Source organism: Perca flavescens, chromosome 5 (assembly GCF_004354835.1).
Source record: "Perca flavescens isolate YP-PL-M2 chromosome 5, PFLA_1.0, whole genome shotgun sequence".
Taxonomy (NCBI): Eukaryota; Metazoa; Chordata; class Actinopteri; order Perciformes; family Percidae; genus Perca; species Perca flavescens.
In genome coordinates, this window is record NC_041335.1 from 7,886,545 (window position 1) to 8,030,723 (window position 144,179).

The window sequence follows — 144,179 nt, forward strand, 5'->3', positions numbered from 1 at the left end:
CTTTTTACAGCTGGGCTATCTCTTACGACACATTGCACACACTAAAACTGTTAAAACTGCAAATTGTCAAAGTAACAGGGCATGTCATGAGGAAAATGCAGCCAAACACAGTCTGTAATTTTATGTAATTTTACAGTTTTAAATTTCCTAGAAAGTATTTGTATTTTTTTGCCATTGATCATTTATGCAAACTAATGTCAATGCCCCAAATCATGTTTAAAACATGATAAAATGGAACTTCCTGCAGTAGGAGTGCATTCATATATTTCTAGTAAAACAATAGGCTAACCATCATTGTGGCATACATTAAAGGTGTTAATAAATAAATAACAAATAATAAATTAAGGTCTAATGATTCTTGATTTCAAAAGTTCTGATCAGTCAGGAATAGGCCTGGTTTAAAATATTAACATTTATTTATGTGGGCTAAAACGCATAAGATGGAATAGTGACATTAGAACGTGCCAGGCCACCAAATATAGGCTTTTACGCCCCTCCGCAAACACAAAGCACTTTGTTGTCACGCGTTTAAAATATAAATATGTCTCTATGCAAGTATAGCTACATGTGCTATCTGAGTAAAGTTACCTGAGCCATATTTGACATCGTGGGAATGCAGGCGGACGTTATGTCTGGTGTTGAGCAGTTTGACCAGTGAGCCGCAGGTAACATGGTTGTGCTCCGATTCTCTTCCTTCACAGTTTGACCACAGCAGCAGAAACAGCAGTGATTTGACAAAAACATGGACAGCGTGTATTATCTCCATATTTGTGTCTTTGTTCTCTGACACTGTCAAGACGAACAGCGAATTCAGTCCCTTTCAAACGTTACTACTGTCAACCATGGATGTAATATACTGTCAACCAATCACAGCTTGACAAGTCCTAAAATACGGAAGTACATGTCGACATGTGATTGGTCAAAGCAAAACAAGGAAACTTATAAAGAAGGAAGAGTCCTTACTATTCACATAGCCTGCAATTCTACGTGTTTTTTTTTTTTTTTTTTTTTTTTTTAAATAGAGCATTTTTGTTATCAACGATTAACCAACCATCAAACTGTTAATGATATGTAATAATGTTTAGGAGGGCTAACGTTGGCTACTGCATTCATTTGGAGATTAAAAAAAACCCTGTTAGTAAAAAATAATACTTGAGTTTGTAAACATAGTGCTGGTGAGTGATAGAAAATGTCATAGCCTATTACATCCTCTCTAGCTTAATTGTCATCATTTATGTGTCGGACCTGGCCCGTTTGGTCATTTATCAATATATAGCAGCTATCTGGGACCAAACAGGGACTTGTTGAGTTATATGCAGATGCTGGACAGTGTCATGATCTATTTAAATAACAAGGACAACAACATCACATGTGTTTTTAATTTTTTAATTTTTTTTATTTTGTGGAAGCGTTTTTCACTCAGGTGAAGCAACACATATGATGGGTTATAATGGGACTTGCCATGCCTGCCCCATTAACTTCAAAAGAACCGACACCAAAGTCTGGCACCAATGCAAAATTCTAGAGACCTATGACTCTTCCTTCTATTTAAATTTCCTTGTGGCAAACAAGGAATATTGCTGCACTCCTAGGATGGTATGGAATGTCGTTTTATTCAATATTAAATAAATTAAAAATAAATAAATACATTTTTATTTCATAAGTCCACATTTATTTATTTCAGGGGACTTTTATTTCATAGTATTACATATTTCCCTCCTCTATTTAATACCATGCTATAATAGCCTATATTCAAATGAAGGGGCGTGGCTATCTTACAGACTCAGACCAGCTGTGCTCCCTCTCCCTGCCTCCCTCCTCTCTCCATCTCTTGTCTTTCCCTGCCGCTGAAAGACAACTTTGCCTTGAAGAGTGGATACCAGCTGCGGAGATAGACTGTCAGTTCACGGCTGTAGAGCGCCAAAGTCTGTTCCCAGCAAACTTTCTGTTGCCACCTAGAGTTTGCTGATCCGGCAGAGTTGGGGTGGTTGGGGATCAGATGCTGGGACTTGCTGCTGCTGTTTTCTTTAACTCTCTGGAGTCGAGAGTTCCGTGCCAGAGCTCAGCAGGATAAAAATAAAAAAGTAATGTATTTAGATTAATAGCTTCATGAGTTGTTATCATACAAGCGTGGTAAAAATATTAACAGAAACCTTATATTTTACCCTTTCCAATGTGTCCATTGCCAAATAATATGTGGTTTTTAAAATTACGTGAATTAGATAAAACTTACTCACATTACTCAGTCACAGCAGGTAATAATCCACAGGAAGATCACAAACCCAGCCTCCAATATTTGCATCTCTGTCAGAGCTGTTTCTTCCTATAGGCGTAATATGCATAGGGCCTCCGCAGCCATTAGGGGGCCCCAAGCTGCAAGTTCAGCCCGCTCAACATATTTAGGGAGAAATAAAATGACTTGTCTTTTATTTGTAGCCACTAGCAAGTAGCCTTCTTTGTTATAATTTTTATTTAAATACACTTATTTGAGGAAAATCCTGCATCTGTTGCATTTATTGATGTAGAAGAGCCTCATTGTTAACTTTTTTTATTATCATTATCTGTAGATTTAATGTACTCGTAGTTTGACAAAATAGGGGCCCCAAACAGCATCTTACATAGGGCCTGCCAATAGCTAGAAACAGCTCTTATCTACATTCACATGCCGATTAGTTTCGGTACTGCAGCAGGATCTAAGTCACACTGGACAATGCCCAGGTAAACCATAAACTGCCATGCAGTTTCAAGCATAGGCTAATTAATTTGGATGCAAATAATAATTGGATAGGCTTTGTATTTTGGAAGGACAGGATTCTGAATGCAGATGTCTGTGCTCCACACAGCAGAGAGGAGGTAGGCTATAGTGTGTTGCAACACGCAGCAATACCTACTACTACACTAACTTGGAATAATACAGAGAATCAAAGGCCCCTGATGCAGGCAGATGTCAACTGACATTACGCTACATTACTGTCTGGCAATGCGAGACTAGCATCAAGCTAACATTGACAGTGCATTCTCAACCTGGCAACTCCCGTGAACTTCAAAGCTGGGGATGAGGGGCTGGGGGCGAGAGGACTCTTTTCAGTATTTTGAATTTGGAAATTGACATGTCAAATGAGAAAAGAGGCACTGAATACATCATGAGGCATGGCGAGGTGACTATCACCGCGGCTGGGGATGGGCAGTTTTCTTCATATAATTAACTGTGATAATAATAATAATAATAATAATAATAATAATAATAATAATAATAATTCTTAAAAGATACCCATATAAAATTAAATATTTTTAATACTGTGGAATATATCAACAAGCTGATACACGCAATAATCTCCTAAATATGCTTAACATTTGATAATTGGAACCATGTTTTTAGCTGTATCAGAGCCCGTCTACAGAGAGCCTGTTCACTGCCTATTAAGCCCCATTGTACCGAATTTGGTTGCAGTTCCACCAGAATTCCACTGGGGTTGATCACGGGCGAGTGCAAAATGAATTGGGGTCTATGGAGCTAGACGGCTAAATTTGTCTCTTTCGCCTGATTGTTGTTGAGAAATCTCAGATTTGATTGTAGTTTTTGCAAGTTCAACATGGATTATAGGTCAAAAGTTGAATGAACGAGTAGCCTACTTATGTCCTTTCGATTCCTTACAGGTTGAGTCGATAGCATGGATGTATTAAGAGGGTCGATAGTCGTTAATAATCCTACTCGTTCCAGATAGCTATAAAGTAACAACCAATCTTGTTTCAACAATCGGAAACTGGGAAATCGGGTGTTAGAGGAGACAATGAACGCATCATGAGGCTGGTCAGACTTGCCAGGTGAGTTTCACCGCGGCGAGGATCTCGGATCAATCAGACAGGTTGTTGCTACCTGTTTCACTGAGAAAAAAATAGACGGAGCATTGTCAGCAGGTAAGCCAGTGTATATCGAATTATGTTGTGTCATTTTCGCTTTTAATGACAGGAATATGTATTTTTAACGTGTAAAAGAGACTAAGAACATAGGTTGCCTTTGTTGTGTTTCTCAATGTTTTTAGGCTACTTATTTTATCAATTTGTTACCGGTTTACAATGGAAGTTGCTTAAACGTTACATGCAGGGACGCCTGTATACCAGTGTTAAAAGTAGCCTACTTTAATGAATGCTAACATTTTACCAGGCTTTTTACATTTAGGCTAGATGTTTGTAAAGTTGATTGAACAGTAAACAAAACCTACTGGTCAACATTAAATGGACATACTAAACGGTGCTATAGGGGCTCAATTTAACACATAGGCCTAAAACAACGCAGAATATTTAGTCCCAGGGATTTAATAGGATTTTGTCTGATTATAGGCGACTTCCTAGATTTGTTTCTGGCTTGTGAATGTAAACGAATGTCTACCTCTAAGCCTTACAGTGATTTCTCAGAAGACTTCGGCTTCCATATATGTAACTCCAATTTAATTATCGTTGTTTCAGTCATGTGATCAGGTAACATAAACATGTATTCAGAAGTCTGCAACTAGGCTAGCCAGAGACATGGTTCATTTCACCCAAAATGTAATTATATTTTTGATAAAATGGAGAAAAATAGAATTTCATTTATGTGGCCTTACAGCATTTTTGACATTTACAAATTTAAGTTAATTAACAATTCATAATCATCCTCAATGTTGCATCATAACTTAGAAATGTACAATTGAATACATGACAGTTTTCTGAGGCGATAATTCATTTTTTCACCTGCAGAGTCAAACCTTTGTCTACACGCCCATGGTAGGCTACACTGTAGAATATTTTAGGATTACTTTGCAGCAACAGCAATTCATAGTTTTCACGTGATATCACAGCATGAGAACGCCCACCTGGAGGGCAAAAATGAAGCTGCGTCTGTGACGAGTCAGCTCAACTTTTACCACAGTGTAGCCAAAATATCAGATAGTTGTTCAATTGGATGCACAAACTGAAGAGAGACGAGCCTGGGTTGTGTTTCTACAAAATCACATCTCAGAACGAAAACCTAGAGAGGTGGATATTGTGGATTTGTGCAATACGTGGCGCACTAGTGGACTGACGTTAACGTTACACTGACCACCAATGCAACCAACAACTGAGGTCAAGTTAACCATTTCTCCCATCTCCATGGCCAAACTAGCTTTCATTTAAATACTTTTACTCTGCTCCCTGGCACATCCCTCTGCTCTGCCGGTCCTGGATTCTACACAATATATATTGCTTTTTCCCTGAATCATGTCTGATGGCAGACAGAATTGAATAATGAAATACAATACAGCACCACATTATATAACATAAACAAAGACACGTTTTCTTCAGCGGCCTTCATAAAATGAGCAATGGTGAAAGTTACGATAGTCCATCATGTAATGATGGAGGAGTTGATGAGCAGCATAGCTAGGTAGCTAGCGCGCAGGCTAGTTGAAATAGACTGTGTACATACATAATGATTGAAACCTGCAGTGGGTGCTGTATGGGTCAAATGTGCCTAAGACTTGCAGTTTGTATATACAGTATACAACATATATAACAAATAAATAAACATTATATGACCATTGATATGTTTATGATATTTTTATCCAGGTTTTAATTAGGGCTGCTCCCTCTTAGTCGATTAGTTGATTAATCGGTCGTTTTGGTCTTAGTCAACTTAGATTTCTTTAGTCGATTAGTCATGTTTTATGATTTTTTTTTCATGCTGAATGACTTATTTCAAAGAAACGTACGAGCAACTCTCTGGTAAACACAATAATTAAAGTGGTGCTTTTGCATGACTCTTTGCGGAGAAACTCCGATTTACAGATCTGTCGATTAAATCAATTAATGTGTTAGTCGACTAAGAATTTCTACAATCGAGCACAGCCCTAGTTTTAATGTTGTGTTTAAAATTTGAAGTAGAAGTGATGATGTGAATGAACCAAAATGTAATAGTTTTTTATAACAAATGGATGAAATAAAAGATAATTGGCAATGGAAACAAAAAGCCAAACTGTCAAAAGACAGAAAAATTGCTGCTGAGATATCAGCAATGATAGTGGGAAGTACAATGTTTTTATAACTAATAGAAATGATGTCAAACTATGAAAATAAAACCCAAGTTTTAATAATCTGGAATTATCATTTAAAGCCACTGTAGGTACATCTGTTGACAGTGGATGGGTTTAATCAGCTGTGTTTCTCTTTGTAGCGAGCACAGAGTCCAGGCCCAATGTCTTCAGGAGGAGTTGGTTCTGTCACCAGGTTCGACCGGGTGCGGGAGATCCCACACTATGACCAGGTCCCTGTGGGCTCCTTATGGCAGGACTTTCCTTCGCCCCCGGAGTCCTTGCATGGAACAGTGCCGGCCGTAAGCCTTGACCCCCTTCCCCCTCCCCCTCTACCTAAACAGCCAGCTGTTGGCCCTGAATCCTTTTATCCCCCCAACGATAGTGAGCCAATGGAGGCCAAGAGTGATGTCATGGACATTGAACCGGTCCACCGCTTCATTCCCGACTCTGTCAAGAACTTCTTCCGTGGCAACAGCGGTAACCGTGGCAGTAAAGGTTGGGCCATACACCCTCCTGCACCACCTCTATCTGCTCCTTACTCCTCTGCCCCCTCATCCAGTAAGAGCGGCAACCACCACACCACAGCAGGAGTCCCCTGCTCACCCCCCCACTCCGCACCTCCATCTCCGTCCCTTCTAGGGTCCTATCGGGACCCTTATGGCGGCTCTGGGGGCAGCTACACCTCTCAGAAGGAGCGAAACCGGCTGCTGCTGGATGAAGCCTTCGAATCAGTATCTGCAGTGCCCACCAATCTCTCAGCCCTGACCTACCATGAGCGGGTGGAAGAATACCACCAGCGTTATGCCTACTTGAAGTCTTGGGCTGGCCTTCTGAGGATCCTGGGCTGTGTGCAGCTGCTGTTGGGAGCTGCTGTGTTCGCATGCGTCTGTGCTTATGTTCATAAGGACAATGAGTGGTTCAATATGTATGGATACTCCCAGCCGCAGCTGTTTGGGGGGCTTGGTGGAGGTGCAGGTGTATATGGATCTGGGGGCAGTTACTACACAGGCCCCATGACACCTTTTGTCCTGGTGGTGGCTGGTCTTGCGTGGATAGTGACTGTTATTCTAGTCGTTGTTGGGATGACCATATACTACAGAGCCATCCTTTTAGACTCTTCTTGGTGGCCACTTACAGAGTGTTCCATCAACCTGGTCTTAGCGTTGCTTTATTTAGCAGCAGGGATAGTATATGTGAGGGACACCACTCGAGGGGGGGCTATGCTACATTCCGGTCTTCAATAACGGAATAAATGGGGCGTTTTGTCGGACCGAGGCCGGCCAGACAGCAGCCATTGTCTTCCTCTTCATCACCACAGTGCTCTACTTCATTAGTGCAGGAGTGTGTCTGAAGCTGTGGAGGCATGAAGCAGCCAGGATGAGGAAGGAGATGCTGGAACATGAGGTCTGACACGCACACACAGAGGGTGTTGCTTTTTAATTGGATTATCAGTTTTTCAGAGATGTTTACTGTTTGCCCAGAATTATAATTTTTTTACGCGGGCAAAACAATGTTTAAATCCAATATTTAGTTGCAGCAGAGAGGACCACATTTTTTTTATATGCATATGTTTTAGTTTCCCCCCATAGTCCAATTTTATGATAAATGTAATGATTTGTGATTTCTAGAGAAAATGTAATATAGCAGTATAAACATGGACTGGTGCCAACATTTAGTTTGACCAACACCATAACACTAAAATGTCTTTTTCTAAACCTAAAAGAAAGCTTGACTTGGAGCACAGACCGTTCAATCTAGGTCTAACTGTTTCCTGTCTCATCTGCAAGAAGTAAGGTGCCATTCTCTGGGAATACTATCTTGCTACTCAAGTCAATTTTTATGTAGGCCTGAATCACAACAGACATTACTCCACTAAACATGCAGAGCAGTATCAGTGACATTAGCTGAAATGTATTCATCTAAAGAAATTACTGTCTTTAAGCAGCCTCATTAGGGGGAACACCTAATAACACTTTGAACACTGAACATCTAATGAATCCCTCTCCATCTCTTCTTCCCATGACTCTAGATGAAAACAATTGGATCATCAGTCCCTCTGTCTATAGTAAGTATCGAGGATTCCTTTTTTAAATGCCAATTAATCAATCAATCAATTTATTTCTGAAATCATATACAATAGAATTTTAGTGAAATTAGGGATGGGCCGTGTATTGACTTTTCAAGGTATACATTTTTAAATGAGAATTGGCATTAGACAATATCGATATAAAATGATGTTGTTTTATTATTTTCTTCTTTAAAGCTTTGCCTGTGTTTGCATCTTTCTTCTTACACTCTCCGGGCAACCCAGCCCCCACTCGCTCACAGGCTCTCCTGCAACATGGAGCGCTGTCGGTACGCAATCTGTGCTGCCTGCATGATCCGATATGCGCATGCACATAAATACGTAGTAGAAAACCTGACAGTTTCCCTACATTATTTGTATCACTAAGTGTTGAAACACTGCTTCATTTTATGTTATTATGCAGTTCACGGCGGGTCTGTTTTATAAAGATATTTAAATTAAGTACTTATTGTCACTGATCCAAAATCTCATATTGATGTCCGTATACCACGCCTTGGCAACATTATTTGTAGTATGTAGTGTGGGGATGTTGTGATGTTTTTAAATGTAGCTTACACTATGCATTACGAGGTGTTTGCGTTAGATTGTACCGCCGCTCTCTCCCTCTAGCTTGTCTTTCTGTCGACAATATTTCATCAGATATTAAGGAAATTTGCTAAGTTGAAATACTACATTCGAAGTTGGGAAGGAGGGGTTAGGGGAGACGACTGTCTCCAGTATATTGAATTTGGACTGCAGTAACCATTTTAAACCCAACTGTCAGCATTAAATATTGGACCCTTCAAAAGATTAGACTACATTTTTGTTATTTTGTTGTTTTCATTTTTTATTTTAGGAAACTAAAGTAGTTCAGTTAGAAGGTCACACACAGCTTCAATTAGAAGTTACAAGCTCACACCAGAGTTATTAGGACTGAAAAGCTTAGTTATACAGGAGAGAAGCCATTTAAGTTTGTGGCAAAACCTTTCACAGTGCTTGTTTTTCATTTTGTAACTTTCAATTAAAGTCATGTCCAGTCATATTTTGTCATTGAAGTTTTCTTTAAAATAGTGTTAAAATCTTGTCTCGTTCTCATAAACCCAATATTGTGTATCGTCTCGTGAGCTGAGTGTCTTGTCACACCCCTATTATTTGCACAGCTGTAGCCTATATTTGTGAAAAACATGGTGAAAAACACTAAAGAACCGTAGATACTGAAAGTAACTTTAACCTCAGTTCTATGAGTAAGAGACATCGAGACAGCGCCTGGATGCTGGCAATAGATGTGACCCATTCATAAAATGCAGCGCAGTGACGATACAGACATTTCATATGCATATGTATGTAATGCCTTCTAAAACAGGCAATGTTCTAGCAGACACGGAATTTCACACAGTGTAGATAACCTGAACATATGACTCTGTTTATTAACTGTAGCTGGGTCCAGACTCCAGGGCCTCTGAGCAGACTCCTCTCCCCACTATCCAGCCAGACATCATGGACGCTCCTAACAACTATGCAGCTGCTCCTCTGATGGCACTTGAGCCAGAGATCCTCAGAGGTCACATACCGGCTGGACACATCCCTAAGCCTGTCGTTATAGCCGACTATGTGGCGTGAGTATTACCTTATTTTTACATTTTCCAAAAATTTGACGAATGAATGAACAAATGAACCTTTCTGGTAGAAAGGTTCTCAAAAGCATTCTTGATGGAAGATACAGTCCCTGATTTTGTTGTAGGACCCCATAGTATTCTCCCAGTTGACTAAGTCAACAAACTTTACTATAAAGTGTAATGATGGTTTGGTAACACTTAATTTAAAGGGGTGTGCATAAGACTGACATGACACTGTCAAGTCTTTAGAACTGTTCACCATTGTTCATTGGCATTGTTTGAGATATTTTTGTCATGACAACCTGACATTAACCTAAACAACATAAACCGTCATAAATATGTCATAGCAGGCCTAATTTTAAAGAACTTAAAGAAACCATTTAGCTTTGTGTAGTAAACCGTAAACTGTCATAAGTGGTTGGTTTTCACATTGCCTGCAATGAGACCATTATAATTATGTCATGAACATTTTCCTTGACTTCAAGTAAAGTAAAAACTATTTGGATTTGTCATTAAGATGTCATATATGTTATAAGACCAGTTTGACGACAGTGAATACAGTACGGAGGTTATTTTCTGAAATTTGGGGGGATAGCTTAGTGATTAACCGCTAAACAGGCTAAAGCTAGCCTGGGCTCGTTACACAAAGGCACACAGCTGCTAAAGGTTAACCTAACTGGTGGTTAACAAGCTCCTTCCTTTCATGATCACGTTCTTTTTGCTAATGCTTATGTTCTGCAGCTGCATATTCTGAATTGCAGTTACTCAAAATAATCAAAATGAGTTCTGGCGTCTAGCCTCCTCTGAGACCTAGAACTCCAAATACCCAATCAATTTCCATATTTCCTTCCAAACCTTGGATGCTACACATTACTTTTAATGCCCACGAGCTAATCAGCAAAACCCATCACATACCCGCCAAAGTTTAACATCAAAGCTAGCTGAACACAAGCCGACTCATCATTTCAAACAAAACCTTAACAGTAGGCTACACCAGTGCCGAACCACGATGCTATGGCTACAAAACACTACAACGCCTGACTTAACAAAAACCAGAATAATACACGCCAACATTCATCTCCCAGACATATGGTTAAGCTCCCAATTGCTTACAATGGAGAGCTAATATGTCGGACGATAGCCCACAATTTTTACAAATAGGGCTGCACAATTAATCGCAATTTTATTGATTTATTTTTTTGTTAATGGCAAAATATGTATCAAACCATTCTGAATTAAGTATTGTGGTGCTGCAGAGAAATTCCAGCCTACAATTCCTATCCTACAGACTAAAGAAAAAATCTTTGTTTGGTACAGATCCTCACAAAAATCACACTATAAACAAAAATGTTTTTTAAACTTTTATACCGTGAACCATCACCTTATCGTGGTGGAGAGGTTTGTGTGTCTCTGTGAACCTGAGGGCTGTGTTGTCTGGAGCTTTGTGCTCCTGGTAGGGTCTCCCAAGGCAAAGTGGTCTCAGGTGAGGGGCCAGACAAAGAATGGTTCAAAAACCCCAATGAATAAGCAAGGCAGAGATGGAGTGACCCTGCCCGGAGGAAGCCCGGGGCCCCCGTCTGGAGCCAGGCCCAGACGGCGGGCTCGTCGGCGAGCGCCTGGTGGCCGGGTTTGCCACGGAGCCCGGCCGGGCACAGCCCGAACAAGCTACGTGGCTCCCATCTCTCCAGCCCATGGGCCCACCACCTGTGGGAGGAACCGTTAGGGTCAGGTGCGATGCCACATGGGTGGCAGTGAAGGTCAGGGGCCTCGACGGACCAGACCCGGGTGGCAGACGCTGGCTCTGGGGACGTGGAACGTCACCTCTCTGTGGGGGAAGGAGCCGGAACTGGTGCGGGAGGTGGAGCGCTACCGGTTAGATCTGGTGGGGCTTGCCTCTACGCACAGTCTTGGTTCTGGAACCATACTCCTGGATAGGGGTTGGACTCTTTTCTTCTCCGGAGTTGCCCAGGGTGTGAGGCGCCGGGCGGGTGTGGGGATACTCACAAGCCCCCGGCTGAGCGCCGCTGTGTTGGAGTTTACCCCGGTGGACGAGAGGGTCGCCTCCATACGCCTGCGGGTTGTGGGGGGGAAAACTCTGACTGTTGTTTGTGCATATGCACCAAACAGGAGTTCGGAGTATTCGGCCTTCTTGGAGACCTTGACTGGAGTCCTGCATGGGGCTCCAGTGGCGGACTCCATTGTTCTGCTGGGGGACTTCAACGCACACGTGGGCAATGATGGAGACACCTGGAGAGGCGTGATTGGGAGGAACGGCCTCCCTGATCTAAACCAGAGTGGTTGTTTGTTGTTGGACTTCTGTGCTAGTCATGGATTGTCTATAACGAACACCATGTTCGAACATAGGGATGCTCATAAGTGTACCTGGTACCAGAGCACCCTAGGCCGAAGGTCAATGATCGATTTCATAATCGTTTCATCTGATCTGAGGCCGTATGTTTTGGACACTCGGGTGAAGAGAGGGGCAGAGCTGTCAACCGATCACCATCTGGTGGTGAGTTGGGTCAGGGGGTGGGGGAAGACTCTGGACAGAACTGGTAAGCCCAAACGTGTAGTGCGGGTAAATTGGGAACGTCTGGAGGAGGCCCCTGTCCGACAGACTTTCAACTCACACCTCCGGCGGAGCTTTTCGTGCATCCCTGTGGAGGCTGGGGGCATTGAACACGAGTGGACAATGTTCAAAGTTTCCATTGCTGAAGCTGCGGCGAGAAGCTGTGGTCTTAGGGTCTTAGGTGCTTCAAGGGGCGGTAACCCAAGAACACCGTGGTGGACACCGGTGGTCAGGGAAGCCGTCCGACTGAAGAAGGAGTCTTTCCGGGATATGTTATCCCAGAGGACTCGGAGGCAGTTGCAGGGGTACCGAAGGGCCGAAGGGCTGCAGCCTCTGCCGTGAATGAGGCAAAGCAGCGGGTGTGGGAGAAGTTTGGAGAAGACATGGAGAAGGACTTTCGGTCGGCACCAAAGTGCTTCTGGAAAACTGTTCGCCACCTCAGGAGGGGGGGAGGGGGAACCATCCAAGCTGTGTACAGTAAGGATGGGACACTGTTGACCTCAACTGAGGAGGTAATAGGGCGGTGGAAGGAGCACTTTGAGGAACTCCTGAATCCGACTAATACGCCCTCTATGTTAGAGGCAGAGCTGGAGGATAACGGGGGATTGTCGTCGATTTCCCAGGCGGAAGTCACTGATGTAGTCAAACAACTACACAGTGGCAAAGCCCCGGGGATTGATGAGATCCGTCCAGAAATGCTCAAGGCTCTGGGTGTGGAGGGGCTGTCCTGGTTGACACGCCTCTTCAACATTGCGTGGAAGTCTGGGACGGTGCCAAAGGAGTGGCAGACTGGGGCGGTGGTTCCCCTTTTTAAAAAGGGGGACCAGAGGGTGTGTGCCAATTATAGGGGTATCACACTTCTCAGCCTCCCTGGTAAAGTCTACTCCAAGGTGCTGGAAAGGAGGGTTCGGCCGATAGTCGAACCTCGGGTTGAGGAGGAACAATGCGGATTCCGTCCTGGTCGTGGAACAATGGACCAGCTCTTCACTCTCGCAAGGATCCTGGAGGGAGCCTGGGAGTATGCCCAACCGGTCTACATGTGTTTTGTGGATTTGGAGAAGGCGTATGACCGGGTCCCCGGGAGATACTGTGGGAGGTGCTGCGGGGAGTATGGGGTGAGGGGTCTCTACTCAGGGCCATCCAATCTCTGTATGACCAAAGTGAGAGCTGTGTCCGGGTTCTCGGTAGTAAGTCGGACTCGTTTCAGGTGAGGGTTGGCCTCCGCCAGGGCTGCGCTTTGTCACCAATCCTGTTTGTAATATTTATGGACAGGATATCGAGGCGTAGTCGGGGTGGGGAGGGGTTGCAGTTTGGTGGGCTGGGGATCTCATCGCTGCTCTTTGCAGATGATGTGGTCCTGATGGCATCATCGGCCTGCGACCTTCAGCACTCACTGGATCGGTTCGCAACCGAGTGTGAAGCGGTTGGGATGAGGATCAGCACCTCTAAATCTGAAGCCATGGTTCTCAGCAGGAAACCGATGGAATGCCTTCTCCAGGTAGGGAATGAGTCCTTACCCCAAGTGAAGGAGTTCAAGTACCTTGGGGTTTTGTTCGCGAGTGAGGGGACAATGGAGCGGGAGATTGGTCGGAGAATCTGCGCAGCGGGTGTGGTATTGCATTCAATCTATCGCACCGTTGTGACGAAAAGAGAGCTGAGCCAGAAGGCAAAGCTCTCGATCTACCGGTCAGTTTTCGTTCCTACCCTCACCTATGGTCATGAAGGCTGGGTCATGACCGAAAGAACGAGATCCAGGGTACAAGCGGCCGAAATGGGTTTCCTCAGGAGGGTGGCTGGCGTCTCCCTTAGAGATAGGGTGAGAAGCTCAGTCATCCGTGAGGAGCTCGGAGTAGAGGCGCTGCTCCTTTGCGTCGAAAGGAGCCAGTTGAGGTGGTTCGGGCATCTGGTAAGGATGCCCCCTGGGCGCCTCCCTAGGGAGGTGTTCCAGGCACGTCCAGCTGGGAGGAGGCCTCGGGGAAGACCCAGGACTAGGTGGAGGGATTATATCTCCAACCTGGCCTGGGAATGCCTCGGGATCCCCCAGTCGGAGCTGGTTAATGTTGCTCGGGAAAGGGAAGTTTGGGGTCCCCTGCTGGAGCTGCTCCCCCCGCGACCCGACACCGGATAAGCGGACGAAGATGGATGGATGGATGGATATATTTTTCAATGAAAATGAGAATAATGATCCAAAAATTATCATTCCTTCCAATATTGTAAATCATATCAAAATATCAGTCAAAATAATCGCATTTAGATATTTTCCTCATATCATGAGCCCTAGTTACAAAGAGAGCTAATATGCCAGACAAGCCATCCAATTTTTACAAACGGGCTAAAGCTAACTTGGGCTTGTTACACAATAGCACACAGCTGCTGAAGGTTAACCTAGCCGGTAACATTAATCCCACGTTCAACATTGTGCCGGAAAACAGGGTTAGTAAACAGTACATACAGCATGGACGCTAGTGACAGTTATTGTGGTTGCTTCTTGTGGTTGCTTCTACTGTGGTTGCTTCTGCGTAACTCATTCAGTCTCTCTTTCATACTTGCCGACTAATTTGTAACGATGTCTGAGCACTGCTTGGTTGGAATTTGTGGCCGAGATTAAGTTAAAGTTGAACTATTTTATAGCTTTTTCAGGTTCAAATTTGCATCTTGTGTTTGTACTAAAACATGTTTACATGCTTTAATGTTAAATAAAACACGTTATCTTTATCATACTGCCCATGGCTGCTGCTCCTGTATTCTCCCTCTTTCTGAGACGCTCTGTTGGCGCGCCTGTCTCTTTAAGCCCCCCTCCCAAAAATGCCCAGTCTGCTCTGATTGGCCATAGTGTTTCCACATCTCAGAGACTCCTGGAATCTCTGCTCCGCATCCTTCCCTGTTGTTTCACTTGTTGGAGCTGGAGAATGACTGCAATGTATATATAGTATAGTATAGCAGGACTTTGTCCCCTGAAAAACCACCAATAAAGGCTTCTAAACCAGATACTTCACAACCAGACATATCCCAGAAGTAATGTGACCCAAAATTGGAAAGAAATGACCAACGTTGACCGCCAAGATTACAGCTATCTGGCGTTAGCATGCCCATAACCCTTAATAGTTAGCAGTAGGGTAACGTTAAAAATCGCGGCTAAAGGCTTTTGAACAAAATCATACCCAATTGGACATGTTTCAGCAGTAATTTGGCCAGAAATTAGGGAGAAATGAGCAACATTTGCAGCCAACATTACAGGTTTCCCTGGCGTTAGCACGCAGCTACTATAGTTAGCAGTGGACACTAATAGAATATAGAAGCACTTTTTACTAAGATGTTTTTTTTTTTTCCAATTGATATTGTCATCTTTAAGAACTGCTGCTAGGAAACTGAGACACAAATGTGTTGTCCTGTCCCGTTTCCACAGAAAATACCCCAGCATCAGCTCAGAAGAGGAGAGGGACCAGTACAAGGCTGTGTTTAATGACCAGTACGCTGAATACAAGGAGCTGCACGCTGAGGTTCAGGCAATGGCCAAGAAGTTTGAAGAGATGGACGAGATAATGCAGAACCTTCCGTCCCGGCCTTCCAGTCAAATGGTACAACACACACACACACACACACACACACACACACACACACACACACACACACACACACACACACACAGAGGAACACACTTGAATACACACTGTGTAACTATGGCCAGTAACATTTTCATTTTGTCTTAGGAGAAGGAGCGGATCAGTAGCATATTAATGGAATATCAGAGGAAGAAAGCTGTAAGTATACATTTTTAAATGTAATTCATGATCCATCCACTGTCACTCACTGAGTGGCTGTTTCTGTGCCAGAGAGTCCAAGCTATCTCTATCAACTTGACAGTTGAATGGCATGCTGAAGTTAGGAGCCGTCTAAAAAAAACACTTTTCAGATTTTTTTAATTGCTTTCTAATTGTTTTTCACACCCCAAACAAACATTATATTCATTTGGAAAACCTCCCGTTGCATGCACTAACCTCAATTTTTAAAAAAAATTTGGCAAAATCAATTATTGTGGCTTTTTTGGTCAAAAGCTCTCTCTCTTTTTTCTTTAGCAGAGACACTTTAACCAACTTTTATTTAGGCTTAGTTTTACTTTTTCTTTTTTTGGAAGCGGGGTTTAAATACACATAATTCATTATTATTTGATTGTAAAGTATTTTTATTTTGTATACTGTGTGAGCTGCTACACTCATACATGGTATAAATGGCAGTAGAAAAATATCCAAAACAAAAAATACTAAATACTATGTAAAGTGTGGGCACACACAACAGTCAGGATTTGTCGGGAAATCTTGCTGGACGGCATGGAGCTGGCAAGGCACAAGAAGCAAAGGGATTTCATTTTTTGAAAAGGTAGAACTGGTATTAATACTGACATGAGATGGCCAGTAACGGCTTTCTCCACCATTTCACATTTGTCTAATTATCCCAAGGTATAGCTGGACATTTTCATATATATATATATATATATATATATATATATATATATATATATATATATATATATATATATATATATATATATATATATATATACACACACACACAGTGTGTGTGTGTATGTATATATGTATGTATGTGTGTATATATATATATATATATATATATATATATATATAAAAATGTCGGAGCTTGTTATTAGATTATCTCTCAGTGGCATCAAGCAAAACCAGGTTACAGTACTTTAGTGTTAAAATTAAGAAAGGGATCTCAATGATGTTTTCATAACCAGTGAATCACACTTTAAAAATGTAGCAATGTTGTCATCAGCCTGCATTTGGTTGTTTATTCCTGTTGTGCATTATGAGAAGGGGAAGTAGAATTGAACACAGTTGAGATAATGTGATAATCTGCAGGTTTTCTACATATCAGGATCTGTTTACTTGTAATGAAGAATAGTACTTAGCCTGTGAAAGCAGTTACAGTTGTCAATGGCTTTGTAAAGTCTGAAATAATAAGCCTGGTGATATTATGGGCTGTAGAGCCTAAAGAAAGCATGGGGGTTAGAGATGCTATCAAGTTGAACTATGTAATTTGGAGGATCCAGGGTTTTGGGGCCTCAAAAAATTGCAGCTGATTCCATTTTGAAATGTACTTTTTCTTATCCGTCTCTCAATTCCCCCAATTTTATGGGTTATCATTGGAATGTCCCTTTTTTTAATTAGTACAAACCGTACATTTTATATTTGACGTGTGACTTAAATATGTCACCAGCATTACCCCAAATGTTCTGGTTTGTTGTTGCTTGTCTGGTTTACTAAAAAAGTAAACACTTACTGAATTATGAGGGGTTGTATGTGTTACTCTATTCCCCATGCAGTAACCCACCAGTAAAATTCATTGATATTCTCTTGACTATCATGGACTGTCTCTGATATATAAGAATTCCATCCTGACTGTTTGCTGTCCTGGCTCCTAAATGCTCCCCATTGACATCAGGACAGCTGAAAGTCTACACATCTTCCGCCACAGGCTAAAAACACATCTCTTCTGACTGCGCCTTAGCTAAGAAGATGATGGCTACAAAAAAACAATAACTATTTGCACTTTTTGCACTTACATGTTGTAGTTTGGCTTATTTGAAGCTAATGTACTTGTTCTTGATTCTTGCTGTCAGAGTTTGTACCTTCGTGGTTTAATGCAGTTATTGAAAGTTGCTTTGGATAAAAGTGTCAGTTAAATAAAATGTAATGTAATCATTAGGAAAGAAAGCAAAAGATTTTAATTTATTTCTGTTTTTCTTGCCAGGACCCAACGTATTTGGAAAAAAGGGAGAGGTGTGAGTACCTAAAGAACAAGCTCTCTCATATCAAACAGAAGATTCAGGAGTACAACAAAGTGTAATTTGAACTGGAACGATAGTAACTAAACCACTGCAGTGAAACACTTTCATAACTCACCTGGAATTCATATGAAGTCTGCAACAGTTTAAGAAAAAAATTGCTGATTGTATATATACCATTATCACATTTATTTTTATTTATTTTTTATTTAACCTTTTATTTAACCGGGTATCGCAACGGCGATCTGGCCAAGAAAAGCATAAGCGTACAGGAAAACTATACGGTTTCACATTCAATACAATACAGGAATACAGAATACAAAAGGCTACATAAAGTGCAGGTTAAGTAGGCATTACAGAGCCGGTGCAAAGTGGTGTAAGTAAGACGAAGGATTAAAACAGGTGGACCTGCCATCACTGCTGTTAGTAATGTCATCATGACACAGAATATAATTTTCACAGGTAAACAAATCATCAGTGGAAATCAGTAGAAATGTTTTTATACAGAGTAAGACATTGTTGAGAGCTGGAATGGATCAGGTGTAATCTAAATGTGTTCATTATATACACAAACAAACCCTGATGCAAATCACATTTTAAAGGAACATTTTGGGAAATATGCTTTGTTTTGTTGTTTTACCTGGAGATAGCAAGATGAATATCAGTTTCATCACTATGCGTCCAATCTGGTATGTGTTTAGCCTAGCTTAGCAATGAAGACTGGAAGCAGAGGGAAACTGCTAAACTAGGTCCATCAGAAGAGACATTTTTAATACACCTCATTTGATGCTTGTGTTTGCTGTCAGCTGCTAGGAAAGAATTAATAATTAATCATACAAGAAATGAAATGATCTTTTGATCTGAGTTTGAGTAAGATTACAATCAAGCACATTTTGTAAAATGGGTGACTGTTTCTTTAACACCAGGAGGTATAAATGGGGTCTCAAAACTGGCTAGCCAGACACTCTGCCTGATTAAGGAAGCTGATGTAAATAAGGCATACTCAATGTTAATGAAGGCTATATGATTAGAGTAATAGCACTGCTGTAAACCGAGGTGTCCATTGTGGTTAGTTTGACAAAGTTTATTTTAGGATATATTTTTATATACTGCATGTGTCAGACTGTGGAAGTTTAGCGGCTTGCCATAATACTCACTGTGCTGTGAGCAATTTGCAACATTGCATTTCTTTTGTTCAGTAGTCTTCTCTCAAACTGTGAGGTACAGTGTACTAAAAGTTTGAATGTATAACGGTCTATGACTTTGTTATTGATATCACAATAGGGAATATAACAGGTGTTTTTTTTAAATTGGTTTTAGTCAATCCTTTTGTAAATTATAATTTTTACATTAATACATTGTAAATTCTTCTTTTTACATTGATACATTGTGATGCATACATATATTGTGCTAAGGCTATGAGAATCATTAAAGATCCCTCGCAGACAAGTCCAGTCTAAGGTCTAGTCCACAAGTTGAAGGAGCTGATGGGATTACATTTCACTGGAATTTTACCTTGTACGATTTCATGTGAATAAAAACTTATTGATTATGTTTGATATGTTTATATTATTGTTTGTATCATATTTTGTAATTCTGTTTTATGCCAATGAAGCAACTTTCTATATACTTGTATTTTTCCTTTTTTATTATTTAACCATGAAGCTAATGCCCTGTTTGAGTGACTTCTGTTACACCTTCCATTCACTGTTTCAGTCCAACAGTTGCAGAAATTATAAAGGCAACAATTGTTTTTCTGAAAAACCAATGTTTGAAGTCTTGCTTTATTAAAAAAATAATGGTCCAAATTTTTTTCTCTATTAAAATGGTGAGGCGAAATATTGTTAAGTTAATCACAATGACAACCACAGCGCAAAATGGACAGCATGCACAACTCTATTTCTAGCTCCATGTCAGTTAACCTCTGCCTTCCTAAAATGGTTACATACTTGGCTAACACAGCCTGTAAGACTGGTTTTCTAAAGCTGAGGTGTATGGTTTTTTTCCCAGTGTCAGGTTTTACTAGAGGCCTTATTCCTCCCATTTGTTGATTCTCTAAGAATGGATTAGCATGACAGCCTTTCTGCCTCAGACAGATTTGTTTATACTTTTATACTATTTTATTGAATGAGTAACACCTCTGTAGCATTTGTCAAAAAAAGCAGCCTTTACTAAGGTAAAATTATTTTGTAAAATAATTTCTTTCTAGTTATAAGGATTTCTAATTCTAAAGAATTGACAGTACAGTTCTGTACAAAACATTAAAATAAATTTGATTATACTAAAAAATATTGCATGTATGGAAACATTAATGAAACTAAAATATTTGCATGAACTCTGTTTAATTAATTTTGGTTAATGCCAAATGCCTTAATTTAATATAAATGCTGTGAGTTACACGTTTTTTCAATTCCAATTTAGTGAAAACCTACTCCACAACTAAAAGAGCTCGCAAATACCAAAACTCGTGAGAGAAACTCAGGGTGTAGATTCCAGGAGAGTAAATGGTACTGCTTGTGCCATTTCCTTGTTATTGTTAAAGCTGTGGGGAAAGAGGACAGGTTAGACCTGTTGACTGGGGAGTAGCCCACCACGTGATGAATACACACCTGTAGGCGCGCGACGCGTACTCGCGCAGTGTAGAGCACGCATGCGGCCACGCGCTCACTGTGTTTGCGTTCGTTACCACTGTCTTCATCGGGATCAGGCTGTTCATCACACAAGGTGAGTCAAATTAAAACTTATAACCGAATGTTAAGTGCGGAATCTAATAAGAGATATATTAACACTACTGTTCTGAGTATTTACACGTTAAATCTGAGAAAATATCCAGTTTAGTTACACAATTTTCCCAACATTTTAGAGATACATTTTGCCTGAAATTATTATATCTGCGTTTGTTGTTTTGAGCAGTTAGCTACATTTTCTTAGCTAATTAGCGGTTTTTCTTTACTCTCATCTTTACAGTGATGACAGGATAACATGATTATTTGGCTTATTTTCAAATGTAGATCAGTGCTAGTCTATTTGATTGATTCGTCTATTTTCTGTTGTGGGAAATCCCCTTTGTAACCTTAAATGATCTGGAATGTAATAACTATCATTTCAACGACTGAATAGTAGGTTTTATAGTTTCACTCTGTGTGAAACTAGCTAACCCACCTCAGTTTGTCTTATCAGCTGCTCATTTATAGAATAAAATACACAATTTCAGTTTGTGTGCCAGTAGGCTATATCTCCACCCACTTATCTTCTTAATACTTTAAGATTTGTTTTTAATGAAGCGAGCTATCCATCACGCTGTATATGAAATGTAGACCTACAGTTTACTTCTCACACGACTATAACACTTAAACAAGCGCAGTATTAAGAAACAAGTAAAGTACTTCAAACTGGCATTGAAAATCTTGTCAGATTCGTAGTCTTTCTTACTTGTCTGTTAATAAGATAATTTTGTTAAAAAATAAAAATAAAATAAGGTTTTGTAGGAATATAAGGTCTAGCAAAACTGTTGTTTTGGTATCAATCCAAACTCATCCTATTAGCACTAGTAGGCTTATTGTAAAAACAAATGAAACCCAGTCCAACATGTCAGTAGGTGTTAAGTGCTGATTAACTTAAAGTCTGCCCAACCCCAAAACTTTCATGTATCCCCTAATTCAATCAATTAACTTGAATAGAAATTAATGTTAAGGAAAATAGTGACACTAATGTAAATTATACTTGTATGCTAAATGGGATAAAACATGCTATCTAAACTAAACCAAATGTATCATCTTTCCATTTTCCCCTCATTGGTCTTAAGTGGTAGCTACATACATTTGAGAAATACATTTGCTGGGATGTTGCAGAAGTCAGAAAATTAGCATCCGATGGCACTGTATTGAGATTGGTGGTTAATGTGATGGATACCCAAATGGATGGGTGTTGCTTTGTGGCACCACACCACAGGGAAGATAGTTGATCAGGCAGTGATATTAATAGTTAATAAATAAAGTATTGTTTTTGTAAAAATCAATAGTTGTGTGTGTGTGTGTGTGTGTGTGTGTGTGTGTGTGTGTGTGTGTGTGTTTTTTTTTTACCTTGTTGAGTTCCAGTTGGATTTCAGTATGCCGAGCAAAAAACACAGGCCTTCTACGCACCAGTCAGGTGGTAGCAAACAGTAAGTTGACCTACATTTATCCCTCACTACTATACTTTCATCCTCATGTAGGATAAAAAAAGAGCTGCTGTCATTCTCCTTTTTTTAACCAACTCAGTGTTAAATTTTACTTTTGTGTGAAAATGGAGGAAGTCAAATTACACAGTCACATACAGACCACATCCTTTAATTTTGGCATGGTTAAAATGCCGTCAGGAACATTGGGTTCTTACCAAGGAGCACAGTGAATATTTAATTCCCAACCTCCGCTTGTAATGTTCCCATCCGAATGGGGCTTAAGACAACAACATTATTTCATAAAAATGTTAACCTGTTCCTTTTATTGATTAATCAACCAAAAATAGATTACTCCAAAATAAAGAGTTTTTTATCATCAGTAAAATATGTACTTTATGTTATCTCAGCTTAATGTCAGCTTTGTCCAGTATGACTTGTATTTAGTGTGTGTTAACCATGCCATATGTTAAATGCAGCATCTTCCAGGAGGATACAGATCACTCCACAGTCTGTTTTGTTACGACATACATTAAGCACAGCTCCTCTGTCCTCATCTATTGCAGCCATAGCAGCAGACACAGGCACAGTGAGCTAATGTCCAACCCAGCCTTTTCCTACTACCCACGAGAGAAGATGCTTCACTTCTATAGCTGGACTTCACCACCTGGTGTGATGAAGATAATGTGTATTATCATCATCATCATGTGTGTGGCTGTGTTTGCCTGTGTGGCTGCCACACTGTCCTGGGACTACGATATGAGCCTCATGGGTCTGGGAGGTGGAGCTGGCTTAATGCCAGGTTATGGCGGCTCTTATGGTGGCAGCTCATATGGAGGCGGCTCTGGCATTGGCGGATCCTATGGCTATGGAGTAACACAAATGGATCCCAAAGCTGGCAAAGCCTTCATCATCGCCATCGCTGGCATTACCTTTATAGCTGTGCTCATCATATTTGTGTTGGTTGTTTCGAGGCAAACTACTGCCCGCTTATCAAAGTTCTACTTAGCAACCATCATCATCTGTGCCATTTTGGCATTTCTGATGATCATCGCCACTATTGTCTACCTGGTGGCAGTGAACCCAACTGCCCAGTCCACGGGGTCTGTCTACTACAGCCAAATCATCCAACTGTGTGCCCAGTACCAGAACCAGAACCAGGCCCAGGGCATCTTCCTCAACCAGTACCTCTACCATTACTGTGTGGTGGATCCCGAAGAGGTGTGATACGCTTGCTTTTTTGGGAGGCTGGGGTAGTTTGTGGATTCTCTGGTGGGTATATACTGTATAGCTGCTTTACCAACAGGAATCCTATAATGAATCCGGAGGTTTGTGTACACAGATATCACAGATAGATTATTCAGTATTTGCCATATAGTCAAAAGCAATTTTACACCGACAGCTAAGAACAACTATGAAAATAAAAGTATTGATCCAAAAGATTAAAAAAACCAAAAGGAACTGAGTTGTGCCAAGATAAGCAAACACTGCAAACATTTTCATCTTGTTCACTGTAGTTTTCTGTGTTTATGATTTTTTTTTTTGGTGAAATTCTATATATGCCTCTAGAAGGAAATTTTTTTTTTTCCTTTTTCAATACTTTACTTTTCTAATGCTCAACTTGTTTAACAATGTAGAGGTACTGTAGATTATGGTGCTGCAATCAAGCCTTGATTAGTCAGTTTTTAAGATTTTTCAGTTTTCAAACCTCTTGAAAATTTCTGAAGCAAGGTAAATTGCACTGGACACAGATGACTCAGACACAGAATAATTTATGAAAGCTGAATATGGGATTACATTCTATGTTAAAATTGATGGTTTTTTTCCGAAACAAGTATTTTACAGTTTCATGCAATGTGTAGCCAACCTTTAGATTTTTTTTAACCGACAAATAAGTTGAGCACCTTTCCATTGTGAATACCAGAGTTACCAACTAATAAACTCTATATATATACTATAAACTCTTGTCAGTAGGTCTGGCAGAGTCTGTAACTTCATGCAAAAACTTTAGGTAATCTATCACACTCAACAACATGTCTTTTGACATAATCTTCACTGTGCTAGACAATATTTGGAGGCTCACTAGTCACATCCTTTAGCATGGAGAAACATAGCAGGCCATAAAAGGAAACTCTGTGTATTATTCTTAGTAGCCAGGACATTGTTTCTAGAAAGACAGGTTGCTGTTGAGTTTTTCAAATGTAATTTTGGATGCTTTGAGCTCCTTAACCCAAATTATTTATTTATTTTGTTTAGAGGGTAGTGGCAAAAGTTTCTGTCTAAACTTTGCAAACCGACCCTTAAATATAGTCCAGTGTGGAGGCAGCAGCTTGTCGACTCAGATCCAATATTTATAAGCCAAGTCTAGGGCTCCCACCTTCAGACATCCCGGTTATTTACTATCTATGTTTGTGGATGTAATTCCAGCCCACTGATGTTGACTCCTGTTGTTCCTGCAGGCCATAGCTATCTTCCTCAGCTTCCTGGTGTTTATTGCCCTCATTATCCTGCTGGTGTTTGCAGTAAAGACTCGCTCCGCGATCAGGCGCTGGGGCCCGGATCGCATTCTCTGGGAGCAAGTGCCGGCCGTCAATAATGGTCTACACAACAGTGTCGGGGAGTGGGTGAGTGTATGTGTGTTTTTGTAAGTATGTGTGTCAGAGATGTTCACAAGTCATTTTTTGGAAGTCCAAGTCAAGTCTCAAGTCTTTGAGCTCGAGTCCAAGTCAAGTCTCAAGTCTTTGAGGGGCAAGTTTAAGTCAAGTCTCTGGCCATCTGATCAGTCCCTAACACTGTATTGTTAAATCTTATGAATTCAAAGCATGTCCTGTAGCTACCATTCATACAGTACAGTATCAAAACCAGTTGTAGGATAACTTTATGGGGTCTACTGCAATGCAATCTGAAGAAACACAAATTAAGAACTCTGTTTCAATTTTATAACTGTATTTTTCAACATTTTGGTATCTGCACCAAAGAATACATGTTTGTCTGTGTTAGTAAGCCCAACCTCCTCATGCACTACATTTTTCAGTGTTCAAAGTTTGAGGGAAACATCTGTATTGAAAGTTAATACACCAACCATGGTGCAAACATGTGAGAACTGATACTTTCCGTACTGCTATTTAACAACAACCTGGTGAAATATTATATATATAATATATAAGTCTGTCACATCATATGGATACAACTATAAAGATACAATTTGCCCGTTCCCAGCATTAGCAATACACTTTGTGATGGTTAGCTTGTTACCTGTGACTATATATGCTAAATTTAACGTCTCTGACCTATTTGGGTGCATTTTGAGATGCCTGATTAAGTTCGACGTTGTTGATCCGGCATCATTTATCTTTGTGCCACACACCTTGCATGTAGCTGTTCACTTACTGCCACTGTTTACGAAGTTATTGAAAGCAAAACTAATGACAAAAAGCACAGCTCCGGGAGGACTTTGTGTCACCATCGTCAATGCATTTTTTGATATGTGAGTGCGAGCACATAGGCATAGCACATGCGTTACGTTGCACATTATGGCAAAGGGCAGGGGACATGCAGCTCGTCATACGTTTCCCCAACGTATATGCACCAATAAAAGAAAATAGAAATACATGAATGAATTTAGATTTAAAAATAAATAATTGCATGAAAACAGGTTGTTGACGAGTCTCGAAGCTTGAGTCCGAGTCAAGTCAGAAGTATTTTGGGTCGAGTCGCAAGTCAAGTCTGAAGTCAGCTGTTTGTGTGACTTAAGTGCGACTCGAGTTCGAGTCTCAGACTCGCATCCCCATCTCTGATGTGTGTGAATGAGGAAAAATTCCAGTAAAGTGTTATCCCTGCACTCTTGCCACCTCTGATGTAAAGATGGAGATGGACGCAGAGACGGTCTTGCTTGTCCACGTCGTCGGGATTGTGGCCATAGGTCTTTGTGTTCACTCTGATGTTTACATTTGAAAAACCTTGACTGGCCAGGCTAGCAAAGTCATTAGTCACAGTCTACATAACTGCTGAAAAGTCAAGGTGTGTGTGTGTGTGTGTGTGTGTGTGTGTGTGTGTGTGTGTGTGTGTGTGTGTGTGTGTGTGTGTGTGTGTGTGTGTGTGTGTGTGTGTGTGTGTGTGTGTGTGTGTGTGTGTGTGTGTGTGTGTGTGTGAGTCAGTCAGTCAGTCAGTCAGTCAGTCAGTCAGTCAGTCAGTCAGTCAGTCAGTCAGTCAGGCGAGACGCGAGGCAGGGAACGATGGTTTCATTTGCAGTTTCTGGGTGTGGTCTGTTAAGCACTCTTAGTTGCAGCATGATATGCTGTGTTGTCTGGAATTATTAGAAAATTAACAGCACTTTGAAATCCTAATGACTGGATGTACAAAACAACATTAATACAAATATTCCTACTTTTCCTTTTTGCGTTCTGAGGACAGTGGCACAAATAAAAGTCTTAACCTAAAAAATACTTCTATACCAGCAAAGATTTTATTCCAGGAGTATGAACATTAGGAATGCATTTAGGCCTGACATGTCAACAGTTGTACTGGCTGAGCAACATTGTCTCAGGCTTCCTGTTTATGGTAGTGATGGTATCAGTGGTAATCAGGCATGCAAGAAGAAGTAGAGGAACTGGTTGTTGTAACTGGTGAATTCCGCATACAACCAGATTGTTTATTATATAGAGAGAACACGTTCCTATGCCTTTTAAAAAGGACAAGTATGAGAGGAGCCTCAGGAAAACCTGACTGAAACCTCAGGTGAGAAAATAGAATTTTAACAATGGGTTTCTTAGTAGTCAAGCAGAAAAAATCAAATTAAAGAGTTTCATAATCTAAGACTGATGTGTTGTTATAACTATATACTTTAAAATATAACAAATGACAAAAAATGAATGAAAATAGATGCCATAGTTGAAAATATTCATCTTATTTGATATATTATAATGTGTATTGTTAATAATGGTTATAATGTAGTAAAGGTCATGTGCGTGTAGTGTGTAGCTGCGTGGCGTGTCCGTTTTTATTTCGGCTCTCATGTTAACAAGTTACAGCTTGCACACTGCCATGTGTGACATGCTAGAAATAGGACCGACGCCTATTTTTCACGCGACACACAAGTGTGTTGGAAGAGTTTCTAGGCAAAATAGAATACGAAAAGATGTTTATGTCATTTTGATACAAATACATTTAATAAATGACATTTAGATGTTTGAAAGTATCTAGGTTTTGACATAAATGCAGATATAAATGTAATTTAATAAATAATTATCGATTTTAAAATATTGCACCTGTCAATACTGTAGCCTCTTTTGCCATCAATACTGCCGATGCTGTCTTTGCTGTAATTAAATCTGTATATATTTGTTTAACATGAAGTATACTACTGCTTGAGTGCATTTTATCAATGGGAAACATACATGTGTACAGACAAGGCTAGCAGCAGTGGCGCCGCGTCAGACACGTTTCTGGTCTGCGTGGCGTTTTCTATGTCTTTGACATAGAAAATGCCATGCAGCTGCCACACAACTGACACACAACCGAAATGCCACGCCCACGCCACGCAGGCAATGTGTGGCCACCCTAACATAGTTCATTACATGACAGATAGGGACTTACAGGGGTACTCTGCAGTGATTCTCAATTTTAAATGTAAGGTGCGCAATAATATTGCTAATTTAAAAAAAAAGTTTCCATGACATACAGTCAATGGTTTGGACTCAAACACTTCTGTCACTTTCTGTCCACTTTCTCTGTAAAAAAATAAAGATGAGCAGCGCGGCTGCTCAGCGTAGCAGCTTCAGTTAATTTACATGCTCTGCTGTGGGCATGCTTCAGTAGAAGTGTTGTGTTGCTTCTGGGCTCTATGTATTTCTGCCCGATAGTTTTGGTTTCCCACCTCTGATGAAGAGCAGCGTTCAGGTGCTTACCTAAACATTGTCTCATTCAGAAACCAGAGACCCAAACAGGGCTGTCATTGTCTGTCAGACGTTCTGAATCTGCGTCTTAGCAGAGCAATAACATAATGCGCAACACTATAGGGCAGGTGGACTTTTTCTCAAAATATTGTGACTTTATTCTTATCATATTACAACTCTCCAAATCTCAGAGAACACAGATGGAATGAGTTATATTATTAATGTGCATAAAGTGAGCAGACATTAGCAGAAATCTTGCTGAAACACATCTGAGCTATTAAAGTCCAGGGTTTTTTAAATGAATTAAAATGAATTAATGTATCATTCACATGAATAAGTGCCACATGCACATGTAAAGAGGTTATTTTCCCAACCAAAGACACAAAAGATGAGTGAAGAGTGTGCCTACATGTGTGTTGACTCAGCAGCGATAACATTATATTAGACAAGTTGATCTACTGGAGAATAAATATTTGAAAGCAATACAGAATGCCTGAGAGCCCTTTTTTATTTTCAATTATCACCTGTGTTTTCCTTTACATAAACACATTTCCAGCATAAATTGATGCAGAAAAAGTTTTAAATAGGTGCACAAAAATTCACCAGAATACAGGAAATTAAGTTTCCAATGCTCAAAATTCGCCTGGAAATTGTGAAAAATGCACTAAAATGGCACAGTACATTCAAAATGGCTGACTTCCTGTTACATTTAGGGGTTTGGCTCCAAGTGACTGTTCTGTAAGGCTGGAAATCATACATATGCCTACCAAATTACATTACATCTGAGTGAAACGTGCAGGGGATAATTCTTTGAAGAGGGTGCTACCGAGCCATTTTTGTGCGCCTAGTCACAAAACTCTTTAAAATATAAAAATGTTCACTTGTCCTGATGTGTGTGTGTGCACATTCTGGTGAGTTTACGAGCATCTTAAGCCCCTCAAAAATGCAATTCATTTGGCAGAGGAATAAGCGGTCGGGCCTTCGCTGACTGACGGTTGTTGGTGCTCATGCCCTAAAAATAATCAGAAAACGTGAAAACGCGCATATTCAATTTCAATTCAATTTTATTTATAGTATCAAATCATAACAAGAGTTATCTCAAGACACTTTACAGATAGCGTAGATCTAGACCACACTCTATAATATTCAAAGACCCAAGAATTCCAGTAATTCCCCAAAGAGCAAGCATTTAGTTTTAGGAAGAAACCTCGGACAGACCCAGGCTCTTGTTCGGCGGTGTCTGACGGTGCCGGTTGGGGGTGTGATGAACAGCATATGTATGCACAAAGAGTGAAACACTTCACTTCTCACTTCGCTGTGTAATTTCTGATAAGTGTGCACTTCACCATTAAGCCCTTTTCTCTTTGCTTTTAATATTTTGTTTAGGTTCAGTGTTACTTGCAGCTAATTGAATTGTTGTCAACTGCATTGTTTTATAGGTACTCTCTGTTGAGGGGGTGCAAATATTTCCATTACATGTCTAATAATTTATATTTCTAATACATTGTTCTTTCACTTTGTGTTCTAAGACTTCAGAAGTGTAAAAAATAGTCAAATTATTCCAAGGGACATACATGAGGCAGTCCCTGGTATTGTATCTGCCTTGTAAGGGGTCTAGTGATTTAGTATTGTACTTTTATACAGTTGAGGGACTTGTGAGAGGCAGTTTAAAATAAGAATGGTCAAAATTGAAGCAGGTGAAGTCAAGACATTTTGACGTTTATCTTTAGTAGGCTCAAGCTCCAAAAAACACTGGCTCCAAAAACAATGGTTACTCTTACCATAATGGCTGGTAAATGCCCACAGTTTATAACACAGGCTTTCTGTCATTTATATTTTTTTCCCCAAGCCCTTTTGACATTATCAGGGTTATTCCAGAACCACAGACGTATACCTTTTTTCATGGGCTAATGACTACCCCCATTAATTATTAAACTTAATTTGTGAAATTGGTAGTGTCCCTTTTTAGAATTAGTTGTATTTCATCCCAGAAAGAATTTGCCCAAAACTGAACTTCAAACTCATATTTACAGTGTAACATGTTTTCTGTCAAACTTGAATGAACTTGAACACAAGAATTATGTCTGACCTTGTGTCTTGCTGTAGGTAAAAAACGTGTCTGGTGATCCAGGGGTGCTGGTGAATGACCACAATCCCAAAGTTAGGGGGTCAAGAGAGTATCTGGACGAGCTGGATCACAACAAGCCTCTTTACCTCCCAGGGTAAGCTATGCATTATACAGTGAAGTCCAGGAACCACTAGCAATACAAATTAGATCTAGTAGGTGAATACAGGGGATTACAATTGGCAACAGAGATCATAGAAAAGCTCTTTTTGCTGACGACATAATTTTATTCTTAAAACAATTAAACATATCCATACCAGCACTGTTAGATCTAATCGGCCTGTTTAGCAGTATTTTTGGATATAAATTAAATGCTTAAAAATCATCGCAAATGCTGCTTAACAGAAATGATAGACAATATATAAAGCAAAACCAATACTTATTTACTTTCAAGCTCTCATCTCATTTTAATTGAATTGAATCATCTAATTTTACATATTTGGGCATCAAAATAACAAATAACCTCATTTAGAAACTATTGCACCAACAAACTATGAAGTAATTATTTACTCAGTACATAAATCTATAGAAAGGTGAATTGGACCTCTATCACAATTCAGCCCAGTGTGGGGCAAAGTTTCATTTAAACCAGGCAAGCTGGATGCACGATTCCAGATATGGGCAAAGAATTAGGACACCCATGCTAAAGTTGACATAAAAAGAGGAATAAAAAATCATCTTTTGCAAATTGATCTTAATGCCTTAATTAAAAAAAATGAGGAAAAATCCGATCTTTAAGGACACCAATTTTCTTTGTGAATGAATAATGTATCGTAAATAAATAAATGTTCTTCCTTAAAATACAGGGGGCATAAGTAAGTACACCCCTATGTTAAATTCCCATAGAGGCAGGCGGATTTTTATTTTTTCTTATTTCATGGATCCAGGATACTATGCATCCTGATAAAGTTCCCTTGGCCTTTGGAATTAGAATAGCCGCACATCATCACATACTGTTCACCATACCTAGAAATTGGCATGGGGTACTTTCCATAAAATCATCTCTCAATGCAAATCAAACCAGCTATTAGGCTAACTGAAATAAAACCATGCCAATCTCTTTTTTTTTTAAGAGACAATCTAAAATTATGCAGAAAAAAAACAGAAAGATCAACAATGGTATGTTGTTCCATCATGAACACTCAGGACCATAACTTTATTATATAACATAATTAAAGTAAATGTATGCATGTGTATCCAGTGATTGTAAGTGAGTTGGAGTTTATGTACAGTAACTGTTTGTGTGTTGTGAGCGTGAACAGAGCTTTACTAGAAGAAAAAATACATTGCTGTCAGCAAACCTTTACAGGATAAATACCAGAATCAAAAATCCGAAACAGAATTATTGCAAAGTAAGCTGGGAAGAAATGGAGTGTATATGATATTGACTTAGAACAGCCATAAACATTGTATAAAAACTATGGAGAAATTTGCATGCATGTTAAGTTTCAATTTTGGTGTTCACTTCACAGATATGCAAATAAAAAGACTTTACAAAGCAAATGGCTTTAAAATAAAAGTTACTTGACAAAGCTGCCTGCTACAGTACAACAATGTATAAATCAATCATACTATTTGCAGAGACTCAGACATCAGCAGTTCTCTGGGAGTCCTAAAGCCCAGGCTGAAGGACTATGACACTGGTGTGGAGTCTGGAAACGACCTGGAGGAGGAGGACTTCTCTGTGTGAGTTGATTTGAAGCGATCTAATAGCCAATTATGATAAGGAAAAGCTGCATTAAGCTGCTTTTTAGTTATAATAAATGACACTGTTTTTGACAGGGATTGATGTGCATTTCTTCACCATAACTCCATCTTGTGTGTGCACTATCCAAATGTATCTAATAGAGGGTATTAATAAACATGGCTAGTTTTCACATAATAAATTTCCCAAATTTCATTCTGTTCTCATTTGCAGTTTGTTTCCTTCCATTGTGGATGAGCAAGAGCGTCTGATCTACAAAAAGGAATTTGACCGGCAACACCAGGAATACAAGAGCCTGCAGGCTGAGCTGGACAGCATAAACCAGGACCTGGCTGGCCTGGACAGAGAGCTGCACCAACACCCTGAGGGCAGTCCACAGTTCCTGGTGAGTTTGGCAGTGCCAGTTTGATTTTTGGGTTTTCAGTTTTAAGAATGTGTGGTTATGATTACAAATAGATAATAAGATAAAAACAATGACAACATTCTGGTCAGGTAATGACAACATTGATGAGAAAATGATCCACATATCCCTTGTAGTGAGTTTTGAGTATTTTATTAACCTTTGGCCAAGGACTACAAACAAAAAATAGCCTTCTTGGCTAACTGTTCTTGGCCATCTACCTAAAACATTGCTTAGATTAAGCTAAAATGAGCATTTAAATGTAGTCTAGGCAAGTTGTTTTCCCAACTGTTAATAATAATACAAAAACAGTAAAGTAAAAGTATGCCAAATTCACACACCTCTGATTTGGGGGGCAACTAGAATGTTTGAACCAAAAGGGTCAAGGGCCAAGAAACCTTGGTTTATCATGAATCAAATTTGTGTGTGAATCTGGGATGGTGGTTTCCTCCATGTGGTCACTTCAGATCATTGACCACTATCTTTCTAATCTCAGGATGCCATGCATGAATACACCAGACTGAAGAATCTTAAGAAGGTAAGGCATATGCAGTGATTTCTAGCAGTGCTCTTTACAGTGAAATACAGTCCTCTGAAAAGAGTAGAGGTTTGTTGAATAAAATCTAATTGTTTGAATTTTGTTTTATCCTTTGCAGTCCCCAGACTACCAGATTAAGAAGAAGAGGTGTAAATATTTGAGGTCCAAACTGTCACACATCAAAAGAAAGATCAGTGAATATGACCGCCGGCCTTAAACCTTCACCTCTGACCGCCTTATGCAGGGAACAAATGCAGAGACAAATTTGCAATGTTGCTTTTATATTACATCTGTATCAAGCCAATCAACTGTGATTTTTATTTATTTTTTTCTCCAGAGGGGGTTGAAGGGTCTTTGATTAATTTTTCAAGCTCTGTGTTTCATGAAGAACAATCCAGGTGTATTTTATGTTTAGGCTATAAAGTGAGAGATGTAAATTGAGATGGTTTTGTTTCAGTATTTGTTACTTTTATGACGCAGTTATTGTGCTTCTTTTAAAGCCTTTTTAAAAACATGTTGACCGTTTCATGTAGGCCTACAAAGAAGGAACAGCTAAATAAGACATTAATTTGCTTGGCATCATTAAATCACTGACCATCCCTTGTAAATAATGTTCACTTTTAGACTTTAGATACAACTTTTATTGTTCTTTAGGAAGCTTTGTTTCTGTACTTTTTAGTGCTTTAGTTCAGTAAATGGTGAAATATATTTGTGGCTGTAAGTTCTTATCATAGACCTTTGTCATGGTGGATATTAAATGGAGAAGCCATGTAATTAAATGACTAATGATGGCTCTGTCCCTCTGTGCCATTAACATTTGTCGAACATTTGTCCTTTAAGAAATTCCATTACTCATTTGCACATTAAAAGGAAATTATGGTTTTCAGCTCTGTGTTCTTTTCATTGAGTTGTTTCATTTCTTTTTCTAATTCTTAGTTTTTTCCACTTTACATACATGTTAGATATGGTTAGGGTTGTCTGTTTTAACTTTGTTTTAAAGCGCTCCATGTCTTGAAGAGCTACAATCGCAGCCAGGATTACATTGTTGGTGGGACAATGGAGCGGGAGATTGGTCGGAGAATCGGCGCAGCGGGTGTGGTATTGCATTCAATCTATCGCACCGTTGTGACGAAAAGAGAGCTTAGCCAGAAGGCAAAGCTCTCGAGCTACCGGTCAGTTTTCGTTCCTACCCTCACCTATGGTCATGAAGGCTGGGTCATGACCGAAAGAACGAGATCCAGGGTACAAGCGGCTGAAATGGGTTTCCTCAGGAGGGTGGCTGGCGTCTCCCTTAGAGATAGGGTGAGAAGCTCAGTCATCCGTGAGGAGCTCGGAGTAGAGGCGCTGCTCCTTTGCGTCGAAAGGAGCCAGTTGAGGTGGTTCGGGCATCTGGTAAGGATGCCCCCTGGGCGCCTCCCTAGGGAGGTGTTCCAGGCACGTCCAGCTGGGAGGAGGCCTCGGGGAAGACCCAGGACTAGGTGGAGGGATTATATCTCCAACCTGGCCTGGGAACGCCGGGATCCCCAGTCGGAGCTGGTTAATGTTGCTCGGGAAAGGGAAGTTTGGGGTCCCCTGCTGGAGCTGCTCCCCCCGCGACCCGACACCGGATAAGCGGACGAAGATGGATGGATGGATGGATGGATGGTATTGAAAAACAGAAAAATTGTGGTTGTTTGATTTTCGTTTTTAAAATACAAAATTGAATTAAAGGTGTTTTTTTCCTTTTAAAAAACGAAAATCACAAAAAAAAAAAAGAAAAATGGCCTGTTTTTTCATTGGTGCTGTTGGGTACCAGTGTTGTTTTAGCCCAGGCTAAAATGGCTTTGGAAACCTCTGTGATTTTAGACATGGCGAAACAAGGCCTGTCATCTGCAGAAATCTCTGTGTCACAAGAAAGTGGAGGTACAAGAGGCTTTTCTACAAGAAATGTGAGATTTGGCACTGAAAATGGCTCAGGCTTGATGGGACAAAACTGACACAATCCTTAAGTTAGTTAGCTTGGCAGTTAAGGGGAAACTTAACGCTGAAGTTAGCTTCCGCTTCGCAGCGACCTATTCTGCATTGAGGGAAACTTGTAGCCTAACTTCCTGAGTGAATGATCATTTTTGTACCTCTTTACATAAATATAAAAAAATATGGCTATTAAGAAACATCCTGAAATAAATAAATTAGGCAATAAATATAAAGATATAAATTAGTCAATATAGTTAAATAGCCTAGGAGCCCTGAAGCAGCCAATACAGATCCAGCATGTACACAGGGTTAAAATCCCAACATAAGTTTTACTTTTATTTATTTCAGTGAACTCGTATTTTATATGTACACATTTATTTCCCCCTCTATTTATTTGCACGTTATATTCAAAGGAAATTTGGTTATCTCACAGACTAAAAGCAACTAGCTAGCCTGCCTCGCATTAGTGCATCAAAGCCTATCATGATCTGCCAAAGGAAATAAAACCTTAATACACCCATGAATAAAACACAAGCTCTGCAGATTCATCTGATTCCCAGCTAGCTAGTGCGGGTCACGGCAGTTCCGCAGACCAACCACAAGAGTCGTACCTTTTTCACACCAATGACCAGGGTTGGACCAGGGTTATGTCATCAGTGTTCAACTTTTTTTTATTCTTTTTTTTTTTTTTTTTTTTTTATTTAAACCAAGGCAGTCAACATGGGTATATCTCTGGTCATGACAATTCAGAATTCTCCTAGGTCACAACCCGGGAGCAATGCATAGTAATTACCTTGTAATAGAACTGGGCAGGGCATTATGTCACGGGGCAGAAGTTGATTTTATTTAAGCATGCTTTTACTTTGGATTTGCTGTGTTTTTAGTATTTGCTGTGTTTTTACCTTTTATTATTGCATGCTTTTATTTTGAAATGTGTGGTGTGTGTTCCGCCAGTGGAAATTTAGCTATAAAAAGGAGGACACTGAGAGCATGAAGGAGGACACAGAAGCATGACGGAGGACACAGGGGCACAACGGCACAATGGAGCAGACAGAACGGAGCAGACAGAGAGACACAGAGACCAGGACGCCAGTGAGAACAGCATCGTCCCTGGTCTGGAAGAGGCTTAAGGCCCTGTTTACACGATGACGCTCGCGGGTGAAAACGAAAAAATATTTTATTGGATGTGCCTTTCGTTTATACGCAGACGGTGTTTTTGGGGCTTAAAAACGCAAAAAAGTGAAACCACCCTCCAGAGTGGAAATCTTAAAAACGCTCCACCGTCACATAAAAGTCTGAAGACAGAGGTGTGGAGAGAGACAAGAAAAATGAATCCAGGTAGTCTGTTGTTACAGAGTAAGCTACAGAAATTATAGGCTCCTGTTATCTAAAAGAATTTCAATGTAATGGCTCAATATTTAAGTGATTTCGACAATGTGGATAGGGTTGTTATAGTTCGATGACGATATGTAGGCTATTCATTTGAGCCAGAGTAGGCGACAACGTTGCGGATGAAGAGAGAGAGCGAGCGAGTGGCAGCAGCCAGCGGGCAGAGGAGGGTCTGCTTCAGCCTCCTCTGCCCGCTGCCTCTCGCTCTCAAGCAGCAGCTGAAGGGCCGCGAGGCTCAGGGTATTGGTAGTGCTCCCGTGGGTGTTGTGCTGTGGCTTATCACGGTCAACTGTGCCGGTCATCATCAGACAAACATGCAACTCCACCTCCTCGTCTTTCCAGACAAGCTTTTGTTGTTCACTTCGACATGTTTTGGTTTCGCGCTAAGGAGAGAAGTAGAAGGAAGGTTCTACGCAGGCGCGCAGACTTGGTGGTGTTGTGTGGCAGTGCCACCTAGCCGCCTGGCGTGCATACTACATCGAATTTCACACAATTTTGCGTCACCATATGCACGCAGATTGCCCCCCCAAAACTCTCGTCCAAACGCAGAATAAAAAGTGAGAACGCAATGCCACTTTTGCGTTTTTTCTTCAGATCGTTTCGGTCTAAACATAGCCTAAGAGTACACCGAGGAAAACGCAAACGCCGATCGCTAGCGGCAACAGTTCCGCGAAAGTCTCTTTTAAGACCGGTGTTTGTTGTAGTGTGTAGTGTACAAAGCTGTGGTTGTTTAAAGGACATTTGATTGGCCCGGAGTTCTCCTTTGCAGGCTATGCCCGAGGAGAGGAGCCAGGCGAGAAGAAGCTGGTCGCCAGCAAAGACCCGTGGACTGTCATCTTAACCTCCCACTCCTGTTCTGCTGCACTATTTACCTTGATTTTAGTTAGTTGTGCTTTTTTCTTTTAAGGAGGAACTTTAATTGTCTTATTCTTTTTTTTAAATAAATCTGTTATCCCTCTAACTGCTTTTTACTCACTATTTAAACACCACTGGTTTTATTGCTCTCCCCCGATATAAAGGCCCTGTGTAAATCTTTTATCCCAATTTGGAATCTTGGTAGTTTTAAGAGGTCCTAGGCCTCCACCAAAACCTAGGTGGCGTTGTCAGCCCTCGTTTACAACTTTAGTCCACATGCCTCTTAATTACACGTCATATTCAGTGAAGAGTAACCTCACACTCCAGTTCAGCTGTTAACACAATAACTAATATGTTTTGTAGCTACTTGAATTTTTCATTGCAAAGTAGAGCAAGATTAATAAAGCTTATTTTGATTGCTTCGCAGTGATTACATTATAAAGTACAAATAAACATCAAACACTTATCAGATGGATGGAGACGTTTCTTCTTCTTGTAAGATTCCGGCAGTGTAGACGTTAAGCGTATTACTGCCCTCCACAGGTCAAAGTTTTAAACTAGATTTTTACATACAGTCCTGTGTATATATTGCAGGAATTAAAGAACTGCCTTGGCTGTCAGTTGATGTTCCTCACTGTGTCCAAACAAATAAAACTGAAAAAGCCTCAAATCCAAGGCCTGTCAGTATAATAAGCAATACCCTTCTTTCCACACTATACTTTTTACATTCTAGGAAAACATGCTTCACTGTCTTGAGACTCACACATTCACACAAGCCAGAAACATGCCTTCCTACAATGCACAAAGGGTAATTCAACACGCAGTGCCCCAACCTCAGTTTAACTGAGTTTTCCTAACTTTAGGTTGTTTAGAAAAGAAGTCTGACTTCTTTTTCCCATCCTCTCTGCCATTCTTTTGTTACACCCTCTTACCTACAAAATCCTGGTCCTCACCTACAAAGCCCTTCACCATCTGGCCCCTTGATACCTCACTGACCTCCTCTCCCCCTACCAACCCTCACGGTTCCTCAGATCCACCTCAGCCGGTCTCCTCTCCATCTGTCACAGGGCGGAAGTCTATTTTTATTTGTGCATGCTTTGATTGGATTTGCTGTGGTTTTATTTGCTGTGTTTTTATATTTTATAGTGCATGCTTTTATTCTGAAATGTGTGGTGTTTTTAATGTTGACTTCCGCCAGTGAACATTTTAGCAGGCCTAATCAGGCTAATGACTTTCACCTGGGAGTGAGAGGGGGTTGATTGGCCCTTGTATGAAAAGGGCAGAACCTTAGAGGAGCCAGAGAGAGCGGAAAGGAGAGGCCATGGTGAACATGAGGGAGGCCTGAGAGCACACCAGTGAAGACGCTGAGATACGACAGAGCATTCGGAACAGGCGGCGGAGCAGACAGGAGATCAGACGAAGACACACAGAAAAACAACCTTAGAGCTCCCTGAAGCTACAGCGAAGAAACACAAACACCGACCGCTAGCGGCAAAAAGTGGGAGAGTGTGAAACCTCTCCCTCCTGCATAAGTCCCTTTCGAGACCGGTGTTAGGTGGTGGTAAACGTTATGAAGTGGTAGCAGTTGCTAAGGACGTGTTACTGGCCGGAGTTTTCTGTTGCAGGTTATGCCTGAGGAAGGTCACACACGGAAAGGAAACTGCCAGCAGAACCCTGTGGACATTTTAAAGTCAAGACTCCTGTTCTGTGTGGACTGTTTTAGTTTGATTTTTAGTTAGTTGTTTTTAATTTTTAAATCTTTTTTCTTTTTTTAAATCTTTTTATTTATTTTTTTTATTTTATCCTTTTTGTTAAAATAAATGTGTTACTACTCTATTTGTTTTTACTCATTTTTTTGAATACACGGTTTTTACTGCTCTCCCCCGGTACAAAGGACCCGTTTTAATCTTTGACTTTTAGTTTTTAATTGTTGTAATTTTAAAGAGGTCCTAGGCCTCAGTATCAAAACCTAGGTGGTGTTGTCGGCCCTCTTTTACATCATTTATGTATTTGATATTTTTTCATTTGTGCCATACCATGAGTCCAGTAACCCAGAAACGGTGACTTTGCACCTTGGGCTAACAGCAGGCCGGGGTCTGTGAAGGAGGACAGGCCAGGCGGCGAGGCAGCAACCCAAGCAGCACCGGCCGCTGAACTCCGACACGCAGTCGGACAAAGTTGGATATTAGCCATCAATTTTCGTAAAACCATATTTGACCTCTACATAGTTGATTCTCGCATAAATTAGGGGGTGGCAGTAGCTCAGTCCGTAGGGAATTGGGTTGGGAAGTGGAGGGTTGCTGGTTCAAGTCCCAGTACAGAGTGTGGATTGGTAGCTGGAGAGATGCCAGTTCACCTCCTGGGCATTGCCAGGTGCTCTTGAGCAAGGCACTGTACCCCCCCCCCCCCAAACCAGGGGGTGCTGGTCCAGCACTTGCAGCCCACTCCTGACATCTCTCCATTTGTGCATGAACAGGTCATGAGCATGTGTGTGTATTTCAGGCCTGTGTGTAGTGATCTCTGACAGTGTACACTGGGGATCAATAAACAGAAAAAAAGTGTAGATGTCTCATATGTGAATTTAGTGGTAAAATACATGAACAATGTATACAATTTCTGAGATCTGTGCAACCTATTCAGAAGACTACCTGATCTCAGATCAGTGGTGTGGCCTATGTAAATGTTGGGGCATGACAAAGAGAGACAAGAGCCAAATAAGGAGGAGCCACCGAGTTGACGTCAACTCTGGTTCGTTGAGATTTGCCCGTTTTCAAGGGCAGTTTCAAATTGTGAGATTTGCAGAGGAAAGAGGTGTCAATGTGATTTTGACACCTATTTACCTATTTACCCACCAAACTGTCATTATTCAACTATAAGGTAAAATCGGTTTTGCATTCTATCACCCCTTTAGAGCTAGGTTTTAGAGCAGCTGCAGAATCTGAACAGATGATGACTTCTCTAAATCTGTGTGATAGTGTGATAGATCAGATGGGGTTGTGCAACTTTTGTTTAGTCTGGGTTAGGAAAGTTGATATTAATTCTAATTTTGAGTGTTGCTGTGGAGGTTTGGCGCAGTCAGAATTCTATTACTGTGATGAATTATTATAACCCCTGTCAACCTTTGTGTCAGATTTTGATGAGATAATCGGAGAAGGTAAGGTGTCCTGTTATATGGATTGGAGATTTTAATACCGATAATCCTTTATAGGATAGTAATCACAGGTACAAAAATTTTGTTATTGAAGAAGATTTTTTAGATAAGTATGAGTTGGTAGTGTTATATGATGGAATGCCATCTAGGTATAATATTGTGAGAAACACCTGCAGCAATATAGATTTATCAATTGCGTCTTCAAAACTTAGCTAGAATTGGTGAATGGGGTGTAATGGATAGATATACACTGGGTAGTGATCATTATCCGATTTTATGCAGATTTGGTAGGGATTTGAGGAAAAAAGTGGAAAAGAAAGTCCCTAGATATAGCTTTTCTCAGGCCAAATGGGACCGATAGCCCCGCCAGTTTGGGAAACGCTAATGACGTTACATCCGCGTTACAGGCTTTACAGCATACATACATCCCTCGGATGTATCATAACTTCATAAGATAATACCATGGACGTATTAGTAGAACACATGGTGAATTACAACCATTAGCTATATCCATTATTACAGCTAGCTACATGAGCTTGGGAGAACAGTCAGCGGACGGGCGCAGTCCCGTGGGTCTGCTCGCGTCCATCGCGTTCATCATGCCAAATTTAATAATTTGGATTGAATGTTAAAAATTTTAAAAATGTGACGTTTTAAACAAGGACCCTTTCAGTGTTCGGGCTGGTAGGTTGATATACCCCGAAACAAATTATCCGCTGAAATATAGATGTTTCTTTCGCCATGCAATGTCTATGTGAAAAGTCTTTTTGGGCCATTGGGTGCACTACCACCGTTATCCGCTATGGTGGCTTTTAGACATCGTGCTCTTCCTGGGGGCTTGCTGTGAGAGTCCTGGCATCCAGTTGTCGGCGAACTCGTTCAGGTCTCCTGTTTCCGTGCTGCTGAAAAAAAAAGAGCCGTGCACGACCTCGGCTCGCACGCCATAAATCGGGTGTGCCGGCAGGATATAATGTCATTTTGACGTCACAATGGCGCGTACCACCTTGGATGCGTTTAGTATAATTCACGTTTAATTGTGCCTTCCCAGCAAGGTGTCTGTTAAAAGGCTGAAGGTAATAATAATTTTTTGTCAATATAAATCTGTGGGCTAGGAAGCTGGGAATGGAACAGTAAGGTAGTGTAGAACATACAAGATGGTTACTAATGCCCTATGGGTCCTGCCTGAATTGAATATTGAGCTTGGTTTTCTTCAGGAAAAAGATAAGCAGGAGCTGACTCCAAGAATAATGGATTATCTTAATGCAATCACTGAGAGCACTTTAATTGATTTTACAAATGGATCTAGAGATCCAGTTAGTGGGAGAGCTGGGTTTGGGGTTCATGTGGAGCAGATTGGGTTGAAGATTGGCCAACGCATTTCTAATGCAAGCTCTGTTCTCACTACTGAGTTAATGGCAATTCTATGGGCTCTACCTATGTGGTCTAGCCAGATTTAGAGAAGTCATCATCTGTTCTGATTCTGCAGCTGCTCAAGTACCTTTAAGAATAGGAAAATCTAGAGCTCATCCAGACATTCTAAATGACATTTTGAGTGTGTTTTTTTAGAATTGGGTTTGCTTGTAACATCACTTTTTGCTGGGTTCCCCGGCACGCTGGGGTGAGGGGGAATGAGCAGGTGGTCCTCATTGCAAAGGGGAGTCTAAGAAGAGAAGAACATATCCATCTATCATTGGGGAGAGTGGAACTGAGAGAAAGAATTGAAAAGGATGTAACAAAAGAATGGCAGAGAGGGTGGGAAAAAGAAGGCAGGGGTAGACAGCACTACTTTTCTATACAACCTGAAGTTAGGAAAATATGCTTCTGTACATCTTGGTTGCACTGTGGGTTTTATTGTTGTGAGAAACATCAACTAATATCCAAGGCAGTTCTTCAATTCCTGCATGATGCAGGACTGTATGTAAGAATGTAGTTTAAACTTCTGTGGAGGGCAGTAATACGCTTAGCAGCGTATACACGGTTGTAATCCTAGAAGAAGAAGAAGAAGAAGAAGAAGAAGAAGAAGAAACATATTGAGATATATCAGAGCCTGTCTATGGAGAGCCTGTTCACTCCCTATCTCACTCCCTATTAGCCCCATTGTACCAACCCGGAATTTTTCCGAGAGTGGAAGTTCTCCCCTTATTAGACATTCTCTGGATATATATACTAGGCTCGTTCGAGATGATGTGTCCGACTTGATCATGACGTCATGCACACGTGGGCAACGATAATCTCACGAGATCAAAGCAGCCGCCTTTTTTTTTTTTTTTTTTTTTTTTTTGACAAAAAAGCACCAACATACAAAACTCTCGTTGGGGAAAAGATATACATGCTTATATACAATACAAATGTTGTCAATGTACAAGAAAAGATTACCTGAGAAAAAGAAACAACAAAGAATAAAACAAAAAGGGGGAGCTGCTTAAAATACACAAATCAAAAGCAAAAAGGCTAGAGAAAGTAAAATTAACATTTAGAGCGCTACACAAGGAGAGACTAATCAAAACAGTAGTCAAAACATTTTCCTTGCAATCTTAGTAATCTTTTTCATTGAGGAAAAAAACAATTTAAAGTAATTTATAAACCAAACAAAGGAAGGCTTAGATGATCTCTTACTGAAATGAATATGATATTTACCCATTAGAATAATATTGACTAAGTCTGATACTGATGAATCTACACTCACCTAAAGGATTATTAGGAACACCTGTTAAATTTCATGTTAATGAAATTATCTAATCAACCAATCACATGGCAGCTGCTTCAATGCATTTAAGGGTGTGGTCCAGGTCTAGACAATCTCCTGAACTCCAAACTGAATGTCAGAATGGGAAAGAAAGGTGAGCTAAGCAACTTTGAGCGTGGCATGGTTGTTGGTGCCAGACGGGCTGGTCTGAGTATTTCACAATCTGCTCAGTTACTGGGATTTTCACGCACAACCATTTCTATGGTTTACAAAGAATGGTCTGAAAAAGGAAAAACATCCAGTATGCTGCAGTCCTAGGGGGCAAAAATGTTGATGCTAGAGGTCAGAGGAGAATGGGCAGAGTGATTCAAGCTGATAGAAGATCAACTTTGACTCAAATAACCCCTAGTTACAACCGAGGTATGCAGTAAAGCATTTGTGAAGCCACAACATGCACAACCTTGAGGCGGATGGGCTACACCAATAGAAGACCCCACCGGGTACCACTCATCTCCACTAAAAATAGGAAAATGAGGCTACAATTTGCACAAGCTCATCAAAATTGGACAGTTGAAGACTGGAAAAATGTTGCCAGGTCTGATGAGTCTCGATTTCTATTGAGACATTCAGATGGTAGAGTCAGAATTTGGCGTAAACAGAATGAGAACATGGATCCGTCATGCCTTGTTATCACTGGGCAGGCTGGTGGTGGTGTAATGGTGTGGGGGATCCCTTTGGCCTTCAGAACTGCCTTAATTCTTTGTGTCATTGATTCAACAAGGTGCTGGAAGCATTCTTTAGGAAAATGTTGGCCAATATTGACGGGATAGGGTCAAACACGGTATTAGTATGGTGTTCCTAATAATTCTTTAGGTGAGTGTATATTATCCATATAAAAGAGGATGTGTGGCAAAGTGAGAGTAGGGATATTATCTATCTTAAGTGATAGCCAATTATGTATCTCAGACCAGAATCTGTTGGACACGGGGCAAAAAAAGAACATGTGATGCAGAGTCTCATCAGCCACCTCACAAAAAACACAAGGGTCTACATCAAATTTGAATCTTCTTCTAAGAAAGTCAGCGACCGGATATATCTTGTAGATTATTTTAAAGTGAGTCTCTTTGAGTTTTGGGGAAATGGGCCATTTAATGAATTTAAATTGTGCTTTTTCTATGGACAATGCATCCATGTTCGGAACCTGTACACACAATCCTCTGTTATAACCAAAACATAATTTAGATTTCAAAGCATCACTAATATATTTATTATTACATTTATTGTCAAATAAAGTAAAATCATTAATGACTAAATTTGGTAAAGATGGTAAGGGTCTTGTTCTTGCATATAGCAATTTGTTTTGAATTAACTGTAATAATGGTATAGGTATTGCATTACAGATCTTATTGTATTCTCTATATGTACAGTTTAAATTATATTTGTCTAAGAAAGCTTTATATTCCAAAAAGTTAACATTATCATCTATAATATCATTCACAAATACAATGCCCTTTTCATACCAATCATACCTGAACAATGATTTCCTATTAATTATAATGACCCTATTGTTCCATGTGGAGAAAAGTTATGGGTAAATATCATTTTCCAATATTGGAGAACTTGTTTGTGGAAGTTTGACAACTTAACAGGAATTTTGGTCAGCTCAAAATCACATTGCAGAAGAAAATCATACTCATAAATACTTTCTTAAATACATGTCTAGGTATGTGAAACCACATAGAATCTGGTTGTGATAGATATGTTTTCAACCAGTTAATCTTAAAGGTCCCAAACATTGATTCAAAGTCCAATGCTTTAATACCGCCCATACCATACTCTTTAACCAGCTGTGATTCCTTAATATATATATATGGGTTCTGTTTTTCCACAGGAATTAGAAATAATTGAATTGGCTTTCTTAACATTACCGGAAGAAACATACAAGGACACGTTCTGATTTAGACAGTGTGACTCTACCAAAGATAATGAGATCTCTGGTAAGCCAACGACTCAAAGATTTATTCATATCTATTAAACGGTTAGAAAAATTAACATCTTCCCTTCTAATAGCATTTTTAGATAAAACTATTCCTAGATATTTCACTTCAGCTTTAACCTCAATTGATGAGATGATGGAATCCGTTGATGAGTGAATGGGAAGTAGCTCACATTTTTTAATATTGACGGTTAATCCTGAAGCTTTAGAGAAAACCGATACTGAATCAAGGGCAACATCAACCATGAATTTATTCCTTAAAAGGATTGCTGTGTCGTCTGCAAATTGACTAATTTTAAATTCCTTGTCAAATATTGAGATCCCATGCAAGTCGGGGTTGTGATTTATGAGCATGATAAGTGGGAGAAATCGGGCATCCCTGCCTAATACCGCGGAGCACTTCAAACCTAGGAGTTATACCAGGATTAAGGGACACAGAACTATATGTGTCAGTATAAAACATCTTAATTATTTTACAAAAGTTGCTCCCAAAACCTAAAAAATCTAAGATTTCAAATAAAAAGGTATGTTCAACAGTATCAAATGCCTTATAAAAATCAAGAAATAAAAGAAAAGCATCAGTGTAAATGAAGTCTCGATAGTCAAGCATGTCTAGTAGCAGTCTGGTATGATTATGTATATTTCTATTGGTTTCCAATTATCCAATAAAAGATTATCTTTATTAGGTTTGGGAATTAGAGTGATGAGACCATGTTTCATAGTGGGAGAAAAATTACCTTTTGAGATACAATCTAAATAGGCATTATAGAGCATTTCCCTGATATCACTCCAAAAGAAAGACAGAAACTCCATGGTTAGCCCATCTATTCCAGGTGACTTCCCCTTAGACATCTGTTGAACTGCCAAGTCTAACTCCTCAATTCTTAGCTCATCTTCCATAAGTTGTTTAAAGTTACCTGAATCTTATCTAAGAAAAAACAACAATCTTCTTTAGAAAAATGGGATTTATACAAGTTACTATAAAAATCTTCTTCTTCTTCTTGATTTTCAACAACATCATTGATTTTTAACTTTTCTTCGTCTGTCTTTGTTTTTCCAGACTAAAAAAGTAAGAAGAGTTTTTCTCTCCTTCTTCAATCCAACAAGCCCTTGAATGAATAAATGCTCCCTTGGCCTTTTCCAGATATATATTATCAAGATGGGACTGTAAATTGTTTAATTCAGTCTGTTCTTGCTGTGTCAAATCATTTTTACAGCATAGCGTATTGATGCGACTAATGATGTCCCTTTGTCTTATCTTTTTAAGTGTGGATTGCTTACTTGTTCTGATAGCTATCTGTTTAACTTTGATTTTAAACCATTCCCATTTACTCAGAAAAGACATTTCCAATTCACCTACTTCTTTAAACAGTTGTTTAACTACATTACAAAACTCTTCCAAAAAGGTATTGTTAAATTTCCATATGGAATTTATGTTATTCTCTCTTCCACCCGGAGAAAGTGTCAAGGATATTACACAATGATCAGTCAGGGGGGATGCTGAAATATCACATCTATTAACCTCATTAATGAGATTGTCTGATATTAACCATCCATCCATCCATCCATCCATCTTCGTCCGCTTATCCGGTGTCGGGTCGCGGGGGGAGCAGCTCCAGCAGGGGACCCCAAACTTCCCTTTCCCGAGCAACATTAACCAGCTCCGACTGGGGGATCCCGAGGCGTTCCCAGGCCAGGTTGGAGATATAATCCCTCCACCTAGTCCTGGGTCTTCCCCGAGGCCTCCTCCCAGCTGGACGTGCCTGGAACACCTCCCTAGGGAGGCGCCCAGGGGGCATCCTTACCAGATGCCCGAACCACCTCAACTGGCTCCTTTCGACGCAGCGAGCAGCGGCTCTACTCCGAGCTCCTCACGGATGACTGAGCTTCTCACCCTATCTCTAAGGGAGACACCAGCCACCCTCCTGAGGAAACCCATTTCAGCCGCTTGTACCCTGGATCTCGTTCTTTCGGTCATGACCCAGCCTTCATGACCATAGGTGAGGGTAGGAACGAAAACTGACCGGTAGATCGAGAGCTTTGCCTTCTGGCTAAGCTCTCTTTTAAACAACGGTGCGATAGATTGAATGCAATACCGCACCCGCTGCGCCCGATTCTCCGACCAATCTCCCGCTCCATTGTCCCCTCACTCGCGAACACAACCCCAAGGTACTTGAACTCCTTCACTTGGGGTAAGGACTCATTCCCTACCTGGAGAAGGCATTCCATCGGTTTCCTGCTGAGAACCATGGCCTCAGATTTAGAGGTGCTGATCCTCATCCCAACCGCTTCACACTCGGTTGCGAACCGATCCAGTGAGTGCTGAAGGTCGCAGGCCGATGATGCCATCAGGACCACATCATCTGCAAAGAGCAGCGATGAGATCCCCAGCCCACCAAACTGCAACCCCTCCCCACCCCGACTACGCCTCGATATCCTGTCCATAAATACTACAAACAGGATTGGTGACAAAGCGCAGCCCTGGCGGAGGCCAACCCTCACCTGAAACGAGTCCGACTTACTACCGAGAACCCGGACACAGCTCTCGCTTTGGTTGTACAGAGATTGGATGGCCCTGAGAAGAGACCCCCTCACCCCATACTCCCGCAGCACCTCCCACAGTATCTCCCGGGGGACCCGGTCATACGCCTTCTCCAAATCCACAAAACACATGTAGACCGGTTGGGCATACTCCCAGGCTCCCTCCAGGATCCTTGCGAGAGTGAAGAGCTGGTCCGTTGTTCCACGACCAGGTATTGATATTAACCAATAATCCAATATTCAGCACTGGCCATTATTAGATGAGTTGAAACCAGGTAAATTGTTTTCTGATTGGGGATTTAAATATAAAAATAAATTTTGCCTACTTTGTTATAATATTCTTAATTTTGTCATAACAAGAGATATGAGGGGTGAGCAGTTGCAATACCATATATGAACAGGTAAACAAGGTAAACATTCAGTATCTGCCATATACTCGCGTGCAAAAATATTTGGAATCATCAACATAACATGCTCCAATCTTAACATCAGGTTATTTAACCTCAAATGTTCAGTGATGCATTAACAAATAAAGTGTGGTTAGTATTAATACTTACATATCGGAGCATTTATGTCAAACAAACAAAAAGATTAAAGTTTCACTGAAAAATGTGATTGTAGGCTGAATTTCTGACAGCCATTCAAATGATAACAAAACAAGTGTTCAGTTTGGGTCCACTCTCCGGTTATCGATCAGAATGCCTGTTTACCTGACTTTCTGGCTTCTTGGACCAGTGGCCACAGCTTCGCACGCGCCTCCCGGTCTTCTTTGGAGAAGTTTTCTTTAAAACGTATGTGCATATCTTTACACACTCTTGCATCCTTTGACTTCTTCCAAACATCATCCCACACTGTTCTCATAACCCTAACCCTAACCCATAGGAGGTTCGAATTCTGAAGCGAAGCTTACCCCCTTGAGTTTTTAGAGCCAGGCGCCTCAGTTGCTGTCCACCCACTGCAAGACCGGGACTTCCGGTAATGGCGGAGCAGCGCTCAGTAGCAACCACAGAGCGGCTTGCTTAATAACAGTCTTCTTGCCTCCCAACTTTGCTTTTAACGACGGTGGAACTACATTATTATTGTCAGTAACGTTTTTACACCGAACAAAAACAGAATAGGAAACAGAAACGTAAAAGCAGAGCTCAAGCGCTGAAGCTGACGGACCACAACTATGTTACTAGCCAAAAAGAGAACAACGGTGGGAAAATGGACGACGACTTCTCAACAGATTCGGAGGTTGTAATCCCGGTTGATAGCCCCTCTTCCAGCCCTGCCTTAAAACTAGAAAGGAACGAAAGGAGCGACTTGTCTCTAGAGGATCTTCAGGCTAACATTCTGGCTGCAGTTAACCAGAGAGCTAATAACCTGGAACTGATGGCAAGAGACAACAAGTCAGGCATCGAAGAGCTGAAAACCTCCCTTAATTTTGCCTTCATCGAAATTGAAGCTCTGAAAAATGAAAACAAAAAGTTGTCTGAGCTCTGCAACAGTCATGAAAAAACTATAAAAAACATGGAAATTTGGCTCACAGAGACTAAAAGATACAGGCAGAGATGGGCTCTATGGCTGTATGGGCTACCAGAGGAAAGGGAGGAAAATGTGAAAAGAAATGTGATAGACATTTGTCAGCAAATAGCCCAAACCAAAATATGAGTCAAGCTATCGATGTTGTGCAACGAATTGGAAGGAGGGACGCCGGCAACACACACCCTCGCTCCGTGATTATCCTCTTTGCCTTCCACACAGCGAGAGGTAATGTCTGGAAAAATGCACAAAACCACACTTTTCTGAGGGAGAAGAGGCTTCACTTCGGAGAGGATATCACACAGGCTGACAAGAAGACTCGAGAAAGGCCGTGGCCCCGCATTGAAGAAGCGAGGAAACAAGGAAAGCAAGCTTTTTTCAGAGGAACCCGTGCCTTCATTGAGGATGTGGAGATCCTTTAAGATGTTTCCTGCGGAGCCACACTAGGGGCCTCATTTATTAAACCTGTTACGCAAGAAAAAGTTGCGTGAAGCAGGGTGAAATTTGCCGTCGCAACATTCCTCGCAAAAGTCGGGATTTATAAAGAATTTCCATGCGTAAAAATGTTCCCAGTTTTCCGCAACCTTTTGACCACACATGTGATCGTGCGTAATGCTCCCAAGAGGTTTTGTAGACTGCATTTTAGTGACCTCCGATGGTAACACCAAATATCACATGGATAAAGTTCTCTCTCTGGAATTGACTTATTTTAATGAAAATGATCATATGATCATATGTGATCTCACAGGGTTAATATCATTGGTAACTGAGCTAAAGTAAAGTAAAGTATTTTTACATAACTTGTTATGGCTGTATTGATTTAAAAGCCTAATAATGTGGTGGGTCCACCAGACCCGGGAACACACACCACACAAGGGTTTAAGTCAGTGTGCAATCCATAAACAAAACACCTGTGCCACTTAATTACCCTGATATAAAGTGGCACAGGTGTATGGCCTGAGGATTGCAACAAATCATCAGCATGGCAGATTTGGCATTGCTCGAAGATTTAGCAAGAGGTATGCGTCGTGAGCGCGTTTTTCTGGCCCATGATGATGAATGGCTTTTAAGCTGTTTCAGGTTAACTAGAGCTATGCTCTTGGAAATCTGTGCTGAATTGGGACCGGCTTTATAAAGACCTACCCGTCGGAACAGACCCATACCTGTACATTTGCAGGTGTTGACCACAATTGTTTTTTTGGCTACTGGGACGTTAACAGCGCGAACTGGCGGATCGATCCGGCATATCACAGCCATCATGCAGCGCGTTTATGCCAGCTGTATTGGAAGGTTTGATTCAAATGACCCCTCGCTATATAGGATTTCCCTATGCTGTTGTTGAGCAGGCCCAGATTAAAACGCAATTTGCAGTAATGTCCGGTTTCCCTAATGTAATCGGAGCAATTGACTGCACACATGTTGCGATAAAAGCACCGTCTGAGAACGAGTATGCTTTTATTAATCGAAATAAATATCATTCAATTAACGTGCAAATCATATGTGATGTGGACATGATATTGTTAAATGTTGTGGCTCGCTGGCCTGGCTCAACACATGACTCATTCGTATTGAGACAAAGCAGTGTAGGGAGACGGCTGCAGGATTGCGCAGTGCAGGACGGTTGGCTTTTGGGTAAGTCTATATATGTATGTTTTTTTATTATCTTAACCTTTGTCTGAGGTGGCTTTCTAACAATAATTTAAAACACAAATTTCACGCAGGAAATAAGGGGTATCCACTAAGGACCTGGCTGCTCACTCCGTTTCCCAACCCACAAACTGCGGCCCAAAACCGCTTCAACACTCTACACAGGCACACTCGGTCGGTGGTGGAGCGCACCATTGGGCATTTAAAATCACGCAGGAGGTGCCTGGATAGGTCTGGGGGAGTCCTATTATGTGCACCTGAAAAGGTGTGTTTCGTGATTAGGGCCTGTGCTGTATTGCATAACATGGCACAACTTAATGGAGTCCCTCCACCTGCGTTACTTCCAATTAAAGAAGGCCCAGAAGCTCAATGCATGAACGACAAAGTGCAGTTATGTTGCGTGAACAAGTGATGCATCATTTATGTAATATAAGACAATTACTTTTTCAATTCTTTTATTGCACTACAAATGTCAGTCAATACATATTACGCACTTCAGTGGTCAGATTATTGATTGCTGAAATGATTTCTCTCTGTGTTTGTAGCAAAGCATCAGTGAGGACACGGCCGCGTGCCTCACTTGGGCGTTGACTGGAGTTTGGCGGAGCAGAGCGGTCGGCGCTGATGGGCTGTGTTTGTATGGAGAGGTCGTCCTGGTGTGACCCGTGGAGCCGCTACTGGCAGATGTGGAGAGGTTGTTGGAGGAGGCTGGCACAAGGGAGTTGGAGCAGATGGTGCTTAACGCAGCAGGGGTCCGTTCCAGGAAGGAGGTTTAACAAACTCTGAGTCTAACCCTGATGTCTGAGTTGATTCCCTGAGATGGGAAACTCTGAGTTTTCGGTTCCAGAACAGCTGATTTGAGTTGGTTAAATCAACTCGGAGTATGTTCACTCAGGATTACGCGCGTGCACAAAAGGCAGTATGAATGGAGCCATGATTCTACGATTCACCATGGTAACAACCACAAACAAACGGGTCGGCGGAAATACTCATGCGCACAAACAGCGAGTTTGAACCTTGAACATGTATTTTGTTAAAAAAAGCAAGACAGCGGCTGCTGCTGCAAAAGAGAGAGAACTGGTGTGGGAGAAAATTGCTGCTCGAGTCAATGCGTACGCATTCCATCAATAGGATCGTCGACAAAAGGACATGACATGTTTGAGAAAAAAAAACGTTTTATAATCTGCCTAATATAAACCAATACGTTTTTTTATTCATGCAGATAAAACTGCATTAAAATGCGCCAGATACAGACTGAATGAATGAATGAGGAAATGAGTTTCTCCTCCCTCTCAGAGGTGACCAGGTTAGGTTCACAGACTCAGTTACCATAGTAACTGACTCCGAGGTTAAGTTACCTCTCTTTCTGGAACGGAAAACCCAAAGTTTCCCTCATCTCAGGGTTAACAAACTCAGAGTATTCACTAAACCTGCTTTCTGGAACGGTGCCTGCAAACCCGAACCACTTCCTGTGGCAGATGCACTATGTTTGTAGGCCGAAATGCGCTTCTTTGCTTCCAGGTTCAAAAACCCTATGAGTGATCGAGGTAGAGATGGAGTGACCCTGCCCGGAGGAAGCCCGGGGCCCCCGTCTGGAGCCAGGCCCAGACGGCGGGCTCGTTGGCGAGCGCCTGGTGGCCGGGTTTGCCACGGAGCCCGGCCGGGCACAGCCCGAACAAGCTACGTGGCTCCCATCTCTCCAGCCCATGGGCCCACCACCTGTGGGGGAACCGCTGGGGTCGGGTGCGCTGCCAAATGGGTGACAGTGAAGGTCAGGGGCCTCGACGGACCAGACCCGGGCGGCAGACGCTGGCTCTGGGGACGTGGAACGTCACCTCTCTGTGGGGGAAGGAGCCGGAACTGGTGCGGGAGGTGGAGCGCTACCGGTTAGATCTGGCGGGGCTTACCTCTACGCACAGTCTCGGTTCTGGAACCGTACTCCTGGATAGGGGTTGGACTCTTTTCTTCTCCGGAGTTGCCCAGGGTGTGAGGCGCCGGCCGGGTGTGGGGATAATCACAAGCCCCCGGCTGAGCGCCGCTACGTTGGAGTTTACCCTGGTGGACGAGAGGGTCGCCTCCCTACGCCTGCGGGTTGTGGGGGGGGAAACTCTGACTGTTGTTTGTGCATATGCACCAAACAGGAGTTCGGAGTATTCGGCCTTCTTGGAGACCTTGAGTGGAGTCCTGCATGGGGCGCCAGTGGGGGACTCCATTGTTCTGCTGGGGGACTTCAACGCACACGTGGGCAATGATGGAGACACCTGGAGAGGCGTGATTGGGAGGAACGGCCTCCCTGATCTAAACCAGAGTGGTTGTTTGTTGTTGGACTTCTGTGCTAGTCATGGATTGTCTATAACGAACACCATGTTCGAACATAGGGATGCTCATAAGTGTACCTGGTACCAGAGCACCCTAGGCCGAAGGTCAATGATCGATTTCATAATCGTTTCATCTGATCTGAGGCCGTATGTTTTGGACACTCGGGTGAAGAGAGGGGCGGAGCCGTCAACCGATCACCATTTGGTGGTGAGTTGGGTCAGGGGGTGGGGGAAGACTCTGGACAGACCTGGCAAGCCCAAACGTGTAGTGCGGGTAAATTGGGAACGTCTGGAGGAGGCCCCTGTCCGACAGACTTTCAACTCACACCTCCGGGCGGAGCTCTTTTCGTGCATCCCTGTGGAGGCTGGGGGCATTGAACACGAGTGGACAATGTTCAAAGTTTCCATTGCTGAAGCTGCGGCAAGGAGCTGTGGTCTTAGGGTCTTAGGTGCCTCAAGGGGCGGTAACCCACGAACACCGTGGTGGACACCGGTGGTCAGGGAAGCCGTCCGACTGAAGAAGGAGTCTTTCCGGGATATGTTATCCCGGAGGACTCCGAGGCAGTTGCAGGGTACCGGCGGGCCCGGCGGGCTGCAGCCTCTGCCGTGAAAGAGGCAAAGCAGCGGGTGGGAGAAGTTTGGAGAAGACATGGAGAAGGACTTTCGGTCGGCACCAAAGTGCTTCTGGAAAACTGTTCGCCACCTCAGGAGGGGGAAGCGGGGAACCATCCAAGCTGTGTACAGTAATAATGGGACACTGGTGACCTCAACTGAGGAGGTAATAGGGCGGTGGAAGGAGCACTTTGAGGAACTCCTGAATCCGACTAATACGCCCTCTATGTTAGAGGCAGAGCTGGAGGATAACGGGGGATTGTCGTTGATTTCCCAGGCGGAAGTCACTGATGTAGTCAAACAACTCCACGGTGGCAAAGCCCCGGGGATTGATGAGATCCGTCCAGAAATGCTCAAGGCTCTGGGTGTGGAGGGGCTGTCCTGGTTGACACGCCTCTTCAACATTGCGTGGAAGTCTGGGACGGTGCCAAAGGAGTGGCAGACTGGGGTGGTGGTTCCCCTTTTTAAAAAGGGGGACCAGAGGGTGTGTGCCAATTACAGGGGTAACACAGCCTCCCTGGTAAAGTCTACTCCAAGGTGCTGGAAAGGAGGGTTCAGCCGATAGTCGAACCTCGGGTTGAGGAGGAACAATGCGGATTCCGTCCTGGTCGTGGAACAACGGACCAGCTCTTCACTCTCGCAAGGATCCTGGAGGGAGCCTGGGAGTATGCCCAACCGGTCTACATGTGTTTTGTGGATTTGGAGAAGGGCGATGACCGGGTCCCCCGGGAGATACTGTGGGAGGTGCTGCGGGAGTATGGGGTGAGGGGGTCTCTACTCAGGGCCATCCAATCTCTGTACGACCAAAGTGAGAGCTGTGTCCGGGTTCTCGGCAGTAAGTTGGACTCGTTTCAGGTGAGGGTTGGCCTCCGCCAGGGCTGCGCTTTGTCACCAATCCTGTTTGTAATATTTATGGACAGGATATCGAGGCGTAGTCAGGGTGGGGAGGGGTTGCAGTTTGGTGGGCTGGGGATCTCATCGCTGCTCTTTGCAGATGATGTGGTCCTGATGGCATCATCGGCCTGTGACCTTCAGCACTCACTAGATCGGTTCGCAACCGAGTGTGAAGCGGTTGGGATGAGGATCAGCACCTCTAAATCGGAGGCCATGGTTCTCAGCAGGAAACCGATGGAATGCCTTCTCCAGGTAGGGAATGAGTCCTTACCCCAAGTGAAGGAGTTCAAGTACCTTGGGGTTTTGTTCGCGAGTGAGGGGACAATGGAGCGGGAGATTGGTCGGAGAATCGGGCGCAGCGGTGCGGTATTACATTCAATCTATCGCACTGCTGTGACGAAAAGAGAGCTGAGCCAGAAGGCAAAGCTCTTGATCTACCGGTCAGTTTTCGCCTCCTACCCTCACCTATGGTCATGAAGGCTGGGTCATGACCGAAAAAACGAGATCCAGGGTACAAGCGGCCGAAATGGGTTTCCTCAGGAGGGTGGCTGGCGTCTCCCTTAGAGATAGGGTGAGAAGCTCAGTCATCCGTGAGGAGTTCGAGAGCCCGCTGCTCCTTTGCGGCCAAAAGGAGCCAGTTGAGGTGGTTCGGGCATCTGGTAAGGATGCCCCCTGGGCGCCTCCCTAGGGAGGTGTTCCAGGCACGTCCAGCTGGGAGGAGGCCTCGGGGAAGACCCAAGACTAGGTGGAGGGATTATATCTCCAACCTGGCCTCCCCCAGTTGGAGCTGGTTAATGTTGCTCGGGAAAGGGAACTTTGGGGTCCTCTGCTGGAGCTGCTCCCCCCGCGACCCGACACCGGATAAGCGGACGAAGATGGATGGATGGATGGATGGATGGATGCTTCCAGTTTTAAGTCATACCATTTCTTTTTTACTTCATCAATGGTTCTTGGAACTGAACTAACTTTAATGACAGCATCGGTTGTACGCTGCCACTCTATTTTTTTGGTTTGGTTCGTAATACATTCTTTAAGGCCCCCAAACAGTATTTTCTTTCGATGTTCTACCTCAGTTCGGAGCACCTCGATCTCACAATCACTGACTCGTGTTTTTTTTCCCATTTTTCCGTTTCGTGACTGGTGATCGAGGGCTCCTTTCAAGGCTGGAATATTCATTGATTGATTAACATGGACCTTATTAGGACAAATATGGGACGACCCTGGGAGGAGCGCGAGGCTCGTGCAGGACTGAATAAGGTAACGCACGTCCGTATTTATAACGAGAAGAGTGCGTACAGGTGTGTGCCACAAGGTGTTATAAATCAGAATATTGTTTTTGTGTATGAAAATTGACTTTTTTGCGCACAAAATCTTTTAAGGATAGAATCTCCACAGTTTTATAAATGAGGCCCTAAGACTTTGTTGTCATGCCTTCTCTGTCTGTTGCTGCTTTAGAGGGTAAGAAAATCTGTTCAGGTAATGGTTCTAATACCTATGTTGGCTATATCTGCTTATATGGCTGAATTCCATCCTCTCTTAGGGTTTTATAATATAATCATAATAATTAATAATTCTATATTATACATTATATTAACCCAATCAGTCATTCGTGAATAACACAAGCACTTTGTAATTACTTTAAAATGTTCCAAACTCACTTTAAAGAGGCAGAAGCTGTTATTGCTTAGGTTGTTTTTCTCTCGTAAAGAGAATTGTTCTTTAGCGGTTGATGTTACTTAATTACTTTCTATAAATGCCAGAGGACTACGAAACATTGTTAAAAGAAAAGCCATCTTTATTTTTTGTAAGGACTACAATGCTGATGTTATTTTCATCCAAGAAACTCACTCACGTAAAGAGGACGAAAAGTTATGGAAGAGTCAATGGGGAGAGGACATTTGGTTGACTCACGGATCCAACCACTCAGCAGGGGTATCTATCCTCACTCATAAATTTCAAGGAAAGGTTCTTCATACCGTAAGGGATACCAATGGTCACTGGATGGTTATTATAACATGTTTGGAAGATGCTTTTTTTTATTTTACTCCTTATCTCAGAACAGTGGGAGGCTGCTAGAAAAGGGAATCATTTTGGGACATGTGCTGAAAAAGTTATTGTATTCATTAGCATGATTGCCGTACTGTTTAGTTCAAAAACATCCAAAACACCAAAGGAAGATAAGCCGACCAAACGCAAGCTTTTATTTTGAAAAGTCGAAGCTCGGGCACGGCACCAGCCTTCCGGCTGAGACGGGAGCATGTATATTATATATTATATTTATTATGTTATTAATAAGGGCCTGAGACAGGAGTTCTCTTTTTACTATGCAGCCATACCCGACTCTAATAAAAAGGCAGAAAAGGGGTCATAAATCCAGCTGATTAGCGGTTCCCTCTAGAGGTCTGGAGAACTTCCGTTGTGGAATCTGGATGCAGCGTTTTTTTGTTGCATTTGTTTCGGGGTTTGTGTGCTTTTCTTTTTGCACCGTTTTTTATTCGCATCGCGTTTGTTTATTTGGTTGTGTTGTGGGTATTTGCAGCGCGTTTGCTGAATGCTGCACATGTGTTGTCAAATTAATTAAGTTGTTTTCTTAATTTGCTTGTGTTTTGTCTATTTGCATGTGTTTTCTGAAGTTGCAGGGCCCCTGTCGGCCACCGTACAAGACCCAGGCGGACCCAGGGCATGCTGGGAAACGCCGGCCTCTCAGCTGCGTTGATGCCACTTCGGAATAACAGGGACCGCCGCCGTGGTTACGTTGTTATGGTTTTTCCGACTGGTAGCGTTCACATGGTCGGGATGCGTGTTCTTCTTCTTCTGTTATATTGGCGTTTGGCATAACAACTTTTTGCATGACTGCCACCAACGGTTGGGCGGAGCCTAGAGCATCAGGTGTGTGAAAACATGGAGGCCACAATAACAAAAGATGTTCTGCTGTTTTCTTATGCGAGCATCCAAACAGCACATGGACAGGTATTTGTTTGTGTTATCTGCAGGACAACGAACGGGAAAAGACAGGCCTATTTATGAATAATTTTAAACATGTTATGTCTGTGTATGTTTTTTGGCAGAGGCATTTGTCCACAATAAACAGTTTAAATATGTTCAGTGAACCAAAGTCGCCTCCATCAAACGTCAGTTCTCAACAACGCGTCACCAACTGGGGAACTCGGTATCAAAATCCAGCCCAAGTTTCCCACCTCTGATTCCCACAGGACGTTACGTGAATGGTGACGTTTTCACTCGGAAAAACTTGGTTTTTCCGATGTCCATGAACGCACGGTCAGAACTGCGGCCGCATTGGTCTCGTGAGATTATCGTTGCCCAGGTGTGCATGACGTCAGAGCAAGTCGGGATCAAGTCGGACACAAATCTAACCGGCATGCATTGGGCGCCGATCGCCAGTGATTGATTCTGCGCAGATCTGAGGCCTGTACTACGAAGCAGGATTTGGCGTTAACGAGCTAACTTAAGGCTCAACCCAGGATTTTCTGTACTACGAAGGTGGATCAGTTGTTATCGGGGAGTGATATTGGAGTTGTGATTTAAACATCTACAGCGTCGGCTATTTATTTTTTTTTTTTCAGCTTTCCTTCCTGTTTTAGGAAGCAGCAATTGTATTGCGTTTTCCCTGGAAAACCGAGTCTGTGTCCTTCATATTTATGTAGAATTATAATTTGCTCTTCTTATATATAACATGCGGCTCTGGTAGATGTTTGAGAGTGGTTTTTGTTGCGCAAATACCGCCTCTTTTATGTGAACGCGCGCGTCTCTAGATTGGACAAACCTGGGTTGATTGAACTAGTTGATAATCACCTTCGTGACACCGGTTATCCGGGACCGCAGTTGTTAGGGTTAGTGAAGCCGGATTACTGAAAGAAATCCAGGCCATGTTGATCTTGATTCGTAGTACAGGCCTCAGGTTCATCTCGAACGAGCCTAATGTTTTTCCGATGTCCATGAACGCACGGCGAGTTTCCCAGTTGGTGATGCGTTGTTGACAGCTGACGTTTGATGTAGGCGACTTTGGTTCACTGAACATATTTAAACTGTTTATTGTGGACAAATGCCTCTGCCAAGAAACATACACAGAAATAACATGTTTAAAATTATTCATAAATAGGCCTGTCTTTTCCCGTTCGTTGTCCTGCAGATAACACAAACAAATACCTGTCCATGTGCTGTTTGGATGCTCGCATAAGAAAACAGCAGAAAATCTTTTGTTATTGTGGCCTCCATGTTTTCACACACCTGATGCTCTAGGCTCCGCCCAACCGTTGGTGGCAGTAATGCATAAAGTTGTTATGCCAAACACCAATATAACAGAAGAAGAAGAGCACGCATCCCGACCAAGGGGGTAAGCTTCGCTTCAAAACTCGAGCCATCTATGGCGCCATTTTGTTGCTAACTGGCAATCACCTCCTGTTAGCATTCCGCTGACCGCCATTTTTTTTTTACGTCACTTGACTGCAAATAACTTTACATCAGAAATGTTTGAAGACTCTATTTGTCCGTTGTTTAGTTCCAAAGAAACACGACAATGTATAAAAGGCTTCATTACCTTGTACCTCATGTTATGGCACTGTAGCAGACGTTTTTGTAAATATAAGCTAACGATTGTGTCATTACCAAGTGACTTACTGTCGCATAGTAGAGGAATTACCGTATGGTACAGGAGAAGCTCGCAGGCAGTTTCGACTTACATGAGCTGTTTAGGTTTAATTACTAATGTTAACTAGCATGTTAGTTAGCAATAATTAGCCTGTGCCCATGTTATCTCCTTACATCCACCTACACTCTCCGTCTCTGTAAGATTGGGAATGATTGAGATTTCTCTTGGCACAGCTACCAGAAGACTTCCAACTTTCAGACACGTTGCTCACGTCACATTCTCTCAGTTGGCCATCACCGGAAAAGTGCTTCTAATAGCCTTCACTGGTCTCCGTCCAGAGCAACGGGGTCTATTGGTCCATTATATACTGTCTATGACCCCGACCATGTGAACGCTACCAGTCGAAAAAACAACGTAACCACGGGGGCGGTGCCTGTTATTCCGAGGTGGCATGAACGCAGGGTAAATCTGTTCAGATTACAGATCATCTACAGTGTGTTGGTAATTAAAATCAGCAACAGATCACATGTAAAGCATTCTGACAGCTACTCTGTCATAATAAAAACAACTGGAGACTGTGTAGGATCTGATTTATTGGTCTGATAACATTTTATTAAATCGGAATCGGACCACAGTGCTTATGTCACTTCCTGTTCAGCTTGAATGCTGCTGGAATCAGCTGGAAAACTGTCCGATTTGTCACCGCCCCCGGCTGCTCCCGCCTGCTCTCGTCCACTTTACAGGCGAGGCGCAGTTCATCTCGAACGAGCCTATAGCTTTTCACCAACTGCAATGCTGCGTTCATGCCACCTCGGAATAACAGGCACCGCCCCCCTGGTTACGTTGTTTTTCCGACTTGCAGTGTTTACATCATAGACAGTATATAATGGACCAATAGACCCCGTTGCTCTGGACGGAGACCAGTGAAGGCTATTAGAAGCACTTTTCCGGCCAGCTTTACTGCGCAGCCTCCAACTGAGAGAATGTGACGTGAGTAACGTGTCTGAAAGTTGTAAGTCTTCTGGTAGCTGTGCCAAGAGAAATCTCAATCATTCCCAATCTTACAGATACGGAGACTGTACGTGTATGAAAGGAGATAACATGGGCACAGGCTAATTATTGATCACTAACATGCTAGTTAACATTAGTAATTAAACCTAAACATTTCATGTAAGTCGAAACTGCCTGCGAGCTTCTCCTGTACTATACGGTAATTCCTCTACTATGCGACAGTAAGTCACTTGGTTATGACACAATCGTTAGCTTATTTTTACAAAAACGTCTGCTACGGAGCCATAACGTGAGGTACAAGGTAATGAAGCCTTTTATACATTGTCGTGTTTCTTTGGAACTAAACAACGGACAAATAGAGTCTTCAAACATTTCTGATGTAAAGTTATTCACAGTCAAGTGACGTAAAAAAAAAATGGCGGTCAGCGGAATGCTAACAGGAGGTGATGGCCAGTTAGCAACAAAATGGCGCCATGATGGCTCGAGTTCTGAAGCGAAACTTACCCCCTTGGTTCACATGGTCGGGATGAGTGTTCTTCTTCTTCTGTTATATTAGCGTTTGGCATAACAACTTTTTGCATGACTGCCACCAACGGTTGGCCGTAGTCAAGAGCATCAGGGGCCTGTTTCACAAAACCAAGATAAGGGATTAAACCGGGATTTCCTGGTTATCCTGGTTGAATTTAGCCTTGACTCGGTTTCACGAAAGCAGAGGCACATAAATCACCATGGAGATTTATTCTGTGCAGCTAGCCTGGTCCTGACCAGGCTAACAGCCAGGATTTATTTAATCCTGGAACCTTTTCTGTTCACTCAGCAGTGGTTTTACCCTTTTGTTGTCAGCCTGGATTAAAATACAACAGGTGCCTATTGCTGTTCATTTAAGTACTGTTATTATTTAAAGTTGTGACCATTATTTTTTTTTATAATTATAAATTTGTCATTGGTACTGTTATATTGCTGTATGAAGACTGCTGTTCATATTGTTGTAAGAAGTTTGATTAATATATTAGGGTAGTTGTTGAGATAATTAGAAAAGGCTGATAAAATTTCAAATGAGTTTTAAATGAAGTCTGTTACTAAGGGCAATACATACAATGCTGTACATTCCCAATGCACCTTACATTATTTTAGTTTATAATTTCTTTTTTTATTCTTTAACAATAAGGACCATGTTTGTTCTGCTTCCATTTGCATTGTATTTGGCATTCTTAGCACACAATTTGTGTTGTCCAGTAAACTGGGACTATAATTTGGGAGGATTGTACAATTTTAAGAACATATCCTAACTGTACAATCCTCCCAAATTATAGACCTAGTTCACTGGACCAGTAATTATCTAGTGATGTAGGCTACTGTACATTCATGTAACAACAGGGAGAGGACATGGTTTTTGACCTTATAAAAATAACTGATGAATATACTCTGTTCCATTCATGTTTATAGTGTGCATGGAATTTATCACTTTATTATCTTTATAGTTTCTAGATTTTACAGTGCAATTTCTTCAGTGTCTTTATTTTCTATGTCCATATATACCAGGGAGCAAGGCATATAATATGTAGAGAAGGAAACTCATCCTCTATAAAAAATAAAAAACGCGAGAAAAAGCGTGACAGATAATAGCGGACAGACTAAATGATAGTCTAAAAATATACATTTATGAACTACTGCTCTTAAATGAAACCATCCAATGTGTCACTTGTCATTTGCAAAAACGAACACCTGTACACTTTGCATTAAAAGCGAGTAGTGGAAGTTAATATGACTTAGGTAATTAATATTTTAGCCAATGAGAGAGAGGGATGAACAGAGTGAAAGAGATATTTACGCTTCATATTCTAGTGTCTAGTGCCTAGTCTATTTAGGCTGCTTACGCATTCAGTCGGTCCGTGATCGTCTGCTACACTTTCTCTCGCTGTTTCAGTACAGTGGCCGTGTTATTTTCTTTTTATTCAAATAATGTGTTTCACGTCATCATACTTCCACAAGAAGTTGCTGCTCACTCTGTATAAAGTAGCCTATGTACAATGCGTATTCTCCATTTTGGCATCAGTAAATCTGTGATTGACCTCGCGGTCTTTTGAGGAAATCCGTGGACGCGCATCTATCTGAATTAGTTCAGCCTGGCTCGACCTAGTCGCTCCTCCTCAGCTTGGCCTTCGTGAAACGCACCAAGCCAGGATGCACAGATTAGACTAGGTCAAGCCTCGCTTTATCAGTTATCCTGGATTTATATATTCTGCTTTTGTGAAACAGGCCCCTGATGCTCTAGGCTACGGCTAACCGTTGGTGGCAGTCATGCAAAAAGTTGTTATGCCCAGAGGTTAAATTGGGCCGGAGCGCACCGGAGCGCAGCTCCGCCTCCTCATGTCCACAACACACCCTGCCGGAGCTCAACTCCATCTCCTTCAGCATCAAACATTTTACCGGGGATTCAGCCCCGAATGTTTTGAGTGTAGCCCCGAATGTATTTTGAAAAGTTGACTGACAAATATGAAACCGGACGTCGCTTAGTGTCCACTCTCGCTGTAAAAAGCTGCGCAGCTTCAGGTTTATGGATGCGCTCTGCTGTGGACATGCTGTGGCAGATGTGTTGCGTTTGTGCTCCGTGTATTTCTGCCAGAAGTTTCGGGTTTCCACCTCCGATGTTTAGCAGCGTACAGCCACTTCCCTAAACGTCTCAAACAGGGCTCTGTGTTTCAAACGGGGCTCTGTGTCTGTCAGGAGGTCTGAGATCTACCGTATCAGCAGAGCAATCACGTAATGCACAGCACACTACGGTGCAGGTAGCCTATACATTATTTTCTAAAATATAGTGACTTTATTCTCGTAATAGCCTATATTATAACTATTTTTTTTTCACAAAATATCACGACTCCATCAAATCTCAGAGAGCACAGATGGGATGAGTTATATTTTGAATGTGCACAAAGTTTTGGACATGAGCAGAAATCTTGCTCAATCATCTGAAATATTACAATCAAGAGGTTTATTAATACATTAAATGAATAATGTATCACTGAGGTGAATAATTGTCATATGCACATTTACGGAGGTTACTTCCCCAACAAAAGATGCAAAAAAGGGAAGAATAAATGATGCCTAAGCTACATGTGTGCTGACTCAGATATAATTAGAAAAGTCAATCTAAAGGAGAATAAATACAGAATACAAAATACAGAATATGAAAGCAATACAGAATTCCTGACAGCCTTACTGCAATATTTTCCATTATGTTGTTATATTTGGATTGTAGCCTATGTTTCTTTATATAAAGATAAAGGTAGAAATAGGTGCATAAAAATTCACCAAAATGCAGAAAATGAAGTGTTTAATGCTAAAAAAAATTCTGCGGGAGCACCCCCAGACCCCCACATCATAAGTCACCAAACAAATCTGGAAGCAAAACCTTGGACTTTGGGTTGCCAGGCCAGTTATGATCAAACCAAATGTTGGTGCCATCTAACAAACTGGGCAAGCCAATCACTGTTAAAAAGGCTATAATAGTGGTTTCTGATTCTCTTAAATCAACATAATTTTCTTATTTAAAAAGATGTTTACATATTTGCCAACCAATATTTTCAAACATGTTCAATTTCATACATTTTCCAAGGGTGAAATTCATTAGGCCTGTTAGCCTATAAAAGGTTAAAAAATAATAATAAAGTAAGTGAATTGTGAAGTATTTCTCTTTGTTTGAATAACTTATCAACCCTACCTTACACATTAATACTGGAAAAAGAGCCCATTTGGTGTAAAAACACATTAAGTCATTTTACGGCACGATTTTGAATGACGACCATTCTCCGTAAATAAGGGCTCCCCCTCCCTACAAAAGCCAATTTAACCACTGGTTATGCCAAATATGATCCCGACCAAGTGAACGCCGCCAGTCGGAAAAACAACGTAACCACGGGGGCGGTCCCTGTTATTCCGAGGTGGCATGAACGCGCCACTATCCCCTGACCAATCGGTTATTCTTACCCCAACCAATCGAGCTGCTTCGTAGGGCGGGACTTGCGTGGAAGTTACGTGGGATCCTTATTGTAGCTACAACTGATTTTTAACTAACGTTAACGCTTGCATAGTGAGAAACTAAGTTGTATCACGCACAATATTAAGGTATTAACTAGATGATACATATCATAACTTCGTTCACGTTAGCAGCAGGAATTAACGTTAGCTAGCTAGCTAGTTAAACAACCTCTAATGATGCTCTTAAACTGAACTGTTAGCTAGCTTGCTGTAAATAAAAGCTAACTATAACCAAAGAATTTCTAATAAGAAAGTAGACCGGCTTTGCTATAACGTTAGCTTTTATTTTAACGTTAGTTCAAGTTTAGGTAGCTTTTTTTTAATAACTTCGAGTAACGTTAACGTAAATCACTTGTGGCCAAGAAATGACTATGTTACTGCAAGGATAGCGTTAGCTATTTTATCCGATAATGTTTTCTGTTTTGGCACTGGGTCATGCCAAACTCCATTCAGTATACTTGGAACTCCAAACTGTGTCTATTAGTCCATACTCTTGTCAAAACAGTCTTTAAGGAATTATTAGCGTGTTCTGATATAATGTATACAATATTTGGCACACATGACAACATATGTACATGATGTTATTGGTTAACTGTAAGGTCATCAAATAATTCGGCTAACGTTAAGTCTGTTAGCTAACGTTATTGTTTATGGTAACGCTAGAATCTCCTAAAATGTTTGCCATGAAGTTGTTTTGGTTCCGTTAGCTAGGTATTTATACGACCCTTTAGTCGTTACTGCCTATACTATTGAACGCGGTCTTTTAGGAATCATTCGTGTCTTTTGATAAATGGGTTTCGGCATAAAAATAATTCACAAACCAGTTTTAAATGTAATGTTTTATTAAAATAAGAGTTAGGTGTATCCTGGCTTGCAGACATAATGGATGAAGAACCAGAGAGAGCCAAGCGCTGGGAAGGGGGCTATGAGAGGACATGGTAAGACCGTAAACTATATAGAGATTTTCAACTCGAGATAATGTCATTTGATGCAGCATGGTAAAAAGTAGGTATTCTACAACAGGGAGGTGCTGAAGGAGGACGAATCTGGCTCACTAAAAGCCACAGTGGAAGAGATCCTGTTCCAGTCCAAAAGAAAAAGGTGTGTATGTGTGGGTGCAGGTTGCTGACAAAAATATGTGAGAATGATTAGTTATTATTCTTAAGACTTTTCTATTTTCCTAGACACTTCTTTGTTATATTGTAATTGAGCCCTTTTTTTCTGTGTTGGAGGTACAACATAACATAATCTCTATTGCACTTTTTAAATGCATTTTTCTTTTTGCTCTTTTCCCTCTATAATCAATGTATGTACTACTTACTACAATTTTCCTTTATGCTTTTTTTTATATATATGTTTCGTAGGGTGATAGAGAGCCATGGACAAGTAAGGCTTGGAATGGTGAGTAAGTTCTCCTTCATGCAGAACCTTTTTATTCAATCAATTAATTTGTCACATAAATCTATTTGTCATTCAAAAAGGGAAACTGCATATAAAAAAAACATTGCTATATATACAACAAAACAGCGTTTTGCCTGAATCCGCCAGCGGCAGCAAAGAGCCTACAGTCTATAATTAGAGAATGCAATTTCTGAAGCAATTGCAGTGTGAATACTGTATGCAGTGTAGACTGGATTGCTAGCTTGAATGTGTAAGAAGTAGTAGGAATGGGTTTAATTAGTGGATGCCATTGAAAAGTTGAATTATATCAATACTGTAAAAAGATGTGAAATATAATAAGGGCTGTCAAAATGAACACGATAGTAAAGAGTAAACGAAAATTAATTTTTGGGGCGCTCCGTAGTTTGGGAAATCATGAAGCGATGCAGCTGTAACATTGTGGGTGGCTAGCAGAAACAAACCACCTTGAGCAGAAATGGATAAAGAACACAGTGAGATGGCCTGCCTTGCACGCAAGTACTTACGTGCCATGTGAGAGGTTATTTTCACTGTCTGGGCATGTTGTTCAGAAGAAGCTAGCTGCCGTCATTCTAAACTTCTTTTAGGATACAATTACTCTAGAGTTATATCCTGTTGTTCCTCCTCCCTGTATGGGGACACAGGAGTTTTCTATCCAGAAATTATTGATTGGTGCTATAGCAAGTTCAAGGGATTTTTTTTCTTTTTGTGAGAAAGAAAAAGAAAAAAGAAATCTCGCTCATTATCCTGATGAAGGTCTAAGGAGTGAAACGAATTCAAGTTTATTGCAAGTAAAAAGCCTAGTGTGTGGAAAATTGCTATTAGTAAAATAAAATGTCATGTTTGCAAATGTATCCATATCAAATACTTCAAGATATCATGTGCTCTAGATGCGGCACCTCCATGTGGTGATTGACTGTTCAAGAAGTATGGAAGACCAGGACTTGAAACCAAACCGCCTCACCTCTACTCTGAAGGTAAATTCTGTAGCAGACCAACATGGCATCATGACTTTGCGTAAACATACACGCCACTTTCCTAAAGCCAAATGGTGCGTTATCTGTACGCAGTTTCAGCTATCCACGTGTATGTCTACGCTGTATAGGCTACAGCAGATGTAAACATACCCACCACGTGGCGTTGCCACGTTGCATGTTGAGAACGTGACGTACTATCGTGAGAACAACTTCACGCGTAAAAAAAAAAAAAAAAAAAAAAAAAAAAAGGTTGGGTTTAGGAAAAGAACACAGGGAAAGGCTTTAGTAACACAAAAAAGCGACAAAAACACAGAAAAAAAGACAAAAACACGCTTAGGAAAATGATAAACGGTTGGGTTTAGGAAAGAAACATTGGGGAAGGCTTAAAAAAAAAAAAACGCTGAAAATCGCCACACGCGGGACGCAATCCTGGCTCTTCTGGGTGAAAGTCCTGTGTTTTACCCATCCACCATCCCAACCAACCTCCTTACGCGGACCTACGTACCTTTTATACTACTCGCTACGGCGAAAATTCACTCGTAATGTAGGTCAGTGGCGGGCGAATTGCGTTGATAAACGTGCTAAAAAGCGATTATGCGTCTTGATAACACGCCAAAATGGCATACGAATTGGCGTGTCATACATACACCACTTCATGAGATCAGTCTGAGCAGACTCATCACACTGTTTACCAGCAACCATTTGGTATGATTAATTGTAAAGCACCATCTCCTTTATTCTTTCCTCTTCAGCTGTTGGAAACTTTTGTTGATGAGTATTTTGACCAAAACCCCATCAGTCAGGTATGTTTATACAATCATGACTTCTGTGCATGTTTGACTCTTGCATTTAAATCCCTTCAGCTCTTGTTTAAACACAGCAGGTTCAGGTGAGTTTACTGGAGAACATTTTTTTTTCTTGTATAAAGATACAAGTATTGAGTGTAGGCCTGTACCATCATGTTGTAAGTACAGAGGAAGTGAAAGGTTCCCAGACCTGTCAGTGCATTGCTACTACTTTTGGCCATGGTGCCAATTAATTTGTAAATTAAAGAAGGTAGATAACAGCAGATGGAGATTCTAAACTGATTGATTTTCCAAGACTGTAACTATATTATATCAGCAATGCACTAAATCAGAACCAGTAATGTAATTTCTGTATAACCAATTGCATATCTCAAGGTATCAGGTGTCATTTATTTATTTTAAATTAGATTTTGTAGATAAACCAATAATCACTTGTGTCTCATAAAATGTAGTAAATAATGTAAAGTAATGCATATAATATGGATGTATAAAGAAGGTCTCAAAACCGTAATTTACAACAAGACAGAGATTGTAGCTGCTGGTCGTCCACTAGTTAGCTTTCCAACAAGCAGACATACATTATCTAAACATAAAATTAGGTTTGTCTAAGGTGATTTGGTCCAATAACAAAGACATAGAACTCAACTGGTACTGTTGATTTTGTTGCAATGGGGAAGTTAAAATATAGATTTTCACCAGATTGCCAGTGGCCTAACAACATGTTATGTGTTTTCAGCTAGGCATTATCACCACGAAGAATAAAAGGGCTGAGAAGCTTACTGATCTGTCAGGTGAGAATGCAAGGCTCCACCCTTTATTGAAATGCTTATGGCATTAACCGTTCCTGCTTCAGATGCTCACTTCGGGGCTAACCCCCTTCACCCAGCGGTTGATGCGTTTTCTTGTTTCACCACCAGGAAATCCAAAGAAGCACACTGCTGCTCTGAAGAAAGCAGTGGACACTGTGTGTTTAGGAGAGCCATCCATATACAATTCTCTCAACCTGGCCATACAGACCCTCAAGTAGGTTTTGCAGGTGTTTATGTTCTAGATTGGTTCCTTTTTAATATTACTGAATGTCCCTCACCTGGTATCTGTCTTTGTATGAAGGCACATGCCTGGACATACAAGCCGGGAGATCCTGATAATCCTCAGCAGCCTTACTACATGTGACCCAGCCAACATCTGTGAGCTGATTAAGGTGAAGTCACACCTTGAACCCTTGACTATGGGTGCACAGTCATTGTCTTAGTTGATATGCAGTTCAGCTGCTAAGCTTACTGAGTATCTGGCATTTAAATTACTAGTGCAGTGTCCGTTCAAAACATACCTGTTTGGAATGGGCCGATTGCTTGGCCACCTGTATTGCTGCTTGCAGCTTTCTTCAAAACCATTGTACTCCAAAATAACTTATAGAAGAACCCCAAAGCACTTAATATGCAACTGTAGGCCTATACTACTGACTTACCGTGTACTTGTTCTTCAGAGGAAAACATACAGTATCTCACAAAAGTGAGTACACCCCTCACATTTTAGTAAATATTTCATTATATCTTTTAATTATATCTTATTATATATTATATCTTTGGAATTAAAATAGCCCCACATCATCACATGCCCTTCACCATACCTAGAGATTGGCATGGGTTACTTTCCATAAAATCATCTCTCAATGCAAATCAAACTAGCTATTAGGCTAACGGACTGTGATGATGTGGGGCTATTTTAATTCCAAAGGCCAAGGGAACTTTATCAGGATGCATAGTATCCTGGATCCATGAAATAACCTTTAAAAATAAAAATCTGCCTGCCTCTATGGGAATTTAACATAGGGGTGTACTGACTTTTGTTGCCAGCGGTTTAGACATTAATGGCTGTGTGTTGAGTTATTTTGAGGGGACTGCACATTTACACTGTTATACAAGCTGTAAACGTAATACTTTACATTGTAGCAAAGTGTCATTTCTTCAGTGTTGTCCCATTAAAAGATACAATGAAATATTTACTAAAATGTGAGGGGTGTACTCACTTTTGTGGGATACTGTACATTTACCTGACCGAGATTCAGATTCTTAAATTATGAAGCCTTAAACTATCCAGCATTAATGCTATATGAGATGAAAATTTCCACCTTGAAGTACATTGTGCTGAGTGATAATCCATCTCTTTTTACTTACTAAACATTTGAAAAGCAGATCTTGCACTGTTCGGTCACCGACAGTTTTATATATAGCATAAGTAAAGTGCCTTGTCAATATGTGTTATTTTGTAATTTGTGTTTTATGCAGGTTTAATCAGTTATGGTTAGGCTGCGGTTCAACGTGTCTGCTTTTTTCGAGTAGCAGTCTCACATCGTGGTAGTTTTAGGTGATGTGGCCCTGGTGGTAGAAGCAGGGAACCCGGCTGAGCAGCGTGCAGAATGGTCGGAGAAATGTGCGCAACAAAACAATGTGCTAGAGAGCCCCAACCTGTAACAAATGTTGCAGTGTGGCTCGGCTGCGGCTCATCTAGAGATTCAGCGTGTTCTCTATTTAGATTCAGTTTTATTTATAGTATAAAATCATAACAAGAGTTATCTCAAGACACTTTACAGATAGAGTAGGTCTAGATCAGTGGTTCCCAACCTGGGGTCCGGGCACCCCCAGGGGGGGCGGCAAAGATCACAGGGGGGGCGCGAGTCTTTATCTGGTTTGAGGTTGAGGTAAAAAAAAATGTTTTGCACATGTTAAACAAATTATAATACACTAGAATATCTAATGTATACAAAAGTCTGTATGAAAACTATATATTTTGTTGTATCCTCAATTTTCCTGCCCCACGGCATCACTATTTTATGAATGAAACATGCCGGAGAAACAGTGCTGATAACTGATAACTCTGTATCAAAAAAGAAAGAGGCTCTATCTCGAGAGTTACCTCAACTTCGGTTTTGGGTGGGGGGGTGCTCAGCTTTTCTTAGACATGAGTAGGGGGGGCGCCAAGGAAAAAAGGTTGGGAACCACTGGTCTAGATCACACTCTATAATTTACAAAGACCCAACAATTTCAGTAATTCATCATTTGCATGTAGAGTAGACAGCAATGAGTTTTTGGCAAGACACCAGTAGCAGGTGAATTGCAATCAATGAGCCTTGTTCGGATTCAGCAACTCCCCGCCCCTGCTGCTTTACTGCTCTTGTGCTGCTGCTTTGCTGCAGATACTTACTGAGATATCCCGATTTATAGATAGATGGAATAAATGCTTTAATGTTAATGTAACCATGTCTTTCCCCACATTTATTGTCTTTCTCTCATGCTCCAAAAGAAATAAAAAAAAAAAAAATACTGTTATGAATAACCATGTTCCTTTTCTGTCAGACCCTAAAGTCTCTGAAAGTGCGGGTGTCTGTAATCGGCCTGTCAGCAGAGGTCAGGGTGTGTACAGTATTGACCAGGGAGACGGGCGGGTCGTACCACGTTATCCTGGATGAGAGCCACTTCAAAGAGCTGCTGATGCTGCATGTCATACCTCCTCCAGCCAGTTCCTCATCTGAATGCTCTTTAATACGCATGGGTCAGTATTCAGATGTGGTTCTATCTCTCTCCATCTTTGGTAAAGAATCAGCTCCATCACAGACCTAGGACTGCATCTTACAAAGTGGGTAAACATGTCAAAGAGAAATTTGTATTCTGTTTGATCTCCAAGTTAGGATATCAATGTTAGCGAAAAGTGATACATTTGGCAATTATTTTAATTGCAGGGATCCAAATGTAAAATCTCACGGGTAACATGGTGAAAGTCCTGGTTTTTGTTCTTAAACAATAAGGCTGGCAATATAATATATTTTTCTTATAGTCAACAAATGCCATGTGTTCCGTCATTACCACGAAAACACACACACACACACACACACTATAGTTTATTTTTGCTCCATCCCAAATGCACGTCCTACTGCCCTAAATACTGAAGCACAAAATGTGCTAAGAACTAAGAACCTCCCCATTTTATCCGATACCGGTGCCTACTCTGTATTTTTTAAATGGTTCCGGTGCTTAAAAACAATACCCTTTTATTTCGGGACATATTATAGGACATAGCACACGTTGTCACACACGCTGTTGAATGGCAACGGTGTTTGCTAGCCTACTTGATATGCAAGATTTACGGTTTGCATTAAATTACTAGACTTACCCGAAGAGTAACGGCTGCTGTCGTCGTCGTCGTCATCATCATCATCATCTGTGATGTCCACCATCACACTGGCAGGGCTGAGACTCTCTTCAATTTGTCCGGCAAGTCCGACACTGGCTGCTGCTGTTGAAATGCTCGGCCTTGCGTCACGTAGGTTATCAAACACGGTGCATTGTTTGGCTTTTAAATAAACTCCATGTGTTGCCAGATGCTTCTTCAAATTCAACGTGTTACCTCCCTTGCATGACATTGGTTTAAGGTATCTGTTGCATGTCGCAGATTCTGCATCCTTAGATGTGAAATGCAGCCAAACCTTGGAGTGTTTTGCTATTGGCATCTTCATTGATCCTCTCACTATAAGTTCTGATCAACAAATGTGTGAGTAGTGGCACTGACGTCACGCAAGTTGACGCCGGAACACCTGGGGACGGTTAAAAAAAAGTCAGGCACCGAAATGAGTCCCCAAAATTTTCGTTCTTATTCGGTCTTGTTACTACCGTTAACGTTGGAACTGGTGCCCTATTGGCACCGCGTTTCGGTACCCAACCCTACTTATTAGACATTAAAGGCACCAATAAAAGGTTTTTTCTTCCATAAAATACATTAATTCTTGTTCCTCATCAAACCATTAAGAAAATGAATGAGCACCTGTTGAATATTTTTCTCACACACACTTGTTTTCTCAGGTTTTCCTCAGCACATCATCGCCGCTCTGACTGACCAGGATGCCAAGCCTTCATTCAGCATGTCGTGAGTCGAAAACTGTGATTTTAAACCTTGTAGCCAGAAGTGAGCAGCCACTGTGTATTAAAGTAAAGGTAAAGTGAATTTTCTTTGCAATGAGCTGCTTCTGGTGTGTGTGTCTTCCAGTCATCTGGACAGCAGCAGTGCACCAGGTCTGTCTCTGGGAGGATACTTCTGCCCGCAGTGCCACGCCAAGTACACAGAGCTTCCCGTAGAGTGTAAAGTCTGTGGTATGTATGACGGAAGGATACAGTCTATTTGTGTGTGTACAGCATGTCATTGTAAGATTAGAGGAAACTTTGATTAATTTTCTTGAGGTGTCAAAAAAGTACAGTAGTTCTTTTTTGCTGTTTTTAAAATACTGTGTTTAAACCAATAGAAGTAGCTTTGACTGGTGTGTGTGGTGTTTTTTCTCAAAGGTTTGACTCTGGTGTCGGCTCCCCATCTCGCCAGATCTTTCCACCACCTCTTCCCCCTCCAAGCCTTTATAGAGAGTCCTGTGGAGGAGTTTCAAGAAGACAGGTAGCTCTGATAAACTCACGCAATCACACGCAGATATTGTGCTGCTGTGTATCTAAACTTCTTGTGATTTGGTTTCAGGTTCTGTCAAGCTTGTCAAGGGGAACTGAAAGATAAAAGTGTAAGTACAGTAGCTGAGTGTATGTCTGGATCTGTAGAGGCCTTTTATGGCGTTTTTCCATTACATGGTACCTGCTTGACTCGCCTCGACTCTACTCGCCTTTTTTCGTTTTCCATTACAAAAAAAAGTCCTTGGTAGATGCTAACAGGTACTTTTTTTAGTACCACCTCCGTCCAGGTTCCAAGTGAGCTAAGCCAAAAGGTGACGTGAAAACCTGCAGACTACCGATTGGTCAGAGAAAATCATCACTAATCACTGCATAATCACTGCTAGCGACAGACGGGAGTGTCCTGAACAAAACCGCCATTTTTAAATAGTTTAGCCAGCAGTTTGTTTTTTTTGCTGCCTCCAGCTTCTTTTGAAACAAAATTAGTCTTCTGGCTGGGGCAACAGCCACATGCGAGAGTCAAAAACAACACACCTTTGACGTTCTGTGTGTGTGTCGCGTTAGGTCACGGCAGTTTCCTGCGGTGTCGCTATGATGACCAGCCAGGCTCGCCTCAGGCATGATGTGGTACTAAATCTCCAATGGAAAATGGAGGACGGGGCACTGCAGCTGGGTCGAGCCGAGTAGAGTCGAGCAGGTACCATGTAATGGAAAAACGCCATTAGATGGTAGAACATACTTTTTCCCTTTTTAAAGGTTCACTCCCCATATTTTTAAAAGTCCCGTTTACGCGTCACAGAAAGTGCTATTCAGCTTGTAAAAAAACTGTTGTAAAATACCTTCTGTAACTCTGAAGGATCTTTTCCAAGTCTGAGAAAATAATGCTGATGATGGTGTATCAGTTATTTCCAACCAGAGATACATGTAATCCAGGGTGTACGTCTTCAGTTACCAAGGGGTACAGGGGGGTTGCTCAGATAATTTAAATTGATCTAGGATTATAAATTAGTATTATAATATTTTTTTTGGCATTTTATGCCTTAATTCTAATAACCAACAGTACCGCTAGTACCAGCCAATGACGGTAGAGGGATGACAGGAAACAAGGGAAGAGAGCGATGGGTAATGACGATGTGAACCGTGGACGTTGCCGTTCCATAGTCTTTGTTTTAATGCCTTGGCCACCCTGATCTTTATCATATTTACTGCCACAATTACCAGTAATCTTCCAGTAAACAAAATGCCTGCATTACAAACTAGATGTGTGGTACTACTACCACTATGGCAGTCTAATAAACTATCAGATATTTACTAGGAAGGGGAGGTTTAATAGAGACACCATTGTGTTGCATTATAGGAACTGAAAAATCCAGTGTCTTAGAGCTGTCTTGGCCTCTGCTGCTTCAATTTTGACTATTCTTTTTTAAGTCTGTCTATGAGTCCCCCAACTATGTGGAACTGCAATAATAAATGGCTGGATTGATTAACATATATTAGGGCTGTTTTATTAGGGCCCGAGCGCCGACAGCAGCAAAGGCCCTATTGAAACCTATCTTTCTTTCTTTCATTCTTTCTTTCTTTCTATTCTTTCTTTTTCCCGTCAAATGAATTGCCTTTTTGAGGGGCTTAACATATTCGAAAACTCACCAAATTTGGCGGTCGCATCAAGTCTGGTGAAAATTTACGTATTTTATGGGTTTTGGGAATAGGCGCACGAAAATGGCTCACTAGCGCCCCCTAGAAAGTTAAAAAAAATTGAGCCCCTGAAGTGCTTTTAATGTAGACTCACGAAACTTGGTACACATATGAAGCATGTCAAGATGTACAAAAAACGTAATTAGAGCCATACCCTAAACCCAACAGGAAGTCCGCAATTTTGATTTCAAAGTTCGAAATGAGTGCGATTTTGGCCATTTCCACATGTCGTACTTTAACGAACTCCTCCTAGAGATTTCATCCGATCAACTTCAAACTCGGTCTGTGCCATCTTAAGACGTTAAAGATGAAAAGTTGTTAAAAGAAAAACTTTTCGTCATAGGGCGTGGCGGGGTGGCCATTTTGTGCGTTTTGCCGCCGAAACAGGAAGTGGGTTTAACTCAAGTGTACATTGTCCGATTACCTCGAAACTTTTCAGGATTCATAAGAGTCCAACCCTGAGGACAAATAAAGGCCGATATTTACTTAAAGTCATAGCGGGTGTGGGCGTGGCGTGGCGGCCATTTTGAGTGTTTAGCGATGAACAAAGAAGTTGTTGTAACTTGAGTGTACGTTGTCGTATCTGCCCAAAATTTCTCACGATTGACAAGGGTCCAGGCCTGAGGACACCTACAGGGCAAAATTGACTTTTGGTCATAGCGCTAAAAATAACGCAAAAAATAATTAAAGCTGCAACAGGAAATGCGCCTTATATGACAAACATCATCCGATTTACATGAAACTTAAAATGTGTGGTCTACATGTGATACTGAGCCGACCCTATAATATGACCACGCCCACTTACTCAGGCTACGCCCCCTTTCATAACATTTGAACCGTTTAAGGTAGAGTCTCGTGTGAGGTGTCATTGAACTCAGCAGAGACTGTTTTTAATTGGTCATGGTTTGACCCGCCCCCTATGCTTAAGCCCCGCCTCCTTTCATACAATTTGAACCGTTTAATATCTTAAACCTTTGTGACCCTTGTGTGAGGTATCAATGAACTCAGCAGATACTTCCTTCTTCATTGGTGATGGTTTGGCCCGCCCCCTATGTTCAAGCTACGCCCCCTTTCATACATGCTGACCCATCTAAGGTATAGTCTTGTGGAGGCATCATTGAACTCAGCAGAGACTTCCTTTTTAATTGGTGATGGTTGGACCCGCCCCCTATGCTTTAGCCACACCCCTTTTCACAGCTAATGAACCGTATGACGTAGAGTCTTCTGTGAGGTATTGTTGAACTAGGCAGGGAGTTCCCTTTTCATTGTTGACGATTTGTGGCGTCTGAGTGCCGCGCAAATGCACGGTCGCAAGGAGCGGCGTCCGCCGGTAACCCCGACGTGCGCCAAGGCGCGAGGGCCCGTCCATCGCTGTTTGCAGCTTTAATTACTTTTAGTTATTTAATTAATCATGCTTTTTTTTTTTTTTTTTTTTAATCACAGAACGTGTGTTCATTAATCACGCGTTGAAACAGTTAGTGGTGATTAAAAAGAAGAAAGAAATTTGCGTTAGCTTGTTATGAACGCGTTAATTTTGACAGTCCTAATATATACATTTTAATATTAAATGTAATAATGTGTACTTGCATTCATTTATTCATTGCAACTTTAGTCCCATTATCCATCTTGATTTATCTGCTCTCTCTCCCTCTCTGTGTCTGTCTCTAGATATTCACCTGTCCATCATGTCGCAGTGTGTTCTGTGTGGAGTGTGATCTCTTCATCCATGACTTGCTACACTGCTGCCCTTGCTGTATTCACAGTCAGAGCTCCCCCTGAAGCTGAGAAGCTAACCGAGACAGAGTCTGAAATAAACTCAGTGGTCATGTGCTCTTATTGACTCATCACATCCGTCCTATCAGTGTTGTGTACCTCTGATAGAATAGATATGATGCACACAGGCTATGGACCATCCAGATTGTCACATTTCAAAGTTGTTGAAGATAGCCACAAAATATTGGACTGTTTCAGTTGATATATATCGTTTACAGGTGAAAGCAGCTTCTTGCTAAAGACCGTGCTGAGTTGGGCTAAAGTTTCTGTCTGCTCTGAGAACTGCATCTGAGCCACTACACACTGCTTTATATGAGCCAGAAATGGTTTGTGCATTGTTTATACACATTTTTGTACTACAGTTCTGGTTACTTTATACAAAGTCTATGGTTCTGTTTGTGACATGACAGTTACAATTAAAAAAAAAAATTTTAACTTGTAAAAATGTTTTAACCAGTGAGACATTTGTATCCAATAACCCAGATTTTCTACTTTCAAATCCGTACTCTTGGATTTCCTATGCTAAATTTAGGTTAAGAGGCAGCTGCCCCTAGGGCTGGTCACAGTAAAATAAATCAGTACTTGTATGTTGTCACATTAAGCCTAACATTGGTAATGTTGGATATACAGTTTCTTCAACAGAATTTCTGAGCACTGCTTTGTGGGTTTCTGGACAATATTTGTCATTGTTTTAATTTTATTTATAGTGTCAAATCATAACATAATTTATCTCAGGCAGAGGTGTCAAAAGTATTCACATTCATTACTCAAGTAGAAGTATAGATACTAGGGTTTGAAAAGACTTGTAGAAGTTGAAGTATCAACTCAAGCGTTTTACTTAAGTAAAAGTGTAAAAGTACTGGTTTCAAAACTACTTCAAGTATAAAAGTAAAAGTAATGTAAGGCAGAGATCTTCAACAGGGGGTCCTCAGTGTCATTGCAGGGGGGGCTCCAAATTATTGTAAATTTTTGAGTCTTTAAAAGAAAAAAAAACAATGCCAACATATTATTAGCAAATATAAATTCCCACTGATAATAGGCTTACTGGCCTAAAGGTAAGGTAGTCACTAAGATATCAGCCCACAGATAGTTAATCCTAGATTTTCTGTGCCACATAACATTAAAATGATATATAAAATCATGCCAACAATTAATATTTTAATAGCTTATGAAAAAAAGGTAGGCTATGTAAGAAGGCTTTAGGTTGCCCTAACAGTTATTGTAGGCCCAGTTTAATATGCAACTTAATTTCATGCAATATGTAGTAGGGGGTCCCTGCTACATCTCACTTTAAGGGGTCCTTCGCTTAAAAAACATTGAAGACCCCTGATGTAAGGGGGAAAAAAAATGCCATTAAGGACAACAGCTTAACCCCAAAACGTGGGGACAAAACCATATGACTATAATAATGTTATAAAAATGTATCACATTTACACTATAAGAACACAAACTTCAATAATATACATATCTGCCTCATAACTTGGCACTCAATTCTATGAACTGAATCTGTATTATTGTAACATTAACACACGTGCGCCCAAACAAGACCGGAGCTTGTGCCCTTAAACAAGGCCGCAGCCATAACTGGTCTTACGCTGTACATGCACATTCACTTTCAACATTGTAGTACACACATAATTGTTTTCCACACACACTCAAATAACCCACAAATGCCCCGGAGCCGTAAAGAACAAATCAAATAAACAATCTGCGGGCGTCGGCCGCCATTTTCTCATTTGACATACTTTTAACTTACGGAGCACACATCACTGAGGGTTCATATAAGCTTATAAACATCTGTAGTCACATAAAAGGTGTGTAACTAACCTGGAAATATTAAAAATATTACAGAGAAATCAGTGACGCAGGACAACAGTTGCTCATTCTCCATTCACTCCTCGGATCTAGTGTTGACGAACTGACCTAAGAGCCGGTTAATTAACCCTCGTGTCACTGCGCCGGGAGAATCGAGTGCCATACGTCAATGATCCGACTCACTCCTGTTTTTTTCTTTTACTTCATTCGTGCCGTTGGCATTATATATATATATATATATATGTCAATGGTTGGCCGTTGTGTAGCTGGTATTCTTCTGCTACTGTGTGTGTTGTAATCTAGCTCATTAGCGCCTCCACTGGACTGGTGGTGCTAGAATCAATCAGGAAATGAGCTACTAATGCATAGACCCGAAGGAGACCGAATGTAACCGTGCAACCGGCCGGCCGTTCGAGTCTAATGTAACCGTGCAACCGGCCGGCCGCTCGACTCTAATGTAACCGTGCAACCGGCCGGCCCGCTCGACTCTAATGTAACCGTGCAACCGGCCGGCCCGCTCGACTCTAATGTAACCGTGCAACCGGCCGGCCGCTCGACTCTAATGTAACCGTGCAACCTGCCGGCCCGCTCGACTCTAATGTAATCAAGCGGTGTCTTGGTTCTCGGCAAGTTTGAGTTATTAACCAAGCCTTGCTTCTGGTGCATCTTAGAGGATTGTGTTCACGGCAATTCACACATTATCGATGGGGAAGTACAGTACATCACATACAAATACACGAATGTTATTTTGGTAGTTATGTTAAGTTAAATGTTAGAGAAGTGAATGTTGCTACGTGGTAGCTAGGCTAGGCTGTCACAAGGAGACCGCGCACCAGGCTACTGAACGAGACCGTAAGGACCGTAACCGAGGGTAGCCTACTGCACGAGTCTATATTCAAACGGGTGTCTAGGTTCTCGGCAAGTTTGAGTTATCAACCGATAGCAGAAGCCTTTATTTCTCGTGCATCTTAGATGATTGTGTACATACAAATTAATAGATTACATTATTGATGGATATCACATACAAATGCACGTCATGTTATCTTAGTAGTTATGTTAAGTTAAATGTTTGTTACGTGATAGGTAGGCTGTCACCAGGAGACTGTGCACCAGACTACTGAACAAGACCGTAACCGTTATCAACTGATAGCAGAAGCCTTTATGTCTCGTGCATTTTAGAATTGTGTTCATGGAAATTCATATGCTATACTACCAAGGCCTATTTCACATACAAATACACGTAATGTTATCTTGATAGATATGTAAAGTTAAACGCGATCACCCCCCGCCGCCGCCGCCGCCGAGGGCACGCAAACCGGTGACCGAATCTATTAACTGGGTAGGCCAACCAACAACCGTCCGGTTGAACCCACTCTCGTAAAAGAGTCGGTTGTCCCATCACTGCTCGGATTATGAGCTTTTTCTTCTTTCTTCTTCTTCAGTTGATTGTTAAACGGCGGATGCGGACTAACTTAGCGCACTACCGCCACCCTCCAGATAAATTGTGCATGATCATCACTATGGCTTACATCTTTGAGAATACTGTAGCCTGCAAGCTACAAAAAAAAATAAACTATATTCTGTCAATGAGTCCGGTGTTCTTTAACAATTCAAACCTATACTTTATAACTCTATGATCGGAGCCCTTAGACAAAAGGTCTCTAAGGATAAAACTTTCCCCACTGTCCTCTACTTTCCTTTTCATAAAAACCCTTTTGAGCTTATCATGCTCTGCGTATTGCTGTATGTCCCAGTGCAACGCTGCTCGCGCTTACTGCCTTTCTCATTAGTAATCAATTATATAAATCAGAATAAAATAAAATACTATTGCAATAGAAGGAAAGTAAACAAAACAAAAAGTAATAATCTCCACAAAACTTATTTTGTGGGTGTCACATTTGCATAAAGCAAGCATATTATCTACTTCAATGTTGACAAGAGTATCAAATACTTAACAAATACACCTTTAAGGTACATTTTGAACAGATAAAATTAGTCTGATTAAAAGCGATGAACTTCCCTCATGTTATTTAACTGTGCAAATTTGTTTGAGAATAACCAGCACTAAATCAACAGTAATGGGCAGCACGTGATATTACCTTCGCTAATGAAGCGAAGGGCTGTGGAAGAGCGGCCAGCATGCACCGCTTTCCCCTTATTCGCTTCACTCGGGGAGGAAAGGGCCCATCTGAACCAACCTGAGCATTAGAAAGTGCAGGGAAGAAAAACTCTTGAGGCCATACAAAATGAACGCCCTTTATTGATGAAATAAGGGGGTTATTCGTGGTGCTGCTGGCTTCTCCCGAAGGTAGTGGGACCAGCCAGCCAGAAGTGGGAATGGGTGAGCAGGTCTGGGATCACAACTGGCGGTCCTATCCCCTTCGTGCTCCGTGGGCTAGCAGCGCTGCCGAACCCACTGGCGGCACCCTTTACTGGCGGAAAAGGGCGGATAAAACAGAATTCCTTCTCATAGGCTCCAAATCCACACTCCGCAAAATCAATAACCCCATTCTCACCATCAACGGCACCATTGTCTCCCCACCTACCCAGGCCCGCAACCTTGATGATCTCGTGATCTTTGATTCCACCCTTTCCCTTAGCCCCACATCCGCCATGTCATTAAAACCTCCTTCTTTCACCTCTGCAACATCGGCAAAATCAGACCCTCTCTCACACCCCCCGATGCTGAAACACTCATTCACGCCTTCATCTCCTCCCGACTAGACTACTGCAACTCACTTCTCCTTGGCATCAGCTCTACCTACATCAACCGACTCCAACTGCTACAGAACGCAGCCACCCGACCCATCACCTGCACCAAATCCTGGCACCACTAAAAAAAACTCCACTGGCTTCCCATCTCCCACCAGATCACCTACAAAATCCTGGTCCTCACCTACAAAGCCCGACACCATCTGGCCCCCTGATACCTCACTGACCTCCTCTCCCCCTACCTCAGGGTCCCTCAGATCCACCTCAGCTGGTCTCCTCTCTATCCACAAGTCCAACCTCCGCAGTTTTGGGGACAGAGCCTTCTCCATGGCAGCTCCCAGACTCTGGAACACCCTCCCTCAAGAGATCCGCACCTCTGAGTCCCTCACCATCTTCCAGTCCCGCCTCAAGACCCATCTCTTCACCTCTGCCTATCAGTAACCCCACGCCCCCCTCCCTTTTTTATCTGTGCCTGAAAGTTATTTTGTTTTGTTTTCTACCTTGCCCTGTAAAGCGACTTTGAGTCCTTGAAAAGCGCTACATAAATTAAAGTTATTATTATTTCTAGACAAATACATAAAGACCTACAAATACATCTTCAAAACCTTTACTCTATACCGGCACAGTAAATGGAAAATTAGAAACGGGAATTGATGAATCAGTAAGAGGAAAAGAATAGTACACCAGAACAGTAAATTTGAGCACTTTATACTGCCTCTTATAAACAGATAGAATAAATCGGTTTTACACTTTCACATATCAGGATGAATTTGCCTTTTAAAATTGATAGTCTACTACCGGGAAGGAAATAATCCTTATCAATCAATCGTACATCCAAGTCACTTATTTACTGAGCCTCTCGCCATCATTGACTTCTGAATATGATACGTTCTCTATGAAGTGAGTGACGCTCTCTGTTGTGCAATCTTCACCAAAATAAATCTGTCTGCAGCCTTGAACTTTTCAGTGACGTCATCAACACTATTGTCATTCCACACATCAACAGTTTGAATACCTGAAGGTGAAAAGCAATGAGTCTTACCTGCGCAAATACTTTACCAAAGACCAATGTCTGCGCTCTTGCTGCTCACAAAAGGGGATGCTGTAATTCGCTTTGTGCTTCCTGTTTCTAAGCTGCCATAGGCTGGCCTTTCACTCTCATCTGACATATTAGTCTTCACTACCTCCTTTCATCAGTCACTCCCCTGCACGGATGTCTGTTCTCCCTACTGGTTTCTCCTCTGCCTGTACAGTGACAATGTTCTATCAACTGGAAGGGACCAGCAGTTTGGACAGCGTTCACGACAAAGAATGAGACACATTCAGGTAAGTTTCTGCAAAAACCAACAATAACTTCTAGTGTAGAATTTCTACACTTCAGTTGATCGGTTTGAAATAATTAGTAACAGTTTGTTGCTGCATTATATGTGCCATACATTTCCCTAAGGTAAGAGTTTCTATTTAACAATCAAAGTAGAAATATTAATATTTAAAGAAAGCAGCACACTCAAGTGGGGATGATATATATATATATATATATATATATATATATATATATATATATATATATATATATATATATATATATAAAAATATTATTTGTTACAGTATATCTCTGCATCCTATACTACATTTATAGTATGCTATGAAACAGGAGTTATCTGTGGATGTTACATTTTTTGTTTTGTGAATTGTATGAGACGACATTGTAGCCTATATCAATGACAGAGATACTTATGATGTATTCATCTGCTTTATCTAATAGCTGTAATGATCATTTAAAATATGTTTATGCACTGGAAGAAAGGCAGCAGAAGATTTTGATTTGGTTTATTTGTTCTTGCAGGGTCATTTCTGCACTGTTAAGAGAAACATTTTAATTCCTTTTAACTCATATTTTGAACTATGCTTTTGTGATGAGATGACAGCATATTCCAGTGATACATGTGAACCTGACTAAATCCATTAGTAGCTTGTATGCACACATTCATGGACATATGTACTCTTTACACAGAACGTCAAAATAATGACACTATCTCAGTCTCTACTAGGGGAACATAAAATGAAAAACCATGATAAAATGACATTTTCTCTGCTGCCTCTATCATTAGCTATTCTGTCTGTGTTGATGCTTGTTGAAGGCCATGCCTGACCCCTCAAAGAAGCACAGATGGGGGTTTGAATGTCACCTGAAAGAGCTGCGAACATATCAAAACCTCCTGCTCCTTACATTTATAGTCCTCCCAAACAAACAATGACAGCGTTGTACAGATTATAAAAAATACTGCAGTTATTTAGCACTGCACAGCCATAAAGTTAGGGGACTCACAAGAGACAGATTAAAGGAAGAATGGTCAAAATCTGTTGAGCAGAGGCTGAGATATTTTGTAGTTGCTTGTATAGGTCAAGCTCCAAAATTGGTTGATTCTGGTTGATTCCTACATTTCCCATAATGCAATCAATAGTTTAGCTTTACATTTACAATAAACTGCACCTGCCTGGTAATTAATTAGTACTTTCCAATCTCCAGTGGTGGCAATTTAGTACATTTGCTTAAGTACTATACAGTTCTGAGGGATTTTTTACACTGTACAATTATGGTACTTGAAACCTCTACTCCACTACATTTCATAGGGAACTATTGTACTTTTTACTCCACCACTATAGTTATTGGTTACCTTGCAGAATAAGATTTAACACACACAAATGTTTATCAACTTTCAAAATATGATGCAATGTTATAGATTAAACCACCAACAGTATATACAGCAGTTTAAACAAGCTCAACCCCAACCAGCTGCAACAGTAAATTGTTACTTACATGCTACTAAATTAATACAAGTAATCCAATAATGTAATATCTTCATATATGATAGAATAAAACAACCCATTTTGCATGATTAGTACTTACTTAAAAGCTGCACTAATCAGTATTTTTTATTTCACACTGAACCAGATGACAGTGTAATGTGAAAGGGCTCACTTGTATGACAGACCCATTGAGCACTCAATTCACAGTTTTTATGGTCCACACAGTCAGCTTTCAGTCAACAGTTGCTTTAAATATTATATTTGAACCTTACTTGAAAGTAAATTAGCAGAACTTGTTGAAAATGTTTGATTGACGTGCAAGTCATTGCCGGTCTCGTAGCCTAATGCCTACAAATTAAGCTACAACACAATATTTGGAGAAACATAACATGATATGTTGGACCCTAACTAATATTTCTTTCCTTTAGGACTTGAATGGCAGCACCTAAATGTTTCTGTATGTAACTGGGGTTTTGTAAATAAGTGAAGTTGGAACCATTCATGGTCACTGGGTGGTGAATGAAGTTTTGAAGGTCTTTTTCCTCCTTAGAAAAAGTGTGAGTGCACGAGCAACAGCAGATACAAGATTCTGAATAATTTGATATTATGCTCCTGACCTAAGGATGAGTCAGATAGTTATAGGCCAACTTCAATAAAATAAAACACATTCTCTTTCTTAGGGAGGGAGCTCTGTGTGGGCTATTGGTCAATGTCACTGAAGATGATGTAAAAGTTGTCAAAGTTAGTGAGAGAAGTTAAAAATCTTTATTATGACACACTATACAGGATAGGTCAAATGATGAACTAAAGTACAAATAGACGTAAGTGTGTACATTGAAATGTACATTACAATGCTTTCACTTGTCCTCTGCTGTATTTACGTACATGCTTTATATCAGACTGAAACACACACACCTACGCAGTTAAAATATGTCATCGGTGACAGTTTCACAAACTTGGATGAGAGAAACACAAGGCCACACACACAATAAGCTGCAGAAGTGAATACAGGCAGTCCAGGAGAGAATTATAAACACAATCTGCCTCAATTCCAAACAGTGTTTCCACACAGATCTATGCTTAAACCATGCAAATTAACATTTTACACCTACATTTAGGATTCATCAATATTTTAATTCATACACATATATATATATATATATATATATATATATATATATATATATATATATATATATATACACACACACATATACACACACATATATACATATATATATGAATTAAATAATTTTAATTCATATATATATATATATATATATGAATATATATATATATATATGAATATATATATGAATTAAAATATTGATGAATCCTAAATGTAGGTGTAAAATGTTAATTTGCATGGTTTAAGCATAGATCTGTGTGGAAACACTGTTTGGAATTGAGGCAGATTGTGTTTATAATTCTCTCCTGGACTGCCTGTATTCACTTATATATATGTACAGTATATATATATATATATATATATATATATATAAAAAATTTGTTTATAGTCTCCAACAAAATATAAAACTTACTCAGATCATGTAGCATCCAGTCAATATTGAGAAGGCCAGAACTGATGGTTAAATGACTTTTATTGCCGACCGTGTCATCAACCAACGTAAGAGCTGGGTAAAACAAATAAACCACACATTACCATCACATTTCAACCGTTACACAGCTCCTTACATTAGTTTCAATACGTTAGCATTTCACGAGAAACATTTCAAGTAGCTCAAATATATTTCTTGTTACCTCTACAAACCTTGTTCCCCAATTGACCGAAGCTAAACCTTGTAGTTTTAACTGTTTTTCCGTGGCCTTTTACTGTTTTTGACCATGAACCTTTTCTGACTTCTCTTTCGTCTTCTTCGCCGATTTGGTCGAGCTGATTTCCGTTACCATGCTTCCGGTTTCTGTGATTTCCAAAATAAAAGCTTGATACCGTAATAATAAAACATTGTAGCGTAGCTATAGTCAAAATAGTGCTTAACTACCCTGTTGGCCTTTACACTCCCACCAAATGATTTACTGTTACACACATAAAAACACACACCAAAAAAAAAAAACTTAACTTAACCAAAATATAGAAATAACCTTGTGAACATGTTACATGTGTAACTTCCACATTTCTAAACACTTAAGCATCGTAAATTTACTTTTCACAATCTTCTAGTAGCAGAACTAACTTATGAACTGGGCGTTCTACTACAGACATTTTGTCTAGTTCAGTGTCTAATTCGTCCAAGTTTCCACTGGGATCGTGGTTGCATTTCATCCTATGTCGCCTATTTGCATGTTTTTTTTAAGCTTATGCCATCTTTGTCTGACCATTATGTTCTGCAGGTACTCCCTTTTCCACCTGCTCCAAAACTGTTCGAGCAAGTACTGTACTTGACGCCATCGTTTTTGTGCATACAAGACCTCCTTAGCGAACTGTCCTGGGGGAGGCAGAGGGGTTGAGGTTTTCATTGTGACAAGATGATTTGGAGTTAGCAGATCCAAACTGTTTGGATCGTTGAGACTGTCTGTTGTAAGGGGGCGGCTGTTTACTATAGCAGCTGCTTCATACAAAAAGGTTCTGAGTGAAGAGTCGGTGAGTTGACCTGGTGTGAGAGACAATGTTGCATTAAGAATGTTTCTCACAGTCCGTATCTGTCGTTCCCATACTCCACCTGCGTGACTAGCATGAGGTGTGTTTAGGACAAAATCACATTGTTCTTCTGCAAGGAAGGTTGTCAGTTGTCAGTGTCAATTTCACCTTGTGCTGCATTCAGTTCGTTTTTGGCACCTACAAAGTCAAGTACACTGATCACATTTTATTTGTCTGACAGAAAGTGTCCGTTGATAGGTCCTGTAGCATTTTGACATGAATTGCCCGTGAATAAAAGCATGTGAAAAGGAGGCCATACCTTTTATATTCTTTCCTTGCTTGTTTGGTCAGGAACGGTCCAAAAACGTCCATACCACAGTATGTGAAAGGCAGAGAGTGTTCAATTCTTTCTGTGGGTAAGTCTCTAATTTTTTGTTTTTTGTTTCCGACAAAACACACACTGGCAAATGTAGCAACCGTTTGACTCAACTTTGGAATACAATAGCCATTGGATCGTATCTCGTTCATTGTGAAGCCCTTTCCCTGATGATTGACCCTTTCGTGACAGTGAGCAATTATCAGTTTTATGACGTGATGTTCTCTGGGAATGATTGTTGGATGTTTAAATGAGCTGGGCAGAGATGGAGCCTTCCTCCCACCTTGAGTTGTTCTTGTCCAAAAAGACATCAAAGTTGTACATTTTGTACAAGTGTTCTTTTTTTTTTTATAGGTCTCTGTTTTGGTGCAGTTGTTTATAGCATGGGAGTTTACGTTTACCATCACTGGGGCTATCTTTCCGTGCGACAAAAGTTCTATCTGCGACACCCCGCTGGTGGGTGGAAATGCCAGGGCTGTTTTTTGTTCCCAGTCCGTCACTGGTTTTGGCACTGGTGTCTTTCCTTACTGTAGTCAAACTGTTGTTTTGTTATCCTCAAATGACGAGCAAAGGTGTGGTCATGCATGTTCAACATGACCTCCCAATCTGTTCCAGTCTTAAGTATCACTCACTGTGTGGCACGCAGCACAACTGATCAGATCAAAGCAAAAATGCAATTAATAAAAATAAATGCCCAAATGCACAGTTAAAGCTGCTATCACTGTAGTTATTGTTTTGTTGGCGATTTAGGCGGCTTAAAGGATTATACAAAGGGAGGTTACTAACTTACACAGCTTAATTAACAGATCTAAATATCTGAGCATTTTTTGTTTAAGAAGTAAAAGGCTCCTGTCATGATTTTACAATTTTGTAATTGTTTACTAAAACGTATGTTACACATAACCCCAGAAGAGCAACAAAACACGTTTGTGCTTTCATAGAGCATTGCCCTTTCTTTACACATTTAAAACAAGTATGTGAGGATCCCAGAGTAACTATGTGCAATGGAGACTGGGCAGGGCTTTGGAAGAGTTTGTAATTAATGAAATGAAAAATGAAAATGATGAGAATTTAGTGTTCCTCTTCCTCTATTGCAGGGACTGGGCTGTGTGTACCTTTGGCCAAACGTGACAATCCTTTATCAAAGACACTGAAGGTGAATTAGAGGCAGCCAAGATCCTTACAATGGATGAGTCAAGAGAGGTTCGAACTGATGGCAATTCTCTGCTGAAGGCTGTCTATTTAAGTCGTCTGCGTCTGACTCGGCTGCTCTTGGAAGGAGGGGCCTACATAAACGAGAGTAATGAATATGGCGAGACACCACTTATGGTGGCCTGCAAGACACACCATTCAGATCCACAGAGTGTGCCCAAACACAAGATGGTTTGGTATGTTCTATCAGGATATATGTCTACTATTGATTCTTTAAAACGTGATTTGTTGAGGATTACTAGCTTTAACTTTCCTTGTGTAATAAATGTGATCTTTACTCCCAATAGGTATCTTCTGGAAAATGGTGCTGATCCAAACATCCAAGATAAGACAGGCAAAACAGCTTTGATGCATGCATGCCTTGAACAAACTGGAGCTGAAATTCTGTCACTACTGCTGAGCAGTGGAGCTGATCCAACTCTGGAGGATCATGCAGGCTTATCAGCATTGGTTTATGCAGTCAATTCAGGCAACAGGGACATCCTCAGGCTCCTCCTGGATGCCTGTAAAGCCAAAGGTAAGGATGTAATCATCATCACCACCAACAAACTGCCATCTGGCCATCAGATGACAAAGCAATACCTCAATGTTCCTCCACCTCCAGACCTTGAGGAGCATCTGCATTACACCCCAACATCTTGTTGCTGGTCTCCATATGAGGTCCAGCTACAACCTCCTTCACAGGGCTTCACAGCAACGGCTTCTTCCCAACCCGGTAGCCCCCGTCTTGGCCTCAGGGATCCCCAGTGTTTGGGCTCAGGGCCTGGCCTAGTCCCATCTCGACCAGGTTCTCCAATCCAACATCCTAGTCCTTTATGTGTTCCTGGTGTAGATAAACAACTTAATCTTCAGAGGCTTTACTCAGAGCAGTGGTCCAAAAGTCCTTGCCTGCTGCTCCAGCAGAGCCAGGCCTCCTCTCTGACAGAGGAGCCGGTAGAAATTACACCTGAGGAGAAGCTGTCCATCATAGTCAATGGCCTCACCTTCCACAGAAGACCTGCAGCTGTGTCACGGCACAACAGCATTGATATCAAAGATGCAACAGGGCTTCTGAAAGCACGAGAGAACATGTCAGTAAATGAAAATAGGGGAGGAGGTGGAAGACGAGGCTTTGGTAGAAAGATGTCATATGACAGTTCACAACATTCTGCTTCACACCCAAACTTGCATCAAGACAGTCTCCCCTTTCCCCATGAATCCAGTCCTGTAGATAAAGATTCCTCTGACTGTCTCAGACAATTTAATGTTTCCAGTCTGCAAAATGTGGTCCATCGGCAGAACATTGGTATTGACCACTACAGTTCTGACTCTCAGTTACCACAGTTTGGCAGCCGAGACAATAGCTCCAAGAATAGTGGTGGAGCTAAAGTGGGAGCAGAAAACCACAAGCTGATCAACAGCAAATCCTCTGCTCTGTCAGGATCCAGGGAGTCCTTGGATAGCACTGTCCAGAGACGAAGCATTGCCGGGCTGGAGCGAAGAGGCTCAGGGGCCCTTCTTTTGGATCACATCGCCCACACTCGCCCTGGATACCTCCCTCCTCTGAATCCCCATGCTCCTATACCACATATTGGGGTCAGTTCTAGCTCTTCCTACCCTTTTAGTGGAAGTAGCAAGACATTGAACGGCGTTATTACAGGGTCAAAGCCTGTTCTACCTTGTGCACCTGTTTTCCCAAGGGATCTAAAAGCCAAGAAAATGTTGTGGAGACGACACTCAATGCAGAGTGAGCAGATAAAACAGCTGGTAAACTTTGAGGAAACTTTTGGCCACTAGAATAAAAAAGTATCAGGAGAAAATAAATGTGCACTTACCAGTATCATACATTGCTGTACTATACCTATGATATCATCGCTAATGCCAGTTCATATGCCCTTTCAAGGCTACATACAGTTTAGGCATTCGCAGCCTGCATTGTTTTAAGACCTTTCATTACAAAATTTCGTATTGTTGTATCAGCCCCAGCGACAGTTTGAGCACCATGTAATGACACATAAAAAAGGAAAATTACAATAACAGTAATAAAAAAGAAAATTATACAAAGGTAACTCCATACTTAAGATTGTTCTCACAACTGGACCATCTCCATGACAACTGAGCACCTCAATCGGTTAAGGAAGGCCATGAAATGCGGTTGAAAGATTTGAAAAGGGCAAGTAACTAAGTACAGTTGAAACCAGATATTTACATACACTTCAGAAAAAAAACACAAAAACTTTTATTTCTTTACTGTCATACATTAAATCAGAGTAAACTTTTTCTGTTTTAGATCAATACATATTAACATATTTTTTGCATTTGTTAAATGTCAGAATCGAGCGAGGGAGATTTTTTATGTATTTCTTTTTATCACTTTCATCAAAGTCAGAAGTATACATACACTTCCTTAGTATTTGGTAGAATTGCCCTGAAACTGTTTCACTTGGGCCAAACGTTTTGGTTATCCTTCCACAAGCTTTCTACAATGGTTTGCTGGAATTTTGGCCCACTTCTCTTAACAGAACTGGTGTAACTGGGTCAGGTTTGTAGGCCTTCTTGCTCGCACTCGCCATTTCAGTGCCGCCCACAAATTTTTTATGGGATTGAGTTCAGGGCTTTGTGATGGCCACTCCATTACTTTGACTTTGTTGTCCTTAAGCCACTTTGTAACTAATTTGGAGGTATGCTTGGGGTCATTGTCCATTTGGGAGACCCATTTGCGCCCAAGCTTTAACTTCCTGGCTGATGTCTTCAGATGTTGCTTCAATATAGCCACAAAATTTTCTTTTCTCATGATGCCATCTATTTTGTGAAGTGCACCAATCCCTTCTGCAGCAAAGCAGGCCCACAACATTATACTACCTCCCCCATACTTCACAGTTGGGATGACGTTCTGAGGATTCAAAGCTTCGCCCTTTTTCCTCCAAATACACTGTTTATCATTATGGCCAAACAGTTAAATTTTTGTTTCGTCAGACATGTCTCCAGAAATTACGATTTTTGTCCCCATGTGCAAACTGTAGTCTGGCTTTTTTATGGTGGTTTTGAAGTAATGGCTTTCTTCTCCCAGAGTAACCTTTTAGCTCATGGTGGTACAGGACTCGTTTTACTGTGGATAATCACACTGTCTTACCAGTTTCAGCTAGCATCTTCACAAGGTCTTTTGCTGTTGTCCTGGGATTGATTCGCACATTTTGCACCAAAAAAAATGTTCTTCTCTGGGAATCCGTCTCCTTCCTGAGCGGTGTGATGGTTGTACATTACCATGTTTTTTATACTTGCGTATTATTGTCTGAACAGATGAACGTGGGACCTTCAGGCATCTGGAAATTGCACCTAAGGATGAGCCACACTTGTGGAGGTCCACAATTCTTTTCCTGATGTCTTGGTTGATTTCTCTTGATTTTCCCATGATGTCAAAGAAAGAGGCCCTGTGTTTGAGGTGTGCCTTTATATGCATCCACAGGTGTGCCACCAATTAACTCAAATGGAATCAATTAACCTATCAGAAGCTTCTTAAGCTCAGAATGGAATCATCTGGAGTTTTCTTTTTGTTTAAAGACACAATAAACTTAGTGTATATATACTTCTGACTTTGATGAAAGTGAAAAAAGAAATTCTCCTCGCTCGATTCTGACATTTAACAAATGCAAAAAATATGTTAATATGTATTGATCTAAAACAGAAAAAGTTTACTCTGATTTAATGTATGACAGTAAAGAAATAAAAGTTTTTGTGTTTTTTTCTGAAGTGTATGTAAATATCTGGTTTCAACTGTATACAGTACTGAAGCACTTACAAGTACTGATCAGCTGTCTCCAGTGTTCACAGACATCTCTAAAACCTCACTGAAGACATACCATACAACAAAATATACAAACTATAAACCATAAGAAACGTATGTATAAATGACAACACCATAAGCCCATGATACATGCACAAAGCTTCTTAGGAGCCCTCCAGGAATCTCAAATACTTTCCCTATTTTCCAGTGTACACATCCAAAAATACTTTTAAACTACGGTACTTATTGTTTAATCATGCCCTTACACACTACAAGCGTTTTTAATTTACAACAGGAATAAGCCCAAACAATACAAAACTGTACGTCTTTTAAAAAGTAAAAGTATAAAAAGCAAAATGAAAATATAAAATAAAAAGTACAAAAATTGTGTCCAAGATGCAGTGGACTACAAGTATAAAACAGCAGACAATACTCAAGCACATATTATAATTAAAAACGTATAATTACAGACCACAAATAACCCATAATCACCCATCTTTTTTAGGAAAGCTTAAGGCGACGGTTGTTGTAGCCTACTTTGCAGCAAAACGACCCGCCCTGCCTCTGTCCCTCTCTCTGAATCGGGGCCTCCTCTTCATGCCTGACTGATTCTTCTTTTTCCTCATCTTCTTCACTTATTTCCTCATCTCCTTAACTTATTTCCTCTTCTCCATCACTTATTTCCTCATCTCCTTTTGTGGTCTTCTCCTGCTCTGACCCTCATAGTCTCTCCAGTTTACTGCAGTCTCCTTCATTTCCCTCATTCTTATCATCCTGTGTACTTCTTTGAATTTTCTTAGGAAAAAAGCTGGCAATATCCCCATCTTTAGCCTTCCTTTTTATGTTTAGGCTCCATCTAATTTCTTCAGTACTCTGGCCTGCAAAAGTCGAAATGTGAAAATCTCTGGTTATTCTTGCATTGCATTACACTGTAGCAGTAGCCTATAATAAATATAAAATCAGAAAAGATTTATCACATGCATATACAACAGTTAGGCCTATGTTTAGACTAGGCTACTTAATCCTATTGTATTTGTTATTTCCCCAGTTTTAACCTGGGTTAATTTGTGCAGCCTTATTGCTGTGAATATGTGAGAGTAGCCTAAGTGGATTTTATAGGACTGCCTAGCTAATCAAATAAAAATGACCGATCTCACAACTGGCACTGTATTGTGTATAACGTAACGTCGGTGAAGCGGCGACCATCATTAAACGTTATGGATACAAACAATATTTAATATTTAATATTAAACCGTTCTTGTCTTTACTAAAATCAAAACTAATAAAAGGGCAGAGTGCTCTTACAATTCACGAGGGAGCGATTTTGGCTAACGTAATAGACGCGCTGTTTTTGTTGATGCTGAATCGTCTTTAGCATACATTACATTCATTATAAATGTAACTTTAAGGTAAACGTGTGTTTAAACTTCACCTGGGGAAACTGACTTCACCTTCAGAGGCTCGGGGACAGCTCAGTCTCTCCAGCCGGGTTGCAGGGCCATCGCACCGCAGCAGACTCGCTGTGTGTGAGCCAGACTGAGCGAACGCCGCTATGCACGTTTGAATCAGGGACGCAGCTAAGTATTTGAGGGGCAGGGGGCTAAGATTACATTTAAAATAAAAAATTAAATTGTTCACTTTTTTTAACTTTATTGTTTAGTTCAATGTTTTGAGAAGCTTGTGGACATAGTGGCGGGTTATTTTTACAAGTACAGTGTGAAAAGGTAGAGCCCCTCCTTTTCCCCAACTCGCCTGACATGCTCCACAACATTTAAACTGACCCCTTATCCTACACGCACAAACGCGCTTACAAGCACACACACATGTAGAGGCGAATGTTTGTAACTACACGCGGTGCCGGCAAACGCAGCGTGGTTCATTCATGCGCAATCTTTATTTACACATCTTTCAGTTACTCACCAAACAGCTGTAGATCACATAGCGAACGACGTGGTACCCGTTGATTCTGCTCCATAACACATTTCTTTCTGTTAATCCATACATTGTGCAGGCAAACACCAACATTACACTGATAGCACCGACTTTCATTTTCCTGGTCCCGCAGCAATTTGTTTCCCCAAGGAACATGAGCTCCATGACAATGGCTATTTTATTCCCTGTTTGGGCCAGGGGAAAGGGTTTATTTGAGCGGGGGAAAGCTATTGTATTAGTATAAAATTATGGGATGTATTGTAATGCAATGCTTATTCAATTGCAGGAAATTAATGTTAGTATTATTAGGAGTACATGAGGTGTATGAAGTATATTTCAATGTATGTGTGTGATTATATCAAATATCTGCTGAACCACGATACATAACAACCCCCTGTAATGTTGATTTCTACCAATTAGTGTAATTAAAGGGCCTTATTTAAAGCGCAGGTTTTTCAGCCTCAAGAGAGAGTCGGGAGCGTGTCAACTTGCTGAGAGGTTGTATGCAGAAACTTGTTGAGAGAAGAGATTTTTTTTTTTTGCTTGTGCTAGTTAAATTGAGAAACCCAGTGGTTTGTTTTGGAAGTTTTTTGTTGTTGTTAACAGAGTTCTGGATGACGTATTTTAGAGCACTGTAAATAAATCTACATTTTCCCTGCAAATCCACGTTGGCTGTTGGCTGTGTCTTCATCCCATCACCACCCATTCTCAGTGTGTCCTTGTCGCCACCATCCTGTGTGGACGTGGGCGGGGAGGCCCATTTTTCACATACAGTTTTTGGATCACCAAAGTTAGGGTGAATCCGACATAGGTTATCATGTATCACGGTCCAAAATTCGTGGACTTTTTTACAGGAACATAGGACATGAATTAATTGGCTGTCCTCTGTCTAACATGTACAACAATTTGTCTTTCGAACCGAGTCTAAATAAATCTGGAGGGAGTCCAATAGAAGCAATGCATAATCTTGAACTGGATGAGGCACACCCTCACATCGCTTGACATAGTTTTAATATTCCTACAAATTCTGTCCCACTCCTCATCATCCAGTGTAATACTCAGATCCCTTTCCCAATTCTTCTTGAGGGCTGACCAGGTGCCATCGCCAGGTTCTGCATAAGCATAGAATAATACCCAGAAGCCTCATTACCTTTTCTGTATTTCAACAACACTTTATCTAAACATTCTGGTGCTGTCAGGGCTGAAGTTCTGGATCCAGAAATCCCCACTAAAAGATGGCGAAGTTGCAAATATCTGAAAAATTGAGACCTAGGGATTCCAAATTGCTGTGCCACATCCTCAAAGGACCCAAACCTACTCTATCAATCGTTTTTGTAATTAATAAAAATGTAGCTGTTATTTTTTCATTTATTTTTTTCAATTTACCCTATAACCTGAAAATTTCGAGAAATAGTCAATGATCCCTAGTAGTGCCGGGTTGCTGCTAGGTTCAGACACAAAAAGTAATTTATCCTCTGCATAAAGCATAAGTTTGTGCAATACCCATCCTCCATAACACCTGGGAAGTTAGTCTCCCCCCTTATGGCTGCTGCTAAAGGCTCTATGGCTAAACAAAACAACAAAGAGAAAAAGGTGATCCCTTCCACGAGCAAGTTTTTAAGAGTTGAAAAAATTCTGTTGTGAATCCATCGGCCCTGGGGCCTTACACGCATGCAGGCCCCCATTACCTCTTTAATTTCCTCTATACTCTGCATCAAGGAGTTCCCTTTGCTCTTCTATCAGTTTGGGAAGCCCTAGTGGCTCTATGAACACATTTCTTCATCAGTAGAGGTAGAGAATGACCTATAGAGATCAGTGTAACATTCTTTAAAAATCTTGTTAATATCTACAGTTGCTGTAAAAACATCTCTAGAATTGGATCTAATTGCAAAAACACTGGAAGCCAATTCCCTGTTTTATGTATCTAGCGAGTAATTTTACTGCTTTGTCTCCCTATTCAAAATAATTTTGTCTTGCCCTAAATAAACTGAATTCAACCTTCTGAGATCTTGGTATTTTAATTGAGTCAGGTTTCTGCTTAATATCCGTTTCAGTGTGTTTGAGTTTACTTTCTAATTCTAACGAAGCATGTTAGAAATACATAATGTGCCCCCTGAACATAGGCCTTTAAGGCCTCCCATGAAGATGACACTAAGGACCAATTGATGGCCAATTAATCTTTTAGCTCAACCATTCTATATTTTCTGGCTCCCGTATAAAACAAATCTATAATAAATGCCTGATCATCTACATTAGGTGCATATATGTTAGCCAGAACTAGTTGTATTTCAGCCAGAACAATAATAACTCTTTCAGAATTATCCTTAATTTGTTCAATTAATTTAAATTTCAGGTGCTTGCTAATCAGTGTGATGACCCCTCCACTCGTACTAGACCCCACACTATGGAACTACGGAGCCCCGGAAGTGACATGGAGGGATCTTGCAAAAGTATTGAACCGAAGGCATGCCCTTCTACTTCCGGTCCATGGGACTGAGCGGTTTCACACAAAACTAAGTGGTCATATTTCTTCAGTTGAAAAGTGATCTTTTAAATTGACGAACATTATATTTGTAATCCATGGCTGAATTCGAACGCAATCAAAAAATAATTTGCCTCTCCCCATTTACTATGGTTCATATTTTATCCGAATTAAGGTCCGACGAGGTCCACCGGAAGGGGCGTGATTTCGGCTCTCTATAGAGCGCAACAACAACAGCCGCTTCTGGAAGTAAAAATACAATGCGATTTCTCCATTGACAATTAGAGTATAAGCCATAAAATCTTAACCATCGATGGTATACTTAAAACCAGCTACAACATAACTAAGCAATTGTATATGCTCATATAGATGCCAAAAGTTCATGGGGCACCAACCTTGTTTTGAGATAAATATCTTTATTTGCGATGTCTTGGATAAGTACTTCATTACCCACAATCCGGAACAATCCCACAGTGATGCTTCTGATTGGTGGAACTCATGTCATGACTGTTTGGTTAAACCCTAAACCCCGCGAAAGTCCTTGAGTCTTTGCTGCTGTACTGTGTAACGTTACTGTCTACTGTACGATTTTTAATAAAAAGAAGAAAAAAAACAACCTGTGTTGCGTTTCTGCACGGTAGACTTATCAGTGCAATCGTGATCTCCTTGGCTGCCATGGTGGCTTTTTTCAAGGACGAGATCAAGTGTCCAAAGGGGTGAAAACCACTTTAAATCTGGTGTTATTGAATGAAGTGTGTCCGATGTAAGGGCCAGCATGAGGGACAAGACTTACAAAGTTGTGGTGAGTTTTGCAGGGAGGTTGGTAACATTAGTTAACATTATCCGTTCACTTTAGCTAAGCTACTGTAGCCTTCATACTGTATGAGTCATATCAATCATTTTATTTACATGATTACTACTGAAAGAACTGCTATAAACTGTACATTCACTGTATAAAAATCACTATGTTTTGGAGGAAAAAGTGCGCAAGGCTGTCGTCGGATTGGAAGTTGTTCAACTCAAAATGATACGTTGTATGCTTATGAGTCACATCGTAGCTGGTTAGCCTAAGGCAGTGGTTCCCAACCTGGGGTCCGGGCACCCCCAGGGGGGGCGGCAAAGATCACAGGGGGGGCGCGAGTCTTTATCTGGTTTGAGGTTGAGGTAAAAAAAAAATTTTTGCACATGTTAAACAAATTATAATACACTAGAATATCTAATGTATACAAAAGTCTGTATGAAAACTATATATTTTGTTGTATCCTCAATTTTCCTGCCGCCACGGCATCACTATTTTATGAATGAAACATGGCGGAGAAACAGTGCTGATAACTGCTCTGTATCAAAAAAGAAAGAGAGGCTCTATCTCGAGAGTTACCTCAACTTCGGTTTTGGGTGGGGGGGGGGCTTAGCTTCTCTTAGACATGAGTAGGGGGGGCGCCAAGGAAAAAAGGTTGGGAACCACTGGCCTAAGGCATGGTCTAAAACTCTTCGTTTTTTTTTTTTCCTCCATGTCACTTCCGTTGCTCTGTATGGAACACATATACTATCCATCTTCCACACAATTTTTCAAATTTCACGATCAACATTTCTTGCAAAAATATCACATCATGTTTTTTTTTTTTCTAAGACTGGACATAACCTTCCTCATCTTGATGGGGTTCCCCAGCCTATTAACATTCCAGCTGGAGAAAGTATAGAGCTTAAGTTAGACAACGTAACTATATATTAAAATATCAAAGCCATCCTATGAGAACATAACAAATGATTAACCAAAACTTTATCCCAAATACTCACAGAACAGTCCATGTGCACCTGAACCTGAACAATAATGCACAGCCCCACTCCCATTACAGGAATGCAAACAGGTCAGGGGTAAATAAGTTGAGAAGGATACAGCGGACACCCAACCCTCAAGGGGGTTCCAGGGCTATGCTCCCATGCTCCCCCGGAAGAACATTTTGTACATTTTAAAGTTAAACGCATCAATCTGGTGCACTTTGAGAGCAAAATTATGTAGAATCTGTGCTCTTGTAAATAATGTGTTGTTAGCAATTTAACCATAAACACATTTTTGTACAGCATACATTTGAGTCATCAAAAGAAATTAAACACATGGGATTACCTGTGTTGATCTACTTTATTTTCTATTTATTACTGGTAGGCTAGAGGGCAGGGTAGGGATCAACTTGACAAATAAAAGAAGACAATGAATCTAACTAACTCTCCTACATCAAAAGGACAAGCTTTGCACGCTAAATTTGGAGAGTTAATTTTATAAATACTTATTACATATAGTGCATCCAATCTGTACAATTAATATTAATTTCGTGAAACAAGGACCTTAAGCACTCTCTTTGGAAAAAAAAACGTTCCGTAAGACAGCAAAAGGCAAGATGATCTGCAGCTTAAGTCAAAAGCATCACTTAAACCTAACAAACATCCTTTAGACATAATTTTTGATCTCAGTCTATTGATCCAAAGTGCAGCAGATCAAATAGGGTTTACATCTATTGAATTAAAATAGTTTCTACTAGATGATACCTTCATATGGTGAAAATAAATTACAAAAATACTTTACTTGGGCAAAAGAGTAAAGGTAATCCTGCTCACTCTCTGAAGTTAAACAGACAACATTTCATGGTGGACAAAAAGATATATTATTTTCTAACTCTCCCACTTCCCTTTTGACAAACTTTGCACCCTGATTTTGGACATTTAATGTTCCTGGGCTTTGAGAAGAACAGCTCTAATGCCCTCTGGGCTCGACCCAGTGATGGAGACCCTCAGTTTTCGATTGCCCTGAAATTTAAGGTAAATAAAGTTAGCTAAATGAATGGAAAATGCATTTGGAGCACACTGCCAGTACTCATATTGTGGGCTTGTTCGAGATGAAAACTAGACGAGAGCAGGCGGCGGCAGCAGTGGGCGGTGACAAAAAGGTGAAATTTGGAGCACACTGTCAGTGTAATGTCGGACAGTTTCCAGCCGTTTCCAGCAGCCTCCAGGATGAACAGGAAGTCACAGAAACACTCACGTCCCGGTGGCCTCTAGCTCACCCAGTAAGCATGTTTGCCCCATGTTGGCTGAGTCCTGCAGCAGTGCAGGGTTCGAAACTGACCTGATGCCCTTTGCCCATCTCTCTCCCCCTTTAATATCTATCCACTTTCAAATAAAGGGAAAAGCCCCCAAAAAATAATCTTTAAAAATAAAGAAACACTCATCCTGTTAGGTCTGATTCTGATTTAATAAAATGTTATCAGACCCATATATCAGCTTTTTTTTTAGCTTTATTATGACAGAGTAGCTGTCAAAATGCTCTACACGCGATCTGTTGCCGATTTTAATAAACAACAGGCTGTTGATGACCCGTAATCAGAATGGATTTAGTGACTACTACTAACCCACACTACTGTGTTCTGTACAGAATAAGCATCTAAATCAAACAACCAGCAATTAAAATCCCTCCGATTCAAAAACAAAAAGTGTATATAAAACGTCATCATGTTGAATCGATTCTGAACCAGTCAGGTGTTTCCCAGCATGCCCTGGGTCAGACAGGCGGAGCTACACCTAAGAGGTGGGGCTGGATCTGGTCAAGACCCACCCATTTGACTCTGCAGTGAGCACCACTTGGTTAACTCTAGTGGTTGTTGGTGACATGAGTTATCTCTTCATTGTTTGACTGAGATTTGTGTTTGTTACTGTATGTTATTTCATTTTAAAACGTTCCAAGCTTTGATTAGGTTATAGTCACAGAAAGATCCAAATGAAACTCAAAGAAGTCATCCCACTTAGGTTTAGGTTCACAAAAATCAGTGTTATGGTCTTAAATATGTTTGAGTTGTTTGTTTCGACTGTATTTTAAAAGTAGAATTAATTCAAATATTCCGGCAACCAACTTCTCTCCGGCTTTACATTCTCAGTAAGAAAAATTAATTACAAGTCAGTTTTCCGTGTTTAATGATAACCCCTTCAATTACAAGTATCAGTAAACACCCCACCAGTGCCATAATAGTCACCAAAAATATAACTGCAATTAGCTGTGAAAGAAGTAATGAAACAGTTATTTTTGACAGGACAGGTTACAACTCAACTATCACATTACAAATACATCTGCAAATAATAAAACATGTATTGTACTCAATAGATTATTCTGATCTGAGAGTTCCCTTCACAGTGATGGTAGTGCAGTTATTGTCAGGGAATATAAGCAGAGTTCACTGCAGTTTCAGACTATTAGATTATTATTATTATTATTATTATTATTATTATTATTATTATTATTATACACTGTGTCCGGTAGAGGATCTTCTTGGCAGAGTCCACAACATAATAATATGTTAAAAGAACAAAAGAGAGTATTTAGTAGAAAGAGACCAAATGTACAGTTTCAAACAAGTTGATAGAGGGGAGACACCATCAAGACAATAACGTGCCATGTACATTCTCTCCATGTCTCTGACATCAAGTTAAAAGAAAAGGCCAACAGCATGCATGTCCACATCTTGCCAGATGTATCACTAAATCCTCTGTTATTGCAAAATAAATCACACACATCATCTGCTTTGATATCCAAATAAATTATTTTTCTTGCCACAGAAAAATAGACTGCGTTACCAATGGGTATCAACTTCATCACAGCATGCTCTCAAGGCAGGTCTAATTTGGTACAGTGACAAGGGCCCACTCTGGTGTCATGAGGCCTTTTTGTTGGGAGTACAACCAACTCAAAGTAACCTGTGATGTCAAACACTTGGTTTTTAACATATCACCAATGATATGTTCATTTACTAACAAAAGTAGCTAACCTACTGTATTCATCATCCATTTAATAAGATACATTCTCAACAAAAATAAATATGAAAACATTCCAGGACAAAGTCTTCAATCCAAATTCAAGCACTCCTTCTGCTGTGTCTCTACCTACAGGCTGGACTCTGCACGTTATCACCTCTGTCTGTATGATCTGACTTAAACCACCTCAGTCCCTCCTGAATAAAAAATTTAGGCTGAAATACTGAACTACCGGTCCTATTTTCCATGGTGCAGAGAGTTTTGATCCTCTTCAGGGTTAAATCAGCCTATTCTCTTCTCCCTCCAGGCCTCAGAGCTCAGAGCGACTTTGGTTTTCCCACTCCGTCACTATCCTCGTCTCTGCTCTTTTGAAGGGGCTCATTTTAACAGAGAGTGTCTGTGTTGAAGGAGAGCTGCACCTGCACAGACACACACACACACACACACACACACACACACACACACACACACACACACACACACACACACACACACACACATTATCTTTTGATACTCCAAGGGACAGAGAGACAGACATTTATTTCAATAATTTAGGAAAGTTTGCCTTTGTCATTAGTCCTGCCATCCTGACAAGTATAAAAATCTTATGCTACTTTTTTATATTAAAAATAAAAGTAGTTTTGGCATTTAAAAATGGGGTGGTGATGGCGCAGTGGATATGACACATGCATTTGGTGTGGGAGACCCTGGTTCGATACATCAACCAATGTGTCCCTGAGCAAGACACTTTAAAATAGAAAGCAGATTTTAAGTGATAATGGCTGCACAAAGAAAGAAGAATGAGAAGAGAGTTAAAAGTGGTAAAAAAGATGGCCGCGATGAGACCACATGCAAACCTATGGATGGAACAGTTGACTGCCCTAAATAGACTGGAAACTGGCATCAATGAAGCATTGGAACGGACAACTAAATTGGAACAATGGGCAACAAATTTGGAGGAACGTGTGATAATGTGATACGCCACGAGAGAGTGATTGGCTACCTGGTACACAGAGAAGCTACACTGATGTCAAAATGCGAAGACCTAGAAGCCAGATCTAGGCGTGATAATATAAGAATATATGGAATTGCCAAAGGAGCAGAACATTTTTTTTACAGTTTGTAACTGACCTAATCCGCAACGTACTTCATCTTCCAGACGACCTGAACATTTGTATTGAGAGAGCGCACAGGTCTCTGACAGCCGGACCCAAAGATAACACTACGCCACCTAGATCAGTGATCGTCCGTTTCTTAGACTACCGAGTTAAAGAAATTATTCAACAGCAAAACAGCGAGGGATACAGGACTAGGAAAAGAAAATCTACTTTGACCAGGACTACACCGCCGAAGTGCAAAAGAAACGCCAGCGGGTGTGTGCAGTGATCCAACAACTAGAAAAATATATATAAAAGTGCAAAGCCCATATCCCGCCCAGCTGAGGATGCATCTTACTCCGGGACAAAACTGTTTAACACGTTGAAACCGACGAAAGGGCGAGGCTACGGAAAGTGATAATCAGGATCGCTGGTCCGGAGTCACGGGGGACACGGGAGCAGGAGTCCATCAAGACTAACACACATTCTTTAAAGAAAATGACTGGGCAAAAATACAGCCTAATGCATCTAATATTACTGATAACAGAGGGATCTTAACTATAACTAGTTATTGGTTTGTGTATGTAATAAATACCCCAACCCCCATTCATTCTGTTTAATAACAACAGCTAGTTTAAGTAGTAACAGCTAGTTCAAAGTGTAGATTTGTTGTTGTAGATCTCATATAACAAAGGTTTCCTATAGAGCAAATTGAGCTCAATAAAGCATCTTTTTCATTCATTGATAGACTTTAGTTACTTCCACACCGACAAAGTTGTGGATTAGTTACAATTTGGCACACAGTGCTATCCCCTGGAGAAAATGCTACAACTCTCTGCTACTTCAGTTCAGGAGCTGGCCATTTCTTGTTGTTTTATTGACCAGTTGGGTTTTTTGGAAGCAAATTTTTCACGTTCTTATCCAGAAGCAAGCATATGCAGGAATATTCAGAACATAAACAAACAAGCTCAGGTACACAGTTCAAAGGCAAGAAAGAAAAAAGAAAAAAAAGGAAAGATAAATGGGTCAAATATTAAGATCATATGGTAAATTTAGAGTGGAGACTGTATGAATTAGTTGACATTTACATCTTATAATGTTCATAGTCTAAATCCCCCTATAAAAAGGATGCCATGACATGCCACGCCACCCACCACCACAAGTAAATTTTCAACCTGTGGGAAACATGGACCCCCCCTACCGTGGACCTTTTTATAGACAATGTCAAGTTGACATTGTCTATAAAAAGGTCCACGGTAAGGTCCCTACAAGGGGTCCCTTTGACTAAAGACAGGGGTGAAAAATACACTCAGGAAAACAGACAGTGTTAAATGCACTAATGCAATTCTTCTTTTGTTTCAATACCTTAGTATTGTAGTATAGTATATAGTGTATTGTAGTAGTGCACCTATATCCATGTGTACCTGTAGCTTTTACTACACACTCAAATCAAATCAAATAAATAATAAATAAAACTGCAAGTGTGATTTACTTACCCTTTCCTCTTCGAAGCTGATGAGTCCTTCATCATCGTCACTCTCCAGTTCCTCGGGTGCCTCGCTGATCAGAGCGTTGAGCTCTGTGTTGGCAGGCCGAGACTTCAGCAGGTTGAGTATGCGCTGCAGGGGGGACTGTCCACCACCCGAGGAAGGTGTCTCCTGCTGCTCCAGATTGTCGCTCTGCTTCTTGGCAAAGTTGACAAACACCTGAGCAGAAAAAGTTGATTTATTTTATTTATTTCATTTTACCTTGTTGAAGTTCGGCATAAAGTTGAAACATAATGTTGCACTCACATTGTCCAGAGTGGTCTGACTGACAGAGTAGTCCTCGATGCCCAGCACCTCCACCACCTGCTCCATCTTACTGAAGACCTGAGCCAGTGAGATCCGCTCAGACTTCAACTGATACTGGACCTTGGTGTGGTGACGCTCCTGCAATTGACAGGTGGCTTAATGTCTGAACATTGACAAGGAGACAGGAGGAACATTGACTGCCAATAATCTCTTCGAAGCATTTACCAAACCCCACTCTGCTCATTTCAATGTGAAAAAGTGCACCTGTAAATATAAAATGGAAAATATCACACAGGACAAGACAAAACAAATCGTTTAGCAAGATCTGGACTCACTAAAAACTTGGCAAACTCTGTGACCATCTCAGCCTGTGTTCTTGAGTTCACAATCCAGTGTTCGCCTTTGTAAGAACGCAGAACAAAAATAGTGATTTATTTTGGTTTGATGAAAATGAGAAGTTGGATTATTCTCTGTGATAAGCAAAGGCAACTGGACTTGTCTGTCTAATCTGCCTAACATAAACCAATATGTTTTTTTATTCATGCAGATAACAAACTGCATTAAAATGCGCCTGATACAGACTGAATGAATGAACGAGGAAATTAGTTTCTCGCAGTCTCCTCCCAGAGAAGCTTGAGGTTTCTTGAAGAAAACCTGCTCCCGACCAGGTTAGGTTAAGTTACCTCTCTTTCTGAAATGGAAAACCCAGAGTTTCCCTCATCTCAGGGTTTAACAAACTCAGAGTTTTCACTAAACCTGCTTTCTGGATTTTCCATGGATTGTTTATGTTTAGTTTTCCTGTTTTGTATTGTGTATTCCTGTTTGTATTGTGTATTCCTGTTCTTTGATGATTATTTCTGTTTCCTGTTTTATTTTGATAGTCTGGTTTTCTGTCTTGTCTTGTCTAGTTTTACTTCCTGTGTGTCTGATTGTCCTACATGTTGTATCACCTGTTCCTTGTTTGCTCATTACCTCATGTATTTAGCCTCTGTGTTCCCTTTGTCTCTTGTCAGATCGTTTTGTGTGTGTTCGTGTGCTTTCCCTGTATCAGTTCTGTTCAATTTATATCATTCCTGCATTTCCCTTATTTTTGTACTCCCTTGGTTTTTTGGATGCCTTTTACTTATTTTGGAATTGGTTTTTGCCTGCTGCTTCTCCCAGGACTTCCTTGGTTCATTTTTTTTTGTTTTGATTAATAAATCCTCGAGCTCAACCTTTCCCCTGCCTGCCTGCCTCTCCCTGCATTTGGGTCCTTTAATCCCCGGAATCGTAACACCTACCTTTGTTTATGTTTTAGGAGGTGAGTGGCAGGTATGCAAATTAAAATAAAGCAAGATTAAAAATAAGTAACTAACAAACTGAATATATGGAAGGGAACAGTGAATAAAAAGAAAGATAAGGTAATTAAAGTGAATAGGTGAATGGAATGACATTACATCTAAAATGTAATCGTGGGTTACTGTTGGGATTTTGATCGCTATGGTGGTTTGTTTTGGAGGATTATGGAGAAGGGTATACCGGTGGTCGCAAGTGGCGTTACGATGTCTGCTCTGCTTCCAATCCTGACACAACCTTCTGCTCTGCCGGTCCTGCATTCTGCGCAAGATATATTGCTAACGTTATGTAGCTAAACATAAAGTAGCCTACAGCTCAGACAGAGATGTAGACGTTAGCTCTTTTTTAAAGTGGAAGTAATATATATATATATATATATATATATATATATATATATATATATATATATATAATGTAATACAACAGTACTTGTACTGTTGTATTACATCCATTTACATCTGTGTTTTTCTTTACGCTCTTTACCATGGAGTGTGCGCGGACGCGGAGTGCGCAACAAATTGATCTAGGCTATAACAATAACAACGGCACAACATAATCTTGGTTTTGTTTCTTGTTGTTTTGTCTTGTCTTTGTGTGTATGAATTTGTTAAGTATTTTGTTGTTTTTTGTGTGTTTTATTGTTATTGTTTTTTTAGTAATTTTGAGTCCTACAAATTACTTCCTTTGACCTTTTCTGTTTCACTATGTTTGATCAGTGGTTTTATTTTCTTATACTTTAAATATCACACTGGATGGTGATAAAGGTCTGAAAATAATTCATTTAAACATAAGAAGTCTTCTACCTAAAATTTACATGCTTAGAGCATGGGTAGAAACTGTTCTACTGGAATTATGTCTGACTGTTTTAGTGATCATGCAATTGTGTACTGTATATGGAAAATTAAACTGCTTAAATTACCTCCTAAACTAATTACTATTAGACAATACAATAAACTAAATTTAGATTATTTTATTAATGATATAATTTCAATCAACTGGGATAGGTATCAGTTAATTCCAAATGTCCAAGATGCATGGGATTTTTTACTTTCTGAATTGAATACAGTTATTGACAAACATGCTCCTCTGAAAACTATTAAAGTAAAAGGTAGGCACCTTCCCTGGATAATTGCTGATTTAATTAGACTTTTCAGGCAGAGAGTATTCTATAAGTCTAAGAACCCTGCTGATTGGGATGACTATAGGATAGTTACGAAATCTAAGTAAAACTATGACGAGAAATGCCAAATCTAACTATTACAAAGAATCTCTTATTGAAAAATCCTAAACAATTCTGGTCCAAGATAAAATCAATAACTAATGCATCTGTTAAATCTGTACCTAAGCAAATTAAAGTTAATAATGAAATCTTACAAGAACCTCTTTTAATGGCCCAAGCATTTAATACTCACTTTTCATCAGTCTCTTCTATATTGCCTGAATCATCTATTTGTGGTAATTTACAACCTAATAAATCACTGACTATTAACAGTATATTTTCTTTTAGGCTTATCACACCTGTTGAGGTACAGAATGTTATTAATGATCTAAAAATGAGTAATGGTTCTGGGTTGGATGGTATCGAAGCTAGATTCTTAAAATTATTAAAATTATATGTCTTTGTCTACCTATAAATTACCCAATATCTGGAAATGTTCACGCATTATTCCCTTACATAAAGTAGGCGATGTACTAGATTTGAACAACTATAGACCAATTTCTCTTATCCGTTCTGTTGTTAAAGTGTTCGAAAAATTAATTTATAATCAATTGTCATGTTATCTTAATGAAAACAATATCCTTTCACCTTTTCAGTCTGGTTTTCGTTCTAATCACTCTACAACTACTGCACTGCTAAAACTAACCAACGCTATTCTTACCGCCTGAAACAATTCGGAACTGGTGCTATTTTCATTGATTTGACAAAGGCTTTTGATTTGGTCAGTGATTACATTCTTCTAGATAAACTTTACGCTATTGGCCTTTCACGCACTGCATTACTCTGGTTTAACTCATACCTTCACAATAGAAAACAATGTGTTGTTGTTAATTGAAACAAATCTGACACCAACTCAGCAGTGTGGTGTGCCTCAAGGATCAACACTTGGTCCACTTCTTTTTTCCATATTTATTAATGATCTTCCCTCTATTTGTAAGTGTTCTGTTCAGCTTTATGCTGATGATACGGTTATATACACTTTACATACAAATTTAGTACAGATTGAAGCAGACTTACAGTCTGATTTTAATAACTTACAAAACTGGCTTGCAGTTAATAAGTTACTCCTCAATAAAACCAAAACACATACTATGATTTTTGGCACTCGACAGAACATTAAACTTAAATGCAAATCACATTCATTTCGTATTTCTTGTCTTGATGGCATTACATTGCAGAAAGTTGACCATATTAAATACCTTGGCTTATACTTTGACTCTGAGCTTTCTTTTAATTACCATATTAATCACATTGTACATAAATTGAATTATAGTCTTAGTCTTCTTTTCCGTTCAAGAAACTGTTTTCCACTTAAGGTCAGAAAAATAATTGCCCTTCAACTTATATTGCCAATAATGGATTATGCTGATTCAGTGTACTGCATTGCTTCTAATTCCTCTCTTACTCCTCTTACTAGAGTGTATAATAGATTGTGTAGATTTATTCTTAACTGTGCATTTACAACTCATCACTGTATAATTTGACTTGCCCACACCATATATAAGAAGACAGATTCATTGGTTGCACTTTGTCTTTAAGTGTGTTCATTTCAATTATCCTATTTATCTAAAACAGTTTTTGGTTCCTTTTTCCTCCACTCATCATTTAAGACATACTGTACAGCTTTTCTTTTCAGTACCTCATGTTTCTAAGTCTAGATCAAAAAACGCTTTTATGTTTAAAGCACCTTCTGATTGGAATAACTTACCAGTAAATATTCGTTCCATTTCATCTTTCAGACTGTTTAAACATGCCTTGGAAATTCATTTTCATACTAACTGTACATGTAGACCTTAATTCTCTCCAGTTTTATCTCATTCTTCACTCTTCTTTTCTTATTGAACCACTTAATTTCACTGTCTTTCTACAGTAACGTTTGGCTATATGTTGATTTATCATTATTCCCAGTTATTTATTATGTTGTAATTTTTGTTGTGTTATTGTATCTGTTCCTTTTGTGTTTTGTTTATTATGTTTGTATGTCTGTAATGTTTTTTGTTGTATTTTGTTCAGGACCCCCTCAAAAACGAGATGGTACATCTCAAGGGGTTATCCTAATAAAAGAATTTCAAACATGGTGTTCTATCATAAATCCATGGACATGGTGAGCAATCTCTGGCCTAAACATCCAAGCTCAGGCGAAAATCAATCACTTGTCAGGAAAGAAAACTAGATGTCTCGCAGATGTCTTGTGTTACTAACAAGCTAACATTAGCTCGTCCGTCCGAATGGGCAAATGTCTGAAGGTCTGGCCAGAGATGCGGACCAGTTGGCGGACGTGTCAGTCTAGCGCTACGTCCACATTTAACGGCATTACATTATATATATTATCTAGCCAAGGTGGAACTAATTGTAACCCCTCACAATGCACACATTTTAATTTTTATCATCCTATTTATTTAGTTTTTAAAGGTGCAATATGTAATATTGTATGTAATACTGGCAGCTAGCGGTTAAAATAGTTACTGCACTACCAATTCAAAATACTGGAGAGTTGTTTCCCCCGCCCCCTCCTGCTCAAACTCGAAGTTCACGGAGGTTGCCAGGCTGAGACCGCAGCATTCACAACAATGTTGCTAGACGCTTTTCTCACATAGCCAGACATTACTCCACAGCACAGCAGAGTAGCTAACGGTAGATGCTGGCTATATTGACAGTCATAAAAGCCCGTGCTCACGCGGAGCTCTGTAACCAACTGACATACACACTTTTTCGGCTTAAAATTACAGTATGAACCGCTAAAAACACAACAACCTCACTGTCCTCTCCACACGCCAGTCAGGCACACTTCCTCGGCTTAGAATTACAATACGAAATGCTAAAACTACCACTAACCTGCCGACCGAACACACTTCATTGGCTTAGAATTACGGCAACAATCGCTAAACACATTGCCATCTCACAGTCCCCTCTTTCTGATTTACAGCCCCCCTCACGTGGCTGCAGCCGCTGAACTACACGTTGTAAACAGCCATGGGCTGCTTGCCTGGTCCTCCCGGTAACGTTAGCTAGCAGTTAACAGGGTTAGCATGGCGGCGTTAGCCAGGACCAGTCGGGATCACTTTACTGCCTATGTCTCAATTGTTTTTGCGAGTAACCAACTCGGGTACTCTAGCTATATAATTCAATGTGAGTACACAAATGTTGAAATGACAAAAAATGCCCATCCCTAGTAGCTGTGATAAATTAGCCTGAAGCTAATGCTTACCTGTTCAGGAGAAAATAAGCCAACTCTGCGTCCTTTTGGGCTCTAAGCTGTCTCCATCTTTCAAATACAACTCCAATATTTACCAGGGGGTTGTTACGTCTCTGGTCACGCAACTGTTAGAAACATGCTGTTTTCTTTTTTTTATGTCATGTAGAATCTTATCTCCGTTGATCCTGTTTGTTTGTTTGCTGCTTTCATGGCTGTACTACTGTTACAGCTGTAGCGCGCTGGGTTTACGTTTTTACAGGTATATCTGGCAACCCGGCCTGCCTGTCAAACTGGGCCGTTGATAACAACACACAGATCAAAACATAAACATAAATTCCGTCACGGAATGTAAATTTCAAAAAGAAAAAATACTGACATTAGCATCGTTGTCAGAAAAGATAGTATTTCAGTTTAACATGTTTCCTAAATATCTGATGAGGCACTGGTGTCATTTTTGGATTTATTACAGTACAAATATTACATATTGGACCTTTAATTTTCATAGCATAAGAGGAATTATTGCAACTATGCAAATACTTTATTATCTTATGTTATAAAGCTATTGTGAACTAAATATGATTGTTGAGTATTATAATAAAAAATTTGATTAAATTTGTCTCGGATTTGTCCCAACTTGTCTCGGATATTGATTGCCATTTAATACTTTAAATGGCAATCAATAGCACTGCGTGGGCACCCTTCCCCTGCCAGAGTGACAGCAGCTAAACATGGAACCACAGGAAGAAAGCCTCTTATCTGTTGTGGAGGACTTCTCGCTACAGTATGTTTTTGTGTTTAAGTAAGAACAACAATCTTTGAAATTGGTCCAGTATTAAGCAAGACCGTTGCAAGACTACAATGTAAGTTTCTTTTACTTTTACGTTGGTCATGTTTTGTAACGGAGATGTTTTCTAACGGTAATGCTGAGGGCAGTGGCGGGACCTATTGTTTACACACGCGATCAGCTGATAGCGCTGTGTGGACCTGCGGCGCTGCTGCATTTGCAGTGGTGCAATCCTGGACATGCGCATGTGAAGGAACGTCTCTGTAGCCCTGACACTGAACTGTTGGCTGTGGGGTTGTGTCCGTACTATTTACCGAGGGAGTTTACGTCCGCCAGTGAGATCAGTGTTTATATCTGACTATCTTCTGATGCGGAGGCAACTGCTGACATCATACGCACCACTGTCTCATGACTTTAGACGCAGCAGCCTTCATGGTTATCACTGGTGATTTTAATCATGTTTCACTGGACAAATCACTCCCGGACTTTCACCAGTATGTTGACTGCCCCGCTAGAAACATTAAAACTCTGGACATCCTGTATGCAAATGCTAGGGATGCATACAGTGCCACAACCTTCCCTTCGGCAGATCGGCTCACAACCTTGTCTTGCTGAATCCAAAGTATGTTCCTCTTGTCCAGCGGCAGCCTGTCCACACAAGGACTGTGAAGAGGTGGACTCAGGAGGCTGATGAGGCACTGCAGGACTGCTTTTAATTAAATTCTGTGAGAACATCACCAGGTGTGGATGGGGATAGAAGAAGACACCAGGCAGCCGTGAGAGAGCAAAAGAGCTGAACGGTTACTTTAGAGGTTTAGCTCACAGCCATCAGCTGCCTCTTCTACTACACCCCCAACCCACCACACTCACCGCCTCCTTCCCTCCCTCCCTTGTTCCCACGACTCCCCTTTCACTCCAGGGGGAAACAGTAGAGGGCGCCAACACGATAGGCTATGTAATTACCGGTAGTGACAGCGCAATTAAATAAACAATAAAGTGCCGCCATGGAGAGGTAAGAGATTATCTTGAGAAAAGCGCTTCAAAAGTTGGTCAAATAAACCAACACGTTCGAAACAGTTATGACGCCAACTTTAAATTTATGGTCGTGTATGGTCATCTAATAATTGCAAAGCTGCCAAAAAATTTGTAGTCACAGAATGCAACGTTCGGAGGTGGCGAGCACAAAAAGAACGACTAAAAAATACCAACAGCCAAAGGAAAGCTTTCCATGGACCCCAAAGTGGCAAGTTTGCAGAACTTGATGATAGAATCTATGAATATGTGATAGAAAAACGTCAGGATGCGATGCCAATCACAAGAGAAATCATTCAGCTGAGGGCTCTGGAGTTAGCCAAGGAGCTGAACATACCGACAAATGAATTCAAAGCTAGCACTGGGTGGTGTACACGAATGATGCGGCACAAAGGGCTGACACTGCGTCGTACAACAAGGCTGGCCCAGTGCCTGCCCTCAGACTTCGAGGAGAAGTTGCTGTCTTTTCAGCGATATGTGCTTAAACTGAGGAAAACTCACTTATACCCCCTGGATCAGATAGGGAATGCTGACCAAACACCAGTGTTTTTTGACATGCCAACATCTGTCAGTGTTGCCAAGAAAGGGGGACAAATCAGTTATTGTGCGATCTACAGGAAATGAAAAAAACCGAATCACTGTAATGTTGGCGTGTCTCGCTGATGGGACCAAACTTCCCCCGTATGTGATTTTGAAACGCAAGACTATGCCGAAGGAGACGATGCCAGCTGGCATTATTGTACGTGCCCAGGAAAAGGGCTGGATGGACACTGACCTGGTAGTGGACTGGCTCAAGGTAGTGTGGGGCAGGCGCCGCGATGTGCTTCATAAGAAGAGAAATATGCTCGTTTTGGATGCAGCCTGTCAAAACTCAGTTGCGGAAAATGAACGGCGATCTAGTGATCATACCGCCCCCCGGTATGATCACTAGATCGCCGTTCATGACAAGCCAGCTACAGGTATTGGATGTAGTCGTCAACAAGTCATTCAAGGATAATCTGCGCAAGAGGTACACTGAGTGGCTCCTGTCAGGCGATCACTCACTGATGCCTACTGGAAAACTTCAGAAGCCAGCAGTGCATCTGCTCTGTACTTGGATCCTCCAAGCATGGGATGCCATAAGACAGGAGAGCATCATTCATGGATTTAAGAAATGCTGCATATCAAATGCCCTTGATGGGAGCGAGGATGACATTCTGTGGGAGGGGCTCTTGGAACATCATAATAGTGATGACAGTGAGCATAGCGAGGCAGGGGATCTCTGTGAGGAATAGGCCTAGTTTAATGTGCAGCATAAAGGCCCATTTGCACTGCTGTTCTTATTGCAACCCCACAGTTTGGTTTGTTTCAAGACTTTAATGTCAGATGTGTTTGATTAAAAGCAGATGGTTATTTTCTATCTATCTTCACAGTACCACAATTACATACATACATAGGTCTACATAATTATTGCATTTTGTGAAAAGGTTATTATATAATTCATTTCTGAACTCATTGACATGAGTGCACTTTTATTTTGTGACATATTAATCCAAATATTTAATGAATGGTGTTCATTAAATATTCAATGAATTTAGAATTAGAATTTTCCAATAAAATTATTTTCTGTTGAAAACCAGATTTTTCCACAAAAATCTCTTTTTTCCTCAAAAATAAGTTTGGAAAATGGGAGGGGGGGTCGTCTTATATTCAGGACCGTCTTATATTCGGGTATATACGGTATTTGCACCTGGTGAGAATCACAATTTTATTTATTTTTTCTCCAGTGCATTTAACACCATACAGCCACTGCTACTAGGTGAAAAGCTGCAACTGATGCAGACTGATCTCATGAAATGGCGTATGTATGACACGCCAATTCGTATGCCATTATTGGCGTGTTATCATGACGCAAACTCGCTTTTTAGCGTGTTTATCAACGCCGTTTGGCCTCCATTGACTTACATTACCTTGCGATTGTGTGTGAATTTACGCCGTAGCGAGTAGCATGAAAGGCCGAAAATCCGCGTGGGTAGGTTGGTCGGGGTGGTGGTTGGGTAAAACACAGGACTTTCACCCAGGAGATCGTGTCCCGCGTGTCACGTTTCCTTCGTGTCCTGTGTGTCACGTTTCCTAAACACAACTGTCACTTTCTTTTTTTACTAAAGCCAACCCCGTGTCATGTTTCCTAAACTCATACAGCCAGCGTAGACAACAGCAAAGGCTGTTTCGTCTGAGGCTGAACAGTTTCAGCATAGACTATTTTTTAAAACAAACTTTATTGACGGCCACAGACGAAACAGCCTCAGAGGAAATGGCCTCAGACAAAACAGCCTCAGAGGAAACTGCCTCAGACAAAACAGCCTCAGAGGAAACTGATCAGAACATCAAATTAGCCTTTGTATCTGAGGCCTTTTCACCTGATGCTGAGGCTGTTTATCCTGAGGCCTGATGCCTTTTCGCCTGACACTTGAGGCAATTTTTCCTGAGATCTGATGCTGTTTTACGTGACACCTGACGCCTTTTCATCTGGTGTCTGAGACCTGACTCTGATGGCTGAGGATGTCCTAAAATGGGTTGAATACAAAGCTTTTTTGGAGTCCCATTCGAGGACAAGGTTAAAACAAGGTGAAAAGGGGATGTTTAAACATTTTGGGCAAAGTAAAATACTTAGGGGTCTTATCATTATAAAATGAAAGATTCTGCACACATTTAATCCCTTATAGTCATTAAGTGAATACAGGTTATGGACAGTAAGCAGGACTTCTTGGTTCTTTCACAGTTTTTTTTAACCAATAAGACTTTCTGGACTCTGTAGTCATCAGAAAAGAAAAAAACACTAGGCACTCCCTTGATCAACCTGAGGGGAAATATTCATCAATTTCCTGGTACTCAGTGGATTGACAGTTATCTACCTTTAGTACGGCCTCAGGGAAGTTTCTGTTGAAGAATCTAACCACCTCCTTCAGATTCAAGCTGCTCTTGGTCCTCACTGTGATCATGTAGCCATCCCCAAACCTGGAACATGATCATATAAACATTCACAATTTTACATAGTCTATATTACATACTTTCTCATTTCCAGTTATTTCATATTTAAACAATTATAACACAGGCACATTGTTTCGACATATATGCATTATACAACTTTTAAAGAACAAGAAGTTCACAAGGTAATCGGCGCAACACACCTTTTGTTTCTATTTTGACAAGAATAGACACTAAACAATGGTGGTATATTTTAGATGCATTTTATGCCTTTACTTCCAATTCAACAGTAGAGAAATAATGAATGACTACCAGGACTTTTCACAGGCTGAATTACTGTATACAGTATACACTGCAACAGAGGTCTACGAGAAATTATGCACTGGAAAGTTTAAATATTTACCAACTGAAGTAAACCATGCATGATTGTAATCAACACAGAAATGTTATCTGATATTTCTTTATTAAATCTGATCAGAAGTTTTGCAGGTCTAAACTAAACAAACTGTGGATACATTGTAGCATTTGAAAAAAATCCTTTAGGAGCTTAAGGAGGGAATTGATTATACATATTTTGTTTAGAGTAACAGACTTCATAATTGACCATTGGTTGCAGTAAAGCAAAGTTTATATACATATCTGGTAGGGATGTAACAATACCAAAAACTCACGGTATGATATCACAATCAAATTTATACGATACAATATTTTTCATGATATTAAAAAAATTAAGAGAAATGATGACTTGAAAAAAAGTCTTTTATTAAATAATAAATCTGATGTGTACAGCATTTTCTATTCACATACACACATACATATATATATATATATATATATATATATGACTTAAGCATGTGCAAAAAAATGTATGCCATTGTAATTGTATTGCTCGTGTAGTATTCAATTATTATTTAATGTATATTGTTTCCTATTATTTAATGTATACTCTGTATGTGTGCTGTGTGTCTGATATATTTCCCATTTTTTTTGGGATTAATAAAAAAAATCTATCTATCTATCTATCTATCTATCTATCTATCTATCTATCTATATCTAATCTAATCTAACGAATGAATGATAATGATTGAACTATGCAGGGTTAGACACTAATATTTTTTAAGCACATACCCCATGCCCAAATGTAAACTTATAATAACAATACAAAAGGAAATTTAATGCAACTTAACACAGCCTTCCTCAACTGTGGCACTAATGAAAAGACGTTAACATTTTAAGTAACTAACGCCCAGTGTGGGAAAGATTGAGTGAATGAGCGAGCCAGAGAAAGAGAAGCTCCCAATACTCAAAACACACAAGCATTAGTATGTTTTGACTAGGTACAAAGTTATATATTGGATCTCTAACTGTGTATTCAAGCTAAAAAATTAAGTAAAAATTGTTTGCCAATGGCCAGGCAAAGCAGCCAATATATATTTTCTTTTCATAGAAGCGGTCTCCACTCTCTGCTGTCACATCTCTCACACAAATGAGGGAGCGATTTATGTTGGAGCTAACATTAGCGTTGATGGAAAAATGCAAATAAATCAAATGACCACATTTAGTCTCACATTGCCAGACCGATCTCCACAGGCTGCGGAGGAAGGTCTGGCTAGTCCCACACAACATTCCCGGGATAGGAGAAAAATGTGCTCTGGTTAATGGTATATCTTTAAAGCAATCAGAAATATATAAATATTGTAAATCCTCTTATTTTTGACATATAATTTGTATTGCTTGGTAGAAGACCAACAGAAATGTTCTGAAACTTGGAACCAAATTATGGTTATAGAAATCCTTAAGATGTCAATTTATCCACAACTGGAAAAGGAATAATAGGGGCAATTCCATCCATGGGGCATTTACGTTTAAAGGGATACAAGTCTATGAAATAAGATGGAAGAAATTATTTAATTATGAAAGAAACATACAGTTTGTGCCTGAACAAATATTTTATAATATTTGTGTTTTCATAAAAGGTCATCTTAAACTGTATATTATAAATATTGTCTTTTAAGTTTGTTTTATTTTTCAAGAAGATAATAAAAAGGTCAAGTATAACTAGACACTATATAAAGGCAGTCCATTTGCCAGAAAAATGACAAATATCAATATCAAACCTTGTTTAAAATGATGCAGATTAGAGCACATATAAATCACAAATGGAATGTGGACCTTTTTCCTCTGACCTGTTCTTGAGATGTTGGATGCTGCCCAGACATTTAAACCTGCCGTTGACCATAATGCCCAATCTGGTGCACAAAGCCTCACACTCTTCCATGCTGCAGAGGCCAGAATGAAATAATATATTAAGTATACTGGTGAAAAAGAAGTGAAAATCAGCCAAAACAGTAACAGTATTCAGTAAAAAGTATTCCAGCAGAATTCCACTGAATGTGAAGACTGATGTGTCTCACCTGTGTGATGTCAGCACTACTGAGCGTCCAGTCTTTATAACGTCCAGGATTAAGTTCCAGAGAAATCTGCGGGCTTTTGGGTCCATGCCAGTGGTGGGTTCATCCTGGAAAACCCCACAAAATACAGTTCAGAAGCTTATGAGGTATAGCTAAAAATCATACTGTATGTAGTTACAGTTGTAGTTACTGTTTTCCTTCCACCATGAACAAATGAAATTGACAAATGCTTTCCAGAATCAATTCCCCAAATTAATATACATTAAAGGATCATTCCTGTTTGTCCATCATTTTCTCTCAGTTATCTGTCAGTAACATCACTAAAAAGTGAGCGCACTTAAAATGGTGGTGATAATCACTTAATGCACAGGAAAACAGTTGGTCTATTTCTAACCTGTTTGTTCATCTGACTACTACTGTTTCTTGACCTGTCCGACTACCTCTTTCATCTCGGTAAGTACAATGTTGTGTTCTTGAGTCCATCCAGGGCTGTTTTAGGCTCACTCTGCACAAAACACCTGATACTGATAGAAGACTACAGACAGCCAGACTATGTACTGTCATATAATGATATGACAGTGACTGTCAAACCGCTGGCTGAAGCTTGTTTTTTGACCAAGTTACTTATGTTCCATGCAAACATTATAGTATAATGAGATCAGACTCATTAGGGCTGTGACAATAACAGCATCACCGCACAACTGGCGGTGACGTGACACTACTGCGGTGATAACACCATTTACTTTTTGCTGGCAAAAGTTACAGAGAAGAGATGTCATGTGATATGAAATATAATGAAAGCAATAATCATTGTGTAGTTATCCTCATCAAATTTCTTCTATCCTATATTCAAGAGATTATGGAGAAAAATATGACGTTCACAAAACAAAACATTTCACAAAACACTTCAACATTTCACAAAACACGTAGCATTTCCCAAAACACTTAAAGATGCCCTGCCACATGTATTTCATGACTTTGTGGTAATGTCTGAAGTTCTACCATGGACTCTGTAACATTTTTTGTGGAAAATGCCTTGGTTAGCTCAGGCAATATGATGTCAACAGCTTTTGTAATTGGCCTGCTTTCTCTGCTTATTTCTTTTCAGTGGCTAGAGCTGACAAAGGAGGTAGCAGTTCATTTTCACATTCACAACATAACACAAACATATGACCCTAACATATTTCACAAAATGCAAGTAAAACGATTTTGTATGGCAGGGCACCTTTAAACATTTCCCCAAACAATATTTCACAAAACAGCATTTCACAAGACAAAACAAGATTTAACAAAACACAATAGCAAAAGCAAAAAAACAAATATTTGGTGAGACCCAAGTGGGAAAAGGTAGGTACGTATTGGACAATGATTGCTCGTCGCTGATTTTACCTGTCAAAAATTTTAGAACACCCCAATTTATTTTATTTTTTTATTGAAATTTTAGCAGTTCAAGTCCAATGAATAGCTTGAAATAGTACAAAGGTAAGTGGTGAACTGCTGAGGTTAAAAAAAAAGTAAGGTTACCCAAAATTGAACAATAATGTACATTTCAGTATTTTACAAAAAGGCATTTTTCAGGGAACAAGAAATGGGTTAACAGCGTAAAGTTGTTGTTGCAGCAATGGAGGTTGATCAAGCTTTGAAGGTTGGTGCTACCAATTCCCACAGGTGTTCCAACTTGTCTGGATTACTTACAACCCCCTCTGTTTGTATAAAAGTATTGTTGGAACACACTGTGGTACCATACCCTCGTGAGCATTATTTGAACAGTATTGTACTGCAGAAAGTAGTGTGTTGCTATAAAAATGGCGGGAAAAAGGCAATTAACAATGGAAGAGAGACAGACCATCATAACACTTAAGAATGTTGGTCTTTCCTACAGAGAAATTGCGAAGAAAGTCAAGGTGTCAGTGAGTACAGTATTCTTCATCATCAAAAGGCACTTAGAAACTGGGGGAAACTCTGACAGGAAGAGGTCTGGCAGACCCAAAGCCACAACAGAATCAGAAGACAAGTTTCTGAGAGTCAACAACTTGCGTGATAGGCGGCTCACAGGACAACAGCTTCAAGCACAGCTTAATAGTGGTCGTAATAAGCAAGTCTCAGTTTCAACTGTAAAGAGAAGACTTCGAGCTGCAGGTTTGATAGGTCGAGTTGCAGCAAGAAAGCCATTGCTAAGACATCGGAATAAGAAAAAGAGGCTTGCCTGGGCCAAGAAACATCGTCACTAGACTACTGAAGACAAAATTTGAAATCTTCGGTTCATTACGCAGGATTTTTGTTCGCCGTCGAGTAGGCGAAAGGATGGTTCCTCAGTATGTGACATCAACTGTCAAACATTGAGGAGGAAGCGTGATGGTCTGGGGCTGTTTTGCTGGATCCAAGGTCGGTGATTTGTACAGAGTGAAAGGCACCCTGAACCAAAAGGGCTACCACATCATTTTGCAGCGCTATGCAGTACCCTCTGGTATGCGCCTAGTTGGTCAGGGGTTCATCCTACAGCAACATAATGACCCAAAACATAAGTCCAAGCTATGCCAGAACTACCTTAGCAAAAAAGAACAAGATGGTAAGCTTAAAAACATGGAGTGGCCAGCACAGTCACCAGACTTAAACCCCATTGAGCTGGTTTGGGATGAACTGGACAGAAAAGTGAAAGCAAAGCAACGTACAAGTGCCACACATTTATGGGAACTTCTGCAACAGAGTTGGGAAGAACTTTCTGAAGAATATTTGATTTCCATTGTAGAAAGAATGCCACGAGTGTGTTCAGCTGTTATATCGGCCAAAGGGGGCTATTTTGATGAGTCATAAATTTAGAATACATTTTGGTTTATAAATTGATTCCATGATTTCTTTTTTAACTTAAATTGTTCATTTGTTCTATTCTTTCATTTCAGAGTACAATAAGACATTGAACTGCATGAATTTCAATAAAAACCTGGAAAAATTGGGGTGTTCTAAAATTTTTGACCGGTAGTATATATATATATATATATATTTATATACAGTACTGTGCTAAAGTTTTAGGCAGGTATGAAAAAATGCTATAAACTAAGAATGCTTTAAAAAACTTAAAGGTTAATAGTTTATTTTCATCAATTAACAAAATGCAGTGAATGAACAGAAGAGAAATCTAAATCAAATCAATATTTGGTGTGACCACCCTTTGCCTTCAAGACAGCATCAATTCTTCTAGGTACACTTTTTGAAGGAACTTGGCTGGTAGGTTGTTCCAAACATCTTGGAGAACTAACCACAGATCTTCTGTGGATGTAGGCTTCCTCAAATCCTTCTGTCTCTTCATGTTATCCAAGACAGACTCAATGATGCTGAGATCAGGGCTCTGTGGGGGCCATGCCATCACTTCCAGGACTTATTGTTCTTCTTTACACTGAAGATAGTTCTTAATGACTTTGGCTGTATGTTTATAAAAATAAACAATCATTTATATTTTTGAAAGCATTCTTAGTTTACAGCATTTTTTCCACACCTGCCTAAGACTTTTGCACAGTACTGTATAATATATATATTGTATTGTTTTTACAATCAGGGCAGCAGTTCAGATTACATTATGTGCTTACATAATTGCAAAAGGGTTCTCCAATGTTTTCTCAGTTATCCTTTTAAAGGGATATCAGATTAGTAAACAGAATGTTCCTTCACATGGGCAATGTAGATATTGCATTAAAGATCAGCCACTTCTTTCTACAACAGTCGAGAACCCGTTTGCAATTATGTAAGCACATAATGTAATCTGAAAACTGCTGTCCTGTTTAAAAAAACAATGCAACTGATCTCAGCTGGTATTCTGTCTATAATGGAGTGAAATGGAAATTTGGAAATTTGGAAAGTGAGCCCAAACTTTTGACTGGTAGTGATACTGTGTGTGTGTATATATATATATATATATATATATATATATATACATACAGGCCAAAAGTTTGGACACACCTTTTCATTCAATGTGTTTCTTTATTTTCATGACTATTTACATTGTAGATTCTCACTGAAGGCATCCAAACTATGAATGAACGCATATGGAATTATGTACTTTACAAAAAAGTGTGAAATAACTGAAAACATGTCTTATATTTTAGATTCTTCAACGTAGCTACCCTTTGCTTTTTTTGATAGCGCTGCAAACCCTTGGTGTTCTCTCAATGAGCTTCATGAGGTAGTCACCTGAAATGGTTTTCACTTCACAGGTGTGCCTTGTCAGGGTTAATTAGTGGAATTTTTTCCCTTATTAATAAAAAAGCAAAGGGTGGCTACTTTGAAGAATCTAAAATATAAGACATGTTTTCAGTTATTTCACACTTTTTTGTTAAGTACATAATTCCACATGTGTTCATTCATAGTTTTGATGCCTTCAGTGAGAATCTACAATGTAAATAGTCATGAAAATAAAAGGAAACGCATTTGAATGAGAAGGTGTGTCCAAACTTTTGGCCTGTACTGTATTTCGGAGACAAAGTTACCACTTTCCAAGCTATTTATTCGGGAATATACACCGACTCACTGCCCAGAGGCCATCAATCCCCACCAGAGTCTCAGTCATGTTAACACCAATAAATGTACACTAGATAAACATGAACACTAAATTAACCACACAAAACTAAAACCCAGATAACATAAGTGCACACCAAAAAGCATTAACAAAACATTATTAAAACACGTCAACTACGACAGGAACAGTTCAGAACACACACACAGTCCCAGGAGCCTTTGCACTGCTTAAGTGCAGAACAGTCAATTTAAGCGCAACACATCCTGCCAGCCGTTATTATTGCCTACTATATTGCAGTTCGGAGTGTACAACAACCCATAAAATCCATTTGTTTTTGTAAGCGTCATAAGCTGGTTTATCAGGCACCGTTGCTGCAGACGTGCTGCAACAACGGACTAATGCTTAAAATATAAATAATTTATTTCAATAAACACTCAAAATCGGCACAGAAAATAACGTAACATAACAAAAGTTAGTAAATCAGTCTACATTGAAGGCAATTCAGTATTTGCTGTGCACAGCTGCTTTATGGATAAAAAAGGTTCTGCTTCATTTTATTACATCCCAGCAGCATCTAAACTTGGCTGGACTGATATGGTATACGGATAGCCGAAGCCTCTGAAGTGCTGCGTCAGAGCTCAGTGCTTTTGCGCACCTACAGACCCTTACACACATCAGACTGTCGATATTCTGCTTTTTTTGTGAAGGAGACGTCTGGTTATCACGGCTCATCTTTTGCTGCTCGGCCCCTAATAAACCAGAATTATGCTTTATGCCATGGATTTAGCCCCAGTAGTCAATATGCAGTTTTGTTGTGGATTTAGTACTGCTATGTGTTACTACAATAGACAGTGTACATGGGGAGATACTGTGTTGAGAGTCATTACAGCCCTCTTGTGTTCATCCTCTATTAGAAACATTTTGTGACATTAAAGTATTTCTCGTTTTACATTTAGTTTTTGTATAAATGCTAAGTCAGAGTTAGGGCTGGGCGATATGGACCAAAAGTCATATCCCGATATATTTTGGCTGAATATCGATATACGATATATATCCCGATATTTTTTTCCGCAAAGTGAGAGCAAATGTTCAGTCAAAGCCAAAATCAAATATGACATGTCACAAGTAGTTTCATAGAGACAGTTGCAAAATCAAATAAATAATAAACCGGTTTCTTCACCTGGTTCATGATTAAATGCTCAGCTGTTCAAATAACAATAAAATGTAAACCTAAATACTGTATAACAAGAGTACCTTTTTTGAAATCAAAGCTCCATATTTGTGATTCGTTCCAAAGGTCAATTAAGCTTTTGATATTAATATAATCTACTTTGTTCAAAATGTAATGCCTCATGCCTGTAAGCCTAGGTTTATAGTCCCATTCTTCCACTTGATACTGCTTCCACTTAAGTAAACTAAAAGATGAACTATCGACTACAAAACAAAGAAACTAATTAATGTGTTAATACAAAGAATATTTATTATGATCGGTTCACAGATCTGAGTCCAAACGGAAACTTCACCCTTCTGAACTAAGAGTTTCTGCTTCAAGGTGAAGTTTAAAACAGACTGAAATGTCCAGGCTCATTCCTCCACTATTTATTTCTGTATGTATTTATGCGTTACATGTAATTTTAACGGGCACTGAGCTCCAGATCCTGCAGCCGCAGACGGTCTCTGCTGCCCCGCTGTAGCTTCTCTCCGTCCGCCTGCCGCCGGCAAACTTAGTGGAACTTTCCGCCGATATCGACATACAGGTCGTCCTGGACTACGTGTAAGATCATACCGATCACCACTCTGTCGATTTGGATCAGCGGGGACCGGCGCAGCAGCGAGGCAAAGCTGTGTTTTTCCCGGGGGAAGAGACGCTGCGGCCGGCCACGGAGCTCTCAGCCTCCCGCTGCCGCCGGAGCTCAGATTGCTGGTCGAAGGCGGCATACATAATCATAAAACACATTGTCACCTGTTAAATGTTATTCATTGCTGTTTGTTCTTTTCATTTCCTCTATCGAACATAATTAAGCAGTACAAAAGTCTGGCATCTTTAGCGTTGATCTGAATGCTTCGGACCCCTGTTCCAAGATGGCGGCGGTTTTGACGTATGTTTAGAACCTCAAGGCGACATCTGTGTATATATCTATGGGAGCAAGGATCACATTTGAACTATATCGATATATGCGATATGGTCTAATTCCATATCTCATTTAAAAATATATCGATATATTTTTAATATCGATATATCGCCCAGCCCTAGTCAGAGTTTACTCGTGCAGCACATTCAAACTTCTTACAAGGAAGATGAGTGAGGGATATCCAATCAGAGCGATAGCAGTGGAAAGCTTGCGTTTGTTTCCTCCACTGTAAGTCCCAGCAGGCTTGTCTGCATACTTTGACAATTCCAGTTTTTCTAATGCCCAATTCACCACCTAGAGGGGGGTAAAGGGGTAATTTCAGTCTGTGATGCTCCTCATAAATGTAGAAATGTAGAAAGTGTGTGTGTGTGTGTGTGTGTGTGACCCACCCTTTCCTGGTCCTTCCAGGGAATGCCACGGAGGCGAGTGTAAAGCTCCAGATGTTCCCTGGCTGTCAGGTCATCAAACAGAGCGTCAAACTGGGGACAGTAGCCGATACTCTGCTGCACACGTAAAAGGTCCTTCAGGATACTACACGCACGCACGCACACACACACACACACACACACACACACACACACACACACACACACACACACACACACACACACACACACACACACACACACACACGCACACACAGGAAGGATTTCTCAACATACCTATAGTCATAGGGATATTGGCAATCGTTTCGTGGCCTCAATGATGGTATTCAGTGACATGTTTCGTTTTGATGTGGTAGAACTGATTAGTCGTGTTACCTCTCTTAGCCGGAACTGTTGCCCCCACACACTCTACAGAGTATAGTTTGCTGCTGCTCGTCGGACGGCTTAAATCCGAACCAAGTCCAAATAATGGATGTTGCACCGGTCTTTTTCACCAGCTCCTCCGTTTCGCTTTCATCCATATTTACTCAAGATGACAATGATGCCTTGCAGCCGGTTGCAGCTTGTGGCACAAAATTTTGCGGATGCAACCTGCATTATCTAGTGTAATATAATTAAAATCTCTATCATAGGCCAATTTTGTATCACTTTTTATTGCATATCGTTTCTATCGCCCATTACTACTGGAAGTACATCTGTTTCTGGGCTTTTTTGATGAAGGAGCTAATGTTCAGCTCCCACTTGAGGTCCTGGTGGTCAAAGTCACCCAGGGTGATTAAGATGGGTAGGGCTGTGTCCTTCCTAAAACCCACAACCATCTCCACTGTCTTCAGAGCGTTTAGCTCCAAGTTGTTCTGATCACACCAGGTCACCAGGTGGTCAATCTCCCACCTGTAGGCGGACTAATCCCCACCAAAGATGAGTCCAATGAGGGTGGAGTTGTCCACGAACTTCAGGAGTTTGATGGACTGGTGATGACTTGAGGTGCAGCTGTTGGTGTACAGGGAGAAGAGCAGAGGGGAAAGGACACAGCCTTGAAGGGCACCAGTGCTGACGGTCACAGAGTCAGAGACGTGTTATCTTAGCTTCACACCCTGTTTCCGGTTAGACAGGAAGTCTGTGATCCACCTGCAGGTGGAGTCAGGCACATGCAGCTGCGAGAGCTTGTCCTGTAGCAGAGCTGGTAGGATGGTGTTGAAGGCAGAGCTGAAGTCCACAAACTGGGTCCTGGTGTAGGTTCCTGAGGAGTCCAAATGCCAGAGGAGGAAATGACTGCGTTGACTACAGACCTGTTGGCTCTATAGGCGAACTGCAAGGGGTCCAGGAGTGGGTTGGTGAGGGTGTTCTGGCTGAGGTGAGCCAGAACAAGGTGCTCAAATGACGTGACGTGGCTCCAACACCTCCTGGGGTGGGGGAGGTGTGGCAGGAGGACTGGAGCTGGCGAATAGTGTCATGGGGGATGGAGACAGAACTGCATGGTCTTTCAAAAACGACAGTAGAAGGTGTTTAAGTCATTAGCCAGGCTCCGGTCGTTGATGGAAGGGGGTGTGTAGTTAGTGATCTGTCTGAGCCCCCTCCTGACAGAAACCGAGTCATTAGGTAAAAACCATAATAAAGGGGTATCCATATAAATAAAAGGGTATCTACATACATTTGATCATAAGGTGTGCTTTTTCTAACTGACAAATTTTGTCACTGTGATTGCATCGCAACCGCCAAGAAACTTCACAGGTGTGTAGTTGAGATCAAAATGAAGGCCGAGTTCGAAAATGGGTACGGTCCGAGCAACAGCCCTGGCCCTACAACTGCAAGATACAGTCACAAATCTTGCTTTGCTGCTAAATAATAAAGAATACATATAATATTTTTCTGGCACTGACCTGTTTCCGTCGATGAAGGCCTCTCCTCCAGTGGTGCACTCATCTCCAGTTAGCATCTTGAAGGTGGTAGTCTTTCCGGCTCCATTTACTCCTAGCAGTCCAAAACACTCACCAGGCCGGACACCAAGACACAGCCGGTCCACTGCCAGGATATGACCCATCTTCCTGGATTTATACACCTAAACACATGCAAATATTCAAACCATACAAGCATTTTAGTAAGTTAAAACACCTTAACTACAAATCATGGATATTTCACATGTATGATGGTTGTTTTAACCAGTAAATTAATTTACTCTCTTTGCATAGCTAGAAACATTGCTATAGCTTCTAGAGATTTGCTAAATATTGATGGGCTGACTGTGTAAACCTTTGTCAGGTTCTCGATCTTCAGCATGTCGTTGTCAGCGTCTCCTTGCAACACCCTTCGTCTTTCACAAGCCACGTCTACATCATCATCGTCTATAGGCTGGCAGCTGACTGGCACCCTCCTAAACACACGCACACAAACTATTTCAGTTATATCTTTGTGTTCCTTTTTATCCACATGTAGTGACATCCTACATTTCCTAAAACATAACCTAACATTGTCCAGGTTTATCCAACGGTGCACTGAAAGTGTGAGGAACCTATTGTTTTTATAAGGATTATTATTAGGAAAAACGTGATTATTCGATTGCATAATTCAATGCATAATCAGCCAAAGTCCGCATATTTATGTGGGGGCCGCATTTTTTCAAATACGCCGCACTTTCGCCGCATAAATTGACGATTTCTGCGCAAAATATGCGGGGCTTGCATGATTTCATAATCCCCGCATTTTCATTGCAAAAAAGTCACATATATCTTAGCAGAAAGTTGAAAAATGTTGCGTTTACTTCACACAAGAGCAGCCATTTTCCCCTGTTGCCATGGGAACGTTATGAAGTGATGTAATTACGCAACGTGAACATCATCGAAAAGCAGGGTGTTGGGGGAATCACTTTTTTTTCTCTTTTTCATCAAACCGCAGTTTTTGCAAGTTCCTGCAATTTCATCGCATAAAATTGCATGAATATCCCGCATATTCCATCGCATTTTTTAAGAAAACGTGCCTTATAATCAAGGATTTTTGCCCGCAACAATCACAAAAAAAAACACAAAAAAACAGTCAAAACTTGTTTCATTTGCCTCTTGGTTAGTTTGTGTCCACACAGCAACATTCAAGAGCAGTCCAACAGTTGTAAACAAATGCCATGCGTGAGCAAGCTGTTCTCTCATTGGTCAGAAATGTTACCGGGAAGACATTTATTTTCTTCATTATGGAGAACCAGCAGTGTGTATTGCCAATTGTTTTCATTGTGTTTGTGAATAACAAAACATACCAATTTTTATTCCAATAAAAAATATCCAGTTCCAGTGAGCATCTAGACTGCAACTAGAAAACAATCTCCGAATCCATTTTATTTGAAGATTTGCCACCCCAAAAGTTTGCCATGTGGGAAATGAACATTTTAGATAGTTGTTTTCTTTTTAGAATCAATGTATTGATTTTGGTGAAGCCTATGATGATGTGTTTTAAGTTGTGGAGACAGGCTCTAATGGGTGCCGCACAGCAATTGTTCTTCAAACAGTTCATCAGGTAAGCATAATTATTAGATTATCTTTATTAACCTATTTATCATCATAAGCTATTGTTATATCAGGCAATGCATAGGCCAGTTGTTTCAGATGGTAGGGTCGATTACATGCTGACGACAAACAAACGAGCTGAGGCGAGCCGAGACTACCCTCTCTAGGCGATCTAAGCCGCCTAATTCTGCCCCGCATCTGAGTATATGCTCAAAACGAAAAAATCCAACCTGGGGATGAAACGCTCTGGGTTTGGAAAAAACTGGTCCAAACGAGCTAGGTATAAACACAACCTAACAAAAATGTTTTGTAACAGTGTAACAGTTAGGAAATATCAGTCCAAATTACACTGGACCATATTGCATTATTTTCTTCTAATACTGGATGTTGTGCATGCAAAGGAAGGAAGTCCAGATGAAATTAAGTTGGTTTGAAGTGTTTTGGTCAACTTGCATGTACTTTTTAGACAGTACCTGATTTCAGTTTTTTGTCATGTCTACTGTCATGTCAGGGAAGAAGGCAGGTTTCAATAGTGAATCATAAGGTAAAAATAACAGCTGTCAAGGATCAGCTGAGCTTTATGCTGCACTAAAACAAATCTCAGTATAGCAGATGAGCCTAACTTACTGTCAAAATATCAAACTTATGCCACATTTGCATCATGAAAAGTCCTGCTGCTTTTGCGGTTAACCTTGCAGTTCATGTTTGTACTGCACAGACAACAATCAACCTAGCAGTACCTGTTTGCACTGCACAGAAAACTATCAGCTTTGATACAGAAGAAAATGTCTGAATCTGACGATTATAAGCCCAGATGTGAAGTGACAAGCACTTTTTAAAATCTCTATGATCTGAATCCGAGATCCATATATCTCGGGGACGTTTTTGGCAAATAGTCACTGCATTATATGTTTATTTCGGAATACTGTATTCATATTTGCTTGCATCCCTAGGAGAGAGACCATACTTAAAGTAAGAGGAATAGATAGTTGAGATAAAGTAAGTCATCAATCAGTCAAACATACAACTGCAAACATAACTTTCTTGTGGTTGCATTGCATGTTTTTTTGTTTTGGGTGGGGAAGCTGGTATCTGTGCCTAGTATGTAATGCATAATTTATTAATTGTAAAATGGTAGCTCTAAGGTTACTCTTTAATTCTGAGGGAGTGACAGTAAAACCTGACACCTCACACACTCAAACACACAACACTCACGTGGGTTTCCTGAGGAAGTTGTACTGGCAGAGGATGGTAATGAGAAAGCCAACAAAGCCTTCGATTGTCATGGCAACTAGTCCTCGGGTCACAATGTCCCACTCAAATGGAGACTTCATCTTGTCAAACTGGCCTGAAAACACACATTATGTAAAAAGGGTTGGTTAAAAACCCACTAAGTGGATACAAACTTGCGTTGTACATGTCTATCTTCGGAAATTTGCAATAAATCAACCATTTGCATGATCAAGAAGCTGTAAAATGCACAAAATATCTTTCAGCTTTACGGGGCTCTATGTTGTTTACAGTGCGATGCATAGCCATGTGATTAAAATTCATTCAGTGCACGACTGATACTGCAACGCAAAGCACCAGACTACAGCGCCTAGTGGTCGAAGAAGTATACAGATCCTTTACTTCAGTAAAAGTATAAATACCATACTGTAAAAATGCTTTGTTACAGTAAAAGAAATGTTACTTAAATAAAAGTATCATAAGGAAAATTAGTAGTAGTAGTAGTTAAAGTATTAAATGTAAAAGTACTCAATGCAAAACTAGTAATTAAAGCTGTCAGATTAATGTAGTGGAGTAAAAAGTACAATATTTCTCTCTGAAATGTAGTAGAGTAGAAGTAGAACGTGGCATGAAAAGAAAAGGCTCAAGTAGAGTACAAGTTCCATAAATTTATACTTAAGTACAGTACTTGAGTAAATGTACTTAGTTACATTCCACCTCTGGTGTTAAGTTTGTAAAAATGTAAATAATTCTTTGTCTGAATTATGTGCAGCCAAAATACTTTTTTTCTTGCATTTTATACACACATTTACTCTTGGGTAAATGTTCCATTATCTGATTCAACTGTTTTTCTATTTAAAAGTAGCATAAGGCTGGGAATAATTGTGTTTTTTTTTACTGTCAACAAATCTTGTAAAAAGCAAATCAACAATGAATGTATCCAACTAACAAGTATTGTTATCACAAAGCCTGGTTTCTTATTCTTCTGTGCCATAGAGTTCCATTGTTGTTCAAAACAAACACTGTAGTTTATTTTTTTTCAGCTCTTTTTATTTGAATTTCACAATATTGCACTAAAGTTAGAGAAATTATGGAGGAAGTAAGCATTTTCGCTTTTATTTCAAAATTTTGTGTAATGGCAGCTGTAACATTAATGAGCAGGTGCTGAGGAGGAGAAGAATGAAGAGAAAGAGAGACAAATTGGCAAATTGGCGTTATACTCCTTGGTCCGTGTTTCAACGGGTCGGGTGGGTTGGCGACATCGCCGCAGACCCCTGACGCCTTTTACGTGATCCGATCCCCGCCCTGGCGACGCAACGCGGTTGGGGCGTAGCGCAAGTGAGAGAGTGACGGTGATTAGCTTCATTCAGAGCGAGTACTGACTCTAGAAGCATGTAGTGGGAGAAACAAAGTGTCTCCCCTGTGCTTTCAGACACCGTTGGAAATCTGTAGCAGGAAAAGTTAACCCTCTCCTTCATTTCATGTTGTTTATGGAGGAGGAGAACCCGGAAATGAGTAGGGGGAAATGCAACGCTACTCAGCCACAGCCAAGCGGACCAATCACAGTTCTTGCGGTCTGCATTACCGCGACGTGTAGGTAAATGTTTTGAGAGGTGCAAGTCAGGCTACTGCATAGGGTCCGCCGTAGGGTCCACATTGCCACATACCTACATACCCACAGTGTTGATTTAACGCAGAAGCATAAATTGGACTTTAGTCCTCCTCCAAGAGGTAGCATTATCCATACTTGTGGTACTGTGAGATAAGAAGGAGGGTAGTGCACAGGAACAGACAGCTGCAAAGCGTAAGGTTAATGGGGGGAAAAAAACAACAAAAAACCAAGAACACACACACACACACACACACACACACACACAAGATTTACGCCTTTAACCAGTGGGGTTAAAACTGAGAGTTAGAGACAGAGCAGGGAAGTATTAAGGGACCGACACATTGGTGGTTTTGTTTTTTTCAAGGGATTTGTTGACAATAAGAATATAATAATACTGTATATAAAATAACACATTACTAATAAAATTGTTTCATTCAATATTTCTGTAACAAAAGTAGATTTTTAAAGTACAGGTGATACTTTATTTTTCTTCTATAATTGAAATCTGAGGATACAATCCTTTTTCATTGAAGGCAACTAAATGTGAAAATATGACACACAATGTTTTTGTTTTTCTTAAAGTGACAAAATTCTAAAGTCATCTAGTTTGCACTTGACAAATAGCACAAACATTATGTTCTTTTAATGACCTGTGTATCACAGACAGGTACATATTATAATTCTTTCGATTCACTTATTACAAGTGCATGCTTTAATTGTCGACCTGTCTACACTGCTTTTTTCAAGACAAGATTGGTGAGAGAAACTCAAGAAATTGCTCTAGATTAGGAGTAGCAAACATCTACTACATACTGTAATGTTTGTCAACTATATCCTCATGGATCCATAGCTTAGAGATGAGTGTACCTATTTTAGCGTAGTATTCATTGATGTACTCATTGTACGCCATCTCCATCAGGCCATGGCCCAGGTTGTAGTTGGGGAAGATAAGGAAACAGGACTTCAGGTAACTGTTGACTTTTTTTAAATCCTGGAGGAGATGAAAATAGTAACATCCAAAAAATATCCAAAGGCCAGGACTAACGACAAGCAAACAGGTCTATTGCACAATGTTCTATATCCATTTAGTAGGCTTTATGTTTAGATGTATTTTTAAAAAATGTGGCAGAGACTATGAGTCTACCTGAAACATCAAATCTCTAATCTTTACTCCTTTTTAAATCCCCAAAATACGTTTGGTAAGAGTCGAACTGACCTTATCATGTTCAAAGAGCTGGAGTAGGAAAGTGGCAACAGTTGCAGTGATGCCTATGAAGAGGTTGATGACTATGAGGAACACATAGGCTGTACTGGGCACCTCGAACCAGAAGGATGCTGGGTACATGATGGGAGTGATGGACCACCTGGAAGGAAGAGCACTCATCCTGAGCAAAATCACTGAGGACGTCCAAAACTTCAAGACATGAGAAAAAAAAAAACTGCAGAGCACTCGCTAATGTTTTTGAGGTTACACCAAAAACATTTACATTTAAGAAGTCAGAGTTCTTTGAAACATCATACTACACAGGTAATTTAGAATTCCACATTAGTGATAGTGACTGTATTAAAAGCCATAGCAGCAATGCTGCTGTTTTTCTAGATCGCATATGCAGGGAGTTCATTTGTCATTAAACATCAGAATGAAGACAAAGTAGTGGGGAGTGTGGTCAGCAGCTGAATTTCTTTCACAATTTTCTCCTTGAGAAACAACAAGAGAGATGCCTTAAATATTCGGTTACACTTTACTTGAATTGGTATCTACATAAGAGTGACATGACACAGTCATGAACATGTCATAAACATTATAAAGAAGTCATAAATGTTGACGTATGACATAACTTTGATTGGTCCTTCTTTTGTATATTTGAGTCAGTGTTTTAAGGTTGCTCTTAGCCTTGTTGTTTTTATTTTGTGTTTTATGCTTTGTCTTGCTGGTTTTATGTTTTTTTTGCTTGTTCTGTAAAGCACTTTGGTCTGTCTAGCGGCTGTTTAAATGTGCTATATAAATAAATGAACTTGAACATGATAACGCTTATGTGTCATTCGGTTTTTGTCATGACAAGTTATGGTTAGGGTTAGAGTTACGGTTCATGTGTCATGACTGTGTCATGACAGTGTCATGTCACTCTTATGTAGATACCTTCTAGTAAAGTGTTACCAAATATTCTTCTCCCTCTCTTTTATTCTCTTTATCTCCCTTTCTCTTATTATTCTTTTTAATCTTTAACCACTTTAGCTAAGAATAAAGGTACAGGCCTTTCAGCCATATTTATTATATCTACTGTATCTGTCTATCTAGTGGTTGCATTGCAATTTCTTGATCTTGGATCCAAAACTGCTGTGTTTATGTCACCAAAAATATGATAGTGAGCAGAACGTTCAGTTAAAAGGTAACCTTTTGGAAATTGATTGACTCCCTGACGAAGGCTTGTATGCCGAAACGCGTCGGAGTACTTTAAGATTTATGATGACTAAGCCATAAATAAAGGCTTTGTATTTTTCTAAAAGATAGTGCCTTGGAGTTTCCTTATTGGTTTTTAAAAGTTAACCTTGGTTCTCTCCACACAGTTACATATTCCATATGTACGGGGACTGACCCACTGGGGCAGTTGACGTGGATATCACTTTAAGACACACCGCTACATGACCCATGTCCGGGCATAAAAGGCCCAGGTGTGCAAGTAGCAGGAAACACATCTACGGGGAAACAGTCGTTGACACAACACCTGCAGTGATTCCCCAGCTAGGGGTATCTCTGCTGTAGCCAGTGTGTACTTGGAAAGATTGTGGAGCAGCTTAACTAATCAAAATAATAATTGAATTATGATTGATTTAAAACAATATATCAGCTAAAACAGCTCAACACATATGTTTAAACATATAGCGAAGTAATCAATGGTAGAAAAAAATAGCAAAAAGTGGCCTACTGACTTAGCTAACAGTTGAAATGATTAGCTAAAAGTAATGAATGACTTTTGAAACATCAACCACACTTCAAGTAAAAGGCCTAGCTAGTAGAATTTCTGACCAAACCAACCTAAATGTTTACAGTTCAATTCGATGAAAATGTAAGAATATTCACTTTAAAAAGGGGCAGGCACAGGATAGCTGGCCCCCTATAATACCTATCTTTTTTTGTTCCTTATGCTGGAACTTTAAGAACCCACCGGCACCTATAACCTATAGACATAATGGCTCCACAATAACCAGAACAGGTCTGTAGCCATAACTCAGCAGGCAGGCCCATTCGCAATCTCTGCTTTGGGCAGGCAGCCTTGCCAAACACTGAGCTGGATTGAGAAATAGAGGAGAGAGGGCTGGATCCAGTGAGTGAGCCTGCAAGCAATATGCATATCTGCAAACTCAGAAGGGCTGAAAAAGGTGACACATTTTATACAGTCCCCCCAAGAAGAAAATAAAGGGAAAAGACCACATTTTCTTTAGGTAAAAAAAACAAAACATTTATTAACACCACTAAACATAAAACAACCTTAACACTGGTCTAGTGGGGAGTAAAAAAAAGAAAATCTTTTTTTTTTACTCTTTTGGCCTGGGCAAGCCTTTCAAGGGGCCGTTTCCTCTGTAGAGTATATTTGACAGTCTGAATAGCGCTGAATGTGGTGATGTTCATGCTCGTACTTTTCTGGTCAATGATGTTGCCCATTATATTAAAAGAAGATTCAACTAACGGGTCATAGAATATTGACATTGCAGCTTTCACTGCTTGACACAGCCCTGGATATTTTCCAGTATCGACGACACAGGCCCACCAGCGCACAACATCATCTCCATCTTGGAAGCTGGGCAGGGACTGATCTACGTTGTACTGGAGAATTATTTGGTGTGTGTCAACATCAGGCAGCAGGTGATCCATCATTGCAGTGAGTTTCCTCAGTTCAGACCCAGTTTGAGAGTGCCCTCTCCGTATTGGGACAAACACTGGAGGGTCTTGCTCTGCAGTGGCAGCTTTTTTTGAAAGTATCTGGCACACATGATGTATACCCGGGGGGCTTCCTTCAGGAATGGCTTCAACAGCTGAAACAGATCAGCAACACTTACTATACTATTGTTATCATATTAGCTCCTAATCAATCATTAATCATTCTAATTGCAGTACACAATTTAAAGTACTCACAGGATGTTGTGGATGTGCCACTCTGAATCCTCTCGCCCCACATACAGTACATCTCGCCCCACATACAGTACATCTCCCTCACAGGCAGCAGTTTGTTGTCTAATTCCATGGTAGCCAGAGATTTGGGCATCGGGTTCAGGTGTTCAGATTTGACAAAGCAGGCAAGGAAGTTGGTAAAGACTGGAAGCTGTTTGTCATGCAGTTTATAAACAAGTGTCTGACTGCCCTATAAAGAAAATAACATTAACATATACATTGAACATTGTGGTTCAATTTACAAAAACGCACACAAGAAATGCATACCAATTTTAATTCAGGACTCCCGAAAGTTAAATACAAGGATTCACTTAGATCACCTCACTATGAAAAAGCATAATACCCCGTGGTGAAAGAAAATGTCAGTCATTATTAGACATGGGATCACTAGAATTTATTTTCTAGACCCAGGCACCACAGAATCCTGTAAAAGTTTTATCATCATAATCTAATTCTCATAATTTGTGATATTTTTTCTTATTTTGAAAAACCTGATGAGAAATGTAGCATTCACCTGAGTAGAAATGGCGGCCATAAGCAGAGGACTCAATATTCAACTCACCTGGAACACCATGACATATTCTTTAAGGTCGGTAGCACTCCTGTATAAACACTGAGGTGCAGCTCAGTTATGGTGGCTTCATGCCACACCTTCCTAACCACCCGGTCTTTTCCCAGCTGCGTCATTCCTGGAACAATCAAAGGCTCTATAACAAAGCTCTGTACAAAAGCTAACACTCCTTTGGTTACCATAGTGCATGTAGGCAATCACAGATCCAAGGAGAAATAACTGTGATGAGTGCCTTTTCGCTCACTTTGTGATTGGCAAAAAAGATCTTCTGCTGAAGATCCTCTCTGAAAATGTAAATCCCAATCCATGCACCATTTTGTAAGCTGCTGCTGTGTGTGACAGCTTCAACCCACTCAGAGCTACTTTGTCTGTAGCCAGCATTTGGGCCAGCTTCACCATCACTGGTGCAAATATAAAAGGAAGGGAATGTTCGGCAAAAGTAGCGAGAACCATTGTCTAGACAAAGAAAACATTATTAGATTTTATTAAGTAAAACTTTTACAAAAAGCCTGCCTTTTATTATAACCCTGTGACTGGGTTATTGAGTCTAGTTCAACTCTAGTACAATTGACTAAACACACCATGTACTGTACATACAAATCGTCCTGGTAATGTAGCTTCTATGCCTTCTATGTAGCCTGACAATAGCCTACTGGCAAATGTCAAGTAACCTTTCAACAGTGAAATAGTAGTAATGATTTAGTGACACAGAAAACTACAAGACTATTTAATCTATAATACGCACCTCGCTGACATGTAGGTACAGGCACCCTAACTTGCGCTGTCATGGCTTCAGGCCCCGTCTTGGGAGCACTTTGACTTGGGACTGGAAGGCTGTAGTCATTACAGTGCTCACTTTCTGACGGTGCACCTCTGTTTGGCAGTGTGCCGAAAGAGCACGAGAGCCATTGTTTATTTCTTTAGAGCAAAGGCTGCATTTTGAATATGTCAATTTTTAAAAAAATACTGTGACAGCAGGAAGCTGTGCTGAACTCCTTTCACCTCGGTCTTGACCTCAATCTTTAGCCAGGCTCAGCTCCATTTGCACCTCAGCCCTGAGTCAAGCTGTGCTATATAAATAGAATCCTCCTCTTTAAGCTCGCTCATTCTGGAAAACAATTGTCAATATATTATCTGCTGGATCAGGGTTCCTTTTTCATGATCATAAACATCTGTTAAGGCTAAATCCGACTGCATTAGTCAACTTTAAATGATCCGCCAGAGCAGGTGTTTCGGTCACTCATTAACGTTAAACCAGACACCAAATGGGTCTTGTTTCATTACGTGTTCGTTTTCATTTCGCTCATATCTTACGACAAGATATACATTAAAATCAGATAACAATACTAATGCAGTATGCAGTATTGCCAAAATTCACATTGAACTAACATTGTAGGCTAACAACATAATTTGCTGATCTTACGTTAGCTGACAAGCCGACTAGCTGACAAGCTTGCTTTCCATTATAACATTAACGTTAAACATGTTAACAACGTTAGAGAAAACAATTATAACATTGTAGGTTAACAACACAATTCACTGATCTTACGTTAGCTGACAAACCGGCTAGCCGACAAGCTTGCTTTCCAGTATGACGTTAACGTTAAACATGTTAACAATAATAATTATATTATTGGCAGAAAACAGCACTTACCTCAAAATTAATGTCAGTGTCCACTGAAGTAGCGCCAGAGAATTTCTCCATAAACGGCCTCTGTCTGGTAGTGGTAGCGTGAAAAGTTGAATTCATCCGCAGGAAAGCTGTAGCCAAGGGCTTTTCAAAGAAGACGCTGCCGTTATCTTGATTGAAATGACTCGCTTGACGTATCATCAAAGATGTTTTATTGTGAAGAAGACCGCAGTAAGCCTTCCATTAAATCAGTGAACCCATGCACGACTGGGCCTTTAATGGACGGGCATGGGCTACATAGTTGTGTGTCTTAAAGTGATATCCACGTCAACTGTCCCGGTGGGTCAGTCCCCGTAGATAATATAATAAGGATAATTGCAATCAGATGCCAAATGCATGTTTGCATTGTAATATAATTAGCTCAATATCTTTTGTGAATCAGGGCAGATAGGGGTTGCAATTGATATGCAATTCATGGTACTATTAGCGGGCAAAATCTTTGTGAATTCACCCCAGAGAGAGGAAAATATTCTCTTAAGGGTCAGATCACATACACTACTGGTCAAAAGTTTTAGAACACCCCAATTCTTTTAGTTTTTTATTGAAATTTTTGCAGTTCAAGTCCAATGAATAGCTTGAAAGGGTACAAAGGTAAGTGGTGAACTGCCTGAGGTTAAAAAAAAAAAGTAAGGTTACCCAAAACTGAAAAATAATGTACATTTTCATGTTTTCAGGGAACAAGAAATGGGTAAACAATGTAAAGCTGTTCTGCAGCAATGGAGGTTGATCAAGCTTTGAAAGTTCCATCCATCCATCTTCGTCCGCTTATCCGGTGTCGGGTTGCGGGGGGAGCAGCTCCAGCAGGGGACCCCAAACTTCCCTTTCCCGAGCAACATTAACCAGCTCCGACTGGGGGATAACGAGGCGTTCCTAGGCCAGGTTGGAGATATAATCCCTCCACCTAGTCCTGGGTCTTTCCCGAGGCCTCCTCCCAGCTTGACGTGCCTGGAACACCTCCCTAGGGAGGCGCCCAGGGGGCATCCTTACCAGATGCCCGAACCACCTCAACTGGCTCCTTTCGACGCAAAGGAGCAGCGGCTCTACTCCGAGCTCCTCACGGATGACTGAGCTTCTCACCCTATCTCTAAGGGAGACGCCAGCCACCCTCCTGAGGAAACCCATTTCGGCCGCTTGTACCCTGGATCTCGTTCTTTCGGTCATGACCCAGCCTTCATGACCATAGTGAATTGACCGGTAGATCGAGAGCTTTGCCTTCTGGCTCAGCTCTCTTTTCGTCACAACGGTGCGATAAATTGAATGTAATACCACACCCGCTGCGCCGATTCTCCGACCAATCTCCCGCTCCATTGTCCCCTCACTCGCGAACAAAACCCCAAGGTACTTGAACTCCTTCACTTGGGATAAGGACTCATTCCCTACCTGGAGAAGGCATTCCATCGGTTTCCTGCTGAGAACCATGGCCTCCGATTTAGAGGTGCTGATCCTCATCCCAACCGCTTCACACTCGGTTGCGAACCGATCCAGTGAGTGCTGAAGGTCACAGGCCGATGATGCCATCAGGACCACATCATCTGCAAAGAGCAGCGATGAGATCCCCAGCCCACCGAACTGCAACCCCTCCCCACCCGACTCGCCTCGATATCCTGTCCATAAATATTACAAACAGGATTGGTAACAAAGCGCAGCCCTGGCGGAGGCCAACCCTCACCTGAAACGAGTCCGACTTACTGCCGAGAACCCGGACACAGCTCTCTCTTTGGTCGTACAGAGATTGGATGGCCCTGAGTAGAGACCCCCTCACCCCATACTCCCGCAGCACCTCCCACAGTATCTCCCGGGGGACCCGGTCATACGCCTTCTCCACATCCACAAAACACATGTAGACCGGTTGGGCATACTCCCAGGCTCCCTCCAGGATCCTTGCGAGAGTGAAGAGCTGGTCCGTTGTTCCACGACCAGGACGGAATCCGCATTGTTCCTCCTCAATCCGAGGTTCGACTATCGGCCAAACCCTCCTTTCCAGCACCTTGGAGGAGACTTTACCAGGGAGGCTGAGAAGTGTGATAGCCCTGTAATTGGCACACACCCTCTGGTCCCCCTTTTTAAAAAGGGGAACCACCACCACAGTCTGCCACTCCTTTGGCACCGTCCCAGACAAAGTGTCAACCAGGACAGCCCCTCCACACCCAGAGCCTTGAGCATTTCTGGACGGATCTCATCAATCCCCGGGGCTTTGCCACTGTGGAGTTGTTTGACTACATCAGTGACTTCCGCCTGGGAAATCAACGACAATCCCCCGTTATCCTCCAGCTCTGCCTCTAACATAGAGGGCGTATTAGTCGGATTCAGGAGTTCCTCAAAGTGCTCCTTCCACCGCCCTATTACCTCCTCAGTTGAGGTCAACAGTGTCCCATCCTTACTGTACACAGCTTGGATGGTTCCCCGCTTCCCCCTCTTGAGGTGGCGAACAGTTTTCCAGAAGCACTTTGGTGCCGACCGAAAGTCCTTCTCCATGTCTTCTCCAAACTTCTCCCACACCCGCTGCTTTGCCTCTTTCACGGCAGAGGCTGCAGCCCTTCGGGCCCTTCGGTACCCAGCAACTGCCTCCGAGTCCTCCGGGATAACATATCCCGGAAAGACTCCTTCTTCAGTCGGACGGCTTCCCTGACCACCGGTGTCCACCACGGTGTTCGTGGGTTACCGCCCCTTGAGGCACCTAAGACCCTAAGACCACAGCTCCTCGCCGCAGCTTCAGCAATGGAAACTTTGAACATTGTCCACTCGGGTTCAATGCCCCCAGCCTCCACAGGGATGCACGAAAAGCTCCGCCGAAGGTGTGAGTTGAAAGTCTGTCAAACAGGGGCCTCCTCCAGACGTTTCCAATTTACACGTTTGGGCTTACCAGGTCTGTCCAGAGTCTTCCCCCACCCCCTGACCCAACTCACCACCAGATGGTGATCGGTTGACAGCTCTGCCCCTCTCTTCACCCGAGTGTCCAAAACATACGGCCTCAGATCAGATGAAACGATTATAAAATCGATCATTGACCTTTGGCCTACGGTGCTCTGGTACCAGGTACACTTATGAGCATCCCTATGTTCGAACATGGTGTTCGTTATAGACAATCCATGACTATCACAGAAGTCCAACAACAAACAACCACTCTGGTTTAGATCAGGGAGGCCGTTCCTCCCAATCACGCCTCTCCAGGTGTCTCCATCATTGCCCACGTGTGCGTTGAAGTCCCCCAGCAGAACAATGGAGTCCCCCACTGGCGCCCCATGCAGGACTCCACTCAAGGTCTCCAAGAAGGCCGAATACTCCGAACTCCTGTTTGGTGCATATGCACAAACAACAGTCAGAGTTTTCCCCCCACAACCCGCAGGCATAGGGATGCGACCCTCTCGTCCACCGGGGTAAAATCCAACGTAGCGGCGCTCAGCCGGGGGCTTGTGAGTATCCCCACACCCGCCGGCACCTCACACCCTGGGCAACTCCGGAGAAGAAAAGAGTCCAACCCCTATCCAGGAGTACGGTTCCAGAACCGAGACTGTGCGTAGAGGTAAGCCCCACCAGATCTAACCGGTAGCGCTCCACCTCCCGCACCAGTTCCGGCTCTTTCTCCCACAGAGAGGTGACGTTCCACGTCCCCAGAGCCAGCGTCTGCTGCCCGGGTCTGGTCCGTCGAGGCCCCTGACCTTCACTGCCCCCCATGTGGCAGCGCACGACCCCAGCGGTTCCTCCCACAGGTGGTGGGCCCATGGGCTGGAGAGATGGGAGCCACGTAGCTTGTTCGGGCTGTGCCCGGCCACCAGGCGCTCGCCGACGAGCCCGCCGTCTGGGCCTGGCTCCAGACGGGGGCCCCGGGCTTCCTCCGGGCAGGGTCACTCCATCTCTACCTTGTTTTTCCATAGGGTTTTTGAACCATTCTTTTTCTGGCCCCTCACCTGAGACCACTTTGCCTTGGGAGACCCTACCAGGAGCACAAAGCTCCAGACAACACAGCCCTCAGGTTCACAGAGACACACAAACCTCTCCACCACGATAAGGTGATGGTTCACGGAGAAGAAAGTTGGTGCTACCAATTCCTACAGGTGTTCCTTGTTTGGATTATTTACAACCCCCTCTGTTTGTATAAAAGTATTGTTGGAAAACACTGTGGTACCATAACCTCGTGAGCATTATTTAACAGTATTGTACTACAGAAAGTAGTGTGTTGCTATAAAAATGTCGGGAAAAGGGCAATTAACAATGGAAGAGAGACAGACCATCATAACACTTAAGAATGTTGGTCTTTCCTACAGAGAAATTGCGAAGAAAGTCAAGGTGTCAGTGAGTACAGTATTCTTCACCATCAAAAGGCACTTAGAAACTGGGGGAAACTCTGACAGGAAGAGGTCTGGCAGACCCAAAGCCACAACAGAATCAGAAGACAAGTTTCTGAGAGTCAACACCTTGCGTGATAGGCGGCTCACAGGACAACAGCTTCAAGCACAGCTTAATAGTGGTCGTAATAAGCAAGTCTCAGTTTCAACTGTAAAGAGAAGACTTCGAGCTGCAGGTTTGATAGGTTGAGTTTCAGCAAGAAAGCTATTGCTAAGACGTCAGAATAAGAAAAAGAGGCTTGCCTGGGCCAAGAAACATCGTCAATGGACTACTGAAGACTGGAAGAAGGTGCTATGGACTGATGAATCACAATTTCAAATCTTCAGTTCATCACGCAGGATTTTTGTACGCCGTCGAGTAGGCGAAAGGAAGGTTCCTCAGTGTGTGACATCAACTGTCAAACATTGAGGAGGAAGCGTGATGGTCTGTGGCTGTTTTGCTGGATCCAGGGTCGGTGATTTGTACAGAGTGAAAGGCACCCTGAACCAAAACCGCTACCACAGCATTTTGCAGCGCCATGCAGTACCCTCTGGTATGCGCCTAGTTGGTCAGGGGTTCATCCTACAACAAGATAATGACCCAAAACATAAGTCCAAGCTATGCCAGAACTACCTTAGCAAAAAAGAACAAGATGGTAAGCTTAAAAACATGGAGCGGCCAGCACAGTCACCAGACTTAAACCCCATTGAGCTGGTTTTGGATGCAGGGCATAGCAGGACGTAGCAGGACGTAGCAGGGCGTAGCTGGACGTAGCAGGGCACTGCAGGGCATAGCAGGGCACTGCAGGACGGGGTAGGACGTAGCAGAGCATAGCAGGGCGCAGACCAGGGCCACGGCAACAGCTGCAACCATGATTTAGGTGCCACCCTAATCCAAGGAAATCTTCTGGGGGAAAAAAAACATAAGGACTCCGGGGAATAAGCTCCCCAGATCTAAGTTGGTAACAAGCATTTCTGGGACATAGATGCACACAGAGGTAAAGAAAGGAGAGAGGGGCTCAGTGTGTCAAAGGAAGTCCCCCGGCAGTCTAAAACTATAACAGCATAATTAAGAGCTGGTGCAGGGCAAACCTGAGCCATTTCTGTAAGGGTTGGTAGGTGAATCTGACAGCTATGAAGAGAAGCAGGTGGGCCGGGCTAGGCGGACGCTGCAACTCCTCACTCCCTAACTATAAGCTTTATCAAAGAGGAGAGTTTTAAGTTTACTCTTAAATGTGGTGACGGTGTCTGCCTCCCGAACCCAGACTGGGAGCTGGTTCCACAGGAGAGGAGCCTGATAGCTGAAGGCTCTGGCTCCCATTCTACTTTTAGAGACTCTAGGAGTCAAGTAACTCTGCATTCTGGGAGCGCAGTGCTCTAGTGAGACAATAAGGTACTATGAGCTCTTCAATACATGATGGTGCTTGACCCTTTAGAACTTTGTAGGTCAGGAGAAGGATTTTAAATTCAAGCTTGGATTTTACAGGAAGCCAATGCAGAGAAGCTAATACAGGAGAACTATGACCTCTTTTCTTAGTTCTTGTCAGAACACGCGCTGCAGCATTCTGGATCAGCTGGAGAGTCTTAAGGGACTTATTTGGGACATTGTTTTTTTTTTTTTTTTTCTGCCATGGTTCAGTGCATTTACCGCTGGGTCACCATTTGCCACTCTGGGCATTTTCTTTTATTGCTTATCCAAAATGACCAACCTCCAAACAGAACTTTTTTTTTCTCGCCTCCACCTCCGCGATCAGCACCTCGACTTCATATTCTGTGAATTTTTTTTCCGTCTCCTGTGGGTTAATCCGTTGTGATTGGACAAAGAATGACGTCAGGGGTGCATTTATAATAATTTCCATATTAATTTATGGGAGGAGGCAAGGCAGGGTCGGTCGCTCGTTCATGTGCGCTCAATTTCCCGTTGATTGTGATGTATAAAGGAAAGGTGCGCAGGACCTGGCGTACGCCTGGTTTTATACATATGAATATTTCTGTGCGTAGGTACTTTTCAAGTTTTGGCCGTACGCCATCTTCTGGTATGAAAGGTGCGCAGTTTTTTATACATGAGGCCACAAGATACATGGAGATCCGTTATTAAACTGGTTAATTCCACTACTCTACTCACTACATATCTCAAAAGCCAAATTGTCAACTATTTACCCTGATGTTAGTCCACTCTGTGTTAAATGTAAAATGCTGTAAGCACCAAAACCTAATTTAGCTTTTTGTAATTTTGGTTAACTGACCCTTTTTTACGTAATATCAGCTGTGAGAACACTTAACCAAAGTGTGTGTGTGTGTGTGTGTGTGTGTGTGTGTGTGTGTGTGTGTGTGTAGAGTCAGATGTCTCACCCGTAGAGAAGAAAGAGCGAGAGGACAGCAGGGAAGTTAGTTGGGGAGGTGTAGGCCGGCAGGTCAAACACAAACAGAATAATAACACAGCATGTGGCAGGTACCAGGTAGTTCAGCTGCAGATAAATGATGATGAGAGGAAAGAACATGTTCAGAACATTGCAGTATTTCATCTTTACATCCCCAGCCCTTTATCGATAGCATCAGTGACACAGTGTATCCTCCTCACCATGTCCCATATGTAATTAGCCAGCCAGTAGATGACAGGGTCACAGCCGCTGACAAACTGTAGGTGTTTGGCCTTCGTGGATTTCTCTGCAACCAAGAAAACCACAAAGCTGGCTGGCACAAAGGACATGGCTACAATAATGAAGATGGCAATCACCACGTCTGTTCCCTGGAGCCTGGAGATACAGGGGAGCGGAAAGAGAGAGAGAATGTACTATTGTACTAATAGTAGGGTGACCAGACGTCCCGGTTTTAAGTTGCTTGTCCCGAGTCCCGACAAAAGCCTGTCGGGACGCTAAAATGTCCCGGTTTACACCAACCACTATGAAATTGTCCCGGTTAAATGGTTAAAATGCTGACAGCTAAATGGTGTAAAAGTGTGACTGTATTGTAGAGGATTCCAACAGCGGTACAGACACAAACTAGCTAGCACTTGGTAACTGCTTTTGTCGGAAAAACAACACAGACGTGAATAAAGGTTGCGTTTACTTAAAACTGGTAAAACTCGTGGTGCATTCATAGTTATTGTAAAATACCCTTTTCTCATCTGTTTTTGTCGTTTAACAGCAATTCACTGGTGAAATAAGTTATTGTTAGAAGCGATTATTACATTTTTAATAAATCATTTAAATTCCCCCCTTTTTTTGTGCTGATCTGAAAATGTATCCGATTTGTGACTCATAACCGTGATCCGATCCAACTGTGAGTTTTGTGATCTGTTGCACCCCTATACAAAACCATTCCAAATAATCAAAGTGATGTAAGGCAAAAAAAAGGTTATTGAACTCATGTCAATTCCTGATGATTGATAAGATATAAAGGAATTAAGTAATGCACAAATCATTAATTAATTCATGCATTAATTCATAATTTTTGTACCCTTCCCGTA

The 144,179-nt window shown here is 41.0% G+C and overlaps 6 protein-coding genes across 12 annotated transcripts in view; 4 read left to right on the forward strand and 2 right to left on the reverse strand.

Annotated features, from left to right (window-relative positions):
* sdf2l1 (stromal cell-derived factor 2-like 1) overlaps positions 1-880 on the reverse strand; it is an 11,570-nt gene extending 10,690 nt beyond the window's left edge. The window contains exon 1 of the mRNA XM_028578352.1: positions 589-880. Within this exon, the coding sequence (XP_028434153.1) occupies positions 589-766 (178 nt within the window). The 5' untranslated portion in view covers positions 767-880. The remainder of the gene's footprint in view (positions 1-588) is intronic.
* A 2,758-nt stretch (positions 881-3,638) lies between these two features.
* On the forward strand, positions 3,639-19,870 carry LOC114555674 (MARVEL domain-containing protein 2). Its single transcript, XM_075447425.1, is given in 8 exon segments — positions 3,639-3,918; positions 6,191-7,255; positions 7,257-7,454; positions 8,080-8,115; positions 9,553-9,731; positions 15,707-15,878; positions 16,011-16,061; positions 18,073-19,870. Coding segments are annotated over 7 exon segments (1,776 nt in total). The 5' UTR covers positions 3,639-3,918; positions 6,191-6,211; the 3' UTR covers positions 18,169-19,870.
* Positions 19,871-20,687: 817 nt separating this feature from the next.
* Positions 20,688-33,780, forward strand: oclnb (occludin b). Of its 2 annotated transcripts, none has more exons than XM_028578480.1 (9): positions 20,688-20,830; positions 22,198-22,268; positions 22,829-23,483; positions 24,722-24,886; positions 30,263-30,378; positions 31,863-31,967; positions 32,200-32,371; positions 32,883-32,924; positions 33,043-33,780. In XM_028578480.1, exons 2-9 carry the CDS (start codon positions 22,216-22,218, stop codon positions 33,139-33,141), a joined length of 1,407 nt encoding a protein of 468 aa, XP_028434281.1. In that variant the 5' UTR covers positions 20,688-20,830; positions 22,198-22,215; the 3' UTR covers positions 33,142-33,780. The 2 variants fall into 2 exon arrangements, with proteins under 2 accessions (XP_028434281.1, XP_028434280.1); XM_028578479.1 differs by having other exon boundaries at positions 22,204-22,268.
* Positions 33,781-64,106: 30,326 nt separating this feature from the next.
* gtf2h2 (general transcription factor IIH, polypeptide 2) lies at positions 64,107-76,316 on the forward strand. Of its 5 annotated transcripts, none has more exons than XM_028577429.1 (15): positions 64,107-64,235; positions 65,002-65,086; positions 65,172-65,249; positions 65,513-65,549; positions 66,458-66,544; positions 67,297-67,347; positions 68,087-68,141; positions 68,268-68,373; positions 68,461-68,551; positions 70,707-70,902; positions 72,207-72,270; positions 72,391-72,494; positions 72,684-72,786; positions 72,865-72,904; positions 76,155-76,316. In XM_028577429.1, the coding sequence occupies exons 2-15, from the start codon at positions 65,031-65,033 to the stop codon at positions 76,263-76,265; spliced, it is 1,179 nt and encodes a 392-aa protein (XP_028433230.1). In that variant the 5' UTR covers positions 64,107-64,235; positions 65,002-65,030; the 3' UTR covers positions 76,266-76,316. The 5 variants fall into 5 exon arrangements, with proteins under 5 accessions (XP_028433230.1, XP_028433233.1, XP_028433229.1 ...); XM_028577432.1 differs by having other exon boundaries at positions 65,026-65,086; XM_028577428.1 differs by having other exon boundaries at positions 64,107-64,208.
* Positions 76,317-87,757: 11,441 nt separating this feature from the next.
* Positions 87,758-89,560, forward strand: ankrd34bb (ankyrin repeat domain 34Bb). The gene is made up of 2 exons (XM_028577757.1): positions 87,758-87,960; positions 88,072-89,560. Exons 1-2 carry the CDS (start codon positions 87,758-87,760, stop codon positions 89,558-89,560), a joined length of 1,692 nt encoding a protein of 563 aa, XP_028433558.1.
* A 10,347-nt stretch (positions 89,561-99,907) lies between these two features.
* abca2 (ATP-binding cassette, sub-family A (ABC1), member 2) overlaps positions 99,908-144,179 on the reverse strand; it is a 184,327-nt gene continuing 140,055 nt past the window's right edge. Inside the window, exons 34-48 of one of the 2 annotated variants that reach the window (XM_028579340.1) lie at positions 143,292-143,466; positions 143,063-143,178; positions 131,170-131,317; positions 130,821-130,944; positions 128,327-128,459; positions 125,871-125,991; positions 125,501-125,679; positions 123,624-123,765; positions 123,394-123,528; positions 116,596-116,699; positions 116,368-116,460; positions 114,109-114,211; positions 103,649-103,786; positions 103,352-103,561; positions 99,908-101,177 (exon numbers count right to left, since the gene is read on the reverse strand). In XM_028579340.1, the coding sequence (XP_028435141.1) occupies positions 101,142-101,177; positions 103,352-103,561; positions 103,649-103,786; positions 114,109-114,211; positions 116,368-116,460; positions 116,596-116,699; positions 123,394-123,528; positions 123,624-123,765; positions 125,501-125,679; positions 125,871-125,991; positions 128,327-128,459; positions 130,821-130,944; positions 131,170-131,317; positions 143,063-143,178; positions 143,292-143,466 (1,957 nt within the window). In that variant the 3' untranslated portion in view covers positions 99,908-101,141. Of the gene's footprint in view, positions 101,178-103,351; positions 103,562-103,648; positions 103,787-114,108; positions 114,212-116,367; positions 116,461-116,595; positions 116,700-123,393; positions 123,529-123,623; positions 123,766-123,995; positions 125,198-125,500; positions 125,680-125,870; positions 125,992-128,326; positions 128,460-130,820; positions 130,945-131,169; positions 131,318-143,062; positions 143,179-143,291; positions 143,467-144,179 lie in introns of those variants that run through there. The other variant, XR_003692659.1, reaches the window with a different exon arrangement.

What these genes read in the sequence shown, in the direction of transcription:
- gtf2h2 (XM_028577429.1), top strand. Translation starts at nt 65,031, where the DNA reads ATGGATGAAGAACCAGAGAGAGCCAAGCGCTGGGAAGGGGGCTATGAG. An exon ending in GGGGGCTATGAGAGGACATG is followed by an intron (nt 65,087 to 65,171) that starts GTAAGACCGTAA and finishes ATTCTACAACAG; the next exon opens with GGAGGTGCTGAAGGAGGACG. An exon ending in CGTAGAGTGTAAAGTCTGTG is followed by an intron (nt 72,495 to 72,683) that starts GTATGTATGACG and finishes TTTTTCTCAAAG; the next exon opens with GTTTGACTCTGGTGTCGGCT.
- ankrd34bb (XM_028577757.1), top strand. Translation starts at nt 87,758, where the DNA reads ATGGATGAGTCAAGAGAGGTTCGAACTGATGGCAATTCTCTGCTGAAG. An exon ending in CCCAAACACAAGATGGTTTG is followed by an intron (nt 87,961 to 88,071) that starts GTATGTTCTATC and finishes TACTCCCAATAG; the next exon opens with GTATCTTCTGGAAAATGGTG.
- oclnb (XM_028578480.1), top strand. Translation starts at nt 22,216, where the DNA reads ATGCCGAGCAAAAAACACAGGCCTTCTACGCACCAGTCAGGTGGTAGC. An exon ending in CAGTCAGGTGGTAGCAAACA is followed by an intron (nt 22,269 to 22,828) that starts GTAAGTTGACCT and finishes CATCTATTGCAG; the next exon opens with CCATAGCAGCAGACACAGGC. An exon ending in GTGTGGTGGATCCCGAAGAG is followed by an intron (nt 23,484 to 24,721) that starts GTGTGATACGCT and finishes TTGTTCCTGCAG; the next exon opens with GCCATAGCTATCTTCCTCAG.